The sequence below is a fragment of the Solanum dulcamara genome, chromosome 7, assembly GCF_947179165.1.
Source record: "Solanum dulcamara chromosome 7, daSolDulc1.2, whole genome shotgun sequence".
Lineage (NCBI taxonomy): Eukaryota > Viridiplantae > Streptophyta > Magnoliopsida > Solanales > Solanaceae > Solanum > Solanum dulcamara.
This window is the reverse complement of record NC_077243.1, coordinates 12,536,656-12,661,816: the sequence shown is the minus strand read 5'-3', so window position 1 is coordinate 12,661,816 and position 125,161 is coordinate 12,536,656. Positions and strand designations below refer to the sequence as shown.

General features: G+C 34.6%; 9 protein-coding genes across 11 annotated transcripts; 5 read left to right on the top strand and 4 right to left on the bottom strand.

Moving 5' to 3' along the window:
- Positions 1-5,963: 5,963 nt before the first annotated feature.
- Positions 5,964-16,785, top strand: LOC129896569 (uncharacterized). 2 transcript variants are annotated; one of them, XM_055972506.1, is made up of 9 exons: positions 5,964-6,263; positions 6,744-8,026; positions 9,320-9,664; positions 9,734-10,676; positions 12,281-12,560; positions 14,054-14,161; positions 14,244-14,522; positions 15,636-15,779; positions 16,189-16,785. In XM_055972506.1, exons 2-9 carry the CDS (start codon positions 6,808-6,810, stop codon positions 16,375-16,377), a joined length of 3,507 nt encoding a protein of 1,168 aa, XP_055828481.1. In that variant the 5' UTR covers positions 5,964-6,263; positions 6,744-6,807; the 3' UTR covers positions 16,378-16,785. The 2 variants fall into 2 exon arrangements, with proteins under 2 accessions (XP_055828481.1, XP_055828480.1); XM_055972505.1 differs by having other exon boundaries at positions 9,320-10,676.
- Positions 16,786-17,519: 734 nt separating this feature from the next.
- Positions 17,520-38,379, top strand: LOC129895879 (uncharacterized). Its single transcript, XM_055971658.1, has 10 exons — positions 17,520-18,109; positions 19,772-20,528; positions 22,352-22,973; positions 25,709-25,880; positions 26,581-26,941; positions 27,861-27,971; positions 28,255-28,615; positions 30,641-30,866; positions 31,150-31,371; positions 37,833-38,379. Exons 1-10 carry the CDS (start codon positions 17,553-17,555, stop codon positions 37,984-37,986), a joined length of 3,543 nt encoding a protein of 1,180 aa, XP_055827633.1. The 5' UTR covers positions 17,520-17,552; the 3' UTR covers positions 37,987-38,379.
- A 331-nt stretch (positions 38,380-38,710) lies between these two features.
- On the bottom strand, positions 38,711-46,742 carry LOC129895880 (tubulin-folding cofactor B). Its single transcript, XM_055971659.1, has 9 exons — positions 46,452-46,742; positions 46,176-46,312; positions 45,504-45,655; positions 45,218-45,336; positions 43,145-43,206; positions 42,295-42,336; positions 41,100-41,233; positions 39,700-39,769; positions 38,711-39,060 (listed from the first exon to the last, which is right to left on the bottom strand). The coding sequence occupies exons 2-9, from the start codon at positions 46,275-46,277 to the stop codon at positions 39,013-39,015; spliced, it is 729 nt and encodes a 242-aa protein (XP_055827634.1). The 5' UTR covers positions 46,278-46,312; positions 46,452-46,742; the 3' UTR covers positions 38,711-39,012.
- A 615-nt stretch (positions 46,743-47,357) lies between these two features.
- On the top strand, positions 47,358-54,901 carry LOC129896579 (uncharacterized). Its single transcript, XM_055972515.1, has 7 exons — positions 47,358-47,625; positions 47,722-47,820; positions 48,153-48,492; positions 48,980-49,114; positions 52,235-52,317; positions 54,209-54,314; positions 54,404-54,901. The coding sequence occupies exons 1-7, from the start codon at positions 47,393-47,395 to the stop codon at positions 54,497-54,499; spliced, it is 1,092 nt and encodes a 363-aa protein (XP_055828490.1). The 5' UTR covers positions 47,358-47,392; the 3' UTR covers positions 54,500-54,901.
- Positions 54,902-55,770: 869 nt separating this feature from the next.
- On the bottom strand, positions 55,771-61,919 carry LOC129895460 (NAC domain-containing protein 54). 2 transcript variants are annotated; one of them, XM_055971182.1, is made up of 3 exons: positions 61,696-61,919; positions 61,324-61,604; positions 55,771-56,390 (listed from the first exon to the last, which is right to left on the bottom strand). In XM_055971182.1, the coding sequence occupies exons 1-3, from the start codon at positions 61,850-61,852 to the stop codon at positions 56,079-56,081; spliced, it is 750 nt and encodes a 249-aa protein (XP_055827157.1). In that variant the 5' UTR covers positions 61,853-61,919; the 3' UTR covers positions 55,771-56,078. The 2 variants fall into 2 exon arrangements, with proteins under 2 accessions (XP_055827157.1, XP_055827158.1); XM_055971183.1 differs by having other exon boundaries at positions 61,327-61,604.
- Positions 61,920-68,702: 6,783 nt separating this feature from the next.
- LOC129895057 (homeobox-leucine zipper protein HDG11) lies at positions 68,703-72,096 on the bottom strand. The gene is made up of 10 exons (XM_055970691.1): positions 71,819-72,096; positions 71,584-71,701; positions 71,301-71,489; positions 70,743-71,210; positions 70,554-70,655; positions 70,255-70,467; positions 69,985-70,165; positions 69,631-69,902; positions 69,355-69,444; positions 68,703-69,249 (listed from the first exon to the last, which is right to left on the bottom strand). Exons 1-10 carry the CDS (start codon positions 71,950-71,952, stop codon positions 68,851-68,853), a joined length of 2,166 nt encoding a protein of 721 aa, XP_055826666.1. The 5' UTR covers positions 71,953-72,096; the 3' UTR covers positions 68,703-68,850.
- Positions 72,097-99,014: 26,918 nt separating this feature from the next.
- LOC129894525 (uncharacterized) lies at positions 99,015-99,725 on the top strand. Its single transcript, XM_055970234.1, has one exon. It carries the CDS (start codon positions 99,015-99,017, stop codon positions 99,723-99,725), a length of 711 nt encoding a protein of 236 aa, XP_055826209.1.
- A 321-nt stretch (positions 99,726-100,046) lies between these two features.
- LOC129894524 (uncharacterized) lies at positions 100,047-100,454 on the top strand. The gene has a single exon (XM_055970233.1). The coding sequence runs from the start codon at positions 100,047-100,049 to the stop codon at positions 100,452-100,454; it is 408 nt and encodes a 135-aa protein (XP_055826208.1).
- Positions 100,455-100,802: 348 nt separating this feature from the next.
- On the bottom strand, positions 100,803-117,663 carry LOC129894292 (probable cyclic nucleotide-gated ion channel 20, chloroplastic). Its single transcript, XM_055969909.1, has 13 exons — positions 117,488-117,663; positions 114,947-115,457; positions 113,479-113,670; positions 111,687-111,785; positions 110,841-110,978; positions 110,305-110,553; positions 109,400-109,660; positions 108,680-108,825; positions 108,107-108,184; positions 104,983-105,112; positions 103,019-103,265; positions 101,964-102,126; positions 100,803-101,117 (listed from the first exon to the last, which is right to left on the bottom strand). Exons 2-13 carry the CDS (start codon positions 115,439-115,441, stop codon positions 101,009-101,011), a joined length of 2,307 nt encoding a protein of 768 aa, XP_055825884.1. The 5' UTR covers positions 115,442-115,457; positions 117,488-117,663; the 3' UTR covers positions 100,803-101,008.
- Positions 117,664-125,161: the final 7,498 nt, after the last annotated feature.

The window sequence follows — 125,161 nt, the reverse complement described above, 5'->3', positions numbered from 1 at the left end:
AAAAATATGTCAAGTTAAACATGAATAAGTAAAAATAGACGAAAGGAGTAAAACGAAGAAAATCAATTAAAAATGGGTTGTTTAAGAGCATGTTAGGATGATAAAAGACATAAGAGATTGTTAGAATTTTAAGTTATGATAAACATATTTAAAAGTTATTTTGATTTTAAAATATTTAGACTAAGCTAATCCAGTATATATTTTGCTAAAAGAATACTTAAATTTGATGTGTCATTGACTCTTTATGATTTTACTTTTTTTTATGTAATTCATTATATCTTGTGAGTACGACCTTGCTTTATTATTTTCTTAAGATGGCGACGGAATCTATAAGGAGCCTCAAACAAATCTACTATGAGATCTTGGCTATCTTCCCAAGCCACCGACGCACACAGTGCCTCACAAGCTATGAAGTCATTATTATTGGACAACTCTTTGATAAGAGCGGAATCAAAAATTTTAGTAAAAAATTTAAAATATAAATAAATAAATATATGAATTAATTGAAAGGGATTTGATATTTATTATTTATATATAAAAATAATTTTAATTATATAATTTTTCGACGAAGGAAATTCAAATCATCTTCTAGCCCAAGCTAGCTTCATCCGTGCCTTTCCACTCAAAAACATCGTTAACACATTAAACATCTAGAAGTACAGCCTTATATAATAATTGATCTTGAAGATCAATCACAGCGTAAAAATAAAAATAAAAATACATACACTGTCAATCAAAATAACCAAGTAACCGCAACGATGGTGTACTCAAATATACAGCCTAGTTCAATAAAATTGAGAACTATAAGATCTCGATTTAAATTTTAGTAATTACAAAAACATTAGGTATTTTTTTTATATGTTCATGTTTTGATGGACATAATTACGATGTAATTTTGATACAAACACCACAATTATTAATAATAATAAAAAACTAAGAAATTGAATTTTTTAAAATAAGATATCCTATTTAAACCCCAATAGCATAATCGAGGCTACAAACTTTATTGAAGGATGTTAAAATATAAAGTAATAAGTACGCCAAAACTAAAGAAATAAATGTTGAAGTAAAAAAACTTGAGCAAGGTTCAAACACTAACTTGCGACAATTGAGAGCTTTTGCAATGCTCAACCGTTGCACTAACTCTTCACATTGAGTCAAGAAGTGTCAATATTAATATATATAGGTATAAAATTAAAATTTTATCCATTTATATAATATAATTTTTCAACAAAAGGGTATCGTTTGACACCTCTCGGGTAAGGGTAAGAAGAATAGGGAATAACTAATCTTGAAATTATTTTTATGATGAGTTTATTACACATTTTGTTAGAATAAAATCATGAAATAACTTATCTCGAAATTACTTATTTCGAAATTATAATGTTATTTTCGTCCTATATTAAAGATGGGTAATAATTTATAATAATTAACCCTAAAATAATTTAATCCCCAAATAAATAAGCTCTCAATAATATTAGACGTGGATTCAAAATTTAAAATTAACCTAAAAAACAAATATCTTTATGGTAAGACAGTTTGGTTTTGATTAGATCCAGTTGGAATTGGCTTTACATTCTTCAGGTCGATTTTGGCATGTTCCCGCAATCAAAATTTGACTATTAGCTTGTGCGGTTCTCGATAAAAAAAATTATTTTAAATTCAAAAATAGAGTTTTCTTGTTAAAAATAAAAATATTAAATTTATTCTATCGCAATTCATATTAGTGTGCATGACATACTTCTGCTTATACGATTAGATATAAAGTGCGGGTGAAATTAAAAAGTGCTTATAAATATTTATTTTATGTATTTCTAAGTTAAAATTATTTGTAAGCAGTTTTAAAGTGTGAGTAAAGTTAAAAGATGTTGACACAAATTTAAATATAGTATTTTGTTCTACTTTTACCAATTTTCTAACCGTAAATTAAATTTGAAAATGACTTTTCTAAAAGATCTCTCATGTGTACAGTCTCTTTTTTAAAAAAATTATTTTCAATGATAAACCCTTAGATGTACCCTTTACAACTCGTAAATTATAACTTTGCTAGATTTATATATGCTGTATCTTCTGTTTCTTTTTTATTCTTTTTCTTCAACGATAAGATTTATTTGACTACTTCGGATACCCACGGGCTCTAATGCATGGCATAAATTGTTGACTTGTTTCTTTTTTACTTTAGATTTCTCCTTGGATATTTAATAGTTGTATTGAGTTTGATTGATTAAATTCATATTTATGTTGAAATATCGAACATTAAGGAATTAGATATTCCCTAACAAAGTTGATTATGTGCACAATAGAGCTTAAAATTGAAAATTTTGATTAAGAAAAAATAAATGTTTATCACTCTTGCAAGGCCACAACCTTTGTGATATCTATTTGAGCTACTCCTAGGTGGATAAAGTGCATAAGCTATGCTTTCATGTTTAAATTTTGAATTCGCTCATCTCGATGTCTTTTAGCTTTCATATGATACAATTTTTTTACTAATCTTTTCTAAAAAAAAATTTAACTTGGAAAAAAATTAATCGTAAACTCTATACTTGTCTTTAATGACGAGTTTTAATAGTTACACACATATCATGTTTAAAATAATAAGTTTTACAACCATATTTATAAATTTACTATGATATGTACAAAAGCATTCATTTATTTTGTGCGTCTACTTGACTACTTGTTTAACTTTATAGGAGTAATATTTTTAAGTACCTACTTGTGCACAACTAAAATTGAAGGACACGCTTGATCACTGGTCGAGAGAGTTTCCATTCAGTAGGTCAGCCGCACTTACTCCACAACATGACAGTTTATGTATTATGTGTTTTAAAATTCTAAATAGAATTACTTGAAAGCTCCTCAGTGCAGTTATGATTCTTTATAATAGATAAATGTGTCTTTTAACCTTATTTTAGTTAATATTTATGTCATTTAATTTTGAGTGTGTACTAGTAAAAATTTAAATTAACATAAAGTTGTTTTGGTGCAGACATGCATCCTACACAACAAATCGTGTGAGATGCACGTGTCCTACATGTCAAGTCACGTGAGATTTGTCACGTAAGTTGTATGCGTCTACTTATTTAACTTTATAAGAGTAATATTTTTAAATGCCTAATTGTGCACATCTAAAGTTGAAGGACAAACTCGATCATTGGTCGAGAGAGTTTCCATTCCGTAGGCCAGCCGCACTAACTCCACAACATGACAGTGAGCCCGTTTGGATGGGCTTAAAAAAGTAACTTTTATGTATGAAGTGCTTTTAGAACTTTAAAGTGCTGAAAATTATTTTTATAAATAAGCAGTTGAGTGTTTGGATAAAAGTGCTTAAATGAGGAAAATTATGTGAATTTTAGGGTTAAAAGAATAAAAAGGGTAGTTTGAGAATTTAGTTAAAATATAAGGGATATAAAAGTAATTTCCATGGTCAAAGAAAATGACTTTAAGCACTTAGAAAAAAAAGTTAGAAATCCTAACTTTTCATTTTTGACTGACTTTAAGAACTTTCTGGCTTAAAGTTAGCATTAGGCAAACACGTTCAAAAGCTGAAAAGGAATTTTAAGTTGGTTTTAACCAACTTAAAGCCAATCCAAACGGGCTCAGTGTATGTATTATGTCTTTTTTATATCAATCAAGATAAGCCGGTCGCCGCCGGTCATGGGTCCTTGTTTGTTTGTTGGAGGAACCCATCGAAAGAAGGGCCCATTGTCCGTGCGCTTGCGGTCTAGCCCAATAAGAAAAAAAAGGCTTAGTTAGTTCAGTATGTTGGGTCAAAAGAAGGCCCAACTATACGGGTGATTTGCAAAAATAGCATCAGTTAGTGCCTTGTGTTTAACTGTGGTCTCCGTTGAAGGCATTTGTGTAAAAATGGCTCCGGCCTACGTACTCGAATGAATGAAAATTCATGCCTCAAAAAGTTATGATAATCAGCTTATAATTGTAGTACAATTTTTATTTTACTATCTTGTTAAATTATTCATAAGTCTAATTATCATTTTGTTGGGTCAAAAGAATGGCCCAATTCATGCACGTGCCAAATTGTTTGCAAGTCTTGTTAGATTGAGAACTTGTATGTGTTCAATTATTCCACGAGTTATGACTAACGCGTTATATTTTAGTATAACCTTCACTTTCTATCTTGTTAAATTATTTACGTGTTTTTCGTGTCGTAGAACTTGTCAATGTTGAATTATTGTTCACAAATTATGACTCATAACTTTAACACAATCATCACTTTTTTAGCTTTGTTAAATTATTCACAAGTCTTGCAAGGACAATTCGGCAAGACGTGATTGTGTACTTATGTTGTATTGCATAAACCATTTTTAATGCAAAATTCCTTAAATGAGGACAACTCTTCAAATAACAAGACACGAAATGCCATACATATAACTGACTAAACTGAAAAGTAGGACAAATAAATTAAAATGGATAAGGTATAGAAATTCAATAAATACTCTCGACTAGAAACATGCACGTCAATGAAGAGATGCCTGCTTTAGACGACCTCTCTCTATCTCTTAGATGAATCATTCCAAATATTCCAAAAAAAGCAAAAAAAATAATGACCAGCATATATAAATATCAAAAATTTAATAAGCTAAAATCATACATATCATACCAATAAACTCAGAGAAATGATTAGTACTAATGTACATAAAAGTTGCGTAGGACCAATTCGACATCATATAACCAGTTTTAATTAATTAGGAAATCGGTAATTATTTAATTGGTACCACCCAACATGTACAAATAACAAAACCATAATATGCATAGGATACTTATTAAAAGCCAATCGTAGTTATCCTTAAATAGCATATTCTAAAAGTAGTAGCTACCTATTAGCTTGTTGAACAACTTAGTTATTGAAAAATAATTTGAAAATAAAGATGTATCCCACTCTTTATTCATTTTTACTTGTTCATTTAGAAATTTTTATGCAATTTAAAAAATAATGATAAATATGAATAGTTATAGTTTATCACAATATTCATATTAATTAACATATAATTTTAGCTTATTAAAAATAATTTGAGAAATAAATAATTAAAATTGAAAGTAAAATAAAATAATAATAATAATTATTATTATTGTTATCTTCCCTTGATATATTAAAAATGAAAGAAGAAAGTAAAGTAACTCTTATGTATAATTAGAAATGTAAAATAAACCGATTGAACTGGATTTAAATAACTTAAAATAATTTAAGCTAATAAATAAACAAGTCAATAATTCATTCATTTTTAAATTAATCAGAGTAAATTATATTTTCCCGAATTAATTTATCACATCCTAGTCCAATAGTCCAAAGGGAGGCCTCAAATATATGCCAGCCACACGAACTCATAAGTCTGGAATATACGAAGCAACAAACTAATAAAGTTCCATTTAATATTTTTAAATTATTGTATTTGCACCAATTAAACCATTTAATTGATACGATGAATCAACCAAGTTGAAGGTGTGAGAATAAAATATAACGATACAATCACATTAAATTGATTATTACATAAATTTCATTTATTATTATTACATAACAATAAATTCAACATAATATAATAAAATTCTAGTCAAGTATCAATCAAACTAAACAAGTATTTAAAGTAATAGTATGATACAATACAATAGGTTACAACCAACCAAATAAGCTGTTAATAGCTACTACCAAAAGTTATAATTGGCTCAATTTTAATTAAAAATCTAGAGTTCGAGCTCGAAAGAAAATCACATTTAATAAAAATGATTTATTTTTTTAAGTGAATTCAAATTAATTGTGTTCTAAAAAATACCGAACAACGAATATGAAACAAATATAAATCGAGGGCTAGACGTTAATTTACACCCATAATAGTAAAACTTCAATTATTAGTTCATAAATATATTTTTTTAGTTTTTAATTTTGTAGAATATTTAATTGGACAACACAAATATGACCCCCATCATTTTGCAGGCCAATAGAAAGAGAAATTAAACCAAACCCAAACCCGGAAAAAAAAATCAGTCTTCCCCACCAAACAGGGAACAAAGAATCACAAATCACAAGAGCTAAGGGGAGAAAAAGAAGAAAAAAAAAAGTTCAAAATCGAAACGCTTCCATTTGCTTGATATTTTGTGAAAGAGGAAAACTATCAGTATTCAGCTTGGTTTTAAGTTGATTGTGATGTTTGTGTACGAAGTATTCTGAGTTTTGTTGTAATTTTTTTTTAATCTTCTGTGGATGGTGGCGATGGATTCAATTGGGTCATATCGTTCACCTTCGATCTGTAAGTTCGCATTTTCACTCATTTTTTCCTCTTTAGATTTTCAAATTTTTTTGCGGATTTTTAGCTGTTGTTCTTGTATTTTTAAAAAAATTAATGTGGCAATTCTTAGTGGGTGATGCTTTCTAGGGTTTGAAAAAAGTGGAGATCTTTGAATCGGAGGGTGGGAAATCTAGCTAGGGTTTTGGTATTGAGTTGCCCAGAAAATGTGGGAAATCCCTAGAAAGGAAGTTCTATTTTTGAGATAAGTTATTGATTAAAGTTTTGATTTTGTTTTTCATTGGGATCCGCCACATACATCTATTAAGCTATTACACTTATACTTGTTTCTAGTTAGGTTCAATTTTTGCTTACAGTTTTTTTTTTTCCTTTTTCAAGTTTCTTGGAGCTCTTATTGCTGTCAAATTTTGAATTGATGTCTTAAGTTGGACTTTTTGTCCTTGCATTTTCTGTTAATTCCTCTTTTTTTCTTTTGTATTTCAGGTATGGTGGATTATTCAGTGTAGTAGTAGAAGATTGTGAAACTTCTTGGTTCACCATTATTTAAATGGCGAACTCGACCTCAGTAGATGTTATACTGGAATACTTGCGGAAAAACAAATTTACAAGGGCTGAGGCTGCTTTGCGTGGTGAACTGAATAATCACCCTGATCTGAATGGTGTTCTTCAGAAGCTTACTATTGAGGACAAAGAGTTGAGTCAGTCAACAGAAGGAGCAAGTAGGGGCAAAGCAACGACAGAGACTCCCGGGACAACATTCCGGAATAGTGAGGATGTTTACAAGGAGACAAGTTCAAGAAGCAGTGGTGAAATATCCAAGGAGCTTATTATTAAGGAGATAGAGTGTGGCACCGGGAGAAATGGCTTAGACTGCAACTGGAAAAATGTCCAGGAGCAGAAGAAAGTTAATGAATCCGTTGGGACAAGTGACAAAAACTTCAGTTTTGCCAACAGTTCGGAGGATACTATTGATCTGTATTCGTGGAAATACACTCCTGGTAATGGTCCGGTTACTTATCAGCATGACGGTGGAGCTACCATTGACCTCTCCACTTTGGTGCACTCTGGGAAGTCAAATTTTAATTCTTCTGAGGTCTTTGATAGTGGTAAGGCTCATGCAAAATGTGAGGAAGATGTCAGTTTTTCTGGTGAAAAGAGAACTTCTTGGCCTGGAAGTACTAGCAAAGACACTGTAGAACCAAAGTATGACAGTGGTCGAAATATTGAGCTCAAGGAGGTTGATCAGCAAATTAAGCTAAGTGGGGCATGCTCCAAAGATGTAGTAATTAATCATCCTTGGTCTAAAAGTGATGAATTTACACATCCTTCATCTGAGCCTTGGAGAGACTGCACAGTTAAAACCGTTTTCCCATTTTCCAAAGGAGATGTCTCGACAAGTTATGATCATGACATTGTTAGTACTGACAGGAAAGAAGGAAAACGAAAAACAGAGGTTAGTGATGTTAGGGCAGCAATAAAAGAACAAGTGGATGAGGTAGGAAGAGCTCTGTATCTTGGGAAGACACAAGGAAGTGAACCAAAAGAATTCAGCGGCCTAGGTTTTTCATTTGTTTCTGAAAGCCAGAAAGAAGGATTCCCTAGGTTGCCACCTGTTAGATTGAAGTCAGAAGAGAAGTCCTTCAGTATTCCTTGGGAGGAAAAGTTTGAGCGAGATGGACCTGCCTCAAAGACTACTAATGCTGACAATTCATTTTTCATAGGTTCATTTCTTGATGTTCCTATAGGACAAGATCTTACCAGTTCAGGTTTGCTTCTTTAATAAACAACTTTAGTTTGTAGTTTTAGAGGAAAGTAAATTTAGCTTGTGGCATTCAGTGCACTTTACCTCCAGGTAATCCTGTTCTGGAACATGTGGGTTTCCATAATATGATTTGAGTACAGTCTCATTGGCATTATTTTCCCAACGTGGGGGTTCTCATAAGCTTTACTGAAATCATAGCTTGTCAGAGTCTTGTGAATGAATAAATGGAAATCAATATCTTTAACATAGAAGATACGACTGATGGCGCCGGAATTTCTTGGATTGGAAATTTATAATCTCAGAAATCACGTGAAGGGTAAACTCTGCACAACAAGCAGTCAGTCTAGATATATTTGGTAGCTGATCACTGTCTCTAACCAGTGTATTCTAGAATTGTACGCAAGATAAATGGTACAAAGTTCCCGGGATGCTTGCTTATTCTCCTATATACCAGACTATCCTATGGTTGCTGTATGAGGAGGGGGCTTTTAGTGAAATGCAGCCTTCTTAGGGATTTCATAAGGATATTATGCTACAAATAATTCTTGTTTAAAATCAGATTTTTGCTCCTGATCTGGTGGAGCGAAAAATGCTCATAATATTTGCGACCTGATGTGCGTTTTGTTAGAGACATTCTAAGTATGGAATCGAGGTTTATTGGATCAACAAATAATTGTGGATCCTCTCGTCCATAAAAAGGAACTTTATACTAGGAGAAATCTTCTCCGGAGTCGCAAAAAGCTACTCGTTATTAAGGAAGTCTTGGACCATGAGCGCATATGCTCTTTGTGTGGCTTCAACTTTCTCTTTTCTGTGTCATAATTTTCTTTCTTTTGGTTGTATCGTTTTTCTTATGTTTTTTTTTGCTGAATAATGCAATCAAATTGGCTGCCTACTGTTATTACCTCCGTGGACATGACATTTTGGACTTCTAACTTTTTACCATTATGAATGTACAACTCTACATGTTTGTGTAGCTCATATAAATAGATGTTAAATTCATGATTTTTGCTGGTTATGCCTTGCATGTGGAGCATCCTAAATCCTGTTCTTTTATTGCTTTCCTCAAATAAAAACAATAGAGAAGGAACACCTAGATATGAATTGTTCAATGTTCGTAGACCATTGATTATTATCTCTCTTATCATATTTTGGTTTCTATCTTAGGTAGATCCTGGAATTGTCTTGACCGTGTAATTCATCTAATTGTCCCTGTCTTAGTGCTTCTTGAACTTATATATATAAATTACTTATTCATGGCTTGTGCAGTAATCATCATTGCTTTACTGAATGGCAGGTGGAAAAAGGCCTGCAGGAGGTAGTTGGCTCTCTGTAAGTCAAGGCATTGCTGAGGACACTTCTGATCTGGTTTCCGGTTTTGCAACAGTTGGTGATGGACTGAGTGAATCTATTGATTACCCCAACGAATATTGGGACTCCGATGAGTATGATGACGATGATGATGTTGGCTACACAAGACAACCTATTGAGGATGAGACATGGTTTTTAGCTCATGAAATTGATTACCCCAGTGATAATGAGAAGGGACCAGGGCATGGGAGTGTTCCAGATCCTCAAAGAGGGCAAAACCGAGAAGAAGATGATGAACAATCTTTTGCAGAAGAGGATTCCTGCTTCTCAGGTGAGCGATATTTCCAATCAAAAAATGTTGATCCAGTTAGGCCTGCGGATGATCACATAGGGCTGTCAGTGTCTGAAATGTACAGGAGAACTGATGAGAGTGACTTGATTGCTCAATATGATGGCCAGTTGATGGATGAGGTAGAACTAAATTTGATGCGTGCAGAGCCAGTTTGGCGGGGCTTTGTTACTCAAACAAATGAACTTGTCATGTTGGGGGATGGTAAAGTCCTGAATGAGTGTGGAAGGCCTCATCCGGATGATATTTGCATGGACGATGATCAACATGGTTCAGTTCGGTCTATTGGTGTGGGGATTAACAGTGATACTGCTGATTTTGGAAGCGAAGTGCGTGAAAGTTTGGTTGGTGGGAGTAGTGAGGGGGACATAGAGTACTTCCATGATCATGATACCAGTATTGGTGGGTCCAGACACCTACCACCCATTTCAGATAAGCCTTATTCAGAGAGATCAAAGAGAGAAAAGAAAGCAGCTAAACATAGTTCTGATAAGTTTGTTACTGGGGCTGACAAAGGAAGTCTTGTGCAGAAAATGAATCACTTGGACGGAGGATTCTCATTCCCCCCTCCTAGAGATGGGGAGTTAGTTCAAACAAGCTCGAGTAAGTCTTTATGGTCAAACAAGTGCAACACTGTTGTCAGTGATGAAGCTGATGATTCTCTGATGGCAAATGATGACATGCTTGCTCCATGGAGGCGCAAAAGCAGTGAATCTTCACCTGTCAAGAGCTCAAGAGATGAAAGTAATGCAAATGCTGCAGGATCAGAAAATTCTAGCCCTTCTTCTCTTTCAAACTATGGCTATGCTGAACGGGATGTACGGGAGCATGTGAAGAAAGAAGAGACAAAAATAGCCAGTGCAAGAGAAGAAGATGTAGGGGCGTCACTGGAGGATGAGGAAGCAACAGCAGTACAGGAACAAGTAAGGCAGATCAAGGCACAGGAGGAGGAATTCGAAACCTTTGATCTAAAGATTGTGCATAGGAAAAACAGGCATGTTCAATCTCCTATTGCCTATTTTGAATCATAGTGGACATAATTCACTTTAGCTGATATTAATACATTTTCTTTGCGATTGCCCTAGTAAGAGGAAATAGCTACGTTATATTCTATGAGAATCTTCATATTTCAATGTGCGTAGCTAGCTTTTTATCTAACTAACGAAAACAAAATATGCTGGTTTTCTATCTAGTATCTATAAACTTAAATTATAATGAGGCAGAGACTGTTAACTGTATACATTTGAATCAAGCACTGTGTGGCAGAATTGAAGATGTACCAAGTAAATGGAAAACTCATGCACAGCTCTAGGGATAGTTTCTACTTTCTACCAACAAATCTTGAGCTCTATGTATAGGACAAAGAACAGTTGAGGAACCATTCCCTTGATAATGTGGACATCTCAGCAAAGCGCCATTGCTGAAGCAGTGGAATCAACCCCAAGGGTGAATGCAGGCATGAAATCTAAGGTCACTAGCTGGGACTATCCCTTGGAAATAGGCAACTGGTCCTTCTGGGAAGGTGTACCCATGGTGACATTTTCCCTTTTGATAGTTGAGATTCTGGTTGGACCTTGTTTATGGAAAAATAGTGCACTTGAATTTTATATATCTTTATTTATATGAATCAAACTTATCGATAAACGGGAGAACAAAGCAGTAAAGTTAACATCATATATTGCTCTGAAGCTGTAATTTGTGTGTGTGTGTGTGCGTGTATCTATATATATTTTTGTATTCTTCTTTGAAGGAATTCAGTTTAGAGCTTAAACGGGACCTTAAAATTATATATGCCCTTTAAATTAAGTGTGGTAGTCTAAGATTTTTGGATGTAAGCTGCTAGGCGTTAGTGCCCACTGGACCTGTATTTTATTCTTGACAATGAACAAGCTTATCTAATAATTGAAGAGGTATTAAAAAATTTTAAAAAAGGAAAACCCCCCTCTGTGACATATGATATGTGGTTTTTTACCTGAAGTCAAACACAATGCCTTGCCTTTCAGTTAGCATGACAGATTTAATATATAGTTGGCATGTCATTCTCTCTTTTGTGCATTTGAGGAGCTTGGAGGTTTAGGATCAATTATTGTTGGAAACTTGGTTATTGTTTACTTGAGGGGTTTTCATTTAAAGAAATTTCACTAAAACTATTGCGGTACAACACCAATGCTTTTGAATTGCCTTTTTGGATCTACAACGTTTGGCTCTGGAACTGGATCAATTCCTTGTTCTAAACATTTCTGATCAATCTCGAAGCTTCTATATGTGCTGGGTCTGTTGTGTCGGAAACTTTGTCCATGACTTTTGCTAGTTCTTTCTTATATCTGATTGTAGCTATTTGATCTCTTTTGATGCTTCAACCACATGTTATTTCTACATATATATTATGTTTATTTCTGCTTTATATTTTTTTTGTATATATTTCTGTCTTAACCTTGTAAGTATATCTTAACAAGTCTCTGCATCCTATGTTGGATGCTTTCATATCTGCATTCATCATGCATAGTTTATATTTCTGTGATGAATTTTCTTCATCTACCTTAGCTTTTATGTTTAGGCATTTAATATTTTGTTAATTGGATTTATCTTTTGGATCAGAACTGGCTTTGAGGAGGACAAGAATTTCCATGTCGTTTTAAATTCAGTTTTAGCTGGGCGATATCAAGTTACTGAGTATCTTGGATCTGCTGCATTTAGTAAAGCTATCCAAGCTCACGATCTTCACACTGGCATGGATGTTTGTGTAAAGATCATAAAGAACAATAAAGATTTCTTTGATCAGAGCCTTGATGAAATAAAGCTTCTCAAGTATGTCAACAAGCATGATCCTGCTGACAAGTACCATTTACTTCGGCTGTATGATTACTTCTATTATCGAGTAAGTAAAAATTCTTAGTTTTTCTTCATTAAACTAATAGTTCATTCACGTGGTTTGAAAACCCCTTTATACAAGTTGTGTACAGTAAGTAAAGAAACTACATAAGAGCCAACAAAATTCACTCAATCATACAGCTTGGATAAGTTTGTTTTTATAGAAAAACAAAATATTGCCCTAACTTGGACAATTTTTCTTACCACCTTCGCAAGCTTCTTTCTCTCCATATAACCAACATTTTGTGGATGCTAGAGGAACGGCAACCGGAGCTTTGCATCTTCTTTTTCCTGTGTGAATGCCCAGCTGAACATAACATCTTTGACCCATGCTGGCATCAACCTTAGCTTTTCGTACTTTAGTTTTCTATATTTTGTATCTCTTCTTTTTTAAGTGGAAGTCTTCCGATTCTTTATAAGAAACAGAAATTTTCTGATTGTAAAATTAGCCACTTATAAGTAAGATTCCGTTCTCTATGATAAGCACAAAGACTCCTGATATAAGAATCAGCACAAATATGGGGCTGAATATATACAATTCAAAAACTCTCACCCTTTATTTTTTAGGAAGTCAAAGGAAATTGAAAAGAAATTCTAAATCATATACAATTAACATGTAAAGTTAGAAAGCCAAAAAAAGTATCAAACAATGTAATAAACTTATGCACAGATTCAACCTGGCCCTTGAAGCACACCTGTGTTGCCTTTCCTGCTATACCTTCCAAAAAATGCGTGCTGGAAGCAGTGGCGGACCCAGAATTTTTAATAAGGGGGTTCAAAATCTGAAAAAGTAGACATACGAACTAGCCGAAGGGGGTTCGACATCTACTATTTATACATAAAAAAATATTTTAACCATGTATAAATAGTATAATTTTTCGCCGAAGGGGGTTCGGATGAACCCCCTAATTACATGCTAGATCCGCCCCTGGCTGGAAGGCGAACCATACTTTCTTTGTTCTTTAACAAATTTTCTGTCTGACGAGCCCAGTAGCATGCCACTTACTGTTCTAACAACTGCCCTACCAAGTCCATATTGAATTCCCTCCTCTGCAAATCAGAATGAGTCAGCTGAACTCCTGGTCTGCAATCCAACAAAATCCAACAACCTTAGGAGGAGCTTGACTTTTTCCCTAATGACCGACCCTCCAAGATCAATTACAAGTGTGTGAAACTCATGAAAGTAGTTTGTGGCCAGATTTTGCATGGTTGGTACTGTCCTTCTGGTGTCTACACTTCAATGTATATGGAATTTTATGTTAACTGCACCTTCCAAAGTTTTAAAGCTGAACCATCACTTTTACTTCCCTATTATCGGAATTCCTTCTAAGTGCTAAATTCCATCTACTCTGTGGCCTATGCTGGGCCACTGTCTTATCTGTTTTGAAAGCAAAACCATATAACTAAGGAAATTCCTTTGTGTACAATTTTGAATGTAAGCTGAAGAAACTTTTGGACTGTGAAATGCAATTTGCGACTGATCGTTGTGTTTGTTATCAGGAGCATTTGTTAATTGTATGTGAGCTCCTTAAGGCAAATCTTTATGAGTTCCATAAATTTAATAGAGAATCTGGAGGAGAAGTCTACTTTACCATGCCAAGATTGCAGGTTTGTCACATGGCTATATCCATAAGGATTTTATGTCATCAATGATGCTTCTCTTCTGACTTAATATGAATCACTACTGCAGTCAATCACTATTCAATGCTTGGAGGCTCTTCAGTTTTTGCATGGCCTTGGGCTTATACATTGTGACCTGAAACCTGAGAACATATTGGTGAAAAGCTACAGTAGATGTGAAGTGAAGGTGATTGATCTGGGAAGCAGTTGTTTCGAAACCGATCATCTTTGTTCTTATGTCCAATCTAGATCCTACCGTGCACCTGAAGTTATTTTGGGACTTCCATATGATAAAAAGATCGATATCTGGTCACTTGGCTGCATCCTAGCAGAACTTTGCACGGGAAATGTAGGTTCTTTCTTTATGCGTTTGTGTTTTTTACCTCTTTGTGACTAGTGAAAGTATGATTCTGATGTTAGGGATCTTTCACCTGTAATACCAGACACTATGGTAGTTCCTAAATTATTAATCCCTTTTTATTTCAATCCCCTGCCCTTGCATTTTTAAGAGGTTGCAGAGTTGATTTCTGTGATTTGGGACACATTATGATGTTGTGGAGTTAGAAGTGGCACCAAAACTCTTGGAAGCCTTAATATTCTCTGCCGTGTAATCCTAGTGTATAAGAAGGTTTCTGGTGGCGTATGTCAAAGTCCATTTTAAAGGAAACGTCAGTATCCATCTCCATGTTTTATTATACTAGTTGTACTGCTATGCATGTACTGCAGCGTTTAATTTGACACTGTTTTTCCTGCTGGGTGACATTCTTTTTAAGTGGAATTGGATGAAGCAAACTTATTAAAGTGGCATGTGTAGTGCAGACTAGATGGAGTCAACTCATCTGTTACGAACTAATATTTCATTGAATTATATAGTCTCCCTGGCATACTTGAAATATTGGTGACAAATAGAAAATTTATATTTAGTTTGACAGGCAGGAATAGTCAAATAACCTTAGTTTTATATATAGTTTGACAGGCAGGAATAGTCAAATAACCTTAGTATTATGATACTACAGTTCTGTTTAACACATATCAGTGTGCTGAGAGCCAAATAGCCAATCCTTCTTGAGGACTAATATGCACTATCCAGTTGAGCCCCTTGAGCTCCTGGGAATGGAAAAAATCTTGTTGGGAGCGCCGCCCCAGAAATGGACCTTGCAATGCGCTATCCGGATTAAGTCGGACCCCAATGCGGGTAATTGGACACCGGTTGGGAAACCAAAAAAAAAGAAGAAAAAGTTGACAAAGCAAAAGTAAAGCAAAAAGCTAATGACCAATAGTTAACTTGCAGGTCATTCATTCTTCTCCAATTTGTTTTTAGAGATAAAGCCTTCATTCTTCTTGTGTGTTTGTTATTACTACTTGTTTTGTTTGATGGTCATACAATGCATACAGGTAGCTTTATTGTAATATTTTGATTCCAATATTGCTCCAAGTGGGAATTGAAGATTTTTATCTGCAGGTACTTTTTCAAAATGACTCTCCTGCCACATTACTCGCTAGGGTGATTGGTATTATAGGTCCCATTGACCAAGATTTGCTTGTTAAAGGACGAGATACTTATAAGTATTTCACCAAAAATCATATGCTGTATGAACGAAATCAGGTAAACTCTCTCTCCTCTGTGTGGGTTGGGTTTGGTGGGTGGGTTACGGTTCAGTGATTTACTATGTCTTGTATCCTCTCTGACGACTCACCTTCAGAAGATCAATACTTTTTGTTTTAATGAAGGCAACATTTTTGTCTTGCTAAAAGTTGATTTGATGATAAGATAGAAAAGTCTGGGACAATTTATATTAATCTCTCAGAGAGGCCATTGGTCCTTTCTTCAAATTCTTTATCCTCTTAATGAGTCGGTGAATGGTGATATTATACCTATACAAAAGACTCCCATTATTAGAGGGCAACACTTGAGTGTTTTCTGTTTTTATTTTGCTCTGAATGTTAATGTTGCTCTATCTGCCTGCTGCTCTCTAATATCCATTCTTGATTACTTTTCATTCATTTTTTTCCAGGAAACAAATAGATTGGAATGCTTGATACCCAAAAAGACATCCTTGAGACATCGTTTACCAATGGGGGATCAAGGATTTATAGACTTTGTGGCTCATCTCCTTGAAGTAAACCCAAAGAAGCGTCCATCTGCCTTGGAGGCTTTAAAGCATCCGTGGCTGTCATATCCATACGAACCAATATCATCTTGAGTTGTGTGAGAATTCTTTGGCATTTTAACCTGCTGAAGTTCTGCAATTTCTCCAATTTGGATGCTCCAATGATGACATAGGAAGGATGTCTCCAAGGTGGTCCGCATTTCCTTCCAAATCACTGAGTTGTATTTCTATTTTAACCCAACTGAGAATGTAGTCTTGCAAATGTTATGTAACATTAGGGTTTTCTGTCTTGTTTGATGGAAGGGGATGCATTCTGTTTGTACATGACGTGTGTTGATTCTTTTAGGTGTTTAGTGATAGTTTGTGAATTAGCTGTTTATCCAATTTTGGTTGCCTTCCCTCATTTGCAGCAATGTATCAAATGAAGGAAGATCAGAAACATATATTTTCATGTCTGACATTTTCATCGATAGTCATAATGCAAAATTCCACTTGATGAAATCTTTTTTGCGAGTTCTCTATTCCAATGCCCCCCCTCCCCGTCTCTCTCTGCAGTAGCGCTCTGTCGCTGCATCTCTAATTTCTGCTAAGAATGAATTTGATCATCCCTCGACAGCCATTACACAAGGGGAATTTGTGCACATTACAGTGGTATATCATGAGTTGTAAGTTGCAACCAAGGATTTCATGCATTGCAGTTGCTTCAATAAAAATGAAACACTAAACTTTGTAAGTTCTACAAACAGATCATACTACTGAATTTGTGATTGAGCATCGAATGAAATCTTGATCCAAGTTCACTTTTACCGAACAAAATAACACATTTATTTGATAGATGTTTCTAAGCATAAAATGTTTTACAAGTATCAAAAATGTTAAATGCAATGAAATGTGATCAATTGCTTGCTGAAGTCAAATAACACTGTTAATAAACAATGACTGAAAGGGAGAAAAAGTGAAACCACTTACCTCATTGCAAACTACACCTAAAAAACTAAATTGCGATAGCAGAATATAACCTTCTATAATTTGAACGGAAAAAAATAATTTTTTTGGGTTAGTTTCAGATATTTTATGTGTAAAAATAAAATAAAAATTATAAACAAAATTTAGGTCATTATTCGCGGAACTTCCTTCTTATTATAGGGGTTTATTAGCACATTTTCAGTAATATGAGGACTTCCTTTGGATATTTTAAAAAAATACGGGGTTTAGTTATACCTTAAGAAAATGACAGTGTAAATCAGATTAAGCGGTTATGCCCAGGAATGGAGAAGATGGAAACAGAAAACGCCATGGAAGAAATCGAAGCAGAAGTACCGAAAAATTCATCGTTGTTTCCCGTTCTCCCGCAAACTCAGATATCTTCAGCGTCCAATCCCACAATATCGTACGACGCCGTTCCTGAATGGCTTCGCAATTCCAGCTTCACCACTGACATCTCCGTGATAAACGACGCCGTTTCGACGACCTACGGAGATATCCAGTTCCTAGAGAATCTAGAGGAAGACGAAGGAGAAGACGTAGAGAAGGAAAATCAGAAAGGAGCGGGAGCACGGTATGAGTTACTGCACTCGTCCGCGTCTGAGCGGGGGCACTCGTCTTCTGATGATGATGCAAGAGAGAGTAAGAAGAAGAAGCGGAAGAAGAAGCGCAAGAAGAGTCATCGATCGAGTGATGACCGTCCACTCTATGACTATGCACTTTCTTCTTCCAGAAAACCTGAAGTTCGAACTTGGGCTTCTTCAGCTGCTGCTAATGTTAAAGACTATTACTTTGACTCTCGTGGCGATCGAGACAATTTAGCTTTTGGTAGTATCTACAGGTGCGCCCGGTGCTTTTTCCTTCCTTCCTTTTAGCTATGTAGAACAAAATAGAAAAAAGAGTCGTGATGGAATTTGCTTGATTTTTCTGTTGTTACTGTCATTTGATTTGTCAACTATCAAGCGAATTTGAAACTACACAGCATTGGAACTCAATAGGTTGATAATGATTGCTGCGGTTAGTGGCGCGCAATGCGATATGCAAATGATAGAACTTTGAAGTGAACATAAAATACTGGAAAATGTTAGGAAGTTACACATTGCATTCTTTTACACCTTTTTTACTGCTTGTAGAAGTAGAACAAGTACAAGGGGATGAGTCACAGAGGAACTTGTATGTTTTCCTGCTTCTGTCATTTGTTTTGTTAGCCATAAAAAGAATATAATACTGCACATCATTAGAACTCATATGTGGATTGCAGTAGTTATTGGCTTGCAATGGGCAATGCAACCTGCAAATTACGAGCCTTTAAAGTAGAACATAAAGAGAAAATTATTCTCAGCATCCATCAGAATGGGAAGCTTTGGAAATGTTAGGATGATGATTTAACCATTTAGCACAGTGGATTTTTTTTGAGAAGAAAACAAATCTGTATATAAAGCACAAAAAATGTGTTGGAAACCAAAATGAGAAATGTTACATCAGAGTATCCAAACAAAAGTAAAATCTAAAGACTTAAAAACTCCTTGCTCTTCTTACAAGGAACCTTGAATGTCAATAATTGGAACTAGATGGAAAAATAGAAGAATACACTTCATTTTGCTTCCTTGCAAGGGGTTGCTTGTATCTTTAAAATACCTTGAGTTCCTCTCCTTTCTTATTCTCCACCAAATTGTTGCTGGGACAATTTTCCATCTGCCGTTGTTGTGCTGCATGTACCCTCTGTGTTCCAGCTTGTCAAGACTTCAGAGGTTCTCCCTGGCAGAACGACACCTCTGAGGTTGATGAAACAGATTCCATAACTGAGTGGTCACTTTGCAATGTAGAAACAGATGGCTAATTGTTTTCTTCCGTCCTTCACATTGAAGCTCAGCTTTTTCTGGAAAACCTAGCCGCAGGTTTCTTATGGATCTCCACAGAACGGTACCATAAGGATTGTTCACTTCTCTGGTCTTCCAGAAGCCCTCCTTCCTGTATTTTGCCTTTATCAGGAAGCCCTCCTTCCAGTATTTTGCCTTTATCACAGTGCCCCATAGAGTTTGCTCCTCATTTGGAAATCTCCACATCCATTTTACCAGAAGACCTTGTGAAAAATCATCACAAGGCAAAGTTCTAGTGAACTCATTCATATTTGCAGCAAAGATAATCAATTAATCAACTATGTCGTAAACGATATCACTTGAGAACACATGTTTATTGGTAGTAAATATCTTTGGGAGGTTTCTGTTCCATTGTCACCGTGGGGCATGCAGTTTGATTTTAAGAGTCACACCGGGTAAACTCGTGCTTTCTTTTCTATTATGGTGAAGGTAAAGAATGTATGAAGGGAGTACACTTATTTTTTAAGTGTTCTGTTGAGCTTTCATACTTGGTTTCGTCGGTGATGAAAAGGCTTTTTGATTTTGTTTTACTTAAAAATGACATTTGCTGCACCTAATTTGTGTTAGTTCTTAGCTTGATTCACTTTACTTTATTAACTGTAGAATCTTCTGCTGTGCTGTAGAATGGATGTTGCTCGTTACAAGCTTCAAAATTTGAGGAAAACCTCTGAGCTCAATTACAATAGGCGGAATGATAAGAATTTTTTTGAAAGGGATAGTGATATTGATGAGTTGGACAGTAAACTAAGGTCTGGAGGTCGCTATTGGTCTGCAACATATGCTGCAATTGAACACCATAAGAACCTGAAGCGTCTAAGAATTTTGACTCCTCTCAAGCCAATGATGAACATTCCGGCTGATTTCGTCTCATTGTCAGATGATGTTAAGTCAGCTGAAGGAATCAGAGGAGATGCTATTTCAGGCAATGCTGTGGTCGAGGAATCTGTGGAGGATGAGGTCTTTCGCAAAACAAAAGAGTTCAACAAGATGACAAGGGAACGGCCACATGATGCACAAATTTGGTTGGCTTTTGCACAGTTCCAAGATAAGGTAGCAAGTATGCAGCCACAAAAAGGTGCCCGTTTGCAAACACTTGAAAAGAAGATTAGTATTCTGGAGAAGGCTACAGAGCTGAACCCTGACAGTGAGGACCTGCTTCTCTCTCTTATGAATGCTTATCAGAGCAGAGATAGCATTGATGACCTGATCACTCGATGGGAGAAGATACTTATCCAAAACTCAGGTAGTTGCACATTGTGGAGAGAATTTTTGCGGGTTGTTCAGGGTGACTTTTCAAGATTTAAGGTTTCTGAAATGAGAAAAATGTATGCAAATGCAATCCAAGCTTTATCTGGTGCATGGACTAAGCAGCATAGGCAGGTTCTCACCTTTTACTTATTATGCTTTCTTTTTTGTGCATAAGATATTGATTACTTTGAACATGCCAGTGCTTTCAAAAGCTAAAAGCGCAGAAAGTGGCAAGGTTCATGAGGCTTGAAGCAAAGCGTACGCTTCTTTAAAGTGAAGTGCACAATTTACAGAGAACTAAATGAAACATATTGTGATTTAGTACTCTAATTAACTAATTGCTATTAAGTAATTAAATTCAACATCCAATATACAATGATGCTGACATATCCAACCTCTCCAGTTGAGATTCAGAGTCGGCTTCTTCTCATTTGGATCACTTTGCTCGTCATTGTTTGAAGCACAAGCCTTCATCTATGAAGCGATAACCCCTCGCTTCGCATTACTTCATCACTCTTAGTAGCGGATGACTTTTAACAATACTAGACCATACAGATTTCCAGTTTAGATGCTGTTCAGAAATTTGATCCTTGTGCCTGCTGGGTGCTTGTGTGGCTTCTGAAAATTCGTATATTCTTACACAGTGTAAATGATAAAACCGATGATGGCCTTATGTCTCAATAGAGTGATGGTGTCATTAACAATCAAATAGTTGGGAAACTGCATAATAATCTATGTGCTTGGCCGTGGTTCTTGAAAGGGAATTCGTGTCCTGAGAGCACGCTCTCTGGACTCTCTAGAGAGGTGGTCTATTGGAGTTGTTATGAAGGATAACTTCATGCAGTTGTTGGCAGTGTAGTCAAAGGCGCGCTTAAGCCCTGAAGCAAGGCTCAAAACGTGTTGAGCGCTTTGCCTCGCTTTATGTGTGCTTCAGTGTAAGGCAGAATTTTCCTTGCCAATGAGCCTCTTCTTAAGAAGTTACACTAAACAATTGATATTTGACTTTATCATAATTTGTTTTCAACTTCTTTGGTCATATAATTATTAATCTTGGACTAAACATATATATTTGTTTTTTTCTCCCTTTGTGTCTTTTTTCATTAAAGCCCACGTTTTATTTGCGCTTTGCGCTTAAAGCCCCAACGGACCTTAGAGGTTTTTTTCTCTTTTCGCCTTTGATTACACTGGTTGTTGGGGAAGGGTAGGGATTCTGACAGTAGTGGGTAGTAGCTTCCAGGAGGAACTTGGCAAGGACTAGCTCAAGAAATAGTGGTGTATGCATTTCCTAGAACTTCCCAATATTTGGTCACTGAAGTAGGACAATAGTGAACGATTTCCAAATAAGAAGCTGAATAAGCAAGGCCCTTGAATGGCTCAAGGGTGAAACTGTATGATCCTTACTGGATTTATACATGCCACGTGTTACCCGAGTATTGGATTCATTAACTTAAAGAGAAAACCTTACTATAGGTACAGCACTACCTCGTAAAAATGAAAATTTGCACTGATCTCATGTGTATCAGTACTATAAATTTCCACTGTTATATTTAGTAAATAATTGTAAAGCAATTTGCAAAACTTAGATGAAATTATTAAGATCTACAACAGTGACGACAGTATGCCCAGTGTGATCTCACAAGTGGGATCTATGGAGGGTGTGGGGTGTATGCAGACCTTTCGTCTATTCCTTTAAATCATGCATGTTATTCTCTTCATATTGCTTTATGATTTGGGACTGAGGCTTAATAGTTGTAGTTCTTGTCTCTTGCTTTTATGCATTTGAAATCTTGCAGTCTTTTAAATAATTCATCTTTTTCTCGTGCTTTTGTGGATGTGAAATCTTGTAGGTTAGCACATGCTTCGATGCAAGAGTTCAGATAAATGACAAATAAATTCATCCCGATCTTCTCCGTTACCCTTTGATTTACTGATGGAAATATCTTTGTTGGATACAGGTTTCTGGAGGTGCTAATTCGCCTTCTATGGATCCTGCTATTGTACGACTTGAACTTGGTCTGGTTGATACATTTCTCAGTCTCTGTCGGTTTGAGTGGCAGGCTGGGTACAGAGAGTTGGCTACTGCCTTGTTTCAGGCACAGATTGAATACAGCTTGTTCTGCCCTTCTTTACTGCTTAGTGAGCAAAGTAAGCAAAGATTATTTGAGCATTTCTGGAACAGTAATGGTGCCAGGGTTGGGGAAGATGGTGCACTCGGCTGGTCAAAGTGGCTAGAGAAAGAGGAAGAGCTGAGGCAAAGGGCTATGAAGGAGGAGTCTTCACATGATTCTGAAAAGGGTGGTTGGACTGGTTGGTCAGAACCGTTATCTAAAAGTAAAGAAAGTAATGAAGCTATAGAAAATATAACAGATACTGATGGTGCTCTTGACGAGTTAGAAGATGAATCTGAAATGAAAGATGATGAGCAGAAAGATGATACTGAAGCTTTGCTGAAAATGCTTGGGATTGATGCTACTGCTGAAGCTAGTTGTGAGATTAAAGATACACAAACTTGGACTAGGTGGTCTGAAGAAGAGGTAGCAAGAGACTCTAATGAGTGGATGCCGGTCCATGCTAAAAGTAATCCTTTTTCTCCTTCTCCTTCTTCATTCCACTCCTCTTCCTTTTCCTAATTAAGTAAAAATCACTTTTTTTAGGACGAAATATCAAGTGACTGAATTGCTTGAAGAGAGGCCATCATTAACTAAATTAGTGAAAAATTAACAAATTAAGATACAGACTGAACATAGAAATATCAAGGTTGATCTTTTTTTTTTTTGAGAACGGTTACTGTTGTATCCCTCAGCATTTAATCCACCTCAAGTATAAAAACTTAAGATAAAAAGATTTACAAAGCTCCTAACAAGTCTACAAGATCTTCTACTTCCTGTATACATTGCTCTTTACACCAAAAATAGAAAGATATAGTACAATTCCATTTCACTTTCTGAATGGAATTGGATATATCTTCAAAACATCTCCCATTTCTTTCTTTCCACACTGTCCACCAGATACATGAAGGGATTATCCTCCACCACTTCTTTTGGCTCTTGCTTCCTCCTCCTCTTATCCAATAGCTCAGCAAATCAGCAGTGTGTTCTGGCATGGTCCATTTGACCTCTGTGAGGTTTAAAAAGATTGCCCAGATTTGGACTGTAAATCTGCACTGAAGAAAAGTATGGCTATTTGTTTTTATTGCTTCCTTACATAAGAAGCATCTGGGTACTATAGGTATACTCTCTCTCTGCAGAACTCCTGGGTAAGACAAGCCTTCTAGCAATCAACCAAGTGAAACTTTCACCTTGGTTGGTGCTATGCTTTTCCAAACATTCTTCCATAGCTCTGAGTTTCCATCAACTTCACCCTTGTTTCCTCTCTTGTAAACCCTGTTGACAGAGAAAACTCCATATTTGTTGTGTCTCCTTCAAAAGATTTTACTCTCCCCACCTCCCAATCATTCAAATATCTCCTAAAAAAGAGGTTCCATCTTGAGAATCCAACATTTATCCACTATTGCATTATGATTTGAGCATATAGAAAATAAATCATGGAAGGAGTCCTTCAAGGAAACCTGATCAATCCAAACATCTTTCCAGAACTTGATCTTAGTTTCGTTTCCCACTCTAAGGCAAGTGTCTTCTTTCAACTTGTTCCACAAGGGTCTGATAGTTCTCCAAACCTCCACACTGTATGTGCTAGTGACCACATCTGTGCACCAAGGCTTGGATTGCCCATATTTGCACTGGTCACTGGACTACACCCCTCCATAGTGGATGTTCTTCATCAGTATACCTCCATAACCACTTCATTGTGAGGCTATTGTTGTGTAGCCTCAAGTTTCTAATGCCTATTTCCCCCTGTTTTTTATTTAGTTGGGCTACTTTCAAGTTTACCAGATTATTGCCGCCCTTGCTTTTTTTTTTTTTGGATAAAGTAAGATTTTCATTCACAAAAGAGCTTCAAGTAGATGCATAGTTACAAGGAAAGGAAAAAGCATTCACAAAAGAACTAATGAATCCCTTTTCAGTGTCAATCTAAGACAAGGGAGATAACAAAATCCAACAACTGGTTAGTGCTAATTACATTAGTCATATTAGACCAGCAAAAAGTATAAAGTAAGCACTTTTTTTTGAGGGAGTGATTTGGGGTTGAGATTCCATCAAAACACCTCTTATTCCTCTCATTCCATAGGGACCAGAAGATAGCAGCAGGGTCATCCTCCAAATCCTTTGATGGCTTTATCAACTCTCCACAAGCTCCAGTTCAAGTGTGTCTCTTTTATGGTCTGTGGCATGACCCATTTTAAAGTAAAAATACAGTAGAACATGCTCCAAAAATCTGTGGCTACTGTGCAGTGCTATAACAAATGGTTTACAGTTTCCCATCTTTTCCTAACATAGCTAGCACCTGTTTACTAGCTGGATACCTTTGTTGCCTTGCCACAAGAAATCTCTTCTTAACTTGTCCAACCTCTTAATCACCTTGGTAGGAATATGAAAATGTGACATCACATAAGTAGGAACTAGGAAGTGAGTGTAACACAGTATTGATCAATATGAGCTTACCCCCTAAAGACAGATATTGCGCCTTCCATTTTGCTAATTTTTTCTGTCTTCTCTATGATACCATCCCAGATTTTCACTGCCTTATGTCTCCAGTCTCCACCCCAGAGGCATGCCCAGGTAAACAGTTGGCAATTTCTCCAACCCTACACCCCAAAATGCTAACCAAACTCTGAATGTGAGGAATCCCTTTATTGGGAATGGACTTCTCTTTCTCCAGTTCACACACAAGCCAGAAGAAGCTTCAAAAACAAGCTGATTTGATCTCTGTCAGGTTCACAAAAAATAACTGTGTCATTTGCATAGACAGATGTCCATATTCTCCTCTCCCCTGCTTCCCATCTTGAAACCTTTCACCCATCTATTCTGTAGTGCAATCCTCATCATACTGTTGAATCCTTCCACAGCAAGAGTGAACAGAAAAGGAGATAAGGGATCCCCGTCTGTGTTGTTAGCACCATTCACTATCATGCCTTACTCCACCAAATCTTTTGATCAATATGCATGATCATGTATCTATTATTTTGATTCTGAGACTAATTTTATGCTTAAGAATGTGTGCCTTTGCAAATAGAGTTTGAAAATAGCTGGTTGTTGTTTTTCTTGTAAAGATCTTGAACTGACTGATTTGATTATCAATGTACGAGTGTGTTTCCCAGTGATGAATTGCTGCCTGCCTCATTTTTTTCTTCTCGCATTAGCATCTGTTGTCTGAGGTAGAGAATTAATTCCTCAAGTATTTATGTTTAACAGCTGGGATTTCTCATAGTGAGGATCCTGCTGATGCACAGGGTGATGAGCAGCTTTTGAGAGTAATAGCATATGAAGATTTGAGTGACTACTTGTTCTCGATAAGTTCTGAAGAAGCACGTTTTTCCCTGGTATCCCAGTTCATTGATTTTTATGGCGGGAGGATGGCTCAATGGTTCGTTTCTTATCTTGAATATTATATTGAATTCTCTATGTGATCACATTGATTTTACTAGATATAAGTCATACATGTAATATTGCTGCCATTAAAGAAATGCAGAGGTCCATGTTCATTTTAGAATAATTGATGCTTGAGGATCTATTTACTGTGTGAATGTATCTGGATAGAAAGGATGTTGTTTTTCTAGCATACTTGGGAAGGATCTCATATGCTGAAGTTTTAATCTTTTAACTCTGAGAATCAAGCCACCCTGTCACATTTACAATTAGGGTTGAATGATGCTATCTAGGTTCAGCTTGGTTCCACTACAAAGTCTTGAGCTTACGAAGACTTGGTGAACCTGAACTTTCGGCACTTGTGCTCGACTTGCTAGGATCATCCTTTTATGACCTTGTACTTTTTCCCTGTGACATTCAATTAGGTCTTCCTTTTTCTTGGTTGCTGAGAGTGAATTGTTTTTTATTGATAAGTAAATATACATAAGTTGCTGAGAGTGAGTTGTAAGTCACAGACTCTTATATTTTAGTTTCTATATCATTTCAAAAGATATTGTTTGATATGTTGCTTCTCTGTGTTACTGTGGTTCTTTTTCTTTGACACACATGGAGGTGCTCAGTAAACTAGCAAATGGAAGGAATGAAACAAGAGGAACATAATTAGTTGTATGTAAGTTACTTCCTTTTAATGGGTGCAGGACTTGTACAAACAGTTCAAGTTGGGCTGAAAAAAGCCTTAGTTTGGAGGCAATTCCAGACTCTCTCTTTGATGAAATAAGAAGAATGCACGGCGTTTTAACCAAAGAAGGAAGGAACCAAATTGACACAAGTTTGGAGCAAGTTTTTAGCAGCTTTGATGATATCTCTATGAGGACTAGCATGATGAGATTTATTCGAAATGCTACATTGCTTTGTTGCACTATATTTCCCCAAAATCATATTTTGGAAGAAGCTGTTCTTATTGCGGAGGAGCTATCAAATACAGTGATGAATACTTCTAGCTGTTCAGTAACACCATGTCGGACTTTAGCAAAAAGCCTTTTGAAGAGTAACCGTCAGGTATATCTTTTATTCGTTTTGCTGGTCAAGCATGCTATGTATGTGGTATATTCACATGATTTTTTAAAATATTAGAGTGCATGTCTCCAATGTTACATATTGCCAATGGCTTTTATAAATAATTGCATTGCAAATAAATCTAAAGGTAATTTTAACAATAAAGAAATGGGAACTTGCTTGTGAAGGACTATCGCACTTTCAGTGATACTGAGACTGTCCCTACCACAACCCTTTATCAAGATGGTTTACAAGAGTTCTGGCTTTCCCAACGGGACAAACTTCTAGGGAATAAAATTTCTTTCCCCTATTATATTTATATGCGGTTGTAACCTTGCTACTCTTACTTCCACTAGCAAGAGAACTTCTGCTCGTAACATACCCCTCACCGTGGTTGCATGAAATTGTTGTGTAAGAACATCAATGCACAAATAGTGCTACCGTTACTCGTTAGTGGCAATAATTTATTGAGGTTTTGCAAGTCTAAAATGGTGCTTGTTTGTTTTACTGAGGTGTCAGCTTTTCTCTCTTCCGTTTCGTCTTCTTTCTTTAAAGCTGGACAGTAAATCATGTGCACTTTTTATGGTCTTCTGTCAATTCCTTTGAACTTTATTGCATAGGTTGGAGATTGATCAGGATCTTAGGTGATAGTTTACCTTGTTGCTCTATTAGGTGCTTAGAGACGGTAACAGTGTGATAGGTGATAGATAGACTTTATATTGATTTGTATCCTCTCTCTTGGCCCATTATCATTTTTGTTCCTTTGCTTTTCATTTGTTCCTGTTCACCACAAAATTCGTTTTATTAAGTTTGCGTCACCAGTGGATTGTATTATACCTTTTGTGCTTCTGATGTATCCGCTGGGTTTTAGCCTTCAGGTGAAAGTTACGTGTTTGTCTTTTACATTTTTTTGTTCTTACAGGATGTATTGCTTTGTGGAGTTTATGCACAAAGGGAAGCAGTTTTTGGAAATATTGACCATGCTAGAAAGATTTTCGACATGGCTTTGTCTTCTATTGATGGACTTCCACAGGTACATTCTAGTTCCTGTTTAACATGGTATTGACATGGTATCTCTTCATTAGGAGAGGAGTCCATTCAACCTGCCCTGTGGTTCTGTAAGAGGCAGTCTTCTAGCTAGTGCTCAAATCACCATTTCCTTCACCATCAAATAAGGTTGCCCTAGCCCACAGTTTCTCAGTGAATCTCAGTTGGTTACTAGTCTTAGTTCTTGTTGGTTAAATTTTTCTTTGCTACCTATAATTTTTTTTTGTCATTTGATCTTGTAACATTACTTTATTTTATTGAATTAGCAGGGTGTTCAGACAAATGCATCTCTCTTATATCTCTGGTACGCTGAAATGGAGGTCACAAATGGTATTCATGGTGGTTCTGGATCGTCTGAATCATCTTTACGTGCTATGCATATTTTATCTTGCTTGGGGAGTGGTACAAAATACAGTCCGTATAAATGTAAATCCTCAAGCCTGCAACAGCTGAAAGCACGCCAAGGATTCAAAGAGCAAGTGAATATGCTACGTTCATCATGGACACGTGGTTTAATTGATGATCATTCAGTTGCTCTCATATGTTCAGCTGCTTTATTTGAAGAAATAACAATTGGATGGACTGAAGGTGTTCAAATTTTAGAGCAAGCATTCACAATGGTGCTTCCTGGTAATCAGCTTTTTCGCTGCTCGTCATTTTCTCCATTTTAACCTGAAATTGTGTCCTTTAGTTTTTACTGTAGATAACTGCACTTGTCTGCTTGTTGGTTTAAGATTGCTTGGAATTGAGATGTAGTCAATTAGTTTTTATTTAATAAATGCAATTACCCTTCACTTAATAATAACAATTGTTATGAGAAATTAATTGTTGCTTACTGCGGATGAAGTACTGGAACTTTCCAATTTGAGAAAAGTTGTCTTTTGCAATATTGAAAAGAAATGGTCTTACCCTTCGGGGTGGCCTAGTGGTTTGGGTTTGTGACTTCCATGTTGGAGGTCTCAAGTTCGAAACCCCTTGCTAACGAAAGCAAGGGGTTTGCCTTCTGTGTCGAGCTCATCGCACCGGGCTTGCTTAGTGCGGATTACCTCACCTGTGTGATTTGCGAGCTATTGCATAGGAGAGGGGGTTTAACCCTGTGCACACCCAAAGGATAGCGGTCGTGGATTTCCCTTGTCAAAAAAAAAAAAAAGGTCTTACCTAAAAGTGTAAAGTGTAAATTATGTTCTTTGGTGATACTAAGGGTAAATGTAAAATTACATTAAGGGTGAACTACGTTCTTTGTGATGCTAAATCTTCATGTCTCCATATTAGTTTACTATATTGTTTCCCCTTGCCCCTTTTCATGAATAGTATTAATGCTTGAACAATTTATGTGCCATTATTTTGTCATATCACATTTTATGGTTAATATATTGTTATAATTGGTACTTTAATGAATAATATTATATTATTATGAATATTGTTTCTTGTTGCCCTTCTCTAAAAAATGTTTTTTTTTAAAAAATAATTAGCAAAGCAGCCACATCGTCGTTTCCTCGCTTCATAGACAGAAGCGACCGCTTCATTAACCTCTCATCTCCTCACCCTCCAGAAGTACTGAACCCTCGTTTCACTCTTGCTTTTAACAACCCCTCCTTTTCAACTTACAGTTCCAGGAGAATTGTTTTCCCTAATCAATGAAACAACTAGCTAAATCTTTGTCTTATTTAACTTGTCTGATTTATGTTCCTGAAGAAGCGGAAACCAATGAAAAGACAAATTTGATTTGCTTCGAGGGGTTGTTTTCTTGTATTGTGATCATGGAAGTTATCTGTAATTAGATTCTCAAGCGACTGGTGTAATATTTATCTGGAACCAAATTAATTTTTCCCGTCGGGTTTTGCTTAAGAGGTCTTCAGTATAGATGTTAGTTGGATACAAGACCACTCTTTGGAGTACTTACATATATGTTCAGATTTAGTCTCAATAGAGTAGGACTATATTCAACAAGGAGGATCTAGGATTTGAACTTTATAGGTTCGAGTTCGGAATTCTACCACAATTCATTTGATTTACTGGGTTCAAAATCAATTATTTGTACTTGTGTAGTGAATTTTTTAACACATATACAAGGTCCGAAAACCAAAGCTATTGGGTTCAGATGACTAGTAATGTACACTCTACATCCACTCCTGATATTCAATGCGATTAAAGTCTACTATTAATACTTTAGAGTTCATACACTTCACATGTTGTAGATATTCGTGCAAGTAGATGAGTTTAGATAGTTGATGAGAGGGGAGGTATATCTGAATTATTCCTTCATTTATTTGTAAATACTACTAAGAACTAAAACTTGAACTGACAGTAGTAACTATGCGTAAATCCTCCAAGATACGTGTAAGATAAGTTAAGTTGTCCTTGTTGGACATACCATTCTCTGTAGTTATAACTTATTCTGTAGTTTGGAATCCTCCTCCGCACCTTCACTCAGTACATCACAGCCAAAAATTAGTTAAGTCAATATGCTATTTGTTTTTTTGTTTTTGTTTTTGTTTTTAGTTAAGGTAATATGCTGTTTGTTTATCTTTTTAAAATGAAATTGTGTTATGAATTAGTAATTTATGTACTTTACCATTGTCTTGAATCTGATAGATCTCTTTTTGATGGAATATTATCATCTTACTGATGGTTACTTCAATGACCTTTCTGTAGAAAGGAGGCGGCACAGTTATCACTTGGAGTGTTTGTTCAACTTTTACATGAGGATGCTTTGCAGACATCATCAAGAAATGAAGCTGTCAAAATTATGGGAATATATAGTTAAAGGACTCGATATATATCCATGCAGCCCAAATCTTTATAATGCATTAGTTGAAATTGGCCATCTCTATATGCCACCTAATAAGCTACGGTGGATCTTTGATGAAAAATTCCAAAAGTATGACCTTCTTAACCTTTTCCTCCAGTTCTATGTGACATACAGTAGTCACAGTCAGAAATCTTCCACATGTGTTAATTTTCTTTGATCACTATGCTAATTTTTATTACTTCAATATTCTCGTTAATAGCTTCATGGGGTCTAGGAATTTTGTATGTGCTAGTAAGACTACTATGTTTTCTATAGTTAATTATTAAGAACACTCACGTTTTAAAGATTTATAGTTTGCCGTCTTTCAAAGATTTAATTCTCTGTTTCTTGTGTCCTTTGCTTAAACTTCCAGGAAACCGTCGGTTGTTGCTTGGCTCTTTGCTATATCGTTCGACATGAGCAGCGGTGGTACAGAGCATAGAATACGCAGACTTTTTGAGAGGGCATTGGAGAATGAGAAGCTACGTAACTCAGTTTTAATCTGGCGCTCGTATATTGCTTATGAAAGTGATATAGCATGCAACCCTTCTGCAGCTAGAAGAGCTTTCTTTCGGGCCGTCCATGCTTGCCCATGGTGAGTATATTGTCTGTGATGTGCTGTAACAGTGAAGTAAAAGCAGGATAAAAAACACCATAATATTAAGGGGTCTAGAAAGACAGAACTACTGTTTATCTTAAAATATCTAAGGATGAGGTACCTTCCGTTGAGATAAATCTTCAAAAGTCTTTCCGCTTCTTGCTCTTCCTATTCAGAAAGAACTCAACGTAACAAGGGCGAGGGTGAAGTATAGTGTTATTGTGAAAGCAGTTACCAGAATAATTTACAAAACGGTTGTTACTGTTTCCGTGTAAGCATGGTAGGAAGGGAAAACAAACTCTTTATTTCTTGTCATTCCCCTCTTCCAACTGTTGGAATAATGCCCTTATACTTTTTTGATGAAGTAAGAAATTTTATATGATAGGCATCAAGAAGATGTAAGAAGTACAAAAGAGGGAAGGATAAGTCAGCTTGATACAAAAAGTGCTAAGCTAGAGTGGAAGAGCTGACAAAATCCAAATAGTTAATAGAGCAATCTACAGGGGCTAAATTCTACCAACTATATAACCATAAAAGACATCTAGCTTTAAGAGTGCGGCGAGGCTTTGATAACCCATCAAAGCATCTGCGATTCCTCTCTGTCAAGGAATACTAAAATATACAGGCAGGGAGATCATCTGCCAGACTTTCTTGATGATCATCCAAGCCTTCTCAAAGAAAGCCATTGCAAAACCATCAGGCCCAGGGTCTGGTGCACAGGCCATGATTATGGACAACACTTTTTTTCTTCAAATAGATTTTCTAACCAATTCCTCAGATATGGTTGCGAGGTCATCAAGACTGGCTGTAGGTTTCCAATGGCCATATACTTTGTATTTGTGCCTCATTTCTCTTCAGCAATTAAATGCTCTTGACAGTGAACATTGTTCAAAACCTTCTGATTGTGATTAATAATACTCACCGATTTTTTAAAAAATCAAGGTAAATATGCTGATAAATTGTATGTACTGCCAGTGTGCTAAAAAAAATAACCGCCTTCATCCTTCCAACCAACTCTATGAAATTAGCTCAATTAAAGTTGTCAGTATATCTTCAGTGCTGGCTGATAATATTAGTGGGGAGTTCGTCTGTCTAAGATTCTTCCCTGGGGCAGATAAGTTTTTGCACTGGTTCTGGTGGAATTTATTAGGTGAAGGGTTATTTGGGCACTTTGCTGAATTACTATTTCTAGGAGTGAGGGAGGTGGTTCATTGGCTTGACTTTTGTGAGAGGAGAACATTTTTGTAATCTTAAGTGAAGAAAGGTATAGAGGCAGGTGCATTATCCCTGAGTTTCGAAGGCTGCGGTTGGTTCTAAGGGTTGGCCTAGACTGATTTCTCAATGATAAAAAAAACATTCTTTGACATCAGGAATGAAGATGCGGTAGTGGTTATAGCTTTGGCATCTTTATATCTAGATAATGGTGGACGCAAAAGGGTGCCAAGGATCGTTTGCGACTTCTGAATTTTTTTCTTTGCTTTTCTGATTCCAGTTGGTTTTGCTTATAAGCAGTCTATCCTTCTTTTCCTCATAGCATACTCTAAGATCTTACTGAATGAAAGAAGTGAGTGAATATTGAAGGTCTCGTTAATGAACATTTTTCTGGTATAGGTAAAATTGGAACATGGGGGATAGGACGGCTAGTTGTATTAGGACTGTGGCAAGGGAAGTGTTGGGAGTCTCGACTGGTAATCGTAGTCGGCATCGAGGAGACTGGTGGTGGAATGGAGAAGTGCAAGAAAAGGTGGAAGCAAAGAAGATGGCGTACGCAAAGTTGATAGAAAGCACAGATGAGGTGGAGAAGTGGACGAATAGGGAACTTTATAAAATAGCGAGAAAGGAGGCGAAGTCGGCGGTTTCGACGGCAAAAACAACAGCTTTTGAACGCCTTTATGCTTAACTAGAAGGGAAAGGTGGGGATAGAAAATTGTTCAGGCTAGCCAGGGCGCGGGAGAGAAGAGCACGCGATGTGGACCAAGTGAAGTGCATTAAGGACGAGCATGGAAAAGTATTGGTAGACGAGACCCTCATTAAACAGAGATGGCAGTCCTATTTCCATAAACTCTTGAATGAGGAAGGGGACAGAGACTTTGTGTTGGGAGATTTAGAACATACAGAGAGGCGTTGCGATTTTGGGTATTGCAGGAGTATTAAGGTCGAGGAGGTTAAGAGTGTCGTTCGTAGGATGCGCTGGGGAAGAGCAACCGGACCTGACGAGATTCCTGGGGAATTTTGGAAGAGCACGAGCTCGGTAGGTTTGGAGTGGTTGACTAGGTTATTTAATGTCATCTTTAAAACGGCAACGATGCCCGAAGAATGGAGGTCGAGCATAATGATCCCTCTATACAAAAACAAAGGGGATATCCAGAGTTGCAACAACTATAGAGGTATTAAGCTACTAAGCCATACTATGAAACTGTGGGAAAGAGTGGTAGAGATGAGGGTGAGGAGAGACGTGTCTATTTCAGAGAACCAGTTTGGATTTATGCCGGGACGCTCAACTACAGAAGCCATCCATCTTATGAGGAGACTGGTGGAGCAGCATAGGGAGAGGAAGAGGGACTTGCATATGGTATTCATCGACCTAGAAAAGGCTTATGATAAAGTCCCAAGAGAAATACTATGGACATGTTTGAAGGCTAAAGGTGTACCTATGGCATACATTAGGGTGATCAAGGACATGTACGAGGGAGCCAAAACCAGGGTAAGGACAGTAGGAGGGGACTCAGAGCACTTCCCAGTGGTGATGGGGTTGCATCAAGGATCAGCTCTTAGTCCTTTTTTATTTGCCTTGGTGATAGATGGATTGACGCGACAAATTCAAGGTGCGGTGCCATGGTGTATGCTTTTCGCGGATGACATAGTCCTGATCGATGAGACTCGCCGCGGAGTTAACGCTAAGCTGGAGGATTGGAGACATACCTTGGAGTCTAAAGGGTTTAAGTTGAGTAGGACAAAGACAGAGTACTTAGAGTGCAAGTTCAGTGAGACACCTCAGGAGGTTGACGTTGAAGTTAGGCTTGGTGCTCAGGCCATCCAAAAGAGAAGTAGTTGCAAGTATCTTGGGTCTATCATGCAAGGCAGCGGGGAGATTGACGATGATGTCACACATCGTATTGGGGTAGGGTGGATGAAATGGAGGCTCGCTTCCGGAGTGCTATGTGACAAGAATGTGCCACCAAAACTTAAGGGCAAGTTCTACAAAGTGGTGGTTAGACCGGCTATGCTGTATGGGGCGGAGTGTTGGCCAGTTAAGACTTCTCACATTCAAAAGATGAAAGTTGTTGAGATGAGAATGCTGAGATGGATGTGTGGGCACACCAGGAGCGACAGGATTAGAAATGAGGCTATTCGGGACAAGGTAGGAGTGGCCTCGGTGGAAGACAAGATGCGGGAAATACGACTGAGATGGTATGGACATGTGAAGAGGAGAGACACAGATGCGCCAGTGCGGAGGTGTGAGAGGCTGGCCATGGATGGTTACAGAAGAGGTAGGGGTAGGCCGAAGAAGTATTGGGGAGAGGTTATTAGACAGGACATGGCGCAGTTACAGCTTACGGAGGACATGACCTTAGATAGGAGGGTGTGGAGGACCCACATTAGGGTAGAAGTCTAGTTCATAGTCTCGTTATTCTTCTCTATTCATAGGTGTAGTAGTGCATTACGATCTCTTGCGCTTTGACTTCTGATTTCTGTTATTTCTGTTATTATTTATTACTTTCTATGCTTTGATTACTCAATTTTACCTGTGACGCTTTCATTATTTATTTAATCGTTATTTGTTATTAGTCTTTATTTATTTGTATTTATTTGTTATCTATTTGTTATTTGTTTGTTGTTTTTCTCATAAAGCTTTTAATTTTCTATTCTTATCTAACATTTTTTATGCATTTATGCTTTTACTGAGCCGAGGGTCTCCAGGAAACAGCCGTCCTACCTTGGTAGGAGTAAGGTCTGCGTACATTCTACCCTCCCCAGACCCCATGTTGTGGGATTTCACTGGGTTGTTGTTGTTGTTGTTGTAGGTAAAATTGGAACATATTGTTAATCTCAAAATACAAAAGTCAAGTAAGAAGCTGTGCCCTGGCATGGTTAACAGAAAAAATGGAGTCATAGCATTGAGGAATTATAGATTGAGCCTTTGTTCACTCGTTTCTTATAGCCTTAGTGCAATTTCTATTGCATCGTAGATTTATTGTATATCTTTTTGTTCATGATGGATGGCCTAAATTCCTTGTTCCTCTATAGCACGATGGAGTCGGTTCCTACTATTAGAATAATAATAGGTATATACAATCCTACTTAGAATAGGAGTAGGAATATGAATAGGAATAGTAATTAGGATTAAATCGTATCCTACTTGGTAAATGATTGTATTGTAGTATTTATAATATGGAGACAATTCAATAATATTCTTCTCCAATATTTCTCACATGGTATCAGAGCAAGGTTAAAAACGGGTGGTCATCTTGGCGGGTTCAGTTCTAGCCGCAATCTTTTTGACAGTAATGAAGTTTTTTGTCGGAGAAATTTTTCAGAGAGGTTCTCTATGTCGAGACATAGATTTGATGGAGTCGATTTTGAAGATCGAGATGCAACCTATTGAAGATTATGTGAAGAAGGTGGAGCAAATTTATTTTGTTAGAAATTCAGGCCAACGGGGAGAATTGTTGGGTGTTTGCCCTGACTTTTCAAGCATAATTGAGTTTTCCTTTCCTAAAAGGAAAACATAAAGTCTCCACATTTGGCTAGTCCTTTTTTTGGATGAAAAAGTTTTTGACTCTATAAATAGAGGTTCATTCCTTCTAACTTGGTAACATTCACAATGTAGTCATTGGGGCTTTGAGAGTTTTGTTTAGGTGGGAGAATTTGTGAGACACAAATGTTACGTTAACACTTATGTGAACCTCTATATATTGTGAGTGAATTGTGTGATGTTATTTTTCTCGATATTTTGTATTTTTATATTTATAGTGAATTGCTCATCTCCTTTTGGGATGTAGGTCGGTTGATCGAGCCACGTTAAAAATTTGTCTCTTTTGGTATATTTCTCGTTTGTTTTATTACTCGTGGTCTTTCGAGATTTGCTTTGCCAGCTTCCGCCTGACACCAAATTATTTTGGTCTCAACAAGTGGTATTAGAACTTCTACAATCTTGATAAAAAATCAAAAAAAGTTTCCGTTGTCGGCGGGTGGCTATGTCAAATATATATCTCCCATCTGACCATATGCATGAACCCCATATTTAGGGAAAGAAAACTTAGTCAAAGAGGTCACTGTGCATCTTTTAGGTGACAACTTTCTCATATCTTATTTGCGTAGTACCGTGCCATCTTTTTGATGATTACTTTCTCATATCCAATTTGCGTAGCACGGTTCTATCTTTTCGGTAACTATTTTCTTGTTTGTGTAGGGTCGTGCCATCATGTCGACCGTACCATATAATTTCTCTTTTTCAGTAGGGTCATGCCATCAATCCAATCCTATCCATATTACTTCTATTTTTCAGTAGGTTGTGCCATCATTCCGACCCTACCCATATAATTTTATTTCTCAGATTGTGAACACTTTCAGCCATCAAATCTAATATTCCGACGCGTGAGTATGTTCCGGTCAGTTTTTCTGTGACTTTCTTGTTTAATGTCGACTAGTATATTAATTCCAAGACGATCTATATATTTTATACCAGATTTTGAGCACTTTTCGGCGACCGCTGCACTATGAAGAAGTCTACATGTAGCAACCACCTAGTCTTGTTGCTCAGGGGGAATTTAGTAGCCTTGTATGTCGATTATGCAGGTCACTTTATGGAATGAAACAATCGGCTCAATCTTGGTTTGGAAAGTTCAGCACAGAAATTCAGGAGTTTGGCATGACTCATAGTAGAGCTGATCATTATGTGTTTTATCGACATTCTGCATCAAATTCAGTATTTTACATTAAAATGGACTGTCAATTTTGTGGAGTCGAATGATCAACTTGCAAATATCTTCATCAAATCCCTCACCAGTCCTCATATTAATTACATTTAAAACAAGTTAGATACATATGACTTGTATGCACTAGCTTGAGGGAGAGTGTTAGAATAAGAATAGGTATATACAATTCTACTTAAAATAGGAATAAGATTATGAATAAGAATAGTAATAGAAATAGAAATTGTAAATAATATCTTATTTGGTAAATGATTTTATTGTAGTATCTATAAATAGGGTCTTTGTTTAATAATATAGAGACACAATTCAATAATATTCTTCTTCAATATTTCTGACACCTACATTTCCCAAGTTGTCTCCTTGCTTACCGTAACACAAATGTCATGCCCTCAATTGTAACGTTTCCTTGCTTATATTTTAATATTTCTTTAACATTGACTCAACTATGGAACTGTAGTTTGCTTAAATTTTCATTGCTGTGTTTTCTAATAACCTCATTTCTGTTGCTCAAAAATTGCTCAGGTCAAAACAGCTCTGGCTTGATGGTTTCATCAAGTTAAATTCTGTTCTTACAGCAAAAGAGTTGTCGGATCTCCAGGAAGTAATGCGGGATAAAGAACTCAATTTGAGGACGGATATTTATGAAATACTATTGCAAGATGATGTTGACTCTTAAGTTGTGAAAATCAAGATTTCTTCATTCGTGGATGGGTAGCATGCCCGTCATATGACTCACACTCACATTCTGCCACATGGCTTTTGTTAGCGCAGAACTAAGCACCTGGTCTTGGTTGGTTTCGAATAAAGCCGTAAGTGATGCCTTTGCTCTTAGTATATACTGATTACTGTCGAGTTATGAGTGGAAAGAAAGATTTCTTTCTGGTGAAGATAACAGAAAATGTACATTTTTGTTGGTGTGTATTACTTGTGCTATTAGTTGTATGACAGCCTGGTGCTGCCTTTTCTGTAATCATTTCATCATAACAAGATTAAATCAGCTGCTAATAGTGGCCCATTTGTAACTTGTTAAGTGCATGATTATGGTTGAGGTGCTAGCTCCCCTTTGATATGCTTCAATTTTCAATAGAAGAATTAGCAAAAAGAAGAGAAATTTTGTCCCAAGGAGGATTACATGAAATGTGTCTGTCCTCTTCACTCAATATTCCTCTGGTGTCTCTACATTGCATATGTGATAGGTTATTCTATATTTCGGAAGAAGGTTTCCTGCCGGAAGCCATGGGATAGGGAGGCTAAATGTTAGTTTAAGTTTCTTCCGACTTCAGTGCCGCAGCATCAAAGTTACAGATTTCGAAGTTGGTGGGAAATTTAAACATGATACGGTATGTATTATTTCCGTTGCTGTGTAACTTGTTGATAATGAAAGTGCAACCCATCACTAATTTCTATCCACTGAAATAAACGTATCTCTAGAAACTTTCTTACAACGATTCAGACTGATAATCAACCACAAAAAATCACAATACACCTAAGTACAACAATTTATCTGCACCTGCTGGGTAAATATTTAATTCATTCAGGTTTCTTCATCGACTTGAAATCTTCAGTGACATTTCCGTGACTTTCAATTACAGGCTTGACGATCTTTTCAGCTCAGTTTATACATTTGAAACATGCATCTCCAGACTCCAATTGATTAAAAAGATCACAAACCAAAGGAACAGCAGACGGGAATCCTATATAATTAAATTTCCTCATCCTCAAAGGGATCTTTTTCTGGATAGTCTCCAATCTGCAATACAAAAGATAGGGTCAGATTTAATGTAATTTACAACACTAGACATAAATAATTTCACCTTTTCATTCCAAAACATTTTCTAGGGATGTTGGCCGAGGGGGGCAATACAGTCGTTTCCCAGCAATCATTCTAATTTCTTGACTAGTTTATGAAAATGAAATTTCAAATTTTTTAGCCTTGGTCAGCCAGATTAATTGAAGTCAAATACACGCACTGTTCTGCGACTCCCATAATCACAAAACTTAACAGTAAACGCTTCATAGTAAATGTCTAATGCCTAATGTATTAATAATTTAGAGGCGCTACGTCCCGTTTTTGGCTTTAGCAAGCTGTACCTGCCTGAACAGACTAGTCTAACTTCCTCATTTTTATACATCTTTCAAAGTACACTGAAGTTCACCACTTTTTCCCATCTCCAACTTCTCATATCATGGATGCTCCTGAATCAAGACTCCATAACTCGTATATGCAGCTAATAACTATACTTTTTGAAGGTAATAAGTGAATATATTCATCTTAGGAAAGATAGAACCGTGTCACGTTTCAACCCAAAGCATGAAACAAGTACAAGCACATTAACTGGAAAGTTTATTAGAGCATTGGAATTATGACAAAGATACCACTTGTACAAACCTTTACTTTGTCTGGTCGGACCATTGCACCATGAAGAGGAGGGCAGTCAAAGTAACGTTTCCCTTTAACCCTGAGAAAATATGAGAATAATTTCATTTAGCTGCAGCAATTACTATAGACACCATGAGACAGTCTCTCAAATATAACATTTCTTCAGAAGTAAAATTGCAAGTATGGAGTAAGAAATCAGAATCAAAAAGAGAATGCTTGTGCTCTAATGCACAAGGCAAGAATTTCTAGGAAAAAAGATTCTGCAGCAAGGGACCTTCAGAGGCCTCTGGCCAAGTATTGTACTGTATAGTGCAGCAGAGCAGAGCTCATTTGCTATTCAGGATAACGTGAGTTCCAAATGCCTTGTTACCTATCAATCATGTTCTATAATTTCAAAACTCCGACTTAACTTTTGATACCTTCCCGTAAATGAAACTTATCCTGACCCCTCATGGAAGCAAGATCTGATAACAAGATCACGTAGATTATGCACCATTTGTACTGTGGTAGTAACTTTAACTTATAACCCTGTCGGAACTATTTAGCTATTTCATTCCTCTAGATTCTCTAGCACCCCAATAGTTCAAATACAACACTGTTTTCTTCTCTTTTTTCCTAATTAGTTTAGTGAATGCATATAACAATAGCTAGTGCACCCCACCACCACCACCACCACCACAATAAAAGACTCACATTTCACAAAAATAAATTTGTGTTGCACCAATTTTTAGAACATCAAATGTGTACAGTCAATTGATTAAATATTTTGTTAGACCTGGAGAAGAAGAAACCTATGTGGTGCAGTTGGAGAACAGGATAGCAAACACCAGATTGAGTTCGTCCACGACAGAAGTAACAAGGTAGCTAGTTTATTATCTGAAATTTCCTTCAAAACTATTAATGCAACTAAAGATAGATTAAGCTTGTGGATGCAAGGACTGAAACTCTAGGTCATCATCAGTACATTGGATACACAAGTAGTAATTATAATTACTAAATGGATAGAGCACCAAAGATTAAACAAGAACCATGGATCAAGGAAATGTTAAACCACCAAGAAATTTAAAACTTGGGCAATAAAATTAATTTCCGACTATAAAAAGGACCAAGGGTTTTTACTAAAAAAAAAAAGGTGAAGAGTTAGCTCACACATGTTCTACAGTTCAAAGTGGGACATCTAGATGTGGCAAAATTTTCTAAATTAAGGATTGGCTCAAACGAGCCAATACAAGGTCTCTCCTTAGTGGAGTCCATACGATCTTTCACTGGGAGGCAAATAAGTCATAAAAGACCTGCATAGCGCATGCTTCCTCAAAGAATAAACTCTCTGCTGCTGGTTACCGCTAATAAAATATATGTATTGCTACTTCAAACTAAGATTAAGTGAGAAGTTTGTGTTACTGACGTACATGCCATCATGTTTTCCTACTGGTTCATCAAACTGAACTCCAACCCAAAACCCAGGTGCAAGTGTTTCAGCCTGACCAACAAATTTGACCATGCCTCTTCTCTCTCCAGGCTCCACTTCACATCTGTCCCCTATCTGCATTCACGAAGAAAACAAACATTGTATTCAAACAAGTTAACAATAACACTAAATTATTACTATTATTCTGAGCCAGGAAAAGTAAACTTGCAGAAAGAAAATAAAAGAAAGAAGTACCTAGAAGAACACAACTCCTGCACCATCACCGCAAAATTTTAAAAAATAATAAACTAAGGCACCATATTCAACCTTATTGAGACCTAAAACTTTTAAGGGTAGGTTCAAAAGATAGTTGGTTGTTGCTTTATGTAAACCATAACAGAACCACAAGTCTGCCATAGTTAGCACAAGTTAAGGCCAGAAATGTTATCACTCACTGGGAGCATTGAAACCAAATTAGTATCCTTTTCTTTTACAAACAGTTTGTAACATGTGTGACACGTAGTCATGCAAATAAAAATATTGACAATCTACTATCAAGTATCAGCAACGACAACTGAGAAATGAAAAATAAAACTTACTAGAGAATCTATATCTTCAACTTACAAGTTAAACTATCAATGATCCATTCAGACAACCAAACTAATTTTTAATAACTAGCTCATTTACGCTAAGTTGAACCTTTGATTTTCCATTTATTTTTTTGATCTTTTCTAATTGAGGTTGGAGGAGCTTTTAGCTGCTGAAAAAAACATTGCCTGAAATTGTTTAAAAGTACATATGGATACAAGAAATTAATTTAAGTATATAGTTTAGTCAAGTATTTTGTTTGTATATCACATCTTCTATGGCAATCAGCACACGAACACAAGCTCTCTGCTTCAGCAAGAGGTTGTGTATAAAGAAATGTAAATCAGAAGTAATCCTCAATTACTGTATAACTAAAAGGCTCATGTGAGAAAACTGAAGTATGGTCAAGAATGTGTTTACTACTTACTTTAATAAGATTATGCAATAGACACATTAAGAAATTGGAAAGAAGCAAAAAAAAAAGGGCAGCCTGGTGCACAAAGCTACCGTTAGCAGGCTCCGGGAGAAAGCTACATCCCAAGGTGTGTGATGTAGACATATTACAGAAATTGGAAAGAGAACTGCAATAAAGATGGAGATCAACTAACCTTTATATTTGCACAAAGATCTTCCATGCAGTTGCTAGATATCTGTTTGACAAAGCCAAGTGGGGAAATGAATAAAAGACCTAGAGTTGCAAAACATAGAAATCGTGACACGAGATTAAAAAGTAAATAGTTGAGTGATTGGAATTTATCCATTCCAAAAAGCTCTTCTCAAAAGAAGCAGCAAGGTGAGGAACTTACTATATTTTAGTGACAGTGAACTACTTAAATGTCGCAGTAGTTTGAAACTACCTGAGACTTGCCCTTCCAAGCATTCACTCTACATGGCATCTAAATTTGGTATGACACGAAAAACTTGCCCTTCATTCAAGAATGAAACGGAGAAAGAAGAGATTGAATCCCTCCTCCTCTTTTTTCCTAAAGAGGTGGGTAGCAGGGCTGGATATCTGGGAGAGAAAGGGTGAAGTGGTGGAAGGGTTGTGCGATTAGAGCTTGGCAAGTGAAAGTGGTTGCTCTGAGGATGGCAGCGAGTGACTAAGTATGCTGGGAAAAGAGAAAAGGGAGTGATCCAGTAAAATTGGAGGATCAGGTTAACGGTTAACCAACTAAAATTTGATAACCATGGTGTCTGGGCCAGCTTTCGCACCCCTCGACTAATTCCATGGGATACCTGCCACCTCTATTATTGGGACAATAACAAAGGGTTGTAGGGTTAATTTGGAGGTAAAGTTGATTTTCTGAAACAGCAGAGCTTTTAAGACCCTAAGCAGTAAGCAATGACATAGTAAATTAGAGGGGAGGTCCACAATGTTGTGTTAAATTTGAGCTGGCAAAAGTCAGAATTTTACCTTCATGTTTTTATAAACACTTGAAGATTAAGAGAAAAACTTACTTTAGATTCTAGACCAGGTGGTTGCTTAAGCGGCAATGTTTCCTTGAATTTTCTGAAAGTACCTAGAAAGTCGCAACAAACTTGTCAACTCTAGGATCCATCACAGATAGCTTCATGACATCACCAGGAAAATCATTACCATCTAGAAAAATACAGACGGGAAATGTGAGCAAGGTCTAAGTTTAAGTCTTAAATAGGTCTTACATGAACAGTTCCCTTTTTAAAAGAATAAATGAATTATGTAACTAAAAATCTAAGTAAAACAATATAAGGAGAGGAAAATTTAGTGTATTCAGAAAATATTTGTAACTACCAAACAGGCAATTCCTGGATGAAGATGAAGATGAACAAGAACTGTATTGGTTCTTCCTTGTACATAAAAGCTACAGAAGTCGGCTCACACCCATTGCCTTCTTAGAACATAAGACAAGACATACAAAACAAACAATCAAACACCAAACAAAACAAGAAAGAGGTGCAATGCCTGCGGGTAGTGCACTTGCCTTCAACAACCTCGGATATTGCCCGTGAGGCATCACAATTGATATATTCCTATTGAAATGTTCTAATGGTTTTTGCAGCTAGGTTATCATTAGAGGATATAAAGGAAATGGAGAAAATGGAAGGATCGCACGCCCTGAGGGGCTACTTGATTTATACACCACACATAGTGTCATTTTCATGGGTTTGCACCAGAACATTGGGTTCTGGAATGACTCAAATTATGGGAAAGGTGTGATCATTGGAGTTATTGACACGGGAATTTTCCCAGACCATCCTTTGTTTAGCGATGATGGGATGCCACCTTCCCCTGCTAAATGGAAGGGTAGGTGCGAATTTAACGTCACAAAAGCTCATTGGAGCGAGATACTTCCACTACTCAGAGAATGATCCGTGGGACAAAAACGGACATGGTACACATACTGCTAGAACGGCTGCTGGATGTTTCGTTCTAGGTGCTAGCATTTTTGGCAATGCTAATGGCACAGCTGCAGGCGTTGCACCTCTTGCTCATGTTGCCATGTACAAAGCGTGCTCTGCTCTCATTTGTTATGGGAGCGACATTTTGGTTGCCATGTAAGGTCATTAGCCATATGAACATTGTTGTAAGACCTATCTAAGACTAGAAATAATTTAGTCAATTCAGTGCTTCATGGAACTAGGCTCAAAATTCTGTCCCTTGTTACTCCTCCTCTTTAATTATCACCCTTCTTCAATTTATTTTCTTCCAGGTTTATTTAATTCAAAATGTAATTATGGAGAGGAGAAGATGGAGAAGAGCATCAGTAAGGAGAAAGATAAGATGACATTGGAAGAAACAAGAGTCGGAAAAGTAGAGCTGGGAAATGGAAAATCAAAGTCTTGTACATAGAACAATAGAAGAGGGAAAAAAGGAATGTGTTCCTCTTTTTCATCTTATATCTAAAAGATATCAGCCACCCACGAACTGATGAATGAATAAAAAGTAGGGAACTACCAATTTAACTTCATGAACCATGCAGTTGGATATTTAAGACATGAGTCAACAAGTAAAAATGACAAGAAAAGTATATTTTGCAGGTTAAAACATGATTAATTAGGTAAAACTTTGCATCCTAGCCTAATAGCAAAACAAAAGGATGTCTGATTGGACAAAAGACAAAAAAAAGTCTTGCTATAATATCTATATTCCGTTGCACTATGTGGTTCCTTCTCGGTTAAACCATGATATGTAACTTCTCAGGTAAAATTAGGATGTTCGCGGTGACTTATGTCAGAAAATGAAGGAAAACCACTGATCTAAAGAGTACCAGTGTTCTACCCTCATCTTAGGACCATAAGGGCAAGAAATCGAACCAACTTGGGGGAAGATCCATTGTTGTCCACAGAATTATTTTTCAAATATTAGGTCGAAATGCAATTGCCCTCTGATGGAACTTCTGTGCCGAGTCAAAACACGTAGTTCACAAACAGACCCCAATTGCCAGGGAATCAATTGAGGAGTAAATTGACTTGGAGAGGTATTGCATCCGAGCCAAATGAGAAATCAAATTAGAGAAGACATTTGTAAAACAAATATGCGTCAACATTTACCACCAAGTTTCTCATAAGCCTCTTCAGAGATAGTATACTTCTCCACAAGTGATGTGTCCTCGAGCCAACCTCCAGAAGTCACTGATGATGGATCAAGATCAATGACATGTAAGCGATAACTGCAAAGGCAGACTGGTTAATCCAAAAATATTGTCCATATTAAATCAAGTTCTTTCTGCACAAAACGAAGACGGGATATGATTCTAATAGCTACTACAAAGAGTTCACTATCTATAAAAGGATAATTATAATGTAATAGGTCCTCAGAACAAAAGAGTTTACTGACCCATTCAGTGGGGAATAAAAACCAAGTGGTCTTGCATTGTCACTTAGGACTGAGATTTTAGCACCAGTTTCATCATAGAGCTCCAGGGACATTGAATCGACCGAAGTACCACACTTTTTCCAAAGCTTATCTTTCACGGCTTCCACTGTCATCTGAAAACACATAGAGATTGGACTGTAATGCACAAGTCAGTGGATATTACTACTGCTGAAAGGACTTTTTTCTCAACCAAGTATATTCAAAATGAATTAAGTAGCATAATTGGTGATGAGTTTTTCAATCATTACCTTTATTATATCAAAGATAATCAGTTTGGACGTTTAACTAATAACAACTCATTGAGAAGTCGAGAACAGTTGTAAAGCTGAAAATATGTCTTTGCAGATTTGTAATTTAAGTTCTAATTATATATTTCTGTCTGAATTACGACTATGATTATGGTTTAAGAATGACTTATATAAAAAAATGACTTTGGGGGTTAAATATAATTACACTTCATGAGCTTAGTTACTTATAGAATATAAGAATATAATAGGTTTATGGCTTGTTTTTAGATGATAGGGAAACCTACACTTGTGCACAAATAACCAATAATACATTTTGAAAGTACATATTATGCTTTTAGAGATAACGCATCAGAATAACAGCACAAGTGGTAGAGATGAAGCCAACCTGAAGAGAAAAACGGATTTCTGGAGAAAAGCTCTTCATATTGGAGTGAGTAACCCGTAAAAGTACGGATTCATCCCCTTGAATCTGTAACTGAGAAGCCATTATCCTTCCCGGGTAATTTTTACTACTTTGTGCGTCTGCACATATAAAAAGAAAGGGGAAAATGTGATTAAAAAATTCAGAGGTTGGAACTCACAGATCGAAGATGGACAATCAAAAAACACAACCCAGCCATATCCATCAGAAAAAAATAAACATCATGAGTCCGATCGTTACCTGAAAAACACCGTTGGAATGAGGAATTTAGCCCTCTCTGCAGACCACAGCACCCGACGATGTACAGAGAGAGATCGCACTACAGTTTACAAGAAAAACGAGTTAGGAATTTCAAATTTTTTCTTTTTCCTTTTCGAGGGAGACTGGCTGGCTTTACGACGGCTGCGTTAGTAGTACGGCTGATTCGTGCCCCTTATGGTATCTTTAATTTTTGTATAATTTATAATCAACCTCATCCTAATAGTTAATTACGTTATTTTTTTTATTTTTTTTAATTATAAAAATTTAATTTCTGATATATACATCCCGATATATAAGTGAGAGAGGCACCTGAGAGGAAAGGGCATATAAACTCGGGCGGATCTATTTTGATGATAGAGGATGTCACGCCACTTCATGGTTTTGATTGAAAATTTATAAGTTTGAATCTTCGTGTGGAGTGTATTTTTTTAAAACTTTTTTTTATCATGCAAAATATCATTAGCTAATTTATTGTAAAAAAATTGTGAATAAGTAGATTAGAATTCTAGAACTCTTGTAAATAAAATTTTAATTAAACCAACAGAATAAGTCTAAATTTTTTATGTAAATTTGCTAATAAATATTAAGCATTATCTTGTTCTATGATGAAGTTTTTACATTAGGTTATTGTTTAAAATAGCGTGACACCTAGAGATTTTAAATACTGAATCCGCCTCTGCATATAGATGTATCAGAGGGGATAAAACATTCGGATATGGGAGAGACGTATTCGAGAGGAGAGGAAGGGATGTATGTGAGAAGGGGATAAAGATTTATCAGCGAGAGTAAAATGATGCTGATAGGAATTTTTTTTAAAAAAATTAAATAATAGAAAATTTAAAAAATTATAATAAAATAAAATATATATTTAAGTAATTTTACAAAATTTAGTGTGTTAAACCAAACACCTTGAAGGAAAGATGTTTTCCGTCCATAAACTTGAGAAAGTTGCCACTTTGGTTTCCAAGTTTAGTTGTACAAGAGGAGGCAGCCTTACCTGTAACGCAGCAACAAAAGTGATGAGGAAACCGGCAATTCTTTACCATTACCCATGCCCTGATGGAGCTTTTGCCGCTTTGGCCGCTCATCTTTATTTTTCTTCTCTACGTATAGCTCCTCTTTACTTCCCCAACACTGTTTATTCTCCCGCCAGGTATATTGCTTCTTCCATTCCATCTATTTGTTTCCTTCTTCTTTTTTCAGTCACTTTTAAAGGAATCATCTTCTTCTTTTTTTTTTCTGTTTGTAGGGTGGAGGACCTTCCTCTAAATCAAGTTGATCATGTTTACCTCTTGGATTTTGTGGGTCCATCTGGTTTTGTTCAGCAACTCAAGTCAAAAGTTGAATGGTAACTTCTTTTCTCTTCTCTTTGTTTTCAGCACATGGGGTTTATGCTTAGTTCATTAATGTTTAGAATTCACTTGATTGAGAGCTTGAATTGTTCAGATATTCTTGATTCTCTATCTTTTCAGTGGCAGTTTGTTGCAAAATGGTAGTAATTGATTTTCATGGTCTCTTTCTATTTTGGGGGTGGGGTGGCGAGGTGGGGGTGGGTTAAAGTTCATATCTTTTTGTGCAAAAATGTTTGTAATTTTGTATGTGTTCGAGAACTTAATGAATCCACATGCTTGCGGTTTCTATACTCATTGCTTTTATCTTTTTGGGGGATTCTATGATCAGTGTTGTTGTATTGGACCATCACAAGACTGCAAGAGATCTGTTAGGTGGAGGGACATCTGTGACTGAAAATGTGAGTAAAGTGATCGACATGGATAGAAGTGGGGCTACTATTGCTTATGATTATTTCAAGGAGAAGCTCATAACTGGGAACAATAACAAAGCTGCTGACAGCAATGCACTAAAGATTGGTGAATTTGACAGAGTCAGGAGATTATTCGAATATATAGAGGACAGAGATTTGTGGAGATGGAAACTCCCAGACAGTAAAGCATTCAGCAGTGGGTTGGATGATCACCATATTGAATATGATGTCAATTTGAACCCCTCCTTGTTTCAACAGGTGGTCTCTACGTGCTGTTTTATTTTCTAACAGGCAACTGTTTTATTATTGAAGTGGTTATAAGCACAACTAATTAAGACTCTTAGCTATTGTGAATTCTGCCAAGGGAAGATACTATGCATGCAAATGTTGAAGTCACTACCCAAAATTAAACTGTCTATTTCCAGGATTGATGTATTCATGAATAGGCTATACACCCGTGGTTGAATAGGTTTTCTGAATAAAAATTTGTTAGTTACATCACCTAGCTGAATTAACCTGAAGCAGCAACTCGGTATAGCTTCTTTGGTTCCATAATTAGCCTGAGAGGCTTAGAAGTTTGGGACAATTGGTGCAAAGCTCGGCAGATTCATTTAATAACTAAATCCTGGTCACATACACCACATTCAGATAATTGACATAATCTAAGCAATTTGTTATTGTCAATTTTTGCTTTTTGTGTCTTGTAGGATGTTCACTACGCCTCTAATGATTCCCTTTTCTGCAGTTGCTTGCTTTGGATGTAAAATCTGTTGTAGAGCAAGGAAAGATAAGCTTGTCCCATAAACAAAAACTAATAGAGGAGGTCCTTGCGCAGTCATTTGAGATAGCACTTGGGGCTGGAGCATTTGGTTGTTGCCTGGTTAGTTCCAAGACTTCTTCATCCTGTGACTATGGAATCTTTTCTTAATGAACTTTTAGTTGTTAAATAGGAAATTTTCCATCGTATGCATTGAATCAAGTAACTGTAGTTTATAGCAATGCGGCTTTGGTGAATACATACTAGGCCTTATGCTTGCTCTTCGCACATGGATAAACAACTGAGCAAACATTAGAATTACGTGTGTTACGTACAAACTCCCAATACTTATGGAAAAACTATTGATAGCTGAAGGACTTACGCCGGGCTTTTTATCGTTCTAAAAGAATGATGGATGCACAAATGTCAGTGATATTACTATTCTTATAACACATGATGCACCTTTCATGGCGTTAGAGCTTGTGAGATCATCTTTATAGTGATTGGTCACTTTTTGGAAGTTGTCAATCAGCCAAAGACAAAGTGGCTGCCGTCACTTGTAGTTGGAATTTAAGCTTTCAAATGAAAGATATTGGTGGGAAGTTCTTGGAGATGGAACATGTATAAGTTACAAAAACTTCCATTAGTTCAGGCACCGTATATATTCTGCATCTGAATGTCTTGGGATGTCCCTTTATTTCTATGTGAGGAGGTGAATGAACTATTGAAAAGTATATAGTGTGTTTCCTTCCAAATTTTCAAGCTTCTACGAGTAGGTTTATGTCTCTTTTACTTCTTGGTTTCACATCAGTTCAATTCTTTCAGAAGTCTACTCTTCAAATTGTGATTGAAGTTAGATACTTTGTTAAATAACAAGCCAGAGATCTTTTTTTTCTGGTATGTATTTTTTACCTTATACAAGCTCCAACCTGCTCTTTTCCGGATCTTACTCTTGGCTGGAATGAACAAGTTTCAAATTCATGATAGTCAAAAGATTAGGCTGGTTCCTCTTGTATGAGTGATCATTCAGATGTCAATATTTGACTCTTTAGGTTAATGATCCATCTCTTCCAATACCTCTTATTCCTCTAGAGATTCTCCTCATCTTACTAAGGTGACACCCTTAGATGGAGGATGAGAAAGCTCACCGTGCAGAATTTATGTGGTTTGTGGTCTTACAGGCTTTGGAATGGAGTAGCATATATGACCAAACTCCCCTCTCCATTCCCCTTATTCTATCCTAGTTCCTCGATGAGATGGACTCTGGACCACAGCCCAATAAAAGGACTTATCCCTCTGGTATCTCTAATCTTCTAACATTTTTTCAAAAGAATTAGATCCGCTCTTCATAGACAAACTTGGGATTTGCGATCCCAGGTAAGATCGGTTCAGCTTCAGCCACTCGAATTTTCGATATTCCTTTTTATTTCTCATCAAACGAATGGCATCTTCTTCTTCAAGTTCTGAATCAGAAGGTTTCTCAGTAACTATATAGCCAAAAAATCCCAAAAGCATCGATTGGAATAGGAAAACCATTGTGATGAACGTGAAATATTGCTATAGCCAGCCGTGTGCGAGCTTCCTTCTATCACGAGTTTTCGCACGAAATAACTAGAAAGGTTGTTAGAATCCCCCTCTTCTAGAAGGATCATCTACAAAGCTATTCGTTTTATCTGTATTCAGAATTAAGACCAAAAGCTGACATAGATGTTATGGGTAGAATTAACTCGGACACTCAAGAAATCCGTTGGACAGGCGGATTCACATCTCTTACAACCAACACAGTCCTCTGTTCGTGGAGCAGAAGCAATTTGTTTAGCCTTACAACCGTCCCAAGGTATCATTTCTAATACATCGGTGGGGCAGGCTCGGACACATTGAGTACATCCTATACACGTATCATAAATCTTTACTGAATGTGACATTGGGTCTAGAACATGAAGAAATAAAGAAGCCATTGCAATTGCCGGAAAGACTAGGCCTACTAACGGCACAAAAATAGGGAACGTCCAGTGCCAAAGTCACTGAATGGGTAAGTCGCCAATCCCTGGACTATGTAATGTACTTTATCTGCTGGGTTACGGGCGGACGATTCTCCTGTAGTTGGATCCTCCGGAACCACAAGAATCCTTAGTTATAATGGGATTCCAACTCAGCACCTTTTGAGTGAGACTCTGCTTGGCAAACGAGTCGATTATTCAGGACGTTCTGTCATTGTCGTGGGTCCAAAAAATTAAATAAATCCCAGTGCATGAAATCGATCTCTTTTAATAAGTCAAGCTTACAGATGTCTACATGAATGACAGACCCTCTCCTTCGCATTTTGTGTGATCTGTTGGCTCACTGGAGACTGTGTGCTTCACTCAGAGGACATGGAAGGAGTTTGAGTTGGTGTTTTAAAAATAAGACAAGGTCTGTAGTAATCATGTGAGGTTGCTATTTTACGCCTTATAGTCATCATACTTAATAACAGTCGCATAATAGTACTATAAGGTTTGTGGTTGAGGAGATTGCATTCTAGATTGCTTTTATTTACCGCTGGAAACTCCTGTTTGGTGTTTATCCCACTCATGTCATTCATTTGTCCATTAATGGGAAGTTGAATTTTAATGTTTCAATTTTCCTGAGTGGTGTCTTGATTACTGAAAGCTCCTGACCATACAAGCTATGTGAATTTAACAATTCAAAGGTGTGCTCGGGGATGAAGTCATTCATTCATCTGATACATTCATGGGTATGGATAGCATGTATCTCTATTATGGAGGTTGTTTACATTTCCAATTTTATAGGATGCCCCACAACTATATAGACTGTTTATCTGGAAATACTCTGTGTACCACTTTCTTTACTAGTTCTTTGGAGGATAAATAATGAATGTATCCTCAGTGTTTGTGGCTAACAAAAAAACTCTGTAACTGTACCTTAAAGATATAGTTCCTTCTATTTCCATCCAGAAAATGCAACAAGCTATGCCTTACTGTTACATGAATTCTTTCTAAGTGGGGTCCTCCTCTAGTTTTACTTATTTTAACAATGCTTATAGTCAGTAATTGTCAGCAACCAGATGCTACTGTTTTGTGCAATATTTACTCTAGACTAAATTTATAAACTATTTTCATATTTCTCAGAGACTGAGAATGACAAGATGATTCAATCTTTCCTGTTACTCTAGACTAAATTTATAAACTATTTTCATATTGCTCAGAGACTGAGAATGACAAGATGATTCAATCTTTCCTGTAGGCAGTTAATGCAGATTCTTTGTCTGAATTAAGAAGTGAACTTGGGAATCAGTTGGCAGTCAAAAGCCGAAATATGAAGTTGAGGTTTGTATTTCCCCGCTTCTTGTGCTTTTCAATTTCAATGATACATTACTTCTTTATTCTTTCCCTCCTTCCTACTATCTCCTGTGTCTTGTGATGCATTCCTGATAATATAAGTTTGGGATAAAAGTTAATAATTGTTTACCATTGGGGCAAACACTTTTGATTTCACGAACATACTTTATTCAAAGACATTGAATGATGTAAATGTATTATTTGATTTATTGAAGTATATAATATGCCTCATTTAAAAAATTAAGTTGTTGGAAAAGCAATACTTTCATTAATTAATTTGTTTCTTAACATGCGCCTTTGAATGCGAAGCTTGATTCTTTTCCCTTGAGTCTAGTATGTGAAAATACTTTGATAGTTGGTAGTGGTGAGACTTGAATTTAGGACCTCTACATGCTCTGTTACCCTGTCTTTTTATGTGATCATCTTACGTAAAAGCTTAATTTACCAGAGAGAAGACATTTTTAATTATGTCTTAACACTATGTAATTGTCTAAAGCTATGCAAAGACACTGTTTTTAATGATGAATTCTCAAATTAGTTTTGCTAATGGCACTCATTTCATCTATAGGCTGTTGAAAGTTGGATTAGGAGTTTGTGCCAGAAAACTATAAGGATTTATCTTGAAAACTGTATTCAAGGACAATTTCAAAAATACTGATATCTGAACTAAGATTACTACTTTCATTCATCTGTCTGTTTTAGCAATTTCCTTTGTTAGGTTGGCCCTTGGTGGGATGTTGTGTGAATATAGGTAAGGGTATGTATTTTGTATGCATGGCAAATATTTGCGAGGCTCCCCAAGTTTCAGCAAGTTTTGTGCATTTTCTAAACATCTACATGAGCTATGTGTATTCGGCAAATGTAAGTAAGCTGAGAGAACAGCTATTTGGAGTGTTCTGACAAGTGAAAGACAATGAGCTGTTAAAAGATACTGGAGAGTTCACTGCAAATATAGAATTGCATAGTCAAAAGAATGTAAGCTGGATAGAATGTTAAGGGTTAGTGAGAAAATCTAAAAAGTGAGTCAATGCTGTTGACAAAGCAATTGTCCTTTGCTGAGGTTCTAGAATGCTGTAATTGTAAGAGATGGTCAGAGGTCCCCACTTTTGGCTCTGGCTCTCTATATATCATGTTGTACCAAGGGTGTGGCCTAGTGGAATGAAGTGGCTGCAAACCTTGGAGATCAGGGTTCAAACCCAAGCATAAACAAAGAACACTAACAATAGGTGATTTCTTCCCATCTACCTAAGCATTAGTGGACGGGGTTGCCCAGTACAGCAGCCTCTGTGTTGATTTCTAGGTGGAATAGTCAAGATGTGCTGAAGCTTGTCTGAAAACCACCCTTATCAGAAAAAGGAGATGATCAACAACAATATGGACTTCTGTAAGAATCTCGTCTTAGTGTGCAGGGCCGTAGCAGAAAGGGAAATTACAAGAATTGTAACAGAGTGATGTTTAGAATTCTCCTTGTTCAACATTATTACTGTTGAAATTTCTTCATTCACCTAAGGGCTAAGACTTCCAATGCAACAGTAAGCATGTTTTTAGTGTACTATGACAACCGAGACTTGATTACTAACTATATATGGTATAGGTGAATGACAAAGCCAACATCAATGTCACTCAGTCCTATGGCCCCAAAAAAGTCTATGTGCGTGCAAGCTAACCCGGACACCACAGTTTGTAGTCATAGTTTCTCCTTGAACTATATCTTTGAATTTGATGAAAGTAGAATATAACTTATATAGAGGTTCTGAAAACCATGTCATTTCACGAAGCTTCAAGATATAGCTAGTAAAATGTCATTAGTATCTTATTTTATCACTTGCTGAATGCTTGTAGAAATAGTTCTTCATTGTTCTCGTTGGATGTATGTCAGGGGGATTGGAGCTATTGTTTATAAGGTACCTGAGCTTGAAAACAGTGAAATGTTAAAAGTTAGCCTGAGGAGCATTGCTGATGAAGATACGACATCTATCTCCCAGGTTCTTGCTTTGTTTACTTTTCATGTCTTTCAATGAGTAATAAAATATAGTTTGCAGTCATGTATAATATACTTCTTGGGAATTCGCAGGTATTTGGTGGTGGTGGGCATCGAAATGCCAGTTCATTTATGTTAAAATGTGCTGAGTTTGAGAACTGGAAGGTTTCAAATAGAACCTCGACATAGGTGAAGTACTATTGCCCTGAAGATCTAACTGAAGTTTGGCCCTTTGTCTTAGGCCGACAACTAGGTCTTAGGTAAAGCCCGCAATCAAAATTGAGTAACCCAGAGCTTCTATAGCACCTTCATTTTGTTCACATGATCCTTCTAACTATCTGCTTACATCTTTTGTCCCATGATGATGGAAGTAGGATAATCCCCCGACCCCTAATATAGTTAGGGGTCATTTGGTTTCCGACTAAAGTATTTCGGGATTATATTTCTTGGACTAACTTATCCCACTTGGGAGGCAGGATATCTTGGGATTAAATTTTTACTTTGTTTGGTTACCGATAAATTTATACCTTCAATCAAAGTATAAATTTAATTTCAAACTTAATCATGGGATATCCCATCTTAATATCTGTATTATTGCAGTTTCTCAATAAAATTAGTAGCCTAAGTCATATTTTAATAAAATTTATACCATATATGTTTTCACTACTGAATTTGTTTGTAACAGTGGAGCTAGAGTCATTTTGCACGCTATCTTAACTATCGCAAAAAGTTATATAATCTTTTAAGAAACAATCAAGCAGTAATAATTTGTCAAGTTTACATTCCCAAGTAAACTAAAAATTTTACCCCTAGTAGATGTCAAAAATTCCATGCACTTGCCATGGGATTCTTTTTCCTATTACAGAGCCGTTTCTGCCAGGAAATCAATACTGCTAAAATTTAATATCACGTTGATGTTATATTCTGATATGTCATATCACATTGATGTTATAGTCTAATATTTCGTATCATATTGATGCTAGTCTAATATTTCGTATTATATTGATGTTATAATTCATGAAACTATGTTCAATGATTGTCACGTCCAAGTCAGGAGTGTAGGGTTCAAAAATCTTCGTTGAGAATGAAATGGTCAATTGATACATTTGACATTTTCTCATATAGCCTTTATTTGCTGTAGTACTCTTTGCTCTTGAAATTAGGCCCCTACCAACAATTTACCAATATTGGTTTAAGTACTAGTCGTAGAATTAAAGGTCATACAGTAATTGCTGATTGCAATTTTTAGTTTTTCGTTCCCAATGTCTTTCTGCCATCTAGTTTATTTAAGTGCATAGGTAGTAACATAACATATACAATAGAAGTGTATATATTGTGTGTACTTCGATCATGTTGATAAATTTGATGGCCAAAGTGTACATCTACATGACTACATACATTTCCCAAATTAAAATACTTGTACTGCTCCCAAAAGACTTAAATATAAGAAGAGGAGAAAATAACAACCATTTCCCTTTTATTTCACAAGTATAACACCATAACAACCTCAAAGAAAGAGGTCAAAATCTGAACCCGTAAAGCCACAATATAAACTGTTTGGCTATACAGGTATATATAATATGACCAGTCACAAAAAACAAATAATTAAAAAACCCCTAAGTACAATTAGCGAAATCATTGTTCATAATCAGGGTAAAGAAAAAAAAAAGGTTACATACTTTATAATCAAATAATATGGATTATTATGGTAAGAAGAATTTTATGTCATCGATCAATCGAGCACAGAGAGCTCCTGATATAGTACTGTTTATAAATTTGTGAAAGCAAGTGGAGAGATCTCTTCACCTTGAAAAGAAGAGTTGGAAGAACACCATACATCTTCTGTAATAAACTGCATCCATGAATCATCTTTTTCTTCTTCTTCAATACAACATGATGATGATGCTAATGGAACATCTGGAGATGGTGTTTGATACTGTTCATGAACATTATTATTGTTATTAATGCCTTGGGTTAATGGGTACTCAAATGATGGTACATTAATACTAGGTTGCCCTAGTTCTTCTATATCTGAACAAACACCATTTTTCTTGAATACACGACACAATGCATATGAATCCTGTTTGCACAACAAAACAAACAACAATGTCAATTATCTATACCGGAACGGTAAGAGTTTAACTTTTATACAGTAAAAGATCATTCGATTAGGAACAAGGATATTTCGAGATTATAATTCAGGAATAACGGAATTATAATCGATAGAATGAGATACATACTATCAAGATTTTGGTATAACATTTATAAGATTGAGATACATATTTAGATCAAACTAATGGACGCATGACATGTGTTTGAATATACACAATCACTATAATTTAACCGTGGTTATTTAATGTATGTTTCATTCATGATATACATCACTATATTTTAACCATGGTTGACTGCACTTGTTGTTTATATCAAATTAATGGATGCATGACATGTGTTTGAAAATACAAAATCATTGTAATTTATGGTGGTTCTTTAATGTATGTTTCACTTTATTAAATTACTTAACCATAATAAGTTGAATTGTTAATGTTAAAACTTAATTCATCGATAGCCTCTTAAAGTTGTTCACATATTTCACTTAGACACTCCAATTAAATTTAATACCTACTGAACACTTTTAGCTATAAAAAAAGTTGTTCCTGTTAGATACATTTTGATAACTAACAAAATTTGTAGAGTGTGTGTCAGACACTCGCGCTGACATAGCAAAATAACTAATTAAAGATACATATATAAATAACTATATATATTGCCACCGCCACCGAGCTCTGACCTCCGTTCCCCAGTTCATCCTCTTCCTTTTTAAAAGAAAAAACACTTAAATCTCCTCATGTTTTTTTTTTTACTTTTTTTTTTTTATTTGTTTTGTTCTTAGGTTTAGATTTGATTTGTGTTTGGGTTTGAGCAAAGAGAAAGAGATGTATGGTGGTAGATTTTTCCGACGAACAAGCTAAAGTAACAAATTTGGAAGTTATAGTTGATCGTTTGAAAGGCTAAGGAGAAAAAAAATATGTTGTTGATGATAGATTTGGAGAAAATCGAGGTGGTTTGGGTGGTGGGTGGTGTGGGTAATGGCTGCAGAAAGAAGGGAAAGAAGATGGTGAGTGGTGACAACCGAAAAATCCAAACACAACAGAAACTTACTAGAGCAAACTTTTCTCGATCTCAGAAATACTACAATTTTTTTACTTATTTCGTCTGTTCATGGAATTTCTTGAAAAAGAAATTAAAAAGATAGTTGTAATCATTTACAATTTATTGAATATAAATTTGTAGAATGGTTCAATTTATATTAAATTCAAGATATATTAGTCCAAATAAATATTTTGGATTAATAAAATTGGGTCAATTATTTAAACCCAATAAATGTGGATTTAATTTAAAAAAACTAAATTCATTGATTTGTGACTCCACTTTGTTAAGCCCAATATCATCTCATTCTAGAGACCCAAAATCATGCCACATGTCAAAGTTAGGTGGCAATCAAGTCAAATTAAATAAGCCACTAAAATCATGCCACATGTCAAAGTTATGTGGCAATCTAAGTCAAATTAAATGAGCCACTAAAATAATGTCACGTGTCCATGTGACATGTTCTGACCAATCAAATTAAAACTCTTCAACAAAGAAATCTGATTGGTCAGTTCAAACCAACCAATCAAATCACACCCTCATACCACTCCCTACAACTATAAATAGGGGTCCTCATTATTCTGAGAGAGGAGGTTTTTTGAAGAACAAGAAGCAAGAAGAGAGCTCGTGGATCAAAGGCCGCAAATTCTCTACAAAGCTACAAAGTTCAAGCAATCAAATTCAAGCTCAAGTTCAAGATCAAGAACGAAGACAAATATCAAAAAGTTCGAGATCAAGTTACTTGTTCATATTTATTATTCGTCATAACCATACAAGTGTTCGTGACGAATAATTCAAATCCAAATTTGAAGACGAAGATTCAAGATCAAGTTATTCAAGCCCTTGACTCTAAATCAAATTCAAATTCAAGTTCAACGTGTTTCATATTATTTGAAGAATCAGAGGATTATTATAGAGATTGTAACCGCATTACATTTTGAAATCAAATATTACACTTTGTTACTCCAATTTTTCGGTCTTGATTATTTATTTTTCTCGGCTCGAAAATTTGTTGTTTACAATAGTAATTAGTTTTTAATTATTGATAACTTACATAAATAGGAAAGAAGATGATGGATGGAGAAAGAAGGGGAAGGAGAAGTGTGGATATGGCGGCGACATATCTATAAAAAATCGAGGTGGTTTAGAGAAAGAGAATGACTAAAGATCGAGAAAGAAGGGGAAGGAGCTTTGATTGTGGTGGCGCCGGCGATTGTGATGGCAGAAGGATGGTGGGAGGGGTGGGTGGTTGAGTCAAAGAAGAAGAGGAGATAATAAAAAAATATAAAAATAAAAAGAGATAAAAAGATTTTGGTTAAATAATGTTTTTCTACGCATCTCTCGTGTATTACACGTATTGCCATGTCAACAAAAAATACTTAATAAGTACAAATATCGATAGTGTAGGTGCTTAATAGGTATAAGGTAGAATTAAAGTATCGAAATAAAATATACGGATAATTTTAAGAAATCGCATGATTTAAACCTAATGTTAAATAACTAATTAATAATGTAACCTAACTATCAGAAAAAAAAGGTGAGATATAGTATTTTATGTATGAGCTGTCATATCTAGAATCTTTATTCTTTTCAGAGAGAAAGAGACAAAGGGGGTGAAGAGGGGGGGGGGGGGGGGGGTTATTGACAAAATCTTGTATCAGAGCATCACACAAGTACATTTGCTGACAACAAAAGTTTTTAGTAGTCAATAATTGGGGCTTTGCTGGATTTATTTAGATATGATTTAAAAGAATATATATAGCTCCCTATAGAAGAGATCCTATAAAGTAGAGGGACAGATACTGAAAAAGGGTAGATCATTGTTCTTACTTCTCTACTTGTATGGAAAAAAAAAGAGAGTATAATATATAGTTGAGATAAGGATTCTTCTTGTCCCCTACTCCCTTCGCTATCTAATCTTACAATTCAAAAGTACAATTACACTTAACTTAAAAATATCTTCAAAGATTATTAAACGTAGGCAAAGAGCAGAGCTAAGGGACGAAAAGGGTTCATTGAAACTTCACATTATATATATATAAGTCAAATTTTCTTTATATAATATAATAAATGACTAAATTTTTAATAAATTTTTTATCTCCGCCACCTATTCTAGATGAGACTAAGAATATTATCTCTGTCTTGTTTTTTTTTTTGGACAAAAAGGGAACTCACTTATATGGTGAAGTCATTGTTAAATATATATGTTTGAAGATCGATTGGCTTATTAAGGTAAAACAGGAATAAAGTGAAAAGCAACGTACCGACACCTTCTCACAGAATGAAAGTGGTACTTAATTGTAGGGGTGGGGACCCTATGCTTTTAGGTTAAATCCAAGTTATGATGATTTCAATTTTTGATGGAAGAATCTTATTGATTAGTGTTTTTATAATCAATGATCATGAAAAATCAACAAAAAGAGAAAGTGGAATAGTACTGATGATGATTGGAGGCTTAGAACAGATTCAATCATATGGGAGGATTTTACTTTTGTCTTACTATCCAAAGACAAAGTGAAGCTATAGACTTTTTTTCACTCAAAGAGATCTAAAACTTCTGCAAGTAACGAATATGTCTTATTTATTTTAAATTATTATCATAAAAGGTATCTCATCATATAGTACTATAATATTACACAAAATATCACACAATGTGGGTCCTAATAATATAACTAATAAAGTAATTTGAAAATCATATATAAAGTTTCATATTCAATTCTCAAAACATATTATTAGCTAAATAATTTCTCATTTGTCATGATACATGTATTTGTGGGAGATAGTAAATACCTCTTATACTTAATTAAGGTACACATGTATATTGAACTGACTCGAACATCACGATTATATAGAAAAGGTATATACTATTCCATTTATCACGCAAAATAGTAAAAAGAGAAAAAGCAAGTGCTAGTAAGAGACAAAAGACCTAGCTTTTCCATGCATGCCATGCAGTCCACGTTCCTCTCTTTACATCAATTTTCAAATTGTACGTAACTATAATCTTATGATCCGATATAAAATGTTTTTTCCCCTTCTTTTTTTTCTTTTAGATGATGAATTTTTTCCACTGATCTTTTGATGTCTTTCACTTTTTTTTTCTCGTGTTTTATCCTTTGAGGGAGAGAGAGAGATAAAAAGCCAAATAACATGGGGGGGCACATGGTAAAGACGATTAATCTTGTTGCTTTTTATCACATCCTTTAACTGTAAAAAAGAGATTTGAAGAGAAACATGTTGAGAGCTAATGCTTTTTAATCTCCAGCAAATTACGGCTTATAAAAATCCATGTTTTTTAAAGTCAAATGCTGACACTTTGTGTCTAAGTGATTTAAAAAATAAAGAGCAATGTAGTTGGTAATTGGAGTTGAAACTCTTTTTCAAAAAGATTATAAGTTTTAAAAATCATAATTAGCGCCTGGAAAAAGGAAAGAGGTAAGAAATACAAAAATACAAGAAATGTTGTGTATATAAATTAATTACTGTAAATATATTTACCTGATGTTTAAACCAAATCAAATAATTTAACCAATTAGAAGTTAAAATTAAAACGAACATATATAGATGGAGTATCACTTCACTTGAATATATATGGTTAATTGATAAATGATTCTATGAAAGACGCTAATCTTGCCTTCACTTCACTGATGTAAATACTAAAGCAGGTAAATCTTCAAAAATAAAAAATAAAGTAAAGCAATGTTGCAGGAAAGTCGATAATGATTATGGCCAAGCAATCTAAATTTTCAAATTGGTACATTCTATTTTATTTAATCCTATAATATATATATAAAGACAGAGTGCGAGTAAATTTTACCTTTGATTTGATATAAATAAATATATAAAATTAGAATAACAATACGAACTACCTGAATGCTGGAGATTTCGTCACATTCTTTATCATCGAGTCGATATTCATGCATTACCCAATCAGTCCTAATCCCCTGCGGCGCTCTTCCCCTGTAATAAACCAGCGTCTTCTTCATCCCAATCGCCCGATTCTGTGACGTCACTCTCCGATCTTTCCCCGTAGATTTCCAGTATCCTGCTCGAGTCGCTCTGTTCGTTCTGAACCCGTTCGGATATTTCCTATCCCTTGGACCGAAGAAATACCATTCCGGATCTCTACTCGGCAAAAACGATTTCTCTGATTCGAAGAATAATTGAATTACAATTTATAATCGAAATTAATTATTAATAAATCAAAAAGGAGGAAATGAAAGTAAATTGAATTGAACCTGCTAATTCCCAAGGCTCACATTTGTAGAGATCAACTTCAGGAATAATATCAAGTTCAATTTCCTGGCCATGGATTTTTCGTTTGAGATAATAATTGACGAGTTCTTCATCAGTGGGATGGAATCTAAAACCAGGAGGCAGTCCGACGGGTGCCATATATACGATTCGATCGATCGATCTCCTCGCAAGTGATTAACAGCTAGCTAGGCTCCCGGAGACTGCAACTAGAATTAGGAGGGCCGTGAACAATATTGTTTGGGTGTATATATATAAAAAGGATTCAAAGTAGCTTGTCTTTGAGTCATTTATCACTTTATTGTCTTTTCCAGATTCTCATTAAACGTTTCTCTCAAGCACTACCTATTATCTTCTTGCATACTACTGGTTGGTTACGTTTTTATAACAATACTCTATTTATGGAGTACTAGTTTAGTTTAGTTCTCCATATTCTAACCTCTTTTTCTTTTTTTTCCATATAATAATATACACTGTCTATATACCTAGCGGGCAAATAAAGACAAAATTTTAATCTTATGTGTTCTAAATGATCTAAATTTGATATTTATATATATTTAATATACTTTTTAATATAAATACATTATTTGAACAAAAAATATTATGTTCAATCGAACATGTTACCTAGACTTCTAGCTCTGCCCCTGACCTCAAGAGAGGCAAGTCATCACCCTTGTTCTCTCGTGAAAAGTTAGCAACTGCGTGTCCAACGCAATGAGAAACATGAAAGGACGTTATTCACATTGCCTGATCACTCTTTTCCCCCACTTTTTGTTTTCTGCTCATGAAAAACAACTCTATTTTGGGGTTTGGAACCTAAGATCTCTAATTTAGAATACTTAAATCATTTTTCATAATCTTTGATGGATGTAGATTACTCTAATGTGAAAGTATAATTTATAAGAACCTTTATGAATTTAGAGGCAGATTCAAAATTTGAAAATAAAAGATGCACCATAAAAAAACAGATGCATATTAGTTAAAGCATATCACGCAATACTGATAATTTTACTAAAAACACAAAAAACTGACATATAAATATGAATTAAATGACCCTAGCTAATTGGTAAAGCTTACTCTGTGGTGTGATGGTTGTGACAACCATTTTAAACCTATGAATATATATATAATTTTGTGAAGTTAATAGGTGCATGTGACCCCTCCTCACCACGTGGGTACGCCTTTGCTTATGATTATAACATTTTTTATGATTAATACTAGCATTTTTCGGCTCTTGATTATTAGTGATTTTAATATTAGTGCATATGATATCTGTCTAAACATATTTAATATTTAATTACTTGAAATGTTGCATGATATAATGCACTTTACCATATTTACTTTAATTTATTAGTAGATAATTAGTGAATGAGGTAAATAACACAAAAAAATAAGTTTGGTAAGGGTGAGGGGGTCATAGAACCTTCACATAAATTTAGGTGTGTAGTTAGCCATTTCGCCATAGTTTAGCTGTGTAGTCGAAAATTTGTTCATAGTTTAGATGCGTTTATAAACCTTATTCCTACAATATAATTTAATTTAGTAAAATTTACCCGCACTCGATATTTATATAAGGAAAGACATGTCTTGCATACACACATTTATCATATAATTATGGTTAAGTGCATGCATTTTTATTTTAATTTAACTGCTAAGATTAAATTATTTGATTTGATGTGGACATCGGTGAATTGATGTAATGTTTACCAATTTCACGTGATATTATATCATGATATTAACACGTAAAGATAACAATTATGAGTATGTATCCATGATTGAAAATTAATTGATAGTACCGGGCCATTTAGGACTATCTAAATTGATACTATGTTTACATTATGAATCCCTACAATATTGTGACATTCCATTTAGGATTAGGAATATGCATTTCCCTTTCTTACTTGATTGAGACTAAGAATTAGGGCATCAGACGTCTTAGGAATTCCATCCCTAACGAGCTAGAAGTGGAACAAGCGCTCTTAGCCTTTTGCTTGAGCGTAGGACTTGTAAAGTCAAAGACTTCAACTTGCTGCTTGATTGCTCGATTTGGCTATTGAAGAAGCTTTTTGCCTTTAGGCATCAAGAGTAAGCGAAAAATGACCCCCCCTTTAAGATCAAATAATTCCATCGAATTGAGTATGACTGTATGTGTGATAGCATTTACTCTACAAGGAATATCAATGAACCCGATTATTACAATTGTTCAGAATAGCTTTTTTCTTAGCTTCTAAGGTTTATTTCTTAGTTCAAGATCCCTCTTACTAACTGAAACCAAAGAATTAGCAGTTTCTATTCCGCTCAAAATAGGAATGGACTAGGGTTATGAACTTACAATCTGATGATCGAGTCGATTCCATGATTATAAGTTCATTTTATACCGGATCAGATCAGGATAGGGTTATATACATTCATTAATTCTCATAATGAGAAGGGGCCAGTCAGAAAATATGACATGACCCATGCAACTAAGGGGGTCAATTGGGCAGGTTGACTTGTTTTCATGTTAAAAAACAAGTTATGTTATTTTCTGTCTGTCTGCTTGCAGTTTCTTATTTTCGTGTCCTTTTTTTTTTCTAAGTCTCTTCTCTACATTCCTTTTTTGAATTTAAGCGTGTCAAAATGAGTTGAGTTAATAATTTACCTGTTCAAAAAGTTATTTGGACTAAAATAATTTGATTAAAAAGCGGGTGATAACTCAATCTGCACAAATCATAGTTCTTACTAAGTTTTGTTTTATTTATTTGTTCTTTTATAACTTTTAAGTACTTAATAAAAAAAACTTTTATTATGACTATATGATATAACATATCAAACAGAAAAAAATATTTTTTAAAAACATTTTGATAATATGTTTTAGAGATAATTACGTCACATAGTCATTCGGCAAAAATAATTACCAAAAAATGATCATTCATTGTATAGGCATGTATAGTAGTGTATATTTCATGTATAGTCAAGTTATATTCAGTTTTTGAGTGTATCATAATGTATATTCAGTGTATAGCTCTTGTATAAGTAATGTAAATAAAACATGGTTATATTTGTTGTAAACTAATTAGTTTATTGTATATATTTGAAATTGTCCCTATTTTTTATGGACAAATTTATATATCAGCCCAATAAACTAATTAAAAGACTTAGTTAAAGACTTAAAAGTGCTTGCGATATTTGACGGCAAAATTTGGTAGTATAGATTGAAAGTACAAAGTTAAATGCTACTCTACTAATTATTTTTACACAAAAGTTTGAGGTGATGTGCTAAAATAGAAAAATATGGGATGAAGCACAAATGGACATTTAAGGACTAACCTTTGTAGTTAAAATGCTTCTGCGACAGAAATTGGAATAATTAATCAGACACCTTTCACGAGGAAAGATTATATATTTTAGGTTAAGACATAAATAAGAGTAAAATAGTTAAAAACTTCTTATAGTTAATATTTTTTTAAAGTACGTGTAAAACATAAACACTATATGTAATTTGAGATGCAGGGATAACCTGCCTTTAATTAGAGTTCCTTTTGTACTTAATTACATCAAATGTGCACTTAATACGTGGTTAGAGGGCTAGTATCATGAGGGAAACCTTTAGACGATTTAGTTTACGAAATAGTCAACAAATGCATAGATTTTCTATATTTAAGAATAATATATCTACATTATCCATATACATATAATCAATGATAAATTTTGTATATTTTGGCCTATATATATAATCATTGTATAAAATTTTGTATATTTTGGCCATATTGATAAATAAATTTGGCCGAACCATATAGCTTACTCAATAAGATTACCAAAAAAAATTGATTTATGGCGGTAGTTCTCTTTAATTGGTTAGCATTCTCTGGCTTAAAATGCTTAGCTAGGGTATTTAATTACCTAATTAATTAACTACATTTTCAATAGGTGCATAGAGGAAATCCTCATGCTACATTGTCTCCTTTTCCTTTGTTGCCTATTTTTTATGACCAAATCTTGTTGCTTTCGTGTTCAAGACGTAGCCTCCTTAATTAAACACGTACAGTTTATTTGTATCATTGAATTCCATACAATTAAATTGAGACATTATATTGAGAGTAAAAAAGAGTTAGTATTCAAAAGAAAATGTTCAGATTCATACTTACTAAAATAATGTCCATAGTTTTTTTTTCCGACACTTTAATGTGTTCTTATTATTTTGTAATGAGTTATTTCTATTTTAACCGTAAGCCCACCATTTTGACATTTTTTTTAGGTTAACTTACTCAAATTCACACTGGTTTTGGAGAGTTAATTACTCAAATTTATGCTGGTTTTGGAGAGTTAATTACTCAAATTCACGCTAGTTTGCAATATTATAAATCTTATCAGATTTTGGACTTCGAATATATGTTTCTAGCGCGTTCAAATATATGTATCTTGGATACATGAGTTCAAAATTAAGTGTAATTTGTTTTAAATACACTATATTCAAGTAGATCGCATGTATTTGACTCTTTTGCTCGTTTCTCTCCCTTTATCTGGTATCCCACATACATGTATTTAATTTGATTCGCATGTATCTGGGGATCTCGATCTCCTCCCTCCTATCTCGCTCGCATCTCCCCCTATTTTACTATATCTAGTAGCAAAAATACATATATTTAGGTGTATCTAACTTGAAATTTGATATTAATTATGAATTAGTGAGACAATATGTAATTATTTCAAACTATAAAGAAAATATTAGTAAATATAGAAGGAATGTTTGTCTAGGTAGTTTTTTTTGAAAAAACAAGTTCAGGTATATATCTCCTTTCCTTTTGTAATTAAAATAAAAGTACATACTATTATTTTTCTTTCTGTGAGATACACGATAATAGAAATATTCAAGTTTTTTCTTGTTGATACTGTAGATTAATTCTTTGTTGTTTCTGCTTCTAATTTATACTAAAATATTTTCTTAAATCTTGGAAAATATATCTATTAGGTGAAATATTCTTAAGAGCAGTGTCATTACTCATCAACAACACACCCCAAAGGTTGAAAATAAAATTCGTATTTATGCAGTGTGTTCGAATTGAAGGAAAATGTTTTATATGGAAAAAAATTCTTGAAAAATGTATTCTAGGAAAATAAGTGGCTTTCTTATACTTATTTTTTTGTGTGTGATATGCAAGTAAAAAATATTATTCTAAAAGTATTTGTATATAATCTAGGCAAATAAAATGGGAGGAGGGGATGGTGCGAACAGGGATACAGGGGGTGGGGTGAAGATATGGTGTACTGGATGGTGTGAGACGACACAATCAATGTGAAATGCAACATGTAGAACTTATTTTCTCTATTTACATTAGGCAACTCATTCTTCTCATCTATAAGACTATAATGAAAAAATACTTTCCAAAATTTTTTGACCCAAAAAATGAAAAAATAAAAAAATATTTTCCTCCATGCCGAACACACCCTATATTCTCTGGGCATGTATAATATACATTCCTGATCAAGTAAGTTCTCCATTGAAGATACAACAAAAAATTCCATCTCCACTTCTATTTTAGTACATATCTTAAGGTAGTTCAAGTGGAGTTTTCCAATACAAAAACTAGTTGAATCCAAAACTCCCATATTTTCCACATTAGGGACATCTGACATGAAACTCTGAGAAAACAAGCGTCTGTTCAGAGACGCTATTAGTTAAGAATTAGTTGGGATATCATATTCTCCTAATTTCTAATAAATGCCCAATCGTGGACATTTTTTATATTTGACAAAATTGCACCCGATGATATGACCTAGTAGTTGATGTGATGAGTTACAAATCATCAAGTCTCTAATTTAAATTTTAGCAAATGCAAAAATATTAAGTGATTTTTCTTTTGCATTTGTTCAAATCTTGATAGACGACAAAGTTATTTCTTCCGCCCAAAATAAGTGTTACATTAGCAAAAATCATGTTTATTAAAAAAATAATAAATATAATGTGTTAGTTTAATAAACTATTCTTGGTTAATAAATATCTCTTGAAAATTGATACTACTAAGAAGATGGATTATAAAAGTATAGCTGAAAACATATGATACTAATTTTTGTCTTGAATTTCTAAGATGACACTTATTTTGGGACAATTTTTTTTTTTTTGAGTAAGATAACACTTATTTTAGAATAGAGAATATATCTATACTTGTGCTTGTGTAAAATAGCAGTTTAACATATACCTTATAAAATTAATAGAGGTTTTTGCAAATTAGCCGTATATATATATAATTTTGAAAAAATTGAATTGTTACTTTCTTGATGCCCCCACAGGTTGTAGGGGCAAGTAGCATTCAATTGTGTAATGGTCAAGTGCCATCTTAAACCTGAGAATAAAGCTGCCTATCGACAACCTTGGGCCTAAAAATGGACTGCCTTGTTCACACAAGCATTTAATAATAGATCTACCAACAAGTTTAATCTCACTATAATGAGATTTCACTTTTTTTTTTCTATGTACAATAGAACAGTTGGGAATTGAGTCACCCCCACAACCCCTCCCCCAAACCCCAAATATATACAAGTTAGTAATTAACAAGTTTTTCTTAATGGGTCATTGTTTTGGCCCCCACATTTCTGGACTTTCAACTCTTGGCCAGCATGGACTTTATTCTCCCATTGTTGGACCACAATGTTGAATACAATGTACATTTACAGAAAATAAATAAATAATAGAAATGAAAAAAGAATATTCAATAAGACTGAGAAATTAAATTCTGTTATGTAGAAGGAAAAAAATAATTCAAACATACTTCCATTAGATTGATAGAATAAAGTTCCAAGTACAGAAGTCAATACCCGAACCATACAATTTTCTTGTCTTGACAAAGTAACAATTGTTAACACTTTCTTACCAAGATGTTTCTTGTATGGTGCGTTCTTGACTCCTCTAACGCAAAATGAAATTCGAAAAAGAAAAAAACACGAATCCACAATTCATAAGGGAAAAATATGCTAACCAACCCCCCCCCCCCCCCCCCCCCACACACACACAAAAAAAAAAAATAGAAAGATTATGAGTTGTGAAATGTCATAAAGCTGTGACAGAGGTAATGAAAGAAGCATTGAAATTTCCCAACTACTTCTAAACAGAAGCAGAGAGGTAATTTAAATGCTGAACTGATGATTTCAAAAAAATAGGATCAGGAAGTGGAGCAATTCAAGGCAGATTTAATTTGGTGAACAGTGCTCCCTATGAGATTATTCACAGTGTTTACTGATTCTGGGTTCATTTTTGCTGATGGCAAACTGCTTACTAAAATTTGAAATACTACTGTTATAAGTGAACCCCCTGACCTGCCTCCTCCTATAGTACTTACATTTGAGCTGCTGCTGCATGATGCTGCCTCCGTCTCTTGTTGTCGTCCGTCTGGCGATATTGTGAACCCCGAGGGTAGCAACGGGATATATGTGGGGTCCTCACCGCTCATCGCTATGTTGATGGCTGGTATATCTACTGGGCTATACACTACTAATGCCCCTGATGAGTCTATGCAGCTTTCTTGGAGTATCAGCATGTTGTTCTGGCTAGTGTTATAGGCCTAAAAATATGCAATATTTTTCCTCGTAATCAAAATTTAATACAAGGAAATTCATTTATAATCTTTAAGAAAATATATTTATAGTATGGTTTTCATCATTTTTACCCGTAGCACAGAAATGCAGTTCCCTGAATGAGAGCCATTTACGATATGAGCTACCTCTTGCACTGGATTTTGGTTGGAAAGGACATCCCACTGTGAACATAAACAAATGAATTCCTCAAATTAAGATCGCATTTCATATTAACTAAAAAGACAACGAATAGTTACATGTACCAAGTAATCCCAATTTACAAGAACAGAAAGTCAATTGAAACTTTTCTACATTTCCCCACTGGGCACAAAGTCAAATGAATCTAGAAGCATAGTCAATTTGCAGACCTGGGGTCGAGTGCGTTCGTCTCTGAAGAAATTGAAGACATGTTGTGGAGGAATTGGCAGCCAAATTGTGGTAGCTGCACTAATGACTACGCCATTGGGCTGGCCAGGATCAGTGCTCTTTTGGAGAGTTGCTCTGACTTCAAACTCATTCAAACCAGAAATTGTGTTCCATTGGTGTCCATTAGATGGATTTACGCTAGCACAGAAATTACTCACCATCCTTTGTGCCAATTTCATCATGCTCCTCTTCCCATCGGGCGATGGAATTAATGCTAATATAACATTACACATTAATCCATCAATTTAAATTTCTAATTTTATCAGGAAAAAAAAAGGAATTTTGATTTAAGCTACCTTCACCAAGGTCGTGAGACGGGTTGCTATTAACCATGAGACAAGCATATCTTTCACAAACTCTTTGAAGAGTGCCAACCCATCGCTCTGCTCCAAATGCCAATCCACTGTGTATAAGATCTCTATATAGCCTATGAATTAAACCTTTCTCTTCCACTTCTACATGTTCCACCCAAGTAACCTATTCCACAAATAAATTTAGAAATTAATCTCATAATTAATGACAAATGTAGAGCTTATAATGTGATTATTACGGGCATTTTGGACAACCTTGGAATAACCATTGGGCATATCTTGTATCAAGCATCCAGATGGAAGCCTATGAACTTTGCAAGAAGTGGAAGAATACTGATTTTCTTGTGTTATGTCATAAGAGACATCAACAATTGCCCACGAGCCTTGCTCAATCTGCTGGCAAAACCGTAGAAAATACAATTGTCGCGTCGGGACCAATGGTGAAAGCACTTGCAATTCTTCATACATCTGCATCATGTAGTCGTTTTCAGCCTAAAAAAAGATGTATTTTCAAGAAAAAATTCATCTTCGTTAAGTATATTGAACTTCTTTACCAATTGTAGTGTACTAGTTCTGCTGCCCATTGCACCAGATGATATTACTTCGAGCGTTCTAGCCTTTGAAACAATTGTAGGAAAGAATTCATGCCATTTGTTCTACCAAACAGAAAATAGGGAAAAAGATCAGAAATGTCAATCAACTCTTTCCATTTGCAATAAAAAAATGTGATAATAAAAACTAACCGCATCCATAAACACGTTGACCAATGCTAAACCATTCATAATAACAACACCTGAGTCCCTGGAAGCCTCAATCCGAACATTAGGATTTTTCAAATGACTATTAGCCCTCGGGAAAACACGATCATAGTTGTCGAAATTAAGTACATCTCTTCCATCAATTGTGGACTTCATCCACAAAGGTTCATTAGTTTGCACCAATTTAATAAGTTCCTCCATTGCATTACCAGCAATATCAGCCATAAGTGACTTATCCATGTCCGATAAATTCAACGTAGCATATGCCAAACTGGGCATATTCGACGAACTTCCAGGAAGAAGATCGAGATCAAGATCAAGGGAATTAGGGCCATGGCCAATAAAACTAGACATGGACAAGTCTAGTGAAGATAGATGAATAGGTTGCACTGGTGGGAGTTGTGAAATTGGCCTCCCTATATACTTAGCAGCAATACTAGATACTTTATCAAGCTGCATGATGTTCGTAAAATGAATAACTACATCAAATAAGTGAAATTGAAAGATTAAATTAGGGAAGAAATTAAATTAATTAAAATAAACCTCTTCTTTTAATTGCATGTTTTCAATTCTCAATTTTTGCTCATCAAAATATGAATCTTCAGTAACAGGAGGACCTCCACATGATGGGCAAATCACATTCTTCAAAGCTTCTCTAATTGCTATATTTTCACATCGAATTTTATCATTCTCTGCTCGAAGTGCACAATTATCTGCTCTCTCGTGTTGTGCCTAAAAATACCAAACCAAAAAGCAACACAATCAGTTGAATAAACTCGCAATTTTTCGAAAAAATAAGAAGATACAGAGCAAAGATTAAACAAACCTTCATTTGAGTCCTTCTATTTTGGAACCAAAACTTAATCTGTCGAGGAGCCAAACCCAAATCTCTACTTAACTGCAATCTCATCTTTTCATCTGGATGCGGACATTCCTTAAAAATACTAGCAACACCAAAAACTCAATCAAATTAGCAAAAAAGAAATTAAAAAAAATAGCTACCGATTGTAAATGCAAAAATGCATGGATAGTACTGTTGTACAGGAATTTCAATTTCTTACGCTTCAAGTCTTTGAATTTGATTAGCAGTGTGACGATGATAACGCTTTTTCCTCCGGTGAGGATCGGAGGCGTCGTGGGGATCGCCGCCGCTACTGGTGCCGCCACCACCACTGCCGGTGCCGGCGTACTCCATTGATGAGAATTATACTTTATTAAGCGTCAATAACTAACTAGTGAGTAGTAGTACTGAGTTTGAAGAAATTTTTTTAGCTATTCCCATTACAAAAAGAGAGAGTGAGAAGCAAACAAGAATCTTCAATTCACTCAGACCATTACTACAACCACCAATATTAAATACTACTACTGAATGGAGAAATTACCATATAGTAAAGACAACTCACCCCCTAAAATAATAATAATAAAATAATAATTAATAGTAATAGTAATATATCACTAGTAACGAGGGAGAAAGAAAATGATAGAACAGGAAAAAGGAATATGCATAAGTGAAGTTGTTATTTAGCATAGTTCAAGGGAAAGACCAGTGGATATTTATATTTATTTGGTAAGGGATGGAATATCACAAGTATATTATATATGAATTTAGAAAGATAAATTTGTGGAGAAAATGCTGCTAAAGATAAAAAGTAAGAGAGGAAAATTTGGGGGAAGTTTACATAATTGAAAAAAAAATTGTTATAGTTATAAGGAAAAGATTATTATTAATTTTATGTTCTACGTATAAATTTATCAATAGATATTATTTAAATGACTTGATGTATTAATGGAGCGCACTAAATACTTTTCGACTGCTAGTGGTTAGTCATTACTTACCCTAAGGGGCTATATGTGCACACACTATTTACAAAGTGCTTTAATTATAGGACGCTGTGTCCGTATTGACTATTGTAACCGACGGATTAATTGTCTCATCATTCGGAGCTAATCTTCAAGATACATTGTAAACGTGTTTTTTTTTTAAAAAAATAATAATAATTTTGGGCTCTGTCATTTTTATATATTATTGGAAAATTTGATGTCGTTGTTAAGGATAATTCAATTACTATAACGGTTTTGGCAAAGAGCAAAAACATAACTTTCACGATGTTAAGCAACCCCCCACCCCAAAAAAAAAGGGGGAGAATTATAAATTAAAGTAATTTTTTAAATCTCACTCCACGTCAAGATATTGATTTTGGTGGTCGGATTAGTTCGAATTAACACCACGTAAAAACCATTCAATGAAAATATTTTATATTAAGATTTTAATAAGAGACCTTTAGCTTGAAGTGAATTCAAGATGTTATATTGATCAATGTTAAGTTAATATAAAATAAAAAATGTAAATTTTTACTTAATTTTTTAACACATATATAAGATTCGAACAAAAGTTATTAATACAAATGTGAGTTCATTTGTTGTACATGCTAGCTCTACCTATACATTTACTGACGGAAAAATCTTATTCATTGCCACACAAACCCAGGGTGATAAAATAAAAGTAGTTAAGAGTGGGAAAACATCAATTGTAGCGAAGGAAAATATTATTTTCTAGTCTTTTTTCGATTTATCTTTTGGAAAACTTTTTTTTATCAATTTTTTATCTGGTATCTAATATTCGTATTGAAATTTGTGTACTACAGAGCTTATTTTGCTAATAATATTTCAAATAAATTTTTTTCATATCTAAAGAACAAATTCGAGATATCGAATTAAAAGTAAAATAGTTTCTCGACAATCTATTTTGATTTTTGGGCAACTTTTTAAAACCAAGGGTTTACCAATTACCAGGCTGACTAAGTCGACCAATAAAGTCAAAACTATCAAGGGTCAATCTATCCTGTCATGACGACTTGAAATTTATAACCATAAAAAGTACTTGCTTTACCAGTTAGTAGTAGTAGCAGATTTGCAGTGACGGTGCATGACGGCAGTTTGGGGTGGCAACCGCCCTGATTTGACCTTCTCTTTCTTCCCTTTTCTCAAGGGAAATCCATAATTTATTACGTTATCTTTACAGTGTGATTAACTTATATATATGCAGGCATAATTAGTATATAAAATTAATTACAAAATACATAAATAACTTAATTTCTAGACTATCAAACTTAGGCTTATCGAAATAATAGTCATCTCTTTAATCTAAAAATCTTAAAATGATAACTATTTGAAACAAACTTTTTAAATTAAAGCAACTATTGATTTGCAACGGAGGAAATATTAGTTAATAAGAGCAATTTGGCTAATTTAACCTAGTGGAGAAATATAGGAAAAGAAAGAAAGACAGTGTTTATGGTCTTTGAAAAGGTATATGACAAAGTTTCAAGAAATGTTCTTTGGAGGTGTTTGGAGGTTAAAGGTGTCTCGATAATTAATATTAGGGCAATGAAAGACATGTATGATGGAGCCAAGACTCGGGTTAGAACATTGGGAAAAGACTCGGAGCATTTCCCAATTGAGCTACATCAGAGATCAATTCTTGGCACTTTCCTATTTGCTTTGGTGATGAATGAGTTGATGAGGTCTATTCAGTAAGAGGTTTCATAGTGTATGTTGTTTGCGGACGACATAGTACCTGACATAGTATTGATTGATGAGATACGGGACAGAGTTAATACAAGGTTGGAGGTTTGGAGATAGACTCTAGAGTTCAAAGGGTTTATGTTGTGCGATACCAAAAACAGAATAATTGGAGTGTAAATTCAGTATTGTGTTAGATGAAGCGGATGTGAAAATACGGCTTGCCACAAAGACTATTCGTAAGAGAGGAAGTTTCAAGTATCTTGGGTCCGTAATCCAGGATAGTAGGAACATCGATGATTATGTCACACATCGCATTGGAGAGGCAAGAATGAAATGGAGGCTTGCCTTTGGAGTTTTGTGTAATAAGAAGGTACCACCTAAATTTAAATGTAAGTTCTACAGAGTGGTGGTTAGACCATCCTTGTTGTACGGGATGAAGTGCCGGCCAATCAAGAACTCACGTGTTCAGAAGATCCATGTTGAGGAGATGCGGATGTTGAAATAGATGGATATGTGTCATACTAGGAACGACAAGATTAGGAATAAGGTTATCCGGGAAAAAGTGAGAGTGACCTCTGTGGGGGATAAGATGAGGGAAGCGAGATTGAGATAATTTAGATATGTGCAGACAGCAATAAAAAAGTTCGAGAGGCTGTTTGTAGGGGGTACACAGAGGGGTAAAGGTAGGCAAGAAAATATTAAGGAGAGATGATTAGAAAGGACATGACACAACTTCATATTATCGATGACATGACTCTAGATAGGAAGGAGTGGAGGTCGTTTATTAGGGCAGAAGGTTAGTAGGGGTGGCATGTTGTCTTGCCTTGCGAGAAATTAGGCTTGTTAGTGCCTATTGTAGTACTAGTCGTGCCCTTCTAGTTGTTTTCATAAGTTGTTTATTGGGCATAATCCATAAATAGGGACTTAAACTTGGTTTCAAAGTTTAAGTTGGACCTTGAACTTTCATAGTGCACAAGTAGGCACTTTAATTATCCCACACTTAAACAAAAAGACACTCGATACCTGCAGCCTAAACGCGTGTAAGACAAACACTGTGATGTGGATTTATTAGTCATTCAATTGCTGCCAACTAATTTACACGTAGATTTTAAAATTTAAAAATAAAATAGAACTATATACAAAGGTAAGGTGTCACTCCCCGGAAGGGTACCTTATATGTGGCCGGCACTTGAAAACCATTGTTGGCATTCAAGCGAACCACTTGGTCCAATCACACTCTCATTCAGTCACATTCTATCAGTGTAAGAGTCAACTCACAAGGATTCTATTCATAAATAAGGTCAAAGGCCAACCACATATTCAATTTAACAAATAGTAAGAATGAAACTAGTCAAAACGAACAAATCAACATCATCTACACTCTACTCTATGAAGCCTCTATCAATAATCTAAGAGGTGCCAATGACAAGTTCATGGATACCACAAATCAAATAAAGAAAAACTAACTCAAAGCTGAAAAGATAATTGCGGTATCCTCCGAAAAAAGGGAGGACTCACCAACTAGATGGAAGTGAATAGATCCTCAACGGTGTGCCTGTTGATGATCTCTAGTATCCGTCTCTGCATCATGAAATAATGCAGGCCACATGGCGTCAGTACGTGGAATATACGAGTATGTAAAATGGCAGAGTGAAACATGCATCAGGGTAGAATCAGTCAACTCAAGAGAAGAACCAATTCAATTAAGATGTCCTAAGTCTAAACAAGAATATGATTTAGACAAGACCAATCATGTACAATCCAATCCAATCCATTCCAATTCGACTCAGAGTACTATCAAGACCTATATGGGAGTTTCTCTTATCCGACAACCATCACTTATGAGCCAGTGATAGTACAACAAGCCAACGTTGTTGTCACATCCGTTCATACCTTGCCAGGGTAGGAATGAATCAACAATCATGGGTCCACAATCAATCAAGTTCTATCATGTCAGGATAGTAATTTGGGAAACATCCGACTTTAATGGTCCAATTCTCTCCTACGTTTGGCGACGTAGTTATTGGGTTTGAGTTATTACTTACTCTTACCCAATTCGGTGGTCTATACTCCTCCCAAGACTCAATACTCATAAAGCTCTATCCAATTAGTTTAATCTAATCATATCGACAAGTTTCATGTGGACCCCTATCAATTTATGAATTTTATCATAATCAAACCTTTCAACAAATCATACTATCCAATTAGTCTCAATCACATCTTTCAAGAGTAGTTAGATATACTTGTATGAAAACAATAAGTTATGTTCCTATTTTATGCCATTCACATTCCTAGCTATCCCAATTCGTGCTTTTCATTCCAATCAGTACATATACATAATCATTTACAATTAATCAATATATATATATATATATATATATATATATGGCTACATTTTATGAAGTATCATGTGAAAAGTAATTTGTTCAAGAATTCAAGTCATGAAGATCATCAATCAATTAATACTATGTAAAGGTATTCTAGGATTTTAGGAAAATTCAAGAAAACGTTCATGGAGGGTTCAAATCTTTCACAATTTCTCTCCAACACATCTATGGGACATATGGAAGAACTAATCCATATTTTAGGTTAGTCTTACATACCTTAAAATCTCCATAAATCTTGATGAAAAATCTTAACTTGAAAAAGAACAATCAAGAGACCCTTTCTTGAAATTCTTTGACTTGTTTTCTTGAAAACCCTATGGTTAGGATTTAAGATGTCACGACCTAAAATGGGCCATGAGTGTCACCCACACTTAACCTCGTAGGTGGAAGAACCAAAGATACAAACTTCAACTAATAAATATGACAATAACGCGGAAGCTCAATTAAATACGTTTTTTCCAAAACCTGAAAGTCATCACATGAATAACATCTAAATTCTAAAGCTAAGTCTCGAATTATCAAACACCAAATAAATAATATAACGTGTCCGAAAAATAAGGAAACCATGCCATGACAAAATATTCCATCGCCAGCTAGAAGGATAGCTCACCCTGCAATCCGATAAACTGGAGACTGACTAGAGCTGAGGTCGAGTCAAAGCCGATGGAAGACTCGCTGCACTCCACAAATAAAATAAAGAAAGATACAAGTAGGGGTCAGTACAGGACAATATGTACTGAGTAGGTATCATTGGCCGACTCAAAATAGGAATCAATATGCAATAAGTAATAGCGGAAAATCAACCGTAGCATTTAACAAGTAGCAACCAACAAGATCAAGATCAAGTGATAACACAATGAATAATTTCATAACCAATCAACAATATTAAGATCACATACGAGGACTCAAGCCTCCACATCACACTCTTTTGGAAAATGAGTTATTAGAGATTGAGTAGTATTAAGTCATTTTAATTTATTTTCCTTTAATATTACCGTGCCAGAATGTGAAACCCGATCCAAATATACCGTATCGGAATGTGACACCCGATCCAAACATACCGTGTTGGAACGTGACACCCAATCCAAATATACTGTGTCAGAATGTGACACCCAATCCAAATATACCGTGTCGAAACGTGATACCCGATCCAAATATAATTAATTTATCATTCTTCATAATTACATTCCACTTCATTAACAATATTTCATCAAGCCTTCTTTATTCAAGGCACCATTTTTGATAGGGCAAGTTCAAGATTATGGATTTCATGGTTTCGGGATTTCAGACCAATCAAAACAACATATCAACCATCTAAACCACAACAATTAAATGCGTAGTAAACTTCACACATTACTCAATGAATATCAATCACTATTAAGATTCTATTTATGATATAGAATAAAAACTAGAACCTACCTCAACCGAAGAACCGAAGTAAAGCAAGCTAATCCACCAATGTCTTTCCCTTCTTCAATGCATCAGACCAATTTCAATCTATCAAATATATAATATTTATAAGTAAACTAATCGATAAACACCAATATTATATATATGTTTAACCTAGCTCCAATAACTCACCCAATTCTATAAACACGTTCCTAATCTTGATGTCACTTAACATGTCAACTCCTATATTTTTTGAATTTCAAAACTAGGATTAAACCTCAATTAAATTAAATAATCACTTTAAAACTTGAGCCTTTTGTAACGCTTCTAAATGATCAAAATCTGTTCAAATACATAATCTTCATAAGAAAACGAATCCAATGACACCCATATAGCTATATTTATTTTCGGATAAAAAATTGGGTCAAAAACCCATCCCGAGTCATTGAAGTCAAATTTGAAATTTTCTTTCCGATTATGTTCACTCATGATAAAATAAACTCACATGTCAAATTTCAGTTAAAACGGATCGTTATTCGACCTCCAAAATCAAGATTTTATGTGAAGAACCCTAGGGTCATATTTTCTTATTTCAGCGTTATTTCTCCACCAATATACCATAAAATTATATTCATAATCGCATAAAAATTTAATGGAAAGGATGAGAATAACTACTTTGACGCTTTAGAATGAAAATCTTTATTTTTCTCATCTCCTTTATTTTTCTTTTCCCCTTTCTTTCCTTTCTTCCTCCGTATATTTTTTTCCAGTTTCTGGTTCGTTTTCTTGTTCGCTTTCTCGCTGCTGCTTATACTTATATCTGATGTCTTAATGCCATCAGATTTTTTTTATATATATATTCTTTTATTATTATTTACTTCCTTCTTTTTCTTTTCTACTCAATTATGTATCAAAATTAATAAATTCTATCCTTTTCCTTTAATAATTGGTATAGAGTGATAAATAAATTGACACTTTAACCCAATAATTAAATAAGTTATCTAAGTTTTCCCCTCAACTAAATAACCGTAATTATCAAAAGGTCTAAAATATTCAATTAAAATTTTACGGAATGAGTCTTTTATGAACTAAAAATTCCTAATACTCAAAACGATCTAATGGGTCGTTACATAAGATTTCTCTTAGTGATTCACGAATAGATGAAGAAGTTTGGTTTGAAAAGCTTGAAATCTATGAATGAATTACCTTGTTGAAGAATCTTGAAAAAGAACCCCAACTTGATGCTTTTTTGAAAATTCTTGAGTGCTGATGTTTAGAAGTGAATGAGAGGGGTTTTAATGAGGAAAATTAATTTCTACAAGTTTAGGGACATTAAAATAATTTTCCAAAGGGTTATAGGACAAAAATACCCTAAAAAATAAAGGGGGCGTCGTTCGTCTTAGGCAGTGGAGTTCGTGTCCTATCCGCATCGTGGATCCATCACGGACTTCTGTCAAGATAGAGCGTCTCCAGTAAAATGGTCATAACGTTTTACTCTGAACTCCAAATGAGACAAACTTGGTGGCGTTGAAAAGAAGACTCAAAGATCTTTAATTTTATAGTTCATGGGCCACTCAATTATTTATATTTTAGGAGATATGATTGTTTGAAGTTGACCCTTATACGGACTCGTCAGAAAATTTAGCCGATAGAAATTCTTTGGACTCGGCTTGGTGTTAGGGATACCTTATGACCCTAAAACACAACTAATATACTTCAAATACTTAGTAATTGATCCTAAATTATATATACAACTAAAAGTCACTGAGTTCGATCCTACACGCACATGAAGAATGGTTCGAGTCTTAGCAAAAAAATTTGGGGTGTTACATAAGGGTAGGGTAACAAACTTAGAAATATTTTCACCTTTTCACTCACTATTTTATCAAAATCGCAAACCCTAGCTATAATTTCTTCGCAAATCAAAGGAAAATTTGTTCAAGATTTGTACTTTCAGTTGATATTCTTGGATGTTTGCCTTTTATCCTTCATCCATTTAGTCCAGGTATGATTAATTTTTTACTTTTGAAAGTTTATTATTGATAGATTGCAGAATTTTTTTGAGACCATGATTGTAAATTCGTTCCTTTTTACAACTTTGGTCATATGAGTCATCTTCATATAGCTCTTTTTCCATAACGAAAAAAAAATTTAGAAGCCATTTCCATTTAAAAAGATCGAAAATGGTGGGAAAAAAAGGAGCAAAAAAAGTTTGAGTATAGAAAAGAAGAGGAAAAAATGGGATTTTGATTTGAATAAATAAAAGATATATATAAAAGGGATTTATTAAGGGCATAAGTGTCAATTCAACATTTTTTTACTGTTGCTGGCCGCGATTTTTACTCCAAACGCGCTAAAATTGAGTGTTTTGCACGCGTTTTGTCAGGTAGGACTCAAGTATTTTTTTTGTTTAAGCGTGGGATATGTAAAGTGCTTACTTGTGCACTATGAAAGTTCAAGGTCCAACTTAAAATTTAAAGCCAAGTTTAAGGTCCTATTTATGTATTATGCCTTATTTATTGTGTTTCGATTATCACACTATTTTGTTATTATTTTTTTCTTATAGACTTTAAATTATTTTTCTTATTAACATTTATATTTTTTTCATTGTTTTCTTCTTCTTTTAGTTGGGTTTGATGCACTTGAGCCGAGGGTCTTTCGGAAATAGACTCTTTACCTTTATGAAGTAGGAATAAAGTCTGCGTAAACTTTATCCTTCCCAAACACCACTTGCACTAAATGAGATTTCACTGAATATGTTATTGTTGATTAATTTAACACTATTAGTTCTTCAATTTATGACATCATTAATCTATTTTTATAAACAAGTGAAATTTATTTACTTGCTTCTCAATTATAGAAGAACTAATGCTACTGTGGAAGTTTGATATTTTTTTTCTTAAATGACAAGTATTTGAAAAGAACAAAAATTATTTAGTAAACATAACGACTAATGAGAACGGAGGAAATAAGAATGTGTATTATATATGTACCTTTTCAAATATTAATTCAGCAACAGAGGTAAAAAATCAACTAGGCGTCATTTCGCAAAAGACTTAATTCTTTTCATCCTAGAAAAATTAAAGACTTTGAGTAGAACTTATCGGACATCTTATGAAATTACCTCTTATATGAAATAACTTATCTTGCCATCAGTTAATGCCAACTTTAAAAAATTAGAAAAAAGGCATGCCTTAAGCCCCCAATAATATTAATCTTAATTTTTTTCCTCAAAGAACAGTAGTATTTTTTTTTACGCATAATACATAATATGATCCTTAACGTAGTTTCCGCTGACAATTATGACCTCTGACTTTATTAGTGCATAAGTAGATATTTTAACTATCCAAAATTTGAACAAATAGATACATTCGTCCTACATGACATCCTACATGACAATTTTGTATAATGTGTAATGTCCTACGTGTATTATGCCACATAGGACACGTGTAACTAATTGTTCAATTTTATACAAATTTAAGTGCCCACTTGTGCACACTCAAAATTGGAGGGCACAGATGTCAACTGAAATCAAGTTAAAGGAGATATTTATGTATTATGCCTTCTTCTTTTTTTTTAAAAAAAGTAAGACATAATTATGATAAAATTCAAAGAATATAAAGAAATTCCAGAGAAACTATAACACTCGAAACAATTTTAAACGTAAAAGATATAGTGACAAATGATTTTGATAATTAACCCTGCAATTATTTGAATGCAAAAGCTTAATTACCTCTGATATATAGGCTTTCATATTTTATAATTTTACTCACAAAGTGCAAAATTAATAATCCAAACTCCAAAAGTGAACTCGTTAAAAAAAAAAGATACAACCAAAATAAAGTTAAAACTGACAATATATAAATGAAATAATGAGACAATCAATTTGGAATATAAGCCTTGTTATAAGGTGTAATATGTTAAACCATATCTAACCAAAAAAAATGTTAACCATATGATTGTCATCAATTAATTAGCGATTTTATCTTCTTCTTTTTTGGTTTTTATGGTAATATAGATAATGTTATTAATAAAACCTAGCTATTCGTATAATATTTAACCGTTTTGGAAACAATCCCATCGCAGTTACTAAAAAAAAAGGGTACCAATACAAAATATGAGATAACTAATTTTGTCTTGAATTTTTAAAATTATAAATAATTTAAAATAATTATTTTTTAAAAACACAATAAATAATTTGACACAAAATGGGTTGCGATATGTTTCAATATTAAGGTAAGAATGAGAAAGTGATATCTTCAATGTATTTAAGTCGACCCAAAATGCAACAATAAAAAATCTACTGTTATGTCTTAAGTGCAACTGTTTTGGTGGGTGCGTATGAAGAAAACTATATCAGAGAACCTAACCCACCAACCTCTGGCCCCCTTACCACACACGGAGTGGGGGTGGGGGGTTGAGTTGGCTAAAATTATTTTTCCCTCCAATTCTAGTGATTTTAATGATACACAAAATATTTTTATGGTTGAGGAGCTTTGGGGGTATGGGGGGGGGGGGGGGATTTTTTTTAAGGCCCAACAAAGACCTTAAAGCTAGCTCAAAGGAAAGAGGATTATCCAAACCTTGTAAGGAGTTCACCCATCAACAACCCCACCTCACGCCCCGTGCTTAGCATCTGGTGCGTGAACAATTTTAATTTTAGGGGTCCAACATTGGGTGAGACGGGTCTTGCTCTGATACCATGTTAAATTAGGTCTTAGGCCTAACGCACACCCCCAAAGCTAGCTCAAAGGGAAGAGGATTGTCCAAGTCTTATAAGGAGTTCACTTTTCTCATTAACCACCAACGTGAGACTTTTGTCATTCAACATTTTACCTCTAATAATTTTATTGATACAAAGAAATAAATTTATTTACTTATTTAAAGAAATATCGTTAGGTGATTTTAATTATATATATATATATATATATATATATAAATAAATAAGTAATTCAGTAACTTTAGTGATACAAAATATAGTTGTGATTTTAGTGATATATACCATGGGAAAATTCAACGACTACATGTGAAATTAACGTTGTAATCTAGTTATTGCGTGTCATTTTTTAAGAACAAAAAATGTTTTAAATAGTTATATATTTAATAACAAGTTCATCAAAAGACTAAGTGTAATTATGTTGTAAATGATTTTAGAATCACAAGAGGGAATCAAATTGTAGCTAAATAAGTTCAAGGATAAAAAGAGGAGAAGAAAAAAAAAACATTAAACAGTTAACCAATTTCGTGATACAAAAGAGAAGGAAAATATATATAGGAAAAAAAAAAGAGAAGAAAAATGTATGATAATACCAACAAAAAAAAAACATAGAGGGGGAGATTGATAATTCAAACAACAAACCATAAATTGCTTTTTCATCATAATATGAAGAGAACATTTATTTTCTAAAGCAGAAGGAAACGTTTGATTTTCTCGCGAAATTAGAAGGAAAAATATTTTTCTCTTCTTTGAAATTTGTAACACGCTCATAAGACTGAAAGCTTTTGATCAGAAAGTCAATTTTCTTATTAAAAAAAAATTATGCAACACGGTAAATATATCTCTATATTTATCCGAAATAATGATACTTTAATTTTTTTTTAATATATAACGAGAGTTTGATTTTAATAGCAAATATACTTAAGCCACGCATCTCCTTATTTTTCAAGTCCGTATACAAATGTAGCTCATTAAACATATGTATACAAATGATTTTTTGTGGTGATTGGGGTGGTTAATTAATATTCGGTGATGATATAAGTGTATTATTTCATAAAATTTATGTGTTATACAGTGATATGGATACAATGTATTTTACTTGCGCGCATTGATATAATATATTCCACTATATTTTGACACAAGTTACTACTATATTTTTCATAAATACATAAACTCTCACTGTCGGGTCAAGTTTCAAGTCGGGTTCAGAGTTAATATTGAGATCGGATCTCAAGTCAGAAATCGGGTCTCGAGTTGAGTTTTGGAATAAGTGTTGGATCGGAAAATGGATCGGGAGTCAGGGTCAAGTTTTGGTTCGAAAGTAGAGTTTCGATTCATGTGTCGGGTGTCGAGGTAGAATGTCGGGGTCGAGTCCTGAGTCGGATGTCGGGATGAGACTCCGAATTAGTCATCAGAGTTCTTTTTTGTATGATAATTGATAGAAAGTAACGTGCAAAGAACGTTCATAGCCATTAGTTTATTTTTCCCTCCATTTCAAAAAGAATGACATTGGTTTGACTTGGCACGGAATATAAGAAAATAAGAAGACTTTTTAATCTTGTGATCCTAAATTAAAGTTATGTCAAATATACAAAAATGCCCTTTAATTTTATGGCCTGAAACATGCCATATGGAAAGGTGTTATCAAAAAAAGAAAAGGATTTTTTTTTTAATAAACAAAAAAAAATCATTCTTTTTTAAAAAGAAGTAATTAAGAGCGAAACTTTATCACTGTATACAAAAATTCCTCATTTTTTGTTTTCATAAAACAACCAATATTATTACTCAAATTAATAAGCTAGTCAACTGACAAAGTCCAACCGTACATTTTACTTTTTGCTAAGAATATTTCTACCCTATGAAAAGTGCAATAATACAAAAGAATGAAGGGATAAATTCAAAAACAAATGTCAAAGCTTCAAATAGAAACAATCCTTAATAGCACTCTCATAATTAAAAGTTTTAAAAAAATGATTGATGCATTTAACAACAAAGATAATTTATTTAGTTGGATCTCTCTGTCATAATAACCATATCATTGATGCCATTTTATTCTGTAAATTCTGTGTTTTTATTGATCAACGTTAATTACGTGATTCTCTATAATTAAATATTGCACTATTCATGTAAATGTTCTTAAAAGCTCTAGAGATAGTATGCATGAATGGAGAATTAATCATATCACTATTTGATTTATGATTTATGATTTATGATATATATGTTGAATTGAAGTTTAAGAAGCCTTTAATTTGGTTTTATTAATAAGTGCACTTGGGAATATTAAATTCATACTAGTTTTTATCTCCCAGTGTTAAGAATTGAAATTAAAAAGGTAGTATATGCAATAACATGAAGCACCATGTTACATGGATATTTAATAATATTTTTTTTTAAAAAAAGGGGGCAAAGTCTTAAGGTTGGACAATATAGGAATTATGAAAAGAAAAATTAATTGATCATACTAAGTACTTCATCGGTCCCAATTTATATGATATAACAATTCAGATTTCAAGAGTCAAAGAAGAAATTTTTTTATCACAATTTATTCACATGTCCTTTAAATATTTATTCTTGTGACTTAATTATAATATTTTTTTGTGTAGCTTCTAATTATATAACTATTTTCAAAGAAATCTTAAAGGATTATATGTCCAAATTACAGTTAAAATAAATGTTTGACTCTCAAAATTTAAAACTATATCACATAAATGAGACATATCGGAGGAAGTAATGTTGTTTAGAATGTGATTATTGAAACTGATCAATTATCATAAGAATATTAAAGAAAGGCTTTGGGAGGCATTGATTCGATTTTAATAATCCTGATAAAGTTAAACATTACAAACAACAAACAAACAACAACAATCCAGTGAAATTCCACATCGTGGGGTCTGGGAAAGTTAAACATTATATAGTTCTAAATTAATTAAAAGCCAACGTTTACTTATGTGATGAAATAATACTCTACATATATTGGAAAGAATGAAAAACACTAACCTGTAATATGCATTAAATAATACTATTAACATGCATTTTCCCTTAACAATTGTGTTATGACAAGTAGTTAATAATTAAGTAGGTATAACAAAATGTTGTATCAATTTTACCCTGCACATAGCGAAAGTTTTGATGCATCGAACTGTCATATATATATATATATAATATCTTAGCAGAAATCACATATATAGGTCTTTATAATTCATAATTAACCTATGATATTGTACTTTTGTCTCTTCTCTAGCTACATAATTTATTTACAAGAAAAAATAATATTAACCTGAAGTACATGCATCATCCTCAATTATTCGTTGGAAAAATAATCAAATAATTTAATATGATGATAACAAGGTATTAATGTAATTTCTTATCAATAAATAAAAGAACATGAAGCTGGAAAGTAAATCGATAAGAAGTCAAATATAACTAGAATCAAATTAAGACGTAGATGATTTCTTCCAATTTATTTTTTTTGGAAAATAAAAATATTAATCAAAATTTATGTTGATAATAGATCGTAAATACTCATTAATTAATTAGTTGATATGTGGCATGCAAAAAACTTACTCGGTCACCAATCATTATTTTTTTTAAAAAAAAAGTGTATTACTAAAGGCTAAATATGCTAGAATAAAACTACTATAAAGTCTATACGACCCCTACCATTAGAGGCGGATGTAACTAATAATATTCAACGAATTTAATTGAATTTAATATTTTAACATAAAATTTTAATAAATATTAAATTTAAAAACTTATTATAATAACTTAAACTCATTCAATTTAAATTCTAAATCCATTTTTGTGTTATCTTTTTGAAACCCTATAACCTCCTAACATCTAAATAACATAAGAGGGGATATTAAATTTAAAAACTCATTATAATAAATTAAACTCATTCAATTTAAATTTTAAATTCATTTTTTTGTGTTATTTTTTTGAAATCCTATAGCCTCCTAACATCTAAATAACATAAGAAGGAATATTAAATTTAAAAACTCGATAATTTAAATTCTGAATCCATTTTGTGCTATCAGCTTTTCGAAACACTATAACCTCCTAACATCTAAATAACATAAGAGGGGTAAAGTTTAATTGTTAACATTATGTCATTTATGAGTATGCTCTAAATATAATGAATAGTATAATTACTTCCCTTGTGACATCAAATGACTCCAAACCTCCTAGTACTTATTACTAGTACTTCCAATTTATATCTCTGCTATGCTATTTAATTTCTGCCTTCTCCATTTTATATTATTTGATTCTTATATATTACTTAGCATATCATATAAAATTTAAATTAGAAGTATATTTTATTAATAATATTTTAAACTTCTAAATTTGTCTATTATTATTTTATATAGTTATTTTGAAGTTCTTTTTTTATATATAAAAAAATAGGGGTATGAAGAGGAAAATAGAGAAGGGATTATAATGTGGGGAATCAAACCTTCACTAATAAGGTGGGAGTTTAAGTAGCCAATCAATTGAGTTACTAAAATTTTCTTTTATATTTTTATTTAACACAAAGAGTAGAGAAAAAAAATTATGATAATTTATTTTTGATTTGTTAAATTGAATAGGTAAATTGAAATAACTATTTTTAATATGGGGTCAAGTAATATAAAATGGGGCAGACACTGTTATACACTTCCATTCACCCACCCACCCCGCCACCCAACCCCAACCACAGCCCCAGACAGATGTATAATGCATATACATTAGTGGAGCAATAAAAATTTTATTGTGAAAATTCAAAATATAAAAGAAGTATTTAGATGAATATAAATCATGAAAATTCGACTTCTATTATATATGCTTTAAAAAAAATTAATTTATATATATATATAGTGTAACTTTTTAGCAAATTATATTATGATGAATCCTTTTGGGCCTCCTTACTTCCTCCCCTACGCACATATATACACACAGATGTACGAGTGCATATACAATACGTTCATTGGAAATTTTATGTTAATTGTTTGGTTTAAACCGGTATCTTGATAATTAAAATTAGAAAAGATTGATTTTGTTTAGTGATTTTTAAAAGGATCTTTACATAAATAGTCGGCATAAATTTTCTATTTACTTTTTCTTATCTATATAAACAAATTATATATGTATATATTCATGCAACTATTTTTAATTTACGGTTGGTTGGAGGACTAGTTAAATTAATTTTTTTTAATTTTAAAGAAAATGTAAAATAAATGCATCACATTTGTTACACATAAAACAAACACAATGTATGCCAACTTTACCTTGTGAGGATAGAAAATTGTATATATATATATATATATATATATATATATAGCAAGAGAAATTCATCCGTGCCCATAAGAGCTTTTATTAGAAGTAGAAGATGATTAAGTTATTTTTACACCAATATAGGTAATTAAATTTATGGGCTTGCATTCATGTGCCAAACTGCACTTGCATTTCTTCAACTTTTTAAGAATGAACAACACTATCTGCCATTCAAATGATTATCCTAAAATAGCATGAATAACACATGTGACACTTTAATAACTGTTAAAATTATCTTATGTCAGTGTACAATTTAATAATTATGGAGGGTTTAGAATTTATGTAATACTGGCATTTGACTTGAAGTACACGTAGTTTTTCAAAAAAAAATTATATACTCCTAGCTATTTTGCAGTTTTATTTGAGATTAATGACTTAATATTTTAATCATGAATTCACCTCTAACTTTTCTCTGTTCTACGAGGTGGAGAGGTATTTAAGATGCAACACAAATAATTTGTACTATTTTTTTTTAGTTTTCTATAATCATTTGTCTCACTCAGTGTGAACTTATGTATGAGTACACTACTCACTAGAATGGCTAGAAATAGCCATTCTACGAGTTAAATTCCCTGACACTAACACTATCCTTGATGAGTTTCTCTTGTGAATTCTAAAATTTCGAAATAGTGACTATTTTTCAATTACAAAAATGAAAAAAAAGGAGTTATTTGTGAAATTTATCCCTGATATGGGCACGGCCCAAAAAAGCCTTATTTTTCCTGGACTCTAGCTGACCCAAACTCAATTATTGTAGAAATTTCAATTTCTTCATATGACAGTTTTATAATTTTATTGAATATAATATATCTAGATAAACATTAAACACAGTCCTTTCTAATTAACTAATAAATTACTAATTAATTAAGGAAATTGTTGATTATTGGAAAATTTTGTTTTAATCAGAGTTATTAATATCTCCAGCTTCAGAAATGAAAGGAAAAAGAGAAGATAATTAAGAACTATATATGCAATTACACAATTTTTAATTTAATTCTCTAGCAAATGAACTGATGTATTAATGTGTGCAAATTGATCCAAACATCACAATTATAATAATAATAAATTAATGACTGGGTGGTAGGTCTACTACTTCATGATGATACTGAACCATTCGTGCACCTAATTAAAGAGCATTTGCTTTCAATTTGACAAACTTTAATTTTTCAATGAATTAATTAATGGGCTATATATTATACACGCGTAAAATGTTAAAAGATGATCAAAAGAACATACGTATATTATATATACGCGTGGCTAAAAATCAATTATGTAAACACCTACGTATAAGATTTTTCTCGACCAATAAATTAACCTGGCTTTTAGACATAAAAAAATATGAAATTTGAAAAAAAAATACTAATATTAATTTGTTTTCAAGTTGAAATAATATTTGACAATTGAAGTTGTGTTTGAACATGAATATAAATAGTAATTTTTTGAGAATTTTTATGAGTAATTTAGAGTAAATTATATTGCAAAAATAACTTTTCGGACTTTTCAAATTTCAAAAAGTTAAATTTTCAAAAACTATCACAATTTTATGTCCAAACATTTTTTCGAAACAACGAACACTAAACACCTCATATAGTGGTAGTTCATCTTCCATTGATATACACATTGAATTAGCTAGCAATAGAAAATAGTGCAACTCTTATAAGAATAATAATTATATACTCATCAAATTTCCACCACACTCATTTAATTAAAAATTTTGATTTGGACCAGTAGTGCAGAGAAACAGGCCAACAAAATTGCTAGCTGGTTGATACACATGATATTGTTTTACACTATTGTTTCACCAAAATTAAATTGATATAAATTATAATCTCTACTCCTGTTTGCCAATGGACTATGCTTTAAAAGTCACATTTACTATTACCAGCTCTTCTAGTTTTTCTTTTTTCAGGTCAGAGCTTGGAACGGATTTATGATTTAATCATTATGAGTTCTGTTGAGTTCAGCAAAGATGAAGAACTTACATCTAGAATTAGAGAGAAACTACAAGTTGTATTGAAGAAATCATTTTTTTGAATAAGTACAAACTATCTGCTCTATACTACTTATAGTAAATTAGAATGATTAACTTAACTTAATCATAGTTAGTTTGTAACCAACATTGTAATAGAATTTCTAACTAACTTTTTACTTCTACTATGCAGTAACACACTCAGTAACTAACTCTAGGCTAACTGATTCTTAGCTCTACAATGCATAACACCCCTCCTCAAGCTGATGGTTGAAATATGTCCTTCAATTCAAGCTTGGACATCAAATGTAGATGTGGAGCTTTCCATAGGCATTTGGTGAGTAAATCTGCTAGCTGATCTCTGGTAGAAACATGATGAGTCTTTATTAAACCGTTTAGTAGCTTCTCTCTAATAAAGTAACAGACAATATCAAAATGTTTGGTGCTCTCATGAAAAATGATATTGGTTGCGATTTGTATTGCAACCTTGTTGTCACAAAATAGATCTACTAGTTGTTTAATATGAACTCCTAACTCTTTGTATAGACCAATAAGTCAAGTAATCTCAGCAACTACAGATGCCATGCTTCTAAATTCAGCTTCAAAAGAGCTTCTAGCCACAGTTTTTTTGTTTCTTTGACTTCCAAGAAACTAATGTATTTCCAAACTTTACCAATATCTAGTGACAGATCTCCTTATTTGCAAACAAGTGCCCCAATTAGAGTCACAGTAGACAGTCAACAACTCTGAACCTTGTGAGGGCATGAACAAACCCAATCCAAGAGCTGATTTGATGTACTTGACTACCCTTAGTGCTGCTTTCATGCGAGACTCTTTGGGTGCATGCATGAATTGACTTCAGACTTGTACAGCAAAAGAAATATCAACCCTAGTCATAGTTAAGTATAGCAACTTGCCTACTAGTCTTTGATACCTGTCAATATATTTCAAAGGCTTTTCTTTTGGTGTAGTGTCACTGCCTTCCACATATGAATCATACTCAATAGAGGTTAGTCTTACATTAGTATCAAGTGATGTGTTTACTGGTTTAGCACTACTTAGTCTCATCTCTGAGATGGGTTCCAAAGCATACTTGCATTGGTTCATGACATACCCCTCCTTGGACTTATCAAATTCAATTCCAAGAAAGAACTTTAGTTCTCCCAAATCCTTTATTTTAAACTTGAGCTTCAGATCATTCCTAGTTTTGACAATCAAGTTGCTACAGCCTCCAGTCACTAGTAGATCATCCAAATATACAAGAACCACTATCAGCTCCTTACTTTATCTTCTAGTAAATAGGGAGTAATCATAATGACTTTGAACAAACCCTAGTTGAAGTAGTGCTTCTGTCAGTTTGAGGTTCCATTATCTTGGTGCCTATTTTAACCCATAGAGTGACTTGTGTAATTTGCAGACTTTTCCAGACTTCCTCTATCTGCAAAAGCCAGGAGGCACCACCACGTAGACATCCTCAAGTAAATCACCTTGTAAAAAAGCATTGTGAACATCCATCTGAAACACAGGCCAGTGTTTGCAGGATACAATAGCCAAAACTGATCTCACAGTGACCATCTTTGCCACTAGAGAGAATGTCTCAGAGTAATCCAATCCCTCATTATGATTAAAGCTTTTAGCAACTAATCTAGCCTTGTACCTTTCAATAGCACCAGAGGCTAGATATTTCACCTTAAATACCTATTTACAGCTAATAGGATGCTTACCATGAGGCATATTAGTGATACTCCTGATATTATTCTCCTCTAGGAAAGTAATCTCAGACTGCATAACTTTAACCCAGAGAGGATCAAGGGCAACTTCATTGAAGGAATTGGATTCAGAAATACTTGAGGCAGCCAAAGCAGCACCATGAGCTGTAGAGAGACATCTATAACTGACATGATTAGAAAGAGAATAGAGACAATTAGACTTAGACTGAGTAGTTTGATAGTCATGTAGCCACATATGAGGTCTGAATTGTCTGAAAAATCTCCTAAAAGCTATTGTATCAGCAATAGTAGGTGGCAAGTGTTCAGGAGGATCACCTAGAGACACTTCTGCAAGGACTGGCTGAACAACAACAGGAGGAGATACAAATGCTTCTGAAGGACTAGCTGAGCCATTAACATGAACAAGTGGTGCAGTAGTAGAATCAGCTACTGAGAAAGGAATATCATCACTAAGAGTCTTAGTGAAGTAAACAACTAGTAATAATGGAGAATCCACAGAAGCCTTATGTTGAAAAGAAAAGACTTCTTCTTTAAAAATCACATCTCGACTGACCAGAAACTCCTTAGTATGGAAAGAGTATAGCTTGTAGCCCTTTTAAAGAGAAGAGTAACCAATGAACACAGCAGGAATAGACCTTGAAGCAAACTTGTCAACCTTTCTTACTTCAGTTGCAAAAGCTAGGCAACCAAACACTTTGAGATGAGTAAGGGAAGGAATAGTTTTAAACAATAGTTCATATGGTGTTTTACCCTTAAAAACAGTGGAAGAAAGCCTATTGATGAAATAAACACTAGTGAGCACACACTCACCCCAAAAACTTAAAGGCATGCTAGGTTAAAAACTGAGAGGCCTGGTAGTGTCAAGTATATGCCTATGTTTTCATTCTACCACTCAATTTTATTGGGGTGTGTATGTGCCGGAACTTTGGTGCAAAATACCCAGTGACTGAAGTAGATCAGTCATTTGTGAATTAAAAAACTCACAGCCATTATCAGTTCTGAGCACTTTAACAGTTGCAGAAAAAATATTACCAATCATCACAAAAAAGTTCCTGAGAGCTAATATGACCTCAGACTTAGAATTCAATAAAATCAACCAGGTGTACCTTGAGTAATCATCAACCAATGTCAAAAAATATCTCTTACCATCATGAATGAAAACTCTATAGGGACCCCATTCATCAGCATGTAGTGTGTGAAAACAAGCAGTAGTGGATGTAGTACTTAAAGGAAAAGAGAGCCTTGATTGTTTGGCCAAGGGGCATACAGTACACAGATTATCAATAGTAGAATTCTGTAGATTCTTGAAATAATTGAGTTTTTTAAGAGTAGCAAAAGGTACATAACCTAGTCTTTTATGCCATATAGATAAATTTATTCTAGTAGAACTGCTTGAAGCTACTGAACATGACTGAGAAACCAAGTGATCATGATCAGCTAGTGAATTCAGTTGAGGACCTTGTGACTTTAACTGACAATCAGCATTAACTACATACAAATCATTCTCCAACCTGCGAATCCCCTTTACTTTCCCACTGAAGAGGTCCTGAAAAATACAAATATCAGGATCGAACAGGGCACTACAATTTAATTGTCTTGTTAGCTTTGACACAAAAAGTAGATTGTACTTAAACTCAGGAATATGTAGGACATAGGTAATCTCAAACCCTCCTAGAATCTGAGATGAACCTATGTGATTGACATTAGCTAGACTGCCAATAGGCAGAAGTACCTTCCCTTCTTGTAAGTTATTGTAGTGAACTAACATGTTCAGACTGTGAACCGTATGCTTAGCAACTCCAGAATTAACTATCCATTATCATCAACATGGGACATAATTGTCGTTGTAATAGTAGGATTAGTGGTATTCTTCCCATTTCCTTAATCTGTGAGCTGCAAGATCTGCATGTATTGTTGTGGAGAGAAATGAGGATGTGGATAGGATTGGTGTTGTGTTTGTGGATACTATTGTGGCTTCATATTAGCCATAAAAGAAGGAGAAATACTAATATTTTTATTAACAACACTTGTGTTGTGCAAAAAAAATGATGAAGGTCTTTTTGTGGTTCCATCACTAAGGTTATTGCCTGCAAAGTTTGTTGCTGTAATAGGACCTGGACCAGTCCTCTTCTTACCCTTCCAATCAGCTGGATAACCATGAAGTCTATAGAAGATAGCCCTAGTATGGCCTTTTCGATTATAATAGTCACAGTACAAATTGCTATTATATGTTTTCTTAGATCTAATACTGGATTCTGAACCTAAATAACCACTACTTGATCCTCAACATGCACTACCAGATCCTGAATAGCTATAATTTATGTTCCCCTTCCCAGTACTGAAGAAAGCCATAACATCAGTCAGAGATCCAATGTTTGTAGTGCTAAAGGAGGAGGCTTCACCAACATCATTTGCTTTACCGAGTATCCTCTAACTCTCATCTGCCATTACCAAGGAATAAGCCTTTTTCACACTTGGTACAGGGTCCATCATCATAAGCTGACTTTTACACTGATTATAGAACTCATTCAAGCCTAGAAGAAACTGCATCAGTCTTTGATACTCAAAATGTGTAGCATATGCCCTGGATACATCACAAGAACAACCAGGACAAGGCACAAGTGAATCAAACTTCATCCATAGCTTTTTAAGTCTAGAGAAACATGTGGATACAGATAAGACTCCTTAAGTAAGTGTAGCAATTTCCTTGTGTAAGTAAAAAATTTGAGATCCATCCACTTTACCAAACCTTTCCTTCAGATCATTCCATACTTGCTGAGCACTACTACCATAAACGATCCCACTGAGTAATTCTCTACTAACAGAGATCATGATCTAGGAGAGAACTATGGCATTGCATTTTTCCCATAGACCGTGTAATGAAGTAGGAAACTTGTCTTTGGAGCAATTTCCATTAACAAATCCTAATTTTCCTTTCCCTAGTAGACCTATTTTCATCGATCTACTCCATAGAGAGTAATTTTCAGAACCAGTAAGTTGAATTGAGACTATAGTACTACCTGGTGTATCACATGTCTGTAGATGCAAGGGATGATGAGAATCTCCTACAGTTTCTCTACCACCAGTTATAGCAATTATAGTTTTAGGATTTTGACCCTCACGTATCACCATGAACAGAGATGATCAATGAAATTGAGATCGAAGCAGAAAATACTTCAATGATGACCACAAATTGAACTACTTCTAGGACAGTGCAGCTTCTCTTGAGAGAGCTTTTGTTTGCACTGAAAGCAGAGCTAAATTTGTGAATCTAAACTGTGGAAACCTTCAATCGAGCATCCATGGCTTTGATACCATGTTAAGTTCAGCTAAGATGAAGAACTTACAACTAGAATTAGAGAGAAACTGCGAGTTGTATTGAAGAAGTCATTTTCTGAATAAGTACAAACTATCTACTCTATACTACTTATAGTAAACTAGAATGATTAGCTTAACTTAATCATAGTTAGTTTGTAACCAACATTGTAACTGAATCTCTAACAAACTTCTTACTTCTACTGTGCAGTAACTAACTCTAGGCTAACTGATTCTTAGCTCTACAATGCATAACAAGTTCAACGTTTAAGATTCTTAGCATTGAATTGTCATATTCTTAAAATTATCATGGGTTCATATCTAATATTTATCGCAATTTTTGTGAATTTTACACATAAAATTATGTCTACAATAAAATATTGGTTTCAGATGAATTCGATACATATATTCTATATCCGCCTCTGTTGAGGAGCTATCCTTATCCAAACAGAGTCATATGACACCTTTTCTCAGGAATATTAATTACACTATATAAATAAGTTAATTTATATATATTTATTGGGATCCTAGTCTAGAAAATTTTAGAAGTATAAATCCCTATGGAAGAAAAAAATAGCAGAAGGTGTGCATGCAGATTTATTACAATAATAGTACCCAATATCTATTTTAGGATAGAGCAAGACAAACATGTTATGTTAAGCTATAGTTTAATGTAAGTCTTATATAGAGCATCGACCTGAAAAAATATTTACATAATCAAATCACTTATATATAAAGCAATTATATGTAATCCTTGACAATCTTATTGGTTGTTATCTTGAAAAATAATATATATATATATATATATATATATAACTTAACGAGCACAGCGCCAATCTACAAATATGGGTGACAATGCTCACCTGTTTTTTTAATTACCATTTTTTATCGACAAACAATTATTAATAATAGAGATGCAACTGTCTGAGTAGTCGTAGTTCTTAATTTGTTCAGAAAATTCTCCATAGTTTTAACTTTTATTGGTAGACAAATGAACTGTCCAGGCAAAAAAATAAAGGAATGTATATTATAATAACCAAGTGCAGAGAATTGATGACCAAAAAAAAATACTACTTGTTACCTTCTTGCTACCTATTAGCACTTCTTTTTAGGGTTAGAGGAAAAGATTGAAATTTGTTCCATGTTATTTATTAAAAACTGCTCCATTTTATCACGGAGAAACTACTGATGAAACAAATATTTCTATTATATTTACTAATTTTTTTTATAGTTTGAAATGATTATATTTTTTATCACTAATTAATAATTTTATATTAGATTTCAAGTCAGATACATTTAGATACATACTATTTGCTATCAGATACACTGAATAGAGAGAGAGGCGAGCGAGAATAGGAGGGAGGCAAGCAAGATTGGTCTATGTATCTCAGATACATGGAATCACCATAGATATACACTTAAATACATGCATTTGGACGTATCCGATGTGATTCACATGTATTTGGGACACCAGATACGCGAGCGAGTTGGGAGCGAGGCAAGCGGATTTTTCCATGTATCCAGATATATGTGAATCCAATTAGATACAGTGTATTTAGAATAAAGTACTCTTAATTTTTACCACATATACCTCAAAATACATGTATCTGGACATACCTGAACGCACTAAAATCTGATAAGATTCGTAATATCGCAAACTAAAATGTATCTAAGTAATTATTCCTAAACTAATTGAATTTCTGTAAGTTACCCTTCTATAGTTCTATTATTCTTTACGCTTTTAATTCATTCATATCCTTACCATTAACAAAAAGGTATAATGAACATACTTTATCTCCACATTGGATCAAGAACAAGATTATAAGGATAAAAGAAAGCTAATTCATACAGAGACGTCGAATAGGCCCAACAAACAACAACCTAATTATATTTGATCAAGAACAAGATCATAAGGATCAAAATCGGGAAATAGTTTCCTAAGGAAGGACGTAATATTTGATCAAAAGTTTAATGGAGGACAAAATTGCTCAATTTCACGTAGTACAAAAGCAAAATTTGACCATTTCCCCTTCAAGATTTAAACCATTTTCCAAAATAAGGTCTACAAAAACTAAAAGTGATTCAGATCTTTTATGATGAATCGTTCATTCAGTAACGCATCTGAGGATTAAAGTTACAGATAGTCGAGTTTTTTTATCAACTGTAAAGACCACCTCGACTATGTGGTGTATATTATCATCCATCTTCACATAAACATATTGGCCAATGGCCATTTAGGAAAACAGACTAAATGTTTATTCCATTTCAAGCATCAAGTATACACTGTTGTTCTCATGGGCAGGGGCGGACCCACGTGGTGTTCAGGGGGTTCATCCGAACCCCATTCGTTAAAAAATTACACTGTATATATAAGATAAATTTTTTAATTTATGTGTATATATATAACATTGAACCCCCTGAGCATAAGCCAAAGGACTAGCTCAGTGGCAAAGGAGGTTCAATATTTCTCCTTAGATGTCACAGATCGCGTGTTTGAATCCAGACAAACACATTTTTTTTCCGATTTTAGTTACGTTTTAGGTTTAGTTTTTATCCTTTTTTAAATTAAAAAATGACTTCTTAACATATTATTTTTTAAAAAAAAATTCACTCTTTAATTGAAAAGTCAAGACATTAAAAACCCCTCTTTTTTATTTTCCAGGGATTTCATTTTTTCACTTTCTCTCCCAACTCTTCTCTTCTCTTTCAAATTGAGTGCCTACTACTGCTGTGTGCTGCTGCTGTGTGTTGTGTGCTGCCGGCTGCCCTGCTGTCCATTCTCCGCCAGTCCGCCGTCCACTGCCTGTAAGAGTAAGTTCTTAATTCTTCTTCATTTTATTTGTTCTTAAAATTTTTAGAAATTTTTTTCAGAAATCTATATGGCTTTGGCTTTGGTATAATGATATTTATTGTCTTATTTATGTGCTCTTAGTTTTTACGATTCAGTTTCAAGATTTAATGAAGAAGTATTTCACCAAAATTTCAAAATCAAGTTTAGCCTCTCAAAGTCATAGTCAATCTAACCAAGAAGAAAATGCTAATCATTCGGAAGTATCATTACATTCTTCTCAAGAATTTGATTTGGGTTCTTTAAAGTTTGATCCCGGTGAAAGAATCTCAATATTGAACCATCATCCAAATCATCGTGATATTATTCGAAGAGCTTACCTTTTAAATGGTCCTTGCCAACCTCGTTTAGCGGTGCATGAGTATCCTCAAACAAATATTTCTGGATCAATACGTCGTTTTAATCATGAATGGTTTGATGATGTCTATCATGATTGGTTGGAGTATAGTGTTAGTAAAGATGCAGTCTATTGTTTGTATTGTTATCTATTTAAAGACCATAACATTCATCAAGGAGGAGGTGAAGTATTTTCAAGTGTTGGGTTTAAGAGTTGGAATAAAAAGAGTAGTCTTGACAAACATATTGGTCAACCAAATAGCATACATAATCAATCAAAAAAGAAATGTCAAGATTTATTACGACAACGACAATCTATTCAATTTTCATTTGAGAGGCAATCTAATCAACTCAAGTATGGATATTGGATTGGCTTAAGTGCTTCGGTTGATGTAGTAAGACTTCTCATAACTCAGGAATTTGCATTTTGAGGTCATGATGAATCTAAATCATCACTTAGTAGGGGTAACTTTCTTGAAATTCTCTCATGGTATGCAAACAAATGTGATAAAATTTGTGATTATGTACTAGAACATGCTCCTCAAAATGATCAAATGACTTTTCCAAAGATTCAAAAAGAAATTGTGAGTGCATGTAAAATAGAGACCGTTAAAGTTATTCTTGATGAATTAAATGGTGATTACTTTGCCTTGCTCGTTGATGAATCCTTTGATGTGTCACCCAAGGAGCAAATGGCTATTGTATTTTGATATATTGATAGAAAGGGATTTGTGATGGAGCGACTTATTGACATTGTTCATGTTCAAGATACTAGTGCTCCATCTCTAAAGGAGGCAATTGTTAATTTACTTGCTCAACATTCTTTGAGTCCATCAAGTGTGCGTGGACAATGTTATGATGGGGCAAGCAATATGCAAGGTGAGATCAATGGCCTTAAAATTTTGATTAGGCAAGAAAGTAGATCGGCTCATTCCATTCATTGTTTTGCTCATCAACTTCAACTAACTCTTGTTGGGGTCTCTAAAAAGTATGTTGAAGTGGGAAAACTTGTAGTATTGGTCTCAAATATTTTAAATGTATTGGGATCATCTTTTAAACGTATGGATGAATTACGTGATTCTCAAAAAGAAATAATTAAAGAGGCATTAGATATGGGTGAACTTACAACCGGTAGGGGCTTGAATCAACAACTTGGTCTTTCAAGAGCTTGTGACACTCGTTGGGGATCTCATTATAAATCCTTTAATAATTTTATTATTATGTTTGGCTCTATTCTTGATGTTCTTGAATCACTTGCTCTTGATGCACGAAATTTGGATGAAAGAGCTAAGGCAATGGGACATCTCGAAGCTTGTCGAACATATGAGGTTGCTTTCATGTTGCATTTGATGAGAGATGTTTTAGGAATTACAAATGAGCTTAATAAATGCTTACAAAAAAAAAGGAGCAAGATATTGCAAATGCCATGCTACTTGTTGAAGTAGCAAAGAGAAGGTTGCAAGTTTTAAGGGATGATGAATGGGACTCTCTTATTGCTAAGGTATCTACATTTTGTATCCAACATGATGTTTTGATACCTAACTTTGATGAGCCATATATTAGCTCTTTAAGATCACGACGAAAGCTTGCTAACTATACAATCTCACATCATTATCGTGTTGAAGTGTTTTGCAATATTATTGATTGGCAACTTCAAGAACTTAATAATCGTTTTGATGAGGTGACTACCGATTTGCTCCATGGAATTGCTTGCTTGAATCCAATTAACTCATTTTCAAGTTTTGTACATCAAAAAAGTAATGAAAATGGCGGAATTATATCCAGATGACTTTGATGAATCTAATATGAATGCTCTTAGGAATCAACTTGCAAGTTATATTGTTGATGTTCGTGATGTTGATGAAAGGTTCTCCGATATAAATGGGCTTTGTGATCTTTCCAAAAGATTAGTTCAGACAAAGAAATATTTTACTTATTCTTTGGTATTCCGTTTAGTGAAACTTGCTCTACTTCTACCAGTTGTCACTGCCTCCGTTGAAAGAGTTTTTTCGGCAATGAAGTTTATTAAGAATGACTTGCGGAGCCAAATGAGTGATGATTTTTTTAGTGGTTGTTTGGTGCCTTATTTAGAAAAAGATGTATTTGATAGTATTTCTAATGATGCTATTATTAAGACATTTCAAGATATGAAACCTCGTAGAATACAATTGTAATAGTGTATGTGGTTGAATTTTAATTGCAAAACAATATTTTGATAGGCTTATTCGTATGTTTGGTTTCTTAATCCCCCTCAAGGTGGTGTAATTATCACTATGTTTTGTAATACATATCAAGATATAATAATTTATATTGTTCAGGGTGTTTTTGTATTATTTTGAAGCCATTTTATGTCATTTTTTTTGTGGAGGAAGAGTGCTTTTATTTTGAGATGGTATTTTTTTTTTTCTTTTTAAATGTAAAAATTTATGTTTGCTCTCCATTTGCACTTTCAGGAGCTAAAGATAATTCAAAAGAAACTGAAAAAAATGGAGAAAGACCCCGCTTCTTGCAAAACAGGTATATTTGACCCGACCCGTTTATTTATGAATATGATTAGGCGATTAGCGTATTTAATTTTTTTTGAACCCCCTTCGTAAAATTACTAGTTCCGCCACTGCTCATGGGATGGCAACTAAGTACTATACATATATATTTCTACGTACAAAAAATAGATATAAAGACTAAAAAGCATTTGGCAGAAGAAATAATTAACATTGATAGTAGTATATTAGTGTCGGGGGCTGGAAGAGTCCGTTCGACTTTGACGTTTCTTCCTGTATCTCCAGGCAACTTGTATCTGCCTTGCTGCCAGCCCTCGCCAATATGGAGATTCATACCTGATAACAAGATGAAAATATAAGAGAGTTGAAGAATTATGATAGCTCAGCTGGTTGGCTACCTAAACTTTCACCTTATTGGTGGGAGTTCAATTCCTGACCGTGTAATCCCATTTCCCCCGTCCCCTCACCCCAAGTACAAATTAAAAAAATCAAATACACACACACACACACACACATATATATATATATATATATATATATATATATATATATAAATATATATATATATATATATAAAAGAGAGCGGAGAAAAGTACCAATTATAGCAAGATTAATAGCTTCCAGCCTATGATACGTCAAAAAAGGGCAACGGGGAGCAATAACAAAGAGACGTGGAATAAGGAAAAAGAGGAATTGAGAAAGAAGAGGGGAAGAAGCATTTTGTCCAGGGGGATATAGTTCAAAAGACAACATAATCGACGTACTTCTTACCAAACAAGATGATAACTAATTCATCCAGTTGGAGAGAAAACAAGCATACTAGACTAAGTGTCTTGCTCTAATTATGCAGAGTGATAGATTATGGTTTTGTTGGTGGTCAGGAATGAAAGTAGAAAGAAACTGGAATGGGTTTTACTTAGTGACATTACTTGAGTAAAGTCCCAATGACTTGGAACTACAACTTAACTTTGAAACATAAGCATATAAATCTGACATCACCACCAGAGAGGCTCTTACTAGTTGATCTTCTCATGCCCTGTATGCCTACTTTATCTTCAATATTATGAGTATATTGAGAAAATTTGATGTCACGTTATTTTATTTATCACCATTTTCAAATGTTTTTAAGAAATAAACAAAAAGAAAACGCATTGGCATTCAGCAGCTATAAAATTGAATTACCTTAGGGCACCCTGGACAAGTGGACTCCTCAAGAATCTTGCGAAGAGATTAGTGACTTCTTCAAGATCTGAAGCTCGCAATATAAATGCTTCAACATTTGTTAGGCACCTAACTAGTCTGTTGCTCAGCAATCTGTGGCCTGGAATTCTGACCTTTTTCCCATCTGAAAGAATAAAAAGAAAAGTGATGACAGGAAATCATTGCAATATCTATTCATTTTCACAAGTTCATCTCTTCCATGACAAGAAGAAAACTCTATGCTTTTTCAAGTTTCAGATGGCCTATTCGATAATCTGGAGGACTAAAGGCCGAAAAAGTTTTAACCGCTCTTCATATGATTTTGGATTATCTTCACTAAATTGTGAACACTCGACGTCATTTAATGGGGAAGTCACCTCTGTGATTTGACTGGTTGAAAGTTCAAAGCACATATTTATCTGAAAATCAAAACCATCAAAATACAGACTTGAAAAAACTACTTATTGACCCTGGAAATCCACAGATTTGTTGCATCCTGAATTGAACTAGACTACAATGCGAGAGGGAACCCTCAACGTTCAGATTCAACATAGACAATCTTAATTGGGTAGGGAACATTGTAATTTAGGTAGTCCTCCCATTTGGTTAAGGTTAACTCTTAAAACTCGATAAATGGCTCTTGCTGAAATGGAACTGATGAAGTTGATCCCTACAATCTCTTTTCTGGTTTTTTTTCTATAACTTCGTACCGAGTGTTCTACCTTTTAGTTTAATTAGTTACTTTTCCTGTTAATCCTAAACACTTCGACATTTAATATCTCAAACAACGGGAATTAATTGCACATTTGGTAATTCTCATGGAAAGATGCCCTATCTGTTCAAGTTATTATTTGAAACAATTAGAGTGCTTTGCTAGTCTAATTAGTCGCAGCAAAAGCTTTGACAATTTTTTTTCATTGTTCCAATGAACATTGTCAAATCTAATAATAAACACAAATTTAGAGCCAACATTGTATCATGCATATACGCCAAATATGATGCACGCACAAGACAATCTTTAGAAGATGTGTAATCACCTCTGTTTATAGAAGAATGCTCAAGGCACCATGTGAGGAGTTCTTCCCCACAGGCATTCCCTTCAGACAAGGAGGCCACATTTCCATCTTCTCCAATGCTTTCCATCTTACCACGAATTATGAAAACCATCTTGTTAACAAGACCACCACGGTATAAAACTTTGCTTCCTGCTATGTATGTTTTCTGTTTCAATCTCTCACAGATGGCATCTATAATAGGTTCATCTAGAAGTGCAAATATTCGAACCTGCAAATCAATAACGTAATGCAAAAGTCATGACAAAAGCATCAAAGATTATATGTTCAATATAAAGAGCCATTAACTATCAATAGAAGTTGTTGAAGGAAGAGATCAACATTTATCTGATCTAAATAAGTGGAAAAATTCAAATTTGCATGGATAAAACGTGCATTTTAATGTACTGAAAGCAAAATAATTCCTTAACAGTTGCACCTCCACCCAATTACCTTGTAACTTGTACCTTCTCCCTATGCCCAGTGACTCACACCCAGACCTGCTTTATACAGACCTCTACTTAATCCGAACCCAAGCTTCTATCTATTTGTCCCTTCTAAATATGTTTCTAAACATTTCTTGCATCTACCTAATTGATTACTGTTCTTTTCTTTCCAATTTCTCTACAAACACTATGTCTTAATCCCAAACAAGTTAGGGTTGGCTATATGAATACTCACTTCTTTATTTAAGCTCATTTCTTATCATCATCATACTAAAAAAAAGTGAAAAATAAGTTTTACATATAACAACAACATACCCAGAATAGTTCCAACAAGTGGGGTTTGGAGAGGGTAGAATGTACGCAAACCTTACCTCTACCTTGTCAGGTAGAAAAGTGGTTTCCGAAAAACCCTCGGCTCAGAGAAAGCAAAAACACAACAGTTATAAAGACATAAATAATAGCAGGATAGTAAGAAAATGGAGGCACACGAGACAACAAGTAGTACCAGAAAACTGAGAGTGAGAAACACGGAAATAGTAAAATAATAAACATACTGAAAAAATACTAATACTAATAGCCGCCGAAACCTGACATGAAACTATTAACTACTAGCCTTCTCCCGAAGCCTCGACCTCCACACCCTCCTATCAGTGGTCATGTCCTTGGTAAGCTAAGTTGAAGGTTTGTCACGTCCTATCTAATCACCTCTCCCCAATACTTCTTCAACCTAACTCTACCTCATGCCTTCCAAAATCAACATCTTCCACCTCCTCACTGAGGCGTCTATGCATCTCCTCTTGACATGTCTGAACCGTCTCAACCTAGCCTCCCACATCTTGTCTGCACGGAGGCCACTTCCACCTTGGCCCAAATATCTTCATTTCTGACCATTTCTCTCCTAGTAAGCCAAAGCATCCATCTTAAGATCCTCATTTCCACAACTTTCATCAAGATTTTTATATATGTATAAATAATAATAATAATAATAATAATAATAATAATAAATAATAATAATAATAATAATAATAAAAATAAAAGTTATCTAACAAGTCTAAACCACATCCTCAACTAATAGCTCTAACCCATATCGATATTTTTCTTCCCTTGTTCCCTATCTTTACCTGAGTCTGCATTGATACCACTATTTATATAGCACATATCATGTCAGACTTGATGAGAAGGCAAGACTCTATGGGAAGGCAAAGTAACCCTGATGTAACAAGTTCCAATCTTCAAATCAATGAATCTCTTCCATGCAGAGGGAACGCTAAACAGCTTAAATCTACCCAAACCAGGAAAGCCCCTTTTTTCCTATCTGTTCAATTTGTTTAAAGTAAAATTCACACAAAAATGAAATATTTCAGAAACCACACATTGATTGGCTAGATCAATGGTTCTAACGAAAAATATATGTACTGCACGTGAGCTCATCTATAAAGAGCATGAGGAATAAAATAATAAATAGAAATAAAAGATCTAAATAATAGTCCAGTTGGAATTCACCTTTTTGATGAATTTAAAAAGATGTCTCCTTATATCTCTTTGAATGTCTTCGGGAAGATTCTCTAGTAGCATTTCTTCATTGACTCCTCGGGTAGCTGCCCAATTATAGCTTTCTGCCTCTTGAACTCGCCTACAGGGAAGAGGATCATGCTTTTAGATTTTCTTGTAGTACATTAATGAGAATGGATTCCAAAAAAGCTCATTTCTAGGACACATGATAGTTTATCATTTGGGATTAACATTGATCAAACTACTGGTGCTTTAATCTGCAAGAATAAAAGAGATACAATGACAGCCCCCTCTACATTTCTAGAACAATTAAAAGGAAGCCTCACTGTGATCCATTTAGGAAATCACCCTCGCACTACACATCTCCTAAAGTAATCTATCTCATGGTCTTTCACTTAGTAGTATAGATACAGTTGCTACTCAGTTCCCAAATAATATAATAATTTCATCCATACAATTTTTGTTACTCTTAATATCAGAAAGTTAATAGCTAAGCCAAGACTCAGAGGTGGAAAGGGTGGTCCAATTTACAAAATCATTTTCAAGCTTTTGACTGGAAGATTGAAGAAGGTGATGCACAAGTTGGTTGATAAACATCAGATGGATTTCATTAATGAGAGGCAGATCATGGATGCTATGCCCTTATAGCTAATGAGTTTGCAGGTACCAGGTTATAAAGTAAACAGCTTGGAATTCTATACAAGTTGGATATTGAAAACATATCTACATATGACCATGTGGATTTGGATTTCCTACTCAATCTCCTGGTCATATGTGAATTTGGATTTCCTACACAATCTCCCAAAGGAAATGGATCAAATGGATATTCTTTTGTACCAGCAGAGAGAGATACTTAGTATTGGTTATGATTTTCTAATGTGCATCTTCTCTTCACAACAGGGTCTTAGACAAGAAGATCCTTTGTCTCTTTTCCGGTTCTTGTTGGTCATTGAGGGATTCAGTAAAAATAAGAATAGCCCAGTCATAGTGGTTGGGTAACGGTTTTAAAGTAGCTAGCAGTGGGCAGTGGATCCAACACCATGGAAATCTCACATCTACTATATGCTGATGATACATTAGTATTATGTGATGTTAGTGTGGAACAAAAAAGGCATTTAAGGCTTACACAAACTGGTTCTGAAGCACTGTATGGCCTAAAAGTAAATTGGAGGAAGATTTTTATGTTCTGTGTGAACCAATTGCAGGATGTTTCATCACTTGCTGGTACACTGGACTGACAAGTTGGTTCCTCAGCAACAAACTATTTGGGTCTTCTATTGGGTGCAAAAAAATAAGTTACAGGAAAAATAGCTGGAGTGACAGAAAGATGTGAGTAAAGATGAACAAAATGGAAAAGTCAATATCTCCTCTCTGGGCGGTAAACTGATTCTGATCAACAGTGTGCTCTCATATAGTATAACATCATACTGATATATTAAGTCAAGGTCTTGAAAGAGGACATATGAAGGACTATTATACAATTCAGCTTGCGCTTAGAAAACTAAGTTGCTAAAGAAAATTTTCCAGGTAGTTATAACTAATTCAACCAGAAATAATACTTGAAATCATTTTTCCAATAATAAGATATTACGGAAAAAGGTAGTATACACAAAATTTACAATCTTAGCAAGTCTCTAAAGTATAGAAACAAAATCCAAGCCAAGAAAGGCTTACTTGTAACTTGTAAGCAAGTAAGTTCACATTCAATAGAAGTCTGTTTAAATAATATTTTCTGCCATTTTTACTATTTCAGCAGAATAAGCTACTAACAAAGGACCAAAGGTAAGGCTTCTTCTGACTATGTAAGATAAGCTTAGTGATTCTTATCCAACAAGCTGCAGCAATAGTAATCTCAAATATAGTGTTTTCCCCATGAATCATGTCTTTTGATTCACTTTTTTTTTGCTGGATTACACAGATAGAGGTTAGTAGGTTGTAGAGTGTGGTCTCGAATATTCTTTTTCACTAGTAGTTGTAATATTACTCTTGTAGCTCTAGTTCCTCGATTTCTATTATTATTTGCCACTTTTTATACTTCGATTATCGCATTTTTTGGTATAGTTATTGTATAGGATGCTTTGTCATGCTTTCTATAGTATTTTGCCATGGCTTCACCATTTCTGTTATTTCTTTCTCTGAAATGCTTTTATTTTTGTTTCATCGAGCCAGGGGTCTATCGGAATAGTCCCTCTACCTCCAGGGTAGGGGTAAGGATCTGCATACACCTACCCTCCCCAGACCCCACTTTGTGGGATTACACCATGTATGTTGTTGTTGTTACTGTTACACAGATAGAGGTTGAACACCAACTTTTCTCCCCATTTTCTTCAAGCATACCATGCATTGCAAAACTAAAATGTTTGATAATATGCACTAATCTATTTGAGAACAAAGTAACTCAATTCAAATGATGCAGATGGAGTTTAAATCATTACAGAGAACTCCAATGGATGTAACACTTCGGATGCAGGCGAACAAGACAAGTGCACTTCGAAATAAGTGGAGAAGGAAGAAGGAACTTTGAGCCTCACAAGGGTATGAATTTCTCTAAATGTCAATTCTCAAAATTCAACTCCAATTAAATTAAGCAAATAGAAGAGTACAATTAGGCATCCAACACCAAGACTCACTAGCAAGAAGGGACTGTCGAGGATATAATTAAAAATTAATTGGGAATGTTAACTTAGATATTCTAGACAACTAATAACCATGTAACATCTCATAAAACTAAAATTTACATCAAAACAATTAATCAGAACTATACTTAATTTGAGCTTCCTCTGTACCTGCATCCCACATAACTAAACATTCATGAGTTTAAGGCCACATTGAGCTAAATTAATAGATCTTAATAATTCTTTAACTGTGATCCTAGAAAGTGGAAAGCAGAGTTGAAAAACACAGTTCCATCTCCCAGAAACTTCAAGTCAAACACTTCAAGCTTCGGCTGAGATCCAGAATTAATGAAGTTGAAGATAGGTGTGAGATATGATGATGAATAACAGATCAGGCACACACTCAACCCGGGGATGCAATCAATCTATACAAGTATATTAGAAGAAAAACTTTGGTCTATAGAAGTTAGATGTAAAGAAAAAAGAGCATCAAAGGCTACCTTCTCAGTTCTACTGGCAAGCGCCTATGGCTCATCCATTGTTCAACATCACGACGTCTCAGAGACATTTCTAACCTCCTGCAGAGAAAAAAAGAATGCTCATCAACAGCTGCACAAAAAGTGGTGCACAATCAACACGAAGACATACTAACAATCTAACAATTACAACCAAGTAAGAGAACGTTTATCATGTTATACAGTAAGACGGGCGAACAATGTCCCAAAATGTCCACACAACCAAATAGTTTTGTTATCCAAAAATACTCCTTCAAGTATTTCACTTTCTAATTTTCAACGCATAACTAATCTTTTTCCTGAGAAGAGGCAACGGCCTCATGTTTCAGCTGAGAGAGACAATTACAAGATACTTATGTATAACTCTTGTGACAGAACTATATAGTTACTCTTCCGCACAATATATTTCTTCAATTAACTGTCAGTGTTCCTTGAACAGACTAAAAATAGAATGGCAATGATGATTATCCACAAGCATCAAGTATGTTCCTTTAAATTGAGCCTCCTTGGCATACACAAATACTGAACTAGTTTAGTTAGAATAGTAAAAATTTGTACCTGCGATCTAGAGACTGCAGAAAATTTTGCATGTTTCCAATCAGGAGGGCAAAAAGCAGGAGTCCCATTCCGATGATAGCCATTGTGAACATAACTTCCCACACAAAATAACTCGGTACTTGATTGCCAGCTAGTGTACTAATTTGCTTTTCCAAAACACCATTTTAAAAAATATGGGTCAGAAGTTAATTACCAAACTACGTGACACAAGTAACTCAATGAATGCAATGTATAAAACTCCTGTGTTGACTCATATAGGATGAAATTTTGTTGATATTATTGTGCCAAAATATGCTCAATCAAAGTTGGGTTTCTAAATGCTTGTGATTCTCACTCGATTACTTTAATTCTATTTTTCCTACTTGTAATTTTCTATTCCCTTCTTTCCTTGCCCTAGTTTCAAAACAAAGGATAAGGGTATGACAATATCTGAACAACTTATTATGCAATTTGGATCTAAATCTGGAAAGTCCCCACAAAACAATGAAACTTTTGCCTACCATATTACTTGACAAACTGCTTGGGGACAAAGAAGTCAATTAAATCCCCCCCAAAAAAAAGTAAATAATTTTAACAAAGTACTCTTCGAAATTTATCAAAGGCTCTGCAGTAAACCTACAATCCACTAGAACATGTAATACAAATTTCATATTTTAATACAGCTAACATTAGGAATATGCAGATCATACGCCTACGGTCATGAAGACTGGGTAAAGATACCTGGAAGCCCCAAAACAATGAGTACACATATCTCGTGACAACACTCCCTTCAGTGGTTAGGTTGACAGCTTGTTCATAGATTCCATAGTCAAAACCACCGTTAGTAAAACAAGCAACTGCATCAGAATTGTTCTTCCACTGATCCCATGTTGGATCCCACCTAAACTTTCTGTAATCGTTGCCATGACCACAGTCTATGAATTCCACACACCTCGCTATCTTTGATCCACGACAAGCATCTCGAAGACATTGATTCACCCTCTAGAGATGGAGGAAAAAAGTTAGATCAGAGGATGATTTTGAAAACAAGAACAGAGCAACTGGTAGGAAGCACTTCAAAATTGTCAATATGTTTGTTTCACACACACACACAAACCCCTCTAGCCTCAGAAGTGTACTAAGAAGCAAAAGTAATGGCTATCACATAAACAAAGTGTTACGGTCCCTGTTATGGATCCAGTTATGGGAGACGTTGCAAGACAAAGTCAGAGCTGATGTAGAGTGAATTAGGAGTCTGGAAAGAGGTTTTCTTTTTTCGACCTATGGTGCTGGTTCGTTAAGAGAGAACCTGCAATCTCTTGAGTTAAACTACTCAAAAAACTGAATAATTTTCTGCTTAGATTTCCTGAGACAAACAGATAGTTTAAATACAACACTTGAAGATAACTACCCCTAGAAACTAGGACATGACTTCCTAACATTACTGGAATGAGAAACTGCAAACTACTACAGAGAAATAACTACTACTAGAATGAAAACTGCAAATAACTACTAGAAAGAAATAACTACAGTCAACTACTACTACTACTGTTAACCATTGGGGGACTTAGGAGTGATAACACAAATACATAATGAAACTGAAGTAAGAATAGAACAACATAGAACTGTGAAGAACAAGTTTTCACCTGTAAACCAAAAAGATACCAGCATGAACCCACCACATGGCTTGATAAAACAAAAGTGAGAAGATTTATGAAAAAATTTGCCCATGCTGACTCAAATACAAAACCACTTGGAGACTGGCCAGCTATCAAAGGCAAAAACCTGCACAACCTAGGAATGTACTGGAATAGTATAGCTACCCTCAATAGATTCTTCGCGTAATTTGCCCCAGATGATGCAATAGACTTGGGTAAAATCAGCAATATGATGATCTGCACATAGCGTATATATTAATTATGCCTCAAAACCAACAAGAGACGGAAAAGACACCAAGGGAAATAGCTTTACTAACAAACAATTAAACCAAAAGAAGGTTGTCCCACTACAATCAGTTAATTAGTGGGTATTATTGCGTTCATGGTGTACATAAAAACACTTGGTGTGTGAGAGAACTAACTTTACATTACTAATTCTATCAATATTGAGTCCAAGAATATCTAAATATGGAGTACACAGATATGAAGGTTAGAGAAACAGAAGAGAGGAAATGCACATTTACCTGAGGAAGTGGTAATACAATAAAGAAGTCAATAGCAAAGTATCCAGAGAGATAGTTTATAGCAATCTTTTTAGGGTGGTCCACCAGGTCACCTGCACCCACCACCCTCGATTCAGGGGCAACAAAAGCTAAGCGGAACTGCAAGAAATTGACATCCAATAAGTGCACATGATTGAAATAATAGACAAGATGAACAAAAGTGAGTGTCAAACACTTGTCTCTATGCAGGAAAGTGGTAGTAATGAAAGCAAGGTCAACTAGCTTGAACTGTTTAGTTGGCTCATTGAATTAACTAAGCATTAAATGGGATGCAGCTGTGTTGTCAATAGATACATTTAGAATAGCTTTAATCTGCAGAAGTATAAAAATGTCATTCTAGAAGTATCATCCAGGAAAAATAATATATATGGTAAAACCAACCAAGAAATAATCAAAAAAGCCAGTTATGCTGACAGGTCATCAGGAAAGAAGAGGACCAGATGACATTTCATATGGTCCGTGTTGAGAATATAATTAAGTAAATAAAAGTGTACTCTCTCGAACAGCTTAAGCTTTTAGATGAGATGGTCACACACTTCAACATGATATCAGAGCAAACAGAGGTTCTGGGATCGACTCTCACTGCCACACATGATCAAAAAGAATTTTCAAGTGATTGGCCCATGAAAAAAGAATTGGGCCCGCACGCAAGGCGGTGTGGTGAAAATATAATTAAGTAAATAAAGCTTAAGCTTTTAGATGAGATAGTCACATACTTCAACAATGCGCAAAGAATATTTCATAGGTAAATTGTTGTTGCTAATCAGAGAGGAAAATGATTTTGCAGAGAGAAGTGAGAACTGTTACCTGAAGAAGGATGTGCATTAAGTAGATGATATCAGTGATGCTCCTCAAAATCACAATAGTTGTTGTCAGGGGCCAATTTAGCACTATGCATTTGTTCCCCTAGAATCAGAACAAGAAAATTAATCCTTTAGAGAAAATCAATTCAATTACAAATCTTACAACAACAACAACAACAACCCAGTGAAATCCCACATCGTGGAGTCTGGGGAATTCAATTACAAATCTGTTTACCATATATAGAAAATTCTGACACTGAAAAATATTCCTATGAGCAAGAGGGAATGCAAATTTCCATGTAAAAACCTAATAACAACAGACATTTTAGATTCAAGATCCACAGAAAGAAAGGAATGTCTCGTACGAACAAAAATTTAAAGGAGTGAAATGTCTCAAGAACACACATGCCTACAAAAGCATATGACTTATGCTTTCGAGTCGTTTGGTTGGTGGGATAAGGATAATAATCGCGACATAAAATGTGGGATTATTTTATATAGCTATCCCATATAGAAGGTGGGATAGCTTATCCCACAAGATATCCCAACCCATGGGATATCCTAGTCTATCCTATCACACCAACCAAACAACCCCAACAAACAGTTTAAACTCATATCCTGATATCATAAAACCTGCGAGATGCCGAGAATAACTTCAGTTGAAGAGATAATGTCCATTAATCTCAGGCATAAGAAAGTGGCTCTACGTTCTTGAGCTCAGAATGTCCTATTCTAGACTGAAATAGATTTTTCATGGCATGATCTTGTGTAAATATCAGAATCACAAGCTTGTCTTGCATAGCTAGCCAATACTATTCATTTATTTCACTTAGGTGTGGATCTAGTAAGGCCCGTGAGGGTGCCACGGTACCCGCAAGCTTTGATCGAAACCACATAGGTATATATAGATAAGATATAGATAAATAATGAAACTGCCACCCAGAAAACCAAAAGACACCGAGGTGCCAGTGGCGAAAGACGACACTTCCCTCCCTCCAGATGCGGGTTGAACCTTGTTGACAACATTATTTTTAAATTTTTACTTGGTTTAAAGCTTATATTCTCCTTCCTTTTATTTAAAACAAAAGTTTCACTCTCTATTATCAGATAATTAAAAAAACATTGTTCTTAATACAGAATTGTCATCTTATTGCTGTTCCTGTTTTCGTCAATTGATTTCTCATATAAATCGAACAGATGAATAACCCGAACGGGAACCCTAAATTGATATAATTGATGCATCTGCATGGAACCACGAAAGTCCAAATCCTTGATCTGCCTCTATTTCACTGCTTACCTTTAAAGTCTTTTATAATTGATTGATCAACTGCATCCTAGGGACTGAGGGTAATATTTATATTTTTGCATGAAATTATGTTTTTATTATGCATGACAATTATGGGGAGATCATTTTACCCATTTGTGTATGCCCTGTCATACTCACTAAATTTCAGAAGGAAAACTATTTTGATTATATTAAATCAGTTCTGGTTCTGCAAAAGCTATCATCTCTTCACCAATCTATTCACTTCCTATCTAAGAGAAATGAATATGCAAATCTTAGATAGTAGTAAGACTTAGTGGGTGAGAGACAGAATCACTTGATTCTTTTTTCTTCTTAGCCATGTAAAAGCATGCCAAATAATGTGTGCTTTCAAAATATACTGCATATACCTAGATCTAAGTAGCACTAGCTACGTGACAGATAATCATATATATTTATGTATGTCTTATCCTTCTTAACCAAATTATAGAAAGGAAAGTAATTTGTGTCTCATAGAACTATAAAAGAATACCTTTTGGACACCAAGCAAAAAGAAGAACAGGGGATCTATAAATACTGCAAATAGGCATGAGATGACAAAAAATTTGTTCCACTGCTGGACTTCCTTCGCATGAGGATTCATGATGCCATGAATATATGGATGCAAGAAAGAACAAGCTCTCTTCGCCCATCCTTTTGCATCTCCATACAGCACATTATGGAACTGTATATAAGCACAATAAGAACAAAAAAGAACACGATAATTTAGACAGCTTAACATCCAGTGAAATATTTAGAATTCATAGGAAATGAAATAATGTATCTAAGAGCAACATCTGAAGTACCTCGAACAAAGAAAATTTAGAGAAAGCCATAAGAAAAAGAGAAAGAAAAAGAAATAAAGAAAGAAGAAGAAATAAAGGATATAACGCCTTCAAAGCCTTCAATATGCACAGGCCCATGAAGTTCTTAAGCTTAAAATTTGCATCAATTGACAACAGAACGTGACTACTCTATTCCTCTTTTATTCTCCATTTCAGGGAATGACATGGAACACCATCTGCACAGAGCCTCAACTAACTTTGAGGAGGCAACCATTCGAACTCAAGACTCATCAGAACTGTAGAAGCGTAATGGGAGAAGCTTTATACCACTTCTTGGACAATAGATCTTATGCTTCGGTATACTTTTATTCATCTATATCTACACAGACTTCACAATCGCTTGTCATTCTTATAACATCTTGAGAATCATTGCAAGAAGTTTCTAGAACATCTTCCATCTCTATTTTCAACATTTGCACTAGGCTAAAAAGACTAATTAGAACTAAACAGAGACAAATAAGTAAAAGGTGCGTATTTTAGAATTGAAACTGCTAGTCAGCTATACCATATAATCATACTTGTCATTTGTTAATAGCTGTGAATCACAAACATATAGTTATCTACCATTGATATAAGAGGCACCATATACTCGTAGGGGAGTAATTTCAGTAAATATGCAGGCACACAAGGATGATAGGTGAAGAAAGGGACAAATATACTTTCAATTGAACTTGCAAAAAATTTAAGCAGAATGCAAAATAAGATTTGGACAAGGTCATTTTTTTTCTTCTTTTAAATTTGTAAGGTAGTAATTCTATTAAAACAGGAAACTGACACTAAGTTGGTGCCAGGGAATTATAATGTGACATGGACAAGGTCATTCTAATAATGGATATTGGAACTGGAAACCACAAAGCTCTCATAATTGCCAAAACCATAATTGAAGATAACACCAAAGTTTGATCATTATGGATTCATCAGTGTATCATCAACTTGAATGCATAAATAGGGAAGTTAATTGGCCATGCACAGTAGTTTGTCAAAGAATGAGGGCCCATAAATGCATATTTTGAAAATAGGGTTCATAGTAGATAAAGCTAGAATTGGGACTCTGTTAAAACACATCATAGCACATAGCTAGGAAGACATACATTTAAGAGGAGGAAAGTGCAATACCCTGTGATCAAATATATCTGAAGACTTCGAATTATTTTGCCGTGCTTTCAAATGGTGATAGGTTGGACATGTTGTGCAGTACGGATCACTGCACATGCCCAGTTGTCCAGACTTCAAGAGATGTTCATTTTTCCCAGTGTAGTCATTATTACGCCAACCATTTCTTTCTGCACTGCTAATTGAAGGATATGTTTCTGTTGTAGGCAGAGTTGGTTTATGCACGGTAGTGGGCCGAAAGCTATTACCAGGCTCGCGACCAATATATAATGGCCCACTCATTTGAACTAATGAAGTTCGCCTCTCACTTGTCAAAGGACCAGTATAGCCTACATAACTACTATCATTTTCAAATGAATCCATAGAGCTCATTGGCATTGACACGGATGCACTCCTTGTTCTGTACGTAAAACGTCGATTTTGAAAGGCGTCATTTTCATCAGAATGTGGGTATGATGGTGATAACATCGGCACCTCATCTTTTTCCGAAGTGCCCATCCCTCTGATACTCAACCTGCAAGAGGAATTTAACAGCATTTTAATGAAGAAAAGCTTTTGCAAGAAGCTTGACTGTTTAAAGAACAAAAGGTACAAATGACTTCACAATTCTTTGTAAACCAAAACTACAAAATCTAACAAAAAAATAAAAGTTTAACGAGTACCCGAAACAAATTTCTAAAGTAAGCTGGATTACTTAACGCAACTTAGTAAAGCAAATAGCAGATTCCCAAGACTGCAGGAGGAAACTGGAAAACTACCACCCAAAGTGAAACAAAGTTTTCAGACAAAAGCATAGTGAGAACTGAAAAAGTTGCATACACAACATAGATTATTAAATAGTTGTGAAGTCACACTTACATGAGTGTGCATTCATCTAGCGAGACATATAGATCTGTATGATTTTGTTCAAATACTTCCACAGTGCCGGGAATCCATTACAATGCATTGAAAATTTTAATTTCTCAGAGAAAAGATTGTATCAAGAGAAAATCATAAATTAGATTCATTATGAAATAGATTATTGTTCTCCGTAGTCTCTATGATTGTCGAGAAGGTGGCACATCCCGTTCACATGATCTTATTACTGTCACTCTAAATTCACATTCTCTTCCAATAATATTAAAATGAATGTCTAGCAGCTCAGTAACCTAAAACTCTCTTCAAGTAGAAATTATATTCACATAAGTATGAGATCATCATAGAATTTCAGGGGGGATGTGAATGTGTGTGTGTATTATATATATGAAATTTTTAGGGAAGGGGAATGTTTTTCCTATATAATTGATGCCTCAAAAATTTCATGATCAATAACATGCTGTATTGAGGCTAATTTTTTACGTGTCTGGATATGCATGCCGAATAAATTTTACTCCACACTCTAAACTTGAAAAATTTATGCAACAACAAAGGCAAAACTTGAAAGAGTCTAGCGTCATATCACAACAACAACAATAATATATCCAATATAGTCCACAAAGTGGGTCTGGGGAGGGTAGAGTGTACGCAGACCTTATCCCTACCTCAAAGGTAGAGAAGGCGTTGTTTTCGATAGACCTTCGGTTCAAGGAAAAACAGTCCAAAGCAATCTATAAAAAGAAGTAATGGAAGTACAAAAAACAGCAGATAGTAAACCGAACAGTACTACAACAACCCTCCCTATCTCCATACCCATCATCTCCCTCCATCTTTTAAATAATTTTTTTGAAAAAAAAAGATATAAGTATGGCAAATGGTTTTGAAGGTCCATGGCCATGAAACACAAGAAAAAGCATGAAGACATGGTATCCGACTAAAGATTTTCCACGAGAAACACAAGGAAAAGGTCATTGATGATTTTAAAACCAGGAAATAATTTAGAATTTGCTTCTGCGTTGAATTAATTGTTTCATATTACCGATGACATGACTTCTATATATGAAGGAGCGGCGGACGCGTATTAGGGATGAAGGTTAGTGGAGGATTAACGTATTATGTTACGTATCATGTCTCAATTATCACACTATTTTGTTGTTATTGTTTCTTTCTTGTAGACTTTACATTGTCTTTTTTTATTAATGGCTATGCTTTCTTCATTGTTTCTTCTTCTTCTTTTACTTGGGTTTGAAGCACTTGAGCCGAGGTACTTCCGGGAACAACCTCTCTACCTCGAACTCTACCTCGAAGAGGTAGTGCTAAGGTCTGCGTACTCTATGCTCCCAGATCACACTTAGTGGAATTTCACCGGGTATATTGTTGTTGTTGTTCTACGTTGAATTAATTGGGATAAATGCGTGATTTTGGATGCATGAACAAAGTACACACACTACTATTACTAACAGACGGCAAGATTCTTGTGATCATCGAAAACGAAAAAGGATAACCAACTTCAATTTTACATATTTCGAAAAGATAATCAAATATCATAAAACCCACAATTCAACTTAACTTGTAAGCAAAGGGGGACTGGAATTTAAAGCAAGAAACTCAAAGAAAGTTAAGTAAAACTGATAATTTCGAATACAGAAAAGGCTTTCTCTACTAAATAAGAAAGAAAGTAAATTAAACCTGATGCAATTGCAGAAGAATTATCGGTTCAACGGGACAAATCTGCTTCCGGCATTGGGAATATCAGTTTTCAAGAGTAGCAGAGAAACAGCAATGGCCAAATGGGTTTTAATAAATTACTAAAGAAAAGGAGCCGTGTAGGAGAATAAAAAAAGACGACTTAACAAGACTGACTGACAAGAGAAGAAAACTGAACGAGTCGTGGTTTTTCAGAGAAAACGTCATAAATGGTCCTCAATTATTGAAATAGCTCTAAAATAGTCCTTTAATTATATATTTATTGAATTTAATCTTTTAAATATCTAAAAATTATTAAGTTTGGTCTCTTAACTATATATTTATTATTTTTAGTCTCTTAACTATACACTTACCAGTTTTATTCCTTTAAATATTCAAAAACTTATCAAGTTTGGTATCTGCCTAATTTTTATACAAATAATTTAGGTTTATATTAACCAAACTCATGCCTCTGTGATATTAAATTTTTAAGTCATTCCTCCAATTCTCTCGCCCCACTACTTTTTCTTCAAATTACTCTTATGGAAAAAAACTTTAACCTCAATGATTCAATATGAAATTCACGAACAAAGAAGATATAAGTTTTGATATTATTCAACGGAGGATATAATGAAGTATATTATTATTACTAATGACTTGAATATGCTAAAATTTATTATTAAAAAACTTATTACCCACTAGGTATGGGGAGAGATTTATTTATATTTAATAGAAACAAATTTCTTACGATGAGAATAGAATTAAAGTTTTGTACTCACATGTTTTGATTCCAAATTTTATACTATAATGACTTTATTGAATGGAATTTGTTTAATATTTTAGAAGTTAAAATTTATAAAATTGTAGATTCACAACTTTTTTTTTAGGTTTTAAAAAAATTGAATTTGATAGATTTTATTATTTTGTTCATTTTATTTTACAAAGAGAAATTTGAGTAATAAGATCACATCTTTTTATTTTTCTTTTGTATGAAAATAAAATTAAAACAATTCACGCTAATTATCGTTAACCGCTAAAGAAAGAAAATATAATATTTAAATATTAGCAATAATAATATATTTTATTTTATCCTCCATTGAATAAAATCAAGACTTATATCTTCCTTCCTTATTAATTTTATTTTGAATCGTTGAGGTTATGGTTCTTTTCTTAAGAGGAATTTGAAGAAAAAATAGCAGGGGGAGAGAAACAACTGGAAAAATAGATTAAATATTTAATTTTACGGAGGCATGAGTTTCGTTTATATAAACATAAGCTATTTGTATTAAAAAAAATAGACAGAGACCAAACCTGATAAATTTTTGAATGCTCAAAGGACTAAAACGGGTAAGTGTATAGTTAATGGACTGAAAACGATAAATATATAGTTAAAGGACCAAACTTGATAATGTTTTGAATATTTAAATGACTAAATCCGATAAATATATAGTTAATGATTATTTTAGGCCTACTCCAATAGTTCAAATATCATTTATGATGTTTTCTCTGAATATTCACAGCACCCCCCTCCTCCCACCCCACTCCAACCTCAAACATTTTTAAGAGACAAAATAAGAGTAAAATGAGCATGATGCTATTGAAAAATATTTAAATAAAAAAATATAACTCTTTTTTAGAACAAATTCAATAAAAAAAAACAGCACATAAATTGAAAAAGAGCACAAAAAAAGAGTATATAGACGTTTTTTCAATTTTAGTAGAAATTTTAGTCGATAAGTAGAGCCCAAGAAAAGCTAAAACACCAAACATAACTTCAGTCTCATAAAAATCATAGAAATTTTTGGGCTCATCGAACCTAATAATTTTAGGGATAAAAACACAAAATGTACTTTTAAACAAACTATTTATCATCCCATACTCCATACCTAAATAATTTTTTCTTATACCCGTTCGGTCCAATCCAAATTACCCCTTGTACACCCTTTAGTTTAGGCCCAATTCGCGTTTATGATATCACTACAGTGTGTGTATATATTATATACTATAATGGTATTATTCAGTATTTGTGCAATTTTTTCTAAATGTTTGATTCCTTAATAGATACCATAACATATGCAATATGTTATTATGGTAACACTGAGGATTTTAAAAGTGCAGCATTTATTATTTTAATTATCATGATAATATATGAATATGCCGTGGTAGTATCATTCATGTATTATCAAATGACTTATGAAAACATTTATGATACCATCATAGTATACATAAACTATGATGGTATCATTCAACATTTGTGATAATATCATATCAGTATATGATATATTCTTGAAGGACTGCTCATTGGTGAAATGATAACATGCTATTACATATGATTTTATATGATGGCATCATTGAGAAATTATGAATTCCTCACTTGAAGTACTGCTCATAAGTCAATGATATCATACTTTTAATGTGCTTGTATTATTGAGGACTGACTTAGCTGTACATGAATGAATGTAGAAAACTTTAATAATATCATAGCAGTTTATGAATATATTGTTATGGTACCATTAATGAATGAGTAGTTTTGTGAATAAATGAATAAAGGAAATCTTTGTGCTACCACAACAGTATATTCACAAACTGCGATTGTATCATACATGATTTGAAGAGTGTTACTAATTATATGAAACAATCATTAATGATATCATGTCAGTATATGATAGTATCAGGAGATGTTGTTGAAGGATTGAAGTAGATATCAATGATTCCATGATAGTATATAAATATATTGTAGTGGTATCATTGCGAACTTAAGCAAACTTCAATGATACCATGTCAGTAAATTAATACTAAGATGATATCATAGTCGCGAGTTATATGCTTTGGGGATATAAGTTATAAAAAAGTATTTATCTATAATTATTTTGCTTTTATGGGACATGTACATAGTTTTTCCAAAATTTTAGCTTGAGCTCTATGCGTCGAAATAGGAAAAATACTGGAGTACTAGACATCAAAACTAAAATGATCTCTCAATTATGTTTTTTGTTGATAGGACCAGGGCCGTTTCGACCATAAGGCCACTAAAGCAATCACTTGGGGCCTTCACTTTCTTCCAACGATGTATATATATATATAGTTTAAAAAAATGTTTCAGGTATTGAGAAATTTGAAAAGGATTTTTTGAGTAGAAAATACAATAAATTCTTACCTCATTTAATATAATGATTGTTGTATAATTGAGAAATAAAATAACATTTTGTTAATTGTAGCATCCTTTCTTATGTGGCTATTTATTTGTTGTCTCATTTATATTTTGACGATTATTATGAACCAACATTATTATTCTTATATTTATTTATTTATTTATTTAATTTCCCTTTCACTATTTTATTCCTCATTACTGAATGTTCTAAAGTCTCTCAAATGGTCAAACCTTCTATGTTATGTAAAATCTATTATTATATGTTTATAAAAAGATCAAATTTATTTTTTGGTATCTTTTTCAAATTTCAAGCACCAAAATTAATCAACACTATTTATCATTATATCAACTTATCAAATTTAGCGTAACACTATTTCGATATCATTATATAAACATTTCATATTTTTGAGTCAAATTTTATTATTCTAACTTTACATTATATATTTTTCATTAAAAATATATATTATTTACATTCTTACTTCATAATATTTGCGTATATCTTATCTTTTCAGACCTCATTTGTAGGATTATACTAAGTATATTATAATTATTTAATTTATATATATCGACTAAAAAAAAATAAATTCTCTCTATAAAATTTAACTTTAGAAACTATGTATAACTTCCTGAGACGGCGCTGAACAAGACTTATGTTAGGTGACCAAAGTAACACCTCATATTTTTAAACATTAATATAGAATTATTTAACTATTATATGCGCAGACCACGTATTCTCTTTTATTTGTTGGCACAATCTACGTGGTCGTTGTCTGTTTCTTTCAATATTTAATAGGGCATTCAATATGTCATGCATGCTCAGGGGCGGCTCTACAACCTTGAGAAAAAGGCAATTGCCTTAAAGCCTCCAAGAGGCCTCATTTTTATTTTTTTAAAAGTAAATTATAAGTAATTTAGGAAAAAATATCAAGTATTAATTATACAAAAATATAAAATTTTTATATAAAAGAAAAAAAATAATAGAAGTTTGACAAATCTTAAATACTATAATAAATTTTATAAAAAATATATATTAAAATTTAAAGTCTCTATTTGAATTTGATTTTAGGCCATCAATATATGTGAGCCGCCTTGTGCATGCTATATCCTCCTTTTTCCCTTTAATATAGTATTTCTCCCTCCTCCGTTTTATTACATGCATCTTAGTTTGATTACCCAATTTTTTAAAAGTATAGAAACAATTTTTTTAAGAAGATTAATAAAACAAGTAAATTAATATAGTCTCATAAATATAATTTGAGAAAGAATAAAATTTACGTAAATTTTATCCTAATTTTATGAATTAAAAATATTATTTTTGATAGATTCTCAAATCAATCACAATTTACCTATGTCAACTTCGGTCTCTAAAATTTTGACCAGTCAACATAAAGACTTGGTGATAAAAAGGAGAAATCTCATTCTTTAGATGGCAAGTTAATTATTGGAGTACTGTATTATTTTTATGTTTTTTAAAGTATGGCTCCTTCTTTTCCACGTCCATTTTTGCACTTAAAAAGAACAACAGGTCTATCAACAGAAAGAGCAATACAGAAAATATAGAAGGATATTACTAGTAGAAACTGAGCCACTAAATTATACCCACATGTTATAGCTAGAAGACAAATGAAGAAATTATTAAAACAATATCTCTTTGCCTTGCCACCAATAATTATACTAATCCAACAGCATATGTCTTTCTCCTACCAAAAGAAAGAAAAAAGAAAGAAGGATTTCTCCTTTGCTTTGACAATGAAATTCTTCCCCCGATTCTTTTTTAAGGGAGAGATGAATTGATATATTTATTGGATCTGTCGGGATTGACGGGGCTCGAACTCGCAGTTTCCACCTTGACAGGGCAATGCTCTGACCAATTGAACTACAATTCCAAAAAATCTTATTCTTTGGGGAGTACCCGTCCAACCCCCGGCGGAGCCTTATTCACCACCATTTCCTCAACTTTCTCTGATTGGAAGTTTGTCCTTAGAGGAGCAAAGAAAGATAGATCAGTTGGTTCGCCAGGAAAGTAAGATTATACGTGCCGTGACGCACATGTTGTAATCGCTCCACTATTACCCAGAGTTGTCAGACGTTAAACATGTAGTCCAAACTTTCCTAATGAATGTTGACTCCTGCCACTATGAGGGCATTCGAATGGCTTTGATGGATGAAAAATCCCCCATTTTTATGGAAATTGTTAGAAGAATGGAAAAGTTTTCTCGCCGACAACAATGCTCTGCTCAAAAATGTAATTCATAAAAAGAGCTAAGGGTCCGACTACATAACTTTTTCTTTTTTTCGGTATGCCGCTCCGCGAGCAAGGAGTGCCATGCACGAGCGGAGCAAAAAGAAAGCGAGGGTAATTCGTATCTCTTTGGGGAGAAATCCTTTGATTACATATAGATCCATGTCTTTCTTGTTCTACTAGCTAAGAAGAAATTCTCACATGTCCCTTTCGTTATTACAACCTTCCTTTTTGATGTCAAAGACCAGAAGCTACGCACAAATTCTCTTTGGATTTGGATTGTTCTTAACAGTGATAGCTATTCATTTAAGTTTTTGGGTTGCACCTCTAGATCTTTAACAAGGTGAAAATTCTCGTATTTCGTATGTGCATGTTCCTGCGACTCAAATGAGTATTCTTGTTTATATCGTTACGGCTATAAACACATATTTGTTCCTATTAACAAAACATCCCTTTTTTCTTCGCTCTTCTAGAATCGGTACAAAAATATGTATTTTTTCTACGCTCTTTACCTTAGTTACTGGAGGATTTTGAGGAAAACCTATGTGGGGCACCTTTTGGGTGTGGGATGCTCATTTAACCTCTATATTCATCTTGTTCCTTATTTTACCTGGGTGCACTACATTTTCAAAAGCTTTCTGTCGAACCGGGTCCTATGGTCTTAAAGCCCCTACTATTGCTGTGCAACCTTTCCTCGAGTTCGTAGAGTCAGGTTTTCCATTTATCTACAACGGAGGAGCCGCCCCCACCAGGCAGGCGGCCACGGGTCATAACGCACTCTTCACACAACAAATTCACTTTGAAGCTGACTTATTCGCTCGGGCCAATCGTCAAAAAGAAAGCTCAACACGTCTTCTTTAGAAGAATTTTCCTACATCAGTATATCAGCTGATTAGATATGAAGCCATGTAGCAAGATCCCCCATCGGGTTAAGAATCCGTCCTTTTTCTGCCTCAATTGAGACTTGTAAGAGGCCAGACTTAGCTCCTGAAGATAGTAGGATTAATTAGGCTTAGCTTAGATAAATGCTCTTTAAACTCATTCAATATCTTTCTCGCCTTATCCTTCTAACAGCCTATGAATGTGCACTTGTCGGAAATCATCTTCAATCTTCAATTTCTAGTGCGCTGATTCGAGAACAAGCTCACTTTTGTTCGCTTCCTACTGCGTTTCGGGACACTAAGGGGCTTTTGTTTTTGGAAATTGCCGATGCCTCGAATCAAGCTTTTATTGCGACATGTTATTCTTTCTCCCCCATTGCTAATAGGTTGATGGGTCGCGCGCCCAACACACATGTTTTGGCCTTTTGTGTCCATAACTCAAAATAGGTGACCTAACGACCGCTGCCCGACTAAACATACCAATAGTCACCAGATTCATATGAGTTACTGAGGAGTAAGTAAGTCTGGAGTTGCCAAGTGAGACATTCGATTCACGAACCGGAAATCTATCTCCACAACAAACTCCTCAATTTGACCCAATCTATCACGCTTTGGACATCGTCACCGGGATCATTGAGGCCTCATGAAGACGGCTCTACTTCACTGGGAAGATGCGGTACTCATTAACGAGTGTCTGGTGACCAACGGTTCTGGATTCCCCTGTCTTTCTGCCATAATCTACACTTGTCCATCCAAATGGTCGACCTTGCCATCAAGTTGGGTCACTCGATCCTTGAGTGTTTCCTTAACAACAACGGCCGCTGACAGCACTCCACTGCTATCGTCGTGTATATGGTACAATAAGAAAAGAATTAGCAGAAATCGAAAGGTTTTTACCCAAAACTCTATTTTGATATCCCCTAAAGCGAAATAGGCACGCTCACGGATAGAGAGTCTGCTTGAGTCGTGCGGCCCCAGGTTGCGCCTAGTTTAGTGTAGCACCTAGGTTCCGCCTTCTCCTTATCGAGTTTTTCTTTTAATTTCTCTCTGAGTCTATAGTTCGTTACCTTCTACTACCGATCTTCTACTTCTGCTCCTACTGGATATCGACCTAAGAGATACTAGAACGAGTGCGAGAGGAAGGGATGCTGCTATTGATGGACCAGTGCTACCTCTGGATCTAAGAATCATAGAAGATGTAATTGAAATATACACCTGAAATTAAATCACATTAGTATAAAGAGCAGAAAAGGAAAAGGGGGAGGAAAGAAGCAAAGGACTGAGCGACGAAGAGAGGTTTGGAACCCTTCAATTCCAAAGTGGAAGATGCCTCTCACAATGGGTAGGATTACTGCATTTATTATATATGATTCTTCTATTTTCGAATATAGGGAGTTGGGGCA

Excerpts from the sequence above, each read along its gene's own strand:
- LOC129896569 (XM_055972505.1), top strand. The coding sequence starts at position 6,808 with ATGGCGAACTCGACCTCAGTAGATGTTATACTGGAATACTTGCGGAAA. Across the intron at positions 8,027-9,319 it reads ACAAGATCTTACCAGTTCAG|GTGGAAAAAGGCCTGCAGGA; the intron begins GTTTGCTTCTTT and ends ACTGAATGGCAG. Across the intron at positions 14,523-15,635 it reads CAGAACTTTGCACGGGAAAT|GTACTTTTTCAAAATGACTC; the intron begins GTAGGTTCTTTC and ends TTTTATCTGCAG.
- LOC129895879 (XM_055971658.1), top strand. The coding sequence starts at position 17,553 with ATGGAGAAGATGGAAACAGAAAACGCCATGGAAGAAATCGAAGCAGAA. Across the intron at positions 26,942-27,860 it reads TTTTGAAGAGTAACCGTCAG|GATGTATTGCTTTGTGGAGT; the intron begins GTATATCTTTTA and ends TTGTTCTTACAG. Across the intron at positions 30,867-31,149 it reads TTTGATGAAAAATTCCAAAA|GAAACCGTCGGTTGTTGCTT; the intron begins GTATGACCTTCT and ends TTAAACTTCCAG.
- LOC129895880 (XM_055971659.1), bottom strand. The coding sequence starts at position 46,277 with ATGGCTTCTCAGTTACAGATTCAAGGGGATGAATCCGTACTTTTACGG. Across the intron at positions 41,234-42,294 it reads ATCTTTGTGCAAATATAAAG|ATAGGGGACAGATGTGAAGT; the intron begins GTTAGTTGATCT and ends TCGTGAATGCAG. Across the intron at positions 39,770-41,099 it reads GTAGGAAAACATGATGGCAT|GGTTAAAGGGAAACGTTACT; the intron begins GTACGTCAGTAA and ends ATATTTTCTCAG.
- LOC129896579 (XM_055972515.1), top strand. The coding sequence starts at position 47,393 with ATGTTTTCCGTCCATAAACTTGAGAAAGTTGCCACTTTGGTTTCCAAG. Across the intron at positions 47,626-47,721 it reads ACTGTTTATTCTCCCGCCAG|GGTGGAGGACCTTCCTCTAA; the intron begins GTATATTGCTTC and ends TTCTGTTTGTAG. Across the intron at positions 52,318-54,208 it reads AGCCGAAATATGAAGTTGAG|GGGGATTGGAGCTATTGTTT; the intron begins GTTTGTATTTCC and ends GATGTATGTCAG.
- LOC129895460 (XM_055971182.1), bottom strand. The coding sequence starts at position 61,852 with ATGGCACCCGTCGGACTGCCTCCTGGTTTTAGATTCCATCCCACTGAT. Across the intron at positions 61,605-61,695 it reads TGAGCCTTGGGAATTAGCAG|AGAAATCGTTTTTGCCGAGT; the intron begins GTTCAATTCAAT and ends TCTTCGAATCAG. Across the intron at positions 56,391-61,323 it reads AAATCTCCAGCATTCAGGTA|GATTCATATGCATTGTGTCG; the intron begins GTTCGTATTGTT and ends TTGTGCAAACAG.
- LOC129895057 (XM_055970691.1), bottom strand. The coding sequence starts at position 71,952 with ATGGAGTACGCCGGCACCGGCAGTGGTGGTGGCGGCACCAGTAGCGGC. Across the intron at positions 70,166-70,254 it reads TGCCCAATGGTTATTCCAAG|GTTACTTGGGTGGAACATGT; the intron begins GTTGTCCAAAAT and ends TTTGTGGAATAG. Across the intron at positions 69,445-69,630 it reads ACGAACGCACTCGACCCCAG|TGGGATGTCCTTTCCAACCA; the intron begins GTCTGCAAATTG and ends TTATGTTCACAG.
- LOC129894525 (XM_055970234.1), top strand. The coding sequence starts at position 99,015 with ATGGAGCGACTTATTGACATTGTTCATGTTCAAGATACTAGTGCTCCA.
- LOC129894524 (XM_055970233.1), top strand. The coding sequence starts at position 100,047 with ATGGCGGAATTATATCCAGATGACTTTGATGAATCTAATATGAATGCT.
- LOC129894292 (XM_055969909.1), bottom strand. The coding sequence starts at position 115,441 with ATGGGCACTTCGGAAAAAGATGAGGTGCCGATGTTATCACCATCATAC. Across the intron at positions 110,979-111,686 it reads TAATGCACATCCTTCTTCAG|TTCCGCTTAGCTTTTGTTGC; the intron begins GTAACAGTTCTC and ends AATTTCTTGCAG. Across the intron at positions 102,127-103,018 it reads GCATTCTTCTATAAACAGAG|ATGGGAAAAAGGTCAGAATT; the intron begins GTGATTACACAT and ends TTATTCTTTCAG.